The 125,133-nt window shown below is 53.0% G+C and overlaps 4 protein-coding genes and 1 non-coding gene across 5 annotated transcripts; 2 read left to right on the forward strand and 3 right to left on the reverse strand.

Annotated features, from left to right (window-relative positions):
* Positions 1 to 1,296: 1,296 nt before the first annotated feature.
* Positions 1,297 to 59,852, forward strand: UNC13A (unc-13 homolog A). Its single transcript, XM_034996563.1, has 44 exons — positions 1,297 to 1,445; positions 10,972 to 11,001; positions 11,635 to 11,734; positions 13,631 to 13,748; positions 15,048 to 15,171; positions 15,811 to 15,884; positions 16,759 to 16,813; positions 18,723 to 18,758; positions 21,830 to 22,037; positions 25,366 to 25,917; positions 26,179 to 26,287; positions 28,076 to 28,122; positions 30,893 to 30,971; positions 31,135 to 31,140; positions 31,620 to 31,691; positions 31,979 to 32,198; positions 32,745 to 32,972; positions 33,886 to 34,027; positions 34,152 to 34,321; positions 34,886 to 35,001; positions 36,026 to 36,189; positions 36,581 to 36,731; positions 37,042 to 37,110; positions 37,434 to 37,523; positions 37,742 to 37,876; positions 39,440 to 39,573; positions 40,827 to 40,912; positions 41,092 to 41,218; positions 41,979 to 42,075; positions 42,456 to 42,599; positions 43,380 to 43,463; positions 44,005 to 44,082; positions 44,305 to 44,393; positions 44,858 to 45,010; positions 46,173 to 46,296; positions 47,207 to 47,212; positions 48,789 to 48,827; positions 49,970 to 49,999; positions 51,398 to 51,454; positions 51,829 to 51,909; positions 53,053 to 53,200; positions 57,078 to 57,170; positions 57,891 to 58,050; positions 59,552 to 59,852. Exons 1-44 carry the CDS (start codon positions 1,424 to 1,426, stop codon positions 59,850 to 59,852), a joined length of 5,148 nt encoding a protein of 1,715 aa, XP_034852454.1. The 5' UTR covers positions 1,297 to 1,423.
* Positions 59,853 to 69,849: 9,997 nt separating this feature from the next.
* On the forward strand, positions 69,850 to 69,958 carry LOC118006118. Its single transcript, XR_004677953.1, has one exon. It is a non-coding gene; the product is annotated as a U6 spliceosomal RNA (small nuclear RNA).
* A 2,441-nt stretch (positions 69,959 to 72,399) lies between these two features.
* COLGALT1 (collagen beta(1-O)galactosyltransferase 1) lies at positions 72,400 to 92,965 on the reverse strand. Its single transcript, XM_034996386.1, has 12 exons — positions 92,576 to 92,965; positions 90,945 to 91,055; positions 90,326 to 90,443; positions 85,666 to 85,800; positions 84,402 to 84,606; positions 82,300 to 82,419; positions 77,385 to 77,461; positions 77,198 to 77,304; positions 76,949 to 77,081; positions 75,668 to 75,795; positions 74,329 to 74,535; positions 72,400 to 74,094 (listed from the first exon to the last, which is right to left on the reverse strand). Exons 1-12 carry the CDS (start codon positions 92,839 to 92,841, stop codon positions 73,827 to 73,829), a joined length of 1,875 nt encoding a protein of 624 aa, XP_034852277.1. The 5' UTR covers positions 92,842 to 92,965; the 3' UTR covers positions 72,400 to 73,826.
* Positions 92,966 to 94,741: 1,776 nt separating this feature from the next.
* Positions 94,742 to 110,381, reverse strand: NIBAN3 (niban apoptosis regulator 3). Its single transcript, XM_034996701.1, has 15 exons — positions 110,312 to 110,381; positions 108,563 to 108,693; positions 105,438 to 105,563; positions 104,755 to 104,869; positions 103,560 to 103,727; positions 102,820 to 102,935; positions 102,643 to 102,747; positions 102,274 to 102,436; positions 101,459 to 101,649; positions 100,384 to 100,542; positions 99,237 to 99,353; positions 99,049 to 99,156; positions 98,119 to 98,230; positions 96,869 to 96,952; positions 94,742 to 95,288 (listed from the first exon to the last, which is right to left on the reverse strand). Exons 1-15 carry the CDS (start codon positions 110,364 to 110,366, stop codon positions 95,182 to 95,184), a joined length of 1,857 nt encoding a protein of 618 aa, XP_034852592.1. The 5' UTR covers positions 110,367 to 110,381; the 3' UTR covers positions 94,742 to 95,181.
* Positions 110,382 to 113,734: 3,353 nt separating this feature from the next.
* PGLS (6-phosphogluconolactonase) lies at positions 113,735 to 121,151 on the reverse strand. Its single transcript, XM_034996700.1, has 5 exons — positions 120,628 to 121,151; positions 117,215 to 117,322; positions 116,672 to 116,773; positions 116,244 to 116,384; positions 113,735 to 114,097 (listed from the first exon to the last, which is right to left on the reverse strand). Exons 1-5 carry the CDS (start codon positions 120,913 to 120,915, stop codon positions 113,960 to 113,962), a joined length of 777 nt encoding a protein of 258 aa, XP_034852591.1. The 5' UTR covers positions 120,916 to 121,151; the 3' UTR covers positions 113,735 to 113,959.
* Between the last annotated feature and the right edge of the window lie 3,982 nt (positions 121,152 to 125,133).

The following is a 125,133-nucleotide window of genomic DNA, read 5'->3' on the forward strand; positions in this document are numbered from 1 at the left end:
ATAAATTTGTGGTAAAACTGTAAAAAAAGTAGGAGAATGAAGAAGAAAATTTGGGGTAGTTCTTTCTGAAGGGAGGGACGAAATAGGGGAGAGGCCCATGGGGTCTTGGACTGTAGTGGTAATGTTCTTTATTCAAGCCTGTCATTGCTGCCCCTTATTCCTTACCTAGGCCTAATCAATACGTAATAAAAATTAGAAAAGCAGTGAGAGTTACAACAATGGGTAACAATATACATTACTATTCCAAGTTCTTTAAGGTGTTAGCTTACATAACATCTGCAATTCTGTGAGGCAAGTCCTGTTATTGTCCCCATTCTACAGATTGGGAAAATGAGGCATAGAGTGGTCACATGACTTGCCCAAGGTCATGCTAGAGATTAGAGGCAGAGTTGGCTTTTAAGCACGGGCCTCACTTGCAACTAACTCCATGTACATTCTGTTTGTGAAGCTCCTTCATGTGTGCTGGGGGCAGGGGATTCTGTGGGGCTCAGCTTCTAGTGCTGTTCTAGGCACTGGAGATACACGGTGAACAGGTTTACAGGAACATGACCCACATGGAACTGCCCAGCTAGGTAAGTGGGGAGGCCTGGAGAGCAGAGATGTGTTGGGATGAGGGCTGAGTCAGGGGAAGAGTTAGGGGCTGGGGGAGTTCAGAAGGTAGGATCAGTGTGGGGGAGTCAGGGAAAGCTTCCTGGAAGAGGAGATGTTCAAACCGGATATTGATGGATGAATAGGAGTTTGCCAGTTACACAAGGGCGTGAAGGATGGGATCCAGTCTGAATATGTGCAAAGATCCACAGGCTGAGGGGCTTAAAGAGTGAAACAGATACTCAGAAGGTGACCTAGACAGGGAGTGGCAGAGACACAGAGAGACTGGACTGAAAGAGGCTCAGAGGGACACACATGAACAAAAGAGACGGAGAGACAAAAAGAGGAAGACATAGACACAGGGAGAGAAAGAGATAGAGAAACAGGCAATGAGAGACACAGACGTAGAGACAGAGGAATAGAGGGAAAGCAGAGAGACAGCAAAGGACTCAAGAGAGAGCCAGAGAACCCACAGAGCGACTCCAGGAGAGATGAAAGCACACAGAACCAGTAGGGAACCAGAGTGGGACCGCTCTCTGTCCCTCTGGTCGGGGAGCCCTGGGGGCGGGGAACCCCCCACCCGGCTCCGGCCCTTTAAAGCTCCCCCAAGCTTGCAGCGCCCCCGCCCCATCAGGCGTCCCTGGGCTCCGCCCGCCAGCCCGACATCAGCACCACGTCAGGAGCTGTCCGCACCCCCGGTGCTGAACCAAGATGGCCGGCGGCGGAGGCCGGGCCCCGGCGTGAGCTGAGCGCGGGCTGCAGTCCCGGCCATGCCCTAGCCCAGTGGCCGCTAAACTCTACCTGACAGAGCCGGCCCGCCGGCGACCCCGGAGACATGTCTCTACTTTGCGTTGGAGGTAGGAGGCGAGGCTGCGGGGCTGGGGACCGGCGTGGACCCGGACCGAGCTCGGGGTCCGTGTGGATGCGGCTGGGCTCCTGAGGGGGTGACCCGAGTACACGCGGCTGGACTTTTGAGAGGGGAGCTAGCCCTTGTAGACGCGTCAGGGCGCCTGAGGGGGTGATCCATGCAGATGTAACTGTGTTCTCAGGGGGTCCTGGTGGCCGCTGCTGGGGGTCGTACGGACGTGGCTGAACGCGGAGGCCCTTGTGGACGCCAGCAGGGATCTGAGGCTCTATCTGGCTTCCTAATCTAGACTGGGGAGTCTGTGTAGACCAGGTTATTAGGTGTGGAAGGGGCTGGGCTGGGTAGTTCGAATGAATCGTGTAGGGTACTTGGAAGGAGTCCTGTGCGGTAGGTTGGGCTATGGGTTCTCAGGGACGTGGACTAGGCTCGGAATTCAAAAAGGGGTGCAGAGGGAGGGGTCTCCAAGCCCTGAGCATGTAAGATTTAGGTAAGGGGGTTTGACCATCGGGACAACGGCGAGCTCTAGGAATCTCCCAGCCTTGGGTGTGAAGAGTCCTGGGAAGGGGCTGGAGAAGACCCTTCCCTACGTCCTGAGAGGGTTGTGACTGGGGCCTGGGGGCGTTTTTCCCGTTAACTCTTTGGACTCCCGAATGGGGGTAGGGGGAATCGCCTGAGGGCCTCCCACTCCCCGCCCCCTCCCGCACTCCGGAACGCGTAACCGGCCTTCCCCGTAGGGAGCCGACCCCTCGGGGTGCAGTGCCGGTCTGCACCCGTCCCGGCATCCTCACCTCACCCACTTTGCGCCGAAGCGAGGGAGGGAGAGGTGGGGTGGAGCTATTTTGGGGCCCGAATGCCATCTGCACCGAGGCCCACGCCCAGGCCCACGCTCTGCGTTGGGGTGGGGGGGGGAGGAGAGAAACACAGGAGGGGCACGATCGCTGCCCCCCACTTCTGAGGCTGAGGTGGGGGCGAAGCCAGCCCGTCAGGACTCAGGCGTCCTGGGCATTCCAGTTAAGAACTCAGGCTCTGGGAGACGTTGGGCGGAGGTGGTGGTGGCGAACAGGGGTTCGAGGCTTATAGAGGTCTCAACCTGGGGTTTCAAGGACTGGGGTCCACCCCCCTCACTCACACCTACTCCCTTCAAGAAGGCTGAGGTCGGGGAAGAAGTGTGTTGGTCAGGCCTGAGATGTCAGGCTTCAAGAGACTTTAGGCAGCGGGGACTGTGGTGTGTGTGTGAGAGAGAGAGACAAACAGAGAGAGCTGAACCCCGCTTCCGCCTGGACCCCAATGAACAGGCCCAGATCTGGGAACCGCCCCCGCCGCCCTTCCCCCTTCCTCCCCTCCCCCTCTGTCGCTCCATTCACAAACCCTGCCCCGCCCGCCCGCTCCCTGCCGCGGCGACTTCCAGAGTGCTATCGCGCGGGGCTGGGCAGGCGTGGACGCGGGTGTTCTTAAAGGGACAGGGACTTGCTTTATCAGAGCTCAGTCCCGACCGTGCCTGATGGTGACAGAAGGGCCCATAGATCAAAAGCCAACTACCCCCTGACCTATAGAGTTAAGGGAGTGGGGAGGTGAAAAGGACCCCCTGGAACCTCCCTGGGCTAGGCCTAAGGGAAGGCGGAGGTGAACGTCCAAACCCCCTATTGGCTTCTTCCCCTCCTCTAAGTTGCCTAGCTGTGGGGGCCGGGGCGGGGGTGGGGGGCGCGGCTGGCACTGGAGGAGGCGGTCAATGTGAGGCTGATTCTCTCCTCTGCTCCTCCCACCCCCACCCTACCCTGCCACACATCCTCTAAGTTGGGTTCCTCTGGAAGGTTTGCCTAGTGGGGGGTGGGGGGGGGGGGGGGGGGAGGAATTTCACCATTAACTCTGACGCAAACCGGAGGCTGGACTGCGGAGGTGGTGTGAAGGAGGGGGGGGCAGTAAGAAGGGTGAGGCTTCCAGAAACGGAGGCCTGTGGGAAGAATTGTGTTGGATGATTCTGTGGAAGTTACAGGAAGGGAATCACCAGCAGAGTGGAGGGGTGTTGCTGGGAGGGGCAAGTCTATGGGTGGGGTGGGAAATAAAGCCGTGAGACGTATGGGGGGTGGAATAACGCTGGGAGAGGCAGAGGGGAGACCAGGAGAAATAGAGGGTGAAATACTGGGAGGGGCAGGGGTGATGTCCAGAGTGGGAAGGTCAGGGGGCAAGGGGGTGAATGGGAGAGGATGGGGGCAGGGGAGCAGTGGAGCGGGGCTGGGAGGGCTTTCCATGGGTCTGAGCTCATCCCTGGAGATGAGGAGATACCTATGCCTCCAACCAGAGGCCAATTCATATTTGCCCATATCTGTACATACATGCACTGAAACGTCCATACACAGACTCACCCTGTGTGGACAGAAATGCCCAGGATCCACCAAGGCTCCATGAAGACCACATGCCCATGACACTTATGGACACATGTGCACATTCATATGTGTGTGTGAACATGTATGTAGGACATATATATAGCCCCACATGTATATAGGACACAGCCACTCTGCCACATAGACATGGCCCCCGAAATATAGGCGTGTGTGTCCACATGCATGTACACAGACATGGGTGTATCCAGGCATGTTTGATGCATGTTCACAATATCCAAGTCACATAAAGATCCACTCATGCCCTGACATACAAGCATGTACCTACATATACCTGTTAGGGCCCCAATCCCAAGAAATACGTATGTGTACACCTGAGCACATGCTAAGGCCACATGTGTATGTGCATGATGACACTTGCCCGGACATTCAAAGCAGCCCCTTTGAACAGGTGAATGATGATATGTACACACAAGTAAACAAATACACATTCCATACAACTGTATAACACACATATCCATACACATACCACAACATATGTTTCTAATTAACATATCACCTGCAAGTCCTCGTATACCTAAACGCACACATACTAGCATGTCCCACATACAGTCACACTGTACTCCCTGACACATATGTACAGATCATCACCTGCATTCAGATGGTACACATAAGCACATGTCCCTCCATGAAAACATACACACACACCCATGTACACACACCTGCCTGCCCTGGTAACACTAGCAAATACACATGCAAACACACACACATGCAAACTCTTGCATACATACCCGACACCAACACATAGGAGACCACCTTATACAGGTCTTGCCTCTACCCCCTGTCATTTCTTTATGTGGAGTCCCATTGCTCCCCCCTCCCGCCATCCACTTGCTAGGGCTTGGCAGAATCCTGAGGCTGCAAATGCCAAGTGCTACCTGGTTCCTTCATGAATTCATTCATATATTTACTCAGCAAGCATTAGTTGAGCACCTACTCTATGCCACCCACTGTTCCTGGAGACCCAGCGCTATTCCTGGCTTCATGCTGGTGGGGTCAGAGTGGGAGGGACAGGGAAGGGCTGAGGGAGCCACGGAAGGTGATATCCAGGGCTCTCTTCTTTTGGAGCTAAGCAGGAGGGACATAGTGCTCTAAAAAAGTGGAGGGAATAGCACGTGCAAAATCATGGTGGTGGGAATTCAGGTCTAGACCTTTCTTTTTTTTAAAAAAAAAAGATTTTATTTATTTATTTATTTCAAAGATTTTATTTATTTATTTGACAGAGAGAGAGACAGCAAGAGAGGGAACACAAGCAAGGGGAGTGGGAGAGGGAGAAGCAGGCTTCCTGCTGAGCAGGGAGTCCGATGCAGGGCTCGATCCCAGGACCCTGGGATCATGACCTGAGCTGAAGGCAGACGCTTAAAGACTGAACCACCCAGGCGCCCCAAGATTTTATTTATTTGACAGAGACACAGAGAGAGAGGAACACAAGCAGGGGGAGTGGGAGAGGAAGAAGCAGGGCTTCCCGCAGAGCAGGAAGCCCAATGCGGGCCTCGATCCCAGGACTCTGAGATCATGACCTGAGCCAAAGGCAGATGCTTAACAACTTAGCCACCCAGGTGCCCCAGGTCTAGACCTTTCTATGTGCCTTACAGCATTTTGCCAGGCCACTCAATGTTTTTAAAGGCTCCATAAATATTTCATGAATGACTATTGCATACAATTAGCAAATGCATGTGAGGGTGAGTTTGCCTCAAAACTAATAATATCAAGAACAAGCCCATTTATCTGGCATTCTACAAGTATGGTGTTGAGGACTTTTATGCCCATTGCCTTCTTTAATCCTCACAGAAACCCATTTTACAGATGAGGAAAACCAAGGCTTAGGGAGGTTCAACAACTTGCTTAGTGCTCCAGAGCCAGAGGTGTAGCTGTCTGACTCCACAGCCTACTGGGAGTTAGGGGTGAAGTTGAGCCCCTTCTTGGAAGAAGGGAAACCAAGCCCCTTTCATGGGATGAGAATCTGTCCTGGGAGCACCTTCTTCCTTCAACCACTCAGTAAAGAGACGTGTCATTTCTCCTCGATTCATTGCGGCTTTTCTGCTGCTCCCTTCCCAGGAAGCCTTCACAAATCCCTCTGCCCCTGGCTGCCCTCTTTCTGATACCATGTAGCCAGGGGAGTTTGTATCTGGGTCTTTGCTCTCACTATACTCATAGGATGCCTCTCCAGGGTTGGCTCTGACTCATCTTCAGGGCTGCAGTCTTAGCCCCTTCCCTAAGCTGTACCTCACTTGCCTCCCACATACAATGGGCTTACTCTGTGAGGTGCCAACCAGGACATCCCCAGTCCACCATCCTAAAACCACCACTTCCTGGCAAAGTCCTGTATCCTCTTCACTCCTCAGTGTGCCCATCTGTAGAATGGACACACTAATAGTACCCACTGCCTAGATTTGCTAGAACTCTCCAGTGAGGTGAGGCACGAAGAGCCCTTGGCATGATGCCTGGCCTGTGGAAAGGTTCCGTAAGTGTGAGCCAATGACAGGAAGAATCAATGATGATGTTTTTATTAATGGGGACTAAAAGCTTTCCGTGGGTGTAGGACATTTCCTGAAAACTCACTGCGTTCTCAGGCCTGAGGAGGGCTCAGTAGTACACAGGAGGTAAAAACGTGTGCCAAGTTCATTGGAGGTAAACGTGCAGGGACAGGGGTTCAGCACCATGGACAGAGCAGGGACAGCGCCCGCCCGTGCAGAGGGGGCCGATCCTAGGACAGGGCTGCTGGAGGAGGAAATTCTGTCATTATTTCATTGAACACTATTTAATGAGCACCTACTATATGTCAGGCTTAGTTCTAAGTGGCGGCACCCAGTAAATAACACAGACAGAAATCTCTGTCAAAGTTCTCGGCGTGTTTATGTTTTACACTGTGGTCTTCTGTCCGGCTCTGGCTTATTTCTGTCAATGGAGGGTAAGAGCCCTCTCTCCCAGATGAAAGCCAGTGGGACCAGTGTCCTTACCACAAGGCTCATGTAGGCCATCGACATCACATGTAAAACCACCAAACATCTTAAAATCGATTTCTGAATTCTTTGTTTCCCTCCCCTCCTCCCCTGTCTTGTAGTGTCTTCTGACACCCAGTAAGCATGTCCCGAAGAGGGGCTTTCAGGTGCTTCCCTTGATGGTTGGAATCTACTCTTCATCCGCCCCCACCCCAGGCCTGGGAGGTCATGGAGGAGGTGCCCAAAGACTGGAATTCGCCTCAATTAGAATCCAGGGTCATCCAGACCAGGGGCACACTTAGAACCCAACCAAATAATACAAATAGTAATGATACTGGTAATGGTAATTATAAAAATATTGGTCACAACAGCGTAATAATGCCGATTCTAATAATGACGAAAAGGAAAAGGGAGCAGGAAGAGGAGGGAATAAGAGAGGAGGAGGAAGGGGAGAAAGCCCTACTTCACTCCATTTCCCAGATGCAGAAACGGAAGTCCAGAGCCTGGCTGAGCCTATGGGAGTCCCCAGCCTGAGCCCCTCCTCCCACCGTCACTGATTCTGCCCTGGCCAGCATGTGCCGTGTAACCACATTAATCAGTCAGCGCTGATGGGGCCCCCAAGGGCCACGCTGGCTGCTGACAGTCGTGAGGGGGCATCTCCTGCTGGCCTGTCAGAGGGGCTGGCAGTGGGCTCCTCCCCCACCCGCCACTCCCAGCTGTCGCGTTGCCCACGTCCTCTGTGCCCACTTTATAAATAGCCTTGTGCGTGTGACCAGGAGCCCGCGGGGGAGGGGTGGTGCTTCCGCCCCGGTGACCCCAATACTGCAGCTCCACTCGAGCTTGAGTGGCGCCAGAGAGCAGGGGGAAAGTGGCAGGGCAGAGATGGGATGACTATGGTGGTGAAGGCGACAATGACTCGGACGGTTTACTGATGGGGAAGACAGAAGGAGATAGACTTGGCTCCTTCTTGGAGCCCTACCAGCCCCTTCTTGAGCCCCCTCCTCCTCTGAGCCCCACCCCTGATGACACGGGCTCCTCGGCCTTCCTGACCCCCTCCCCCACCAAGACCTTCCTCCAGTTCCGGAGCTTCCTTCTCTAGTCTTCTCTCCTCTACCCTTTGCCCCATATCCAATATCCCCTCTGAGTTCTCCTCCCCACCCAGAGCCCCTTCCTTGATTCCTCATTTTCTCTCTGAGCCCCCTATCTCACTCGGAGTCTCCCCCTCCTCCCTCTGAGTTCCCACTGATGAACATACATTGATGTCCTCATCCTGGACTCACTGACGGGGTCTGGGAGCCTGAGACTGGCCTCAGCTGTCAGAGCTAGAGTGTCCCCACCCCCATCACTCCACCGCTGGTGGAGCTCACTACCCTCCGGCCCACTGAGGCTTAAGGAGGAGGAAAGCGGGCAATCTGAGGGAGTGGGGATGAGAGAGATGGAGACAGATGGGGAAGGGGGGGAGAGAAAGAGAACCAGGAGGAGGGAAACAGAGAGACACTCCATCCCCCACCAGGAGGAGAGGATGGAGGAGACAGTGGATGAATGGCCTCCCCTCTGAGCTCTCTCCCTGGTCTGTAAAAAGGGTTACAGAGCAGGAGCTGTGGGCCGGGGCCCAGGCCAGGCCTGGCTAGACACCAATCAGCCCCTCATCTCTCCCTCCAGCCCTTCTCTCCCCACTCTGCCTCTCCTTTTTGCTGGTCTTCCCTAGAGGACACCTGTGTGTCTCTCTCTTTCTGTGTCTCTGTCTCTGACTCTTATGACTTGTTGTCTATCCCCTCCTCTTCCTCCCTGCCTCTCTTTCCCCATGTTGATCCCTCCATGTGTGTGTGACTTTCTCAGCCTGTGTCTCTTTCACCGTTCCTCCTCCCTGCCCTACCCCTGCCTCTGCTTCATCCCTACTCCCAGCTTCACAGTCACCAGGTGTGCAAGCAGGAGCTCCCCCATGGCCTACTTGAGGGAGGTCTGTAGCTCCTACCGGGTACAGTCCGAAGTGTCCCTGGGCTTCACTCAGCCCCAGGGTTGAGGGGCTGGGCAGTTGAGCTCCCTGTGGGCTGAGTGGGGCTGAGGGTATGAGAGGGAGCCAGTGCGACAGGAGCGGAGCATGCCTTCAAGAGAGGGGGGCCTTTGCACATGCAGTTACGTGCCTTGAACAGGAAGGTAAGGAAGATAGCACATGGTGACTGATTTGGGGGTGTGGGAGGAAGGGAGACAGAGACACAAAGATAAAAGACAGAGAGAAAGCCAGATCTAGAAAAACAGAAAGAGAGAGATGGAGTGAGAGAGAGATGGAGGCCCAGAGATGGGGATTCAGTTGCCCAGTTTCACACAGCACTGTAAGCTGAACCTGGCTCGTCTGACTCCATGCTGAAATGGTGCTCATCACTCCTAATATACCTCTGCACTCTAACCTCTCAAACCCAAACCCAGATGTGATGAGTACGATGCACAACCTACTTGCATTTAAAGTTTGGGTCTTCTTGGGGGCGTTGGCATTGGCATAGGAAGGTGATCATTCTCTCTCCTGCTCTGCAACTCAGTGCTTCTGAGCTTTGATCCCCCGCCCCCTCACCCCACTACCACCAGACAAGCACACAGTCTGTCTGCAACAGGAACAAACAGTATTTACTGATGAGTGTTTAGAACTACTCCATGTTCCCCACCCTTGATGGGAATTCTCTCTTCACTGGTTTCATTCCGGTTCTTTTGCAAGACAGAAACTCAAGTGATGAGGACAGAGACATGAACCCAAGATGGGAGGCCACGGCATTTGCCTGAAAAAGGGCTGAACTTGACTCTCAAAAGAAAAGAGAGAATAGAAACACAATTTTGTTTCTAGGAATTTACCCTTCAACTTACCTGCACATACTCTTTAAAACAGAAAGTTTCTACAGAGGGTGTAGAATGCTGCCATTTGTGTAGGAAATAAAATAATGCACAAAATGCACACGATCGCCGAATCAGAAACCGTCTATCTCTATCCACTACAAGGAACTGGTAATGTTGATTGCACCAGGTGGGATTGTGAGGGCTGGGGTAGAAAAGAGCCTTATTCTCATTGTATGCCAATTTCTGGGTTGCTTTGGATTTTGTAAAATGTGCCTGTATTGCCTACACAAAGAGAAACATTCATTGAAAAGGAGAAAGGGAGAATTGTGGAAAGCAGGAGAAAGGGCTCAGTTTGGGAGCCAGTTTTGGGTGGAGACAGAGTGAATGGTGGAAAAAGATGTTGGGGGCAGCTGCAGGATGCGAGAGATGTTGAAAGTAAGTTTAATATCCTGTGAGAAAAGCCAGTAAAGAGTGGAATTGCTTCAAGTCACTTGGGACTGTGGGGTGATGTGAAACATAAAGAGACTGGACCACGTGGGACCCTGACGTATATTTGGGATTCATCTTTCATAAGCAAGTTGGGCTGGACAAGCTCTAACAACATCCCAGCCAAGGCTGGGATGTCTCTGTGGGCACTACAGAGCCAGCTCTCTGGGCTGTTCCATTCCACCTCGCCCAGTCCCCTTTGAATATTAGACCTCAAACCCCTGGAACATTTGGTAGGACAGAATGAGCTGGATAATTGGGGGAGAAGTCTCACTGGTCTGACAGGTGGAGGGGGTCATCAGAGATTGCCTTTCTCCTCTCTCTCTCCCTCCCTAACTGTTCTCTCTTGGCTGCAATCTTGGAGGGCTTCCTGTGGGAGGCTTCTCCTGTCCCCTGCCCAGCTCCTTCTTTTGAATCCTGTTTGATTGTGGGTAAGGGCACAGCTGGAGGTGGGGGAGCTTTGGGGGAATTTGATGGGGAGGGAAGAGGGGCAGAAATTATGCCCAGTGTCCAGATTTCCTTCAACCCCTAGGTCTGCCTGTGCTCATCTGTCTGATGGCTTCTTTCTCTCCCTCTCATCCCTGCCTCCCTCCACTCCTTCCTGTTTCTCTTCCTTTCCTTGTCTCTTTGTCTCTGTCTCTGATCTCATCTCTTTATCTTGCTTTTGTTTTTGTTTTCTGTTTGGTCTCTTGATCTCTTTTGCTCTCTATCTTTGCCTTTCCTCTTTGTCTCTTTCTTTCTGTGTCTCTCCCCCTTCTGTCTCTCTTGTTATATTTCTATTTTGGTGTGTCTCTCTGTGTCTCTGTCTCTGTCTTCTCCCTACTCTCTCCCCATCTCCCTTCCCTATCTCTGTCTCTCTCCACAGTCAAAAAAGCCAAGTTTGATGGTGCCCAAGGTAAGTGGCCTCTATTCCTACCCTGTTCCTGTGTTGTCTGTCCATCTATGTCTTGGAGAGATAGGGGAGGGGGTCTGAGCCAGTGATAGGGGACTTGGGCTGCATGTCTGCTGAGCATCACAGAGTGTCAGACTTGTCCTGGATCCCAAAGTCTCCTCAGCCATCTCCTGGAGAATCTAATGGAGGTGGTGCTCACCCTAAACCAGGGGCCCTTCCCAGGATCCTGAGAGACAGGGTGGGGATGCTTAGATCAGGCTACAGGTGGGAAAAGTGATGCTCAGAGAGTGAAGGGAGTTTCTTACTGTCAATTTTGTTCCACTATCTGGGGCCTCAGTCTTCCCAGCTAAAAACCAAGGCTATTGTACACAGTAATTTCTAAGCAGCAAGATTAGACATCCCTGATGCCTAACATCTCCCTGAACCAAGGCCCTTCCCTTGCACTCTGAGAGACTGGCAGGGAGGGACTCTGGGGTATAGGCAAAAAAACAGCTCAGTATATTGGACATCATTATTGGACTGTGGCCCCAAGTACACGGAGACCCTGGGGCATCACAGCAGGGTCATCTAGAGCTTGGGAAGGGGGATGGGGGGGTCCCTGAGTTCCTGTGCTGACCCCTGCTCTCACCACTACAGAGAAATTCAACACGTACGTGACCCTGAAGGTTCAAAATGTCAAGAGCACGACCATCGCTGTGCGGGGCAGCCAGCCCAGCTGGGAGCAGGATTTCATGTTGTGAGTCTGCAGTGACTGGGCTAGCATGGCCTGGCACCTTGCTGGTCCCACAGAGCAGAGCTGGACACCTGCGTGTCGTCTGGGACTCCACTCCCTCCTCCCTCAGCCCCATGTCCAGCCACCAGCTTTGCCTCCAAAGCACTTCCTAAATCCAGTTGCTTCTCTTTATCTCCATGGCCACCAGCCAAGTCCCCGCTGCCCCACCAGCCTCCGCCCCTGGCCTCCTGCTGCTGCCCGCCTCCTGCCTCCCAGCAATCTGTTCTCCTCCAGGCAGCCAAGGGGATATTTTTAAAACTGCAAATCACATCCTGTCACTCTCTAAACTTGCCCGTGGCTCATGGCTTGTGAACCTCAGAACAAAACCCACACTCCTCTCCACAACACCCTCTTTCCAGGCCTGGCCCCTGTGAGCTGCCAGTATCTCCCTCCATCTCTCCTGGCTCACCTGCCCCAGCCACCTCCACCACTGGACCATTCCTCCAACATGTCCAGCTTGTTCCTGTCCTAGGGCCTTTGCACTTGCTCTTCTCTCCTCCCCGCTCCCCCCAGCAAGGTCCTTCTCGTACTTCGAATCTCCACTGAGTCACCTCCTCAGGGAAGCCCTCCCTGACCACCATCCCCAAGCTGTGATTGGAGAGTAATTTCAGGCCTAGCCACCAATTATCACTTTAGTCATTTGTGTGATTTCTCGACACATTTCTGGCCCCTGACCCCGGACTGTGAGCTCTAGGAGGCTAGGGCCCAGTTGGTCTCTGTCTCCACTGTTAGTCTCACCCCCCATGCCAAGCACAAGGCCTGGCACACAGTAGGTGGCTCAATAAATATTTGCCTAATAACTGAATGAATTCATGATCTGGATCCTCCCCTCAACCTGGAGCCACTCAGGGCCTCATATTACATCCCATCTTCTCTGATGATGACCAACAACTAGTTCTATGCCCTTTTCTAAGGCTTTGATTAAATCAGTTTTCCCCACAGCCCTGGGAGGGAGGGTGCTCTTCTAATCCTCATTTTACAGAAGAGGAAACAGAGGACCAGAGAGGCAAAACCACTTGCTCAGTGTCACACAGCCTATACTTGGCAGAGCTGAGATTTGGACCCAAGCAGCCCTCAAATCCTTGAGCAGAGCTTGGCTGAGGACTAGCAGTGGTGGAGGCTATGAGAGAACTCAGAGTTGGGATCTTGGAACAGAGGAATTTGGGGAAAGAGGGGAGCAGCAGGCCCTACAATTCTAGAGAAGATATGAAGGGGGAGAGACAGTGTGGTCCTCAACTTCCTGAAAGCCAGTTACTGAATGACTAGGTCATAGCTATATGTAAAGAGAATCCTTAAGATAAATCTTTGGTAAATTGGTAAATTCAGTGAACTGGACATTCACCAAGGATTTCCCCCAAATCTGCATATTTCCAGGGTGGGTCCTGCAAGGAAAGTGCTTAGAGGTGGTATCATTCATGTTCTCAGGGGTGTCCCCATATCATTGGATAGAGGTGACTCTGGGAAGGATGGAGGCATCCGGAATGTCCTTATCCTGGGGTAATAGGGAGCCACAGTGGGTGTTTGAGCCTCTTCCTCCCTTAGCCAGTACTCTCAGGGTCTAAGGGCTCAAGGATGAGCCAAGGGAGTTGGGGATGTAGGAGATGTGTGTTATCTTTCCCCACTCCCTCCTTCCTGCTTGTAATCCTGGTTCTGCTGTGATACCCTGAGCATGTAACTTAACCCTTTGGCCTCAGTTTCCCCTCTGTAAAACAAGAACCACTGTGTTATCTTCTTGGTAAGACTCACCCAGGCCTGGGTTTGAATTCCAGTTGGTTGCATGTCCTAAGGCAGGTGAACTGACTTTTCTGAGACTTCACGCCCTCACTCCTACCCCTTCATGTCCCTCCCCTCTCTCCACAGCGAGATTAACCGCCTGGATTTGGGGCTGACAGTGGAGGTGTGGAACAAGGGTCTCATCTGGGACACAATGGTGGGCACCGTGTGGATTCCCCTGCGGACCATCCGCCAGTCCAATGAAGTGAGTGGTGGGCTGAGGGTTGGGGAGGAGTGCCTTGGAGGGACCCAGAGGCCAGTGGCCTACACAAGATGGACATGTATCTCTGTCCCCCAGCAATGTTTGTGATGGTGGCTCCAAAGTCACCAGGGTCTGAACTCCTTCCATCTTGTTGCTCTGCCTTTCTCCCTGTGCAGCCCAAGAGGGCTGCTGGAGGATTGCCATTACATCTGCATTGCCGTCAAGGGAAGAAAAGGTGGCAAGGGAGGGGGCTCACCCTCTTGGTTAAGGGTCTAACCTGAAAGCTGCTTACAGTACTTCACTCACATCCTATTGGCTGGAACTTAATCACGTGGACACTTAGCTGCAAGGGAGTCTGGGAAAAGTAGTCTTAAGCTGCACAGCCCTGGGCCCAGCTGTAAATGTATTTCTATGGAAAAGAGGAGGAGGGTTATTGTGGGTAATTAGCACTTTGTGCAGGGAGAAGGCTACACCAGCCCTGAAGGTACTAGACAATAACCTTGGCCTCCTCCCTGGCCTCCAGGCCTTATATCTCACCCCTTCCACTCAGACACTTCTTGCTGAGCCCAGCGGATTCTAACCACCCTAGGACCTTTCCTTGCCATCCCTGCTCATCTCCTTTGGAAGGCCTTCTTGATGGCACTTGCCTACATTGCCAGTCTCATCTCCCCTACCCCGCCCCCCAACCTCCACCCTTTATACGCCCCAAGGATGGCTTCTGAACCTTCGAATGTGCTGTTCCCTGGGTTCCAAGTATCCCTTCCATCACTCTCTAAGCTCAGCTCCCGTGCCCTCTCCTCAGGAAACCTTCCCTTACTTCCCTTTGAATACCCCAGCCCCCCACTCTCCTTCTGGCTCTGCCCTGACCTCTCCAGGCTGGAGGTGAGTGTGTCATGCTCTGTCTCCTGTGACTGCAGGACTAGTTTGGTCACTTGGGGTGGAGAATTCTCCCATGGATGGGCATCAGGATTTTTATTTGAAGCTAGGGCCACATACACCCATGAGAGATGAGACATGGCTGCGCAAGCTTGGGACCACCCCTGCCTGGCCCCACAGGGCCTTCTCTCCGGGTCCCTGCCTCTGGGTTCCTTGGACCCACCATGTTGCTCTGGACCAGAACCTTCTCTCTGAGTCTCAGTTTCTTTGTCTGTAAAGTGTGGGCATGACCCTTGCTCTTAGGGTAAGGGTGAGATGGGGGGAAGTGCATCTTCTGTGAAAGTAGGGGACCTGCTGGTCAATGTGCAGTAGATCCCTGCTCCATCCTGCATCACTTTGGACCCTGTCACTCACCCCAATCCCCAGGAGGGCCCTGGAGAGTGGCTGACACTGGATTCTCAGGTCATCATGGCAGACAGTGAGATCTGCGGCACCAAGGACCCCACCTTCCACCGCATCCTCCTTGACACCCGCTTCGAGCTGCCTTTAGGTGAGTGTGGGGGGCAAAGGACCCTCACCAGACCCAGGAGAATGGCCAGGCCTGGGTGGGTTCAGACTGCCCTTCATTCTGAGGATGAAGTTTCCTATCTCCAGAGGAGAGAGTTTCCCAGTTGCAGTGAGTCAGCAGGACATGCACCTGCCATGTGCAGAGCACACCCCAGCCCCCCTAGGTCACCAACGGGCAGCAAATTCTTCTTGACCCATGGAGCTTGGGTCTGAACTGCCCTGAGCCGGTCCTTGGTGAGGTCCTAGGATGCAGGGTGAGCTGGAGATAGGAGGAGAGACAAACAGAGACAAAGAGACATGTAGAGAAAAACAGAGGCAGAGACACAAAGAGGCCTCTCTTTCTCTCTTGGAAGCAGCTCAGTTCTCTCCACAGCATCTTTCCAGAAACCTATGGTTTCCCCCACCCTTGGAATGCTAGGAGGCATCTCCTCTCTCATCCTCCATTCATTCCCAAGGCAGCTCTGGGTGGTGGGGGGGGTGGGGGGTGGATGGGACACCACCCTGTCCTCCTTTCCTCTTCCTACACCCCCTTGAGACCAGCCCATAGGCCTGCAGGATGCACTGGATGGAGGCTGAGGGGCAGGGAGGGGTTCCGGACTCACAACCAGGGCTCCGCTTCCAGACATTCCCGAGGAGGAGGCGCGCTACTGGGCCAAGAAGCTGGAGCAGCTGAATGCCATGCGGGACCAGGATGAGGTGAGCGTTGGAGGGGAGACTCTTCTTTCTGTGCCTGTCCCTCCCTCTGTCTCCCCATGTCCTCTGCTTTCTGTCTCTGTTTCGCTCTCCACTTGTCTCCCTCTGTCTGTGTCTCTACCTGGGGACAAAATCAGAGCCTCATTTGGTCCTGTCTCAAAGCGATGAGGACATCAAAGAACATACAGTCCACCAATGATGGAACGATTTCAATCGGCTCGATTGAATCAATCTGCCCTTGCCAGATACCCTCAAGGAGACACAGGCCCCCCACAGCAGCCTTTACATCCGCTCTCCGCCCCACACCCCTCAACTCCTCAGGTCATGCTTTTGGACTTTTCAAAGTTCTCCCCCACCAGCCCTGGCCTCTTCACCCCTGTTCTTCCATGACATCCCCCTTCTTCTTGGCTCTGTATTATCACAATGCAAAGACCCAATGGGGCCCAAAAGGCAGCCTTCGGAAGGCGAAGGCCGGGAAGAGATAGCAGGCAAGACCAGAGCTCTCTTCAGTGGGAGGTGGAGTACAAAAAGGCAACACTCATATGATAATAGTTTTTGTCCAAACCTCATCACTGATCTTTCTTCTGCTCCCTGCCTCAGTTTCCCCCACAGCTCTCTCTTTCACCCACTTCTATTTGTTTCTTTCCCTCATCTGTGTTTCTTTCTTTTTCTGTCTCTGTTTCTCACTGTTTCTCTCTCTCTGTGTGTGTGTGTGTGTGTGTGTATCTTTTTCTGTGGACATCTGCATCCTTCTCCTGCAGACAGAGTGGATTTGGGAGGCAGGGGTAGTCAGGATGGAACAGAGCAGAGGACCATCTTGGTCCTCTGGCTTCTGGCCCCTCCTGAGAGGAACACTCTCTCCTTCCCTCCCTCTCAGTATTCATTCCAAGATGAACAAGACAAGCCTCTCCCTGTCCCCAGCAACCAGTGTTGTAAGTACCTCTCGATTCCTCCCTGAGCATCAACTGAAACCTCATCCCTCCCCTACCCATGACTGTCCTGAGTAACAGGCCACTCCCCTCCAGAGGAACAGGTCCTAAGAGCACACAGTATCTGCTCACGGTGCAGTGAAAAGAAAAGATCCAGGACTTGGATGTGAGTCCTGTCTTGCTCTGTGGTCACAGGCATGCCAGAATCCCTCTCTGATCCATAGAGTCCCTCTCTTTGAAATAGGGCATCTGACAGTGCCCTCACTCTGAGGGCTGTTGGAAGGACACGGGAGAGTCCTTCTAGAGATTTGAAAAACACTTTGCAGACTCTCTAATTCCATTCATCAGATCCTGGATGAGGACCTATAACTCATTCGACAAGCTTCCATGGGGCCCACACAGACCCCACCCCCCAAGCAGCCCACAGTTGTGCAGACAATCCTGCTAACACAGGTACAACAGGCACATACAATGCATGAAGGCTGTTTCATCTGCCCATTGTCTTAGATAGAGAAACTGAGGCCCAAGAGGAGAAGTGACTTGCTCAAGGTCACACACTCAGCAGGAGGCAGAGCTAGGATTTGAACTCAGGGTCTGAGGGATTCCAACTTCGCTTCTCTTTCCACTGCTCTGCATCTATGGATAATGATGATCATGTTCCTCTGGCTACCCCCGCCTCCATCAAGGCTGAAGTTTTCAGGAGTGTTTATCCTCCTTGGCCTTGTGGATACTCAGATGCACCCAGACCAGTTCTCCATGGGCCAAGGAGGTGTCTGTCCCCTCAAAGTGCCCTCTGAGTCCCCCGGAGTGGGGAGGAAGTGACAAATCGTATAGTCTCAGGGCAGAGCCCCACCCAACATTTTGACCCCACCCCACCTTTCTACCTCTTTCTCCTTTTCCATCTGCTTCCCCATCCCCCTCTCATGCCCTTTCACAGTCTCCCCTGTATCCATTGTCGACCCCCCATATGCCCAGGATGGTAATGATGGAGCCCGGGGGTGGAGGGGCTGGGGGACTGCAGTTGGGGAACCCCATTTCCACGCTAATTTGGGGGTGCTATTGAGAAAGTCCTCTGACTTCCCTACCTGGGGAGGGGTCATCACTGCCCTAAGAAATTACTAACCCCCTTCCTGGTGAATGGGGTCACTGAAGGATTAAGGTGGGGACAGTGTCAGGCAAGTGGAGACAGGAGCAGATGATGAAGAACAAACACATGGACAGGTAGCCTGACGGGAGGGGTGGGTTCGATTTGGGAATGGAGACCTACCCTCGGCATTTACCTCCGAGTTCTTTTGAGAATGTTTCATCACGACCATGTTTTGGAGGAGGCAGCCAAGTGTCAGAGGAGATAGGATTCTGGTCCACGGCATTTTTCCACCACGCCAGGTGCTGAGGATGAGGGGATGAGGGAAGATGTGGTTCTCTCCCTGGTCCTCAGAGGCTGTGTGACTTTAGGCTGCTCACTCTACCTCTCTGAGCCTTGTTTCTTCACCCATAAAATGAGCAGAATGATTAAGACCCACCCATCAGGAGTGTTTCAAAGTTTAGATTTCCAATTCGGTGTTTCTTTCCTTGTATTCCAGAAGGGGGAGGGAAAGAGTGGGGAGTGCTGACTCCAGAGTTCAGAGTTGGAAAACCCTGGGCCTAAATGCCTCCTTTGTTACTTCCTGGCTGAACTTGTGGCCTCTGCGAAAAATTGGGATATACCCCCAGCCTCTCAAGGTGATGATTGAAGGTGTCACAAATGTCACGGGTTAAAGTGATATTCTGAGAAGATACTCAGGGCAGGAGGGGATCGGGGTCCTGGGGTGGGAGGAGGAGATGGGGAAAATGAGGAGGATGGGGGAGTCCCCCTCCCCATGCCCCCCCTCTGCCTGCTCCCTTTTATTATCTCTGCCCCTTCTCTTTGTAGGCAACTGGAATTATTTTGGCTGGGGTGAGCAGCAGAGTAAGTACTCAGCTTGATGTTCTGGGAGGCCATGGGGAGGGGGGTGCCTTGGCAGCCCTGAGGCCCCCGCTCCACCGCCAGGGAAGCAGGGAGCCTATGATGGGCACACTGGGGACTGAGGACTGGCAGGGCCCCTCATGTGCCCTCCTGTCCCCTGACCGTTAATGTCTGTCTTGAAGGTCCTGCTCTGTTTGGTGGGGACTGGGCACCATTATTGGGGTGGAGGGATTCAGCTGGGAGGAGTGGGCATTTAGACCAGAGACCTGCCTGTCTCCAGCTGGGCACTGTGACCCCTTCCCTCCCCACCCCGTTCCCCATGTATAATGTCATCTCCTCTCCTGTGACTCCTTCCTCTTTTTGTCTCCCCATCTTCCTCCTCCACCTGGAAATGGGCCCCAATGTCACTTGGTAGTGGTAGATATAGGGTGAGAGGGTTTCAGAAGGGGCAGCTGGGCAGGGACCCCCAGGCACATATCACTCCAGAGACCTCAGCTTCCAAAGTTCCCCGCAGTCTTCCTCCAATTTAACCCTAGGGGAAGGAAACAAGTCACCTCTCCCCCCCACACACACAACTGGATGCTTATTTACCTCCCTGAGGAATAGCTCCCTTTTCTCCATGTCCTACTCCTTCCAGAGAAATCCAGTCTTCTAGCCTGAGCATGAATCTACCTCCTTCCCTTTATCCCACCCACTGGGAGGGACAACCTCCACTATGCCCTCCCTCTAGGACCAGGGAAACTGTTTACAAATACTTTGATCCAAAACAATTTGTCAAAAACCAATGTAGCCAAAATAGGCATTTGGCAAACAAGAAGGCTTGGCAACAAACAGTTTGCCACGAACAAACAATACAATCAAAAACAAAGACGTTTTCGGCCAAAACCAATTTGGCAAAAGCTGATAATTGGGTCAAGAAGAACAAAGACAATTAGGTCATTTCATCAGAACCAGAGTGGCTAAAATGTCTATCGGGAAGCAGGCAATTTGTTAAGAACTATTGGGTAAAAAGCAGAGTCTGGGTGAAAGCATCCAAGAAAAGAATCCAATAGGAATTCAATAGAAAGCAATTTGCCCCTAAAACAAAACAGTTTGTCAGAAAAAAATTAATGATCTGGAGAACACGCCCACAGCCTCATGCGATTTGGTTGGAAACATCTTGGCCTAGTCAAGGACAGTTTGGTAGAAAGAATGCCCATTTGGCTAAAGACTATACATACCCAGGTAACTGGGTAGAAAACAAGTTGGTCAAAGGAGCAATTTGATGACACTGATGAATTGTCCAGAGTTCCCATGGGGGACTGTCTGGGGTTTCGGACCCCCCACTTCAGGCTTTTATGGCCTCAGTTACACCCTGATGCCTGCAGATATGGGAATTCACATCTACTTCTGCCTAAAAGGCCAGCACTCAATTGGATGGCAGCCACGTATGACAGGGACAAGATAAAAAGCTTGTAGGTCACAGTGGCTCAAGTCACTTGAGAAACCAGGAAGCCAGAATTACCTTGGTAAGGCCAGCTTTGCTAGCTGAAAATGAAGTTAAGGTTTCTCAAAAGGCAAAATAGGCTTGGGAATGAATCCAACTAGCTCTCTACGTGAAGTGTGAAATCAATTTTTTAAACAGTTTACCACATTTTAAGAAATGGACCTATTTGTCAAATATATAGAAACAGAAACGATGGGCGCCTGGGTGGCTCAGTTGGTTAAGCGACTGCCTTCAGCTCGGGTCATGATCCTGGAGTCCTGGGATCGAGTCCCACATCGGGCTCCCTGCTCAGCAGGGAGTCTGCTTCTCCCTCTGACCCTCCCCCCTCTCATGCTCTCTCTATCTCATTCTCTCTCTTAAATAAATAAATAAAATCTTTAAAAAAAAAAAGAAAGAAACAGAAACGATTAGCTGGGGAAAAGATAGAAGGTTAAAATAATAAGGCAAGAAAAACACACAAACATATGGGAAATGAGCAAAAAAACTTACAGGCATAAAAAGGGGCAAGCCGCCTCCTTTGCATTTAATGTCACCAGTAAATTGATGCCATGGTCAAGAGTATCATAGGCCACCCAGTCAGGGTTTTGATTTAATTTTTTTTTTTTGCAACCCATTTGTTTTCAAGTGTTGTTTTCTATTTTATTTTATTTTTTTTAGAGAGAGAGGGAGAGAGAGCACGCGCAAGTGTGCCTGAGTTCAGGGGGGCGGGGAGGGGCAGAGGGAAAGAATCTTAAGCAGACTCACCACTGAGCGCAGAGCCAGACTGGGCTCGATCTCACAACCCCAAGATCATGACCTGATCGGAAATCAGGAGTGGGCCACTTAACTGGCCGAGCCACCCAGTGTTGCTTTCTAAGTGAATTGAGTCTCTCCCATCCCACCACAATCTAACATCCTTCCACACTGTTCTCTTTTTATCAAGGAAAACAAACCAAACTAAAACGTCCCTTAATTCTTATAAAACACTTGAAGTTCAGCAGTTTCACCCTGTTGCATTTTAGCGATAGATTCTGAGTGTGTGGTGATCTTGCCAACCGAAGAATCTAATCCTTTTTGAGGGCTGTAGTATCTGTCAGAGCCTCTTCTTTGTTCCTACACATGTGAGTTCAGATCTAGGATCCGCATCCTCGGACATCATGAAATCTCTGAGGGTTAAAGGAAATAAATACTCCACCTTGTCCTCTAAACGTCCCCCTGAGTGTTTGTGTGACTCACCGCGTGATGGAAAAACTCATCTTGTTTTCAGAAAACCTGGACTTTAGCAAAGTCCATTCTCACATTTGAGCTGAAGGACACTCTCTAATTTGTCCTTGTCCTCCTCACACTGTAGGACCTACCTTGGACCCCAGACTATGAGTTCAGTCTGATCGGCAAAGCAGGGTTTTCACCTCCCTTATCCTAAAGCCCCTACTTCTATCAACATGACCCAAGATCCTTCATTCATTCTGGCAAAGATTCCTCTTCTCGGGTTAGCAGCCAGTGAAGATTCCCTAGTCTGAGAAGTCTGAGAGACTGCATTGGCCTCCACGGTGTGCTCTCCCTCTCCCTTCCCTCCTCACTCTCTTCCGTCCCCTCCTCTCTCTTCTAGATGATGACCCTGACAGTGCAGTGGATGATCGTGACAGTGACTATCGCAGCGAGACAAGCAACAGCATCCCACCACCTTATTACACTACATCCCAACCCAATGCCTCAGTCCACCAGTATTCTGTCCGTCCACCACCCCTGGGTTCCCGGGAATCCTACAGTGACTCCGTGCACAGTTATGAGGAGTTCTCTGAGCCACGGGCCCTCAGGTGTGTGATCTGTGGAAAAAGGGATCCGCGTGTGTGCATGTGTGTGTATGTGGCTGTGTGTCCCAGAGTGGAGAGAGGAGTAGGGAACTTGGGCAAGATGGAGGGGGAGGTAAGTGGGTCTAGGAAAGCACCATCCATACTCTCTTATAGGTAATAGAGCCCTTTTTCTACCCTTGATCTCGTAAGAAAATCTCCCAAGCTTGGTAAAAGGGCATCTGCTTTGGCTGGAGAAAGAGGGATAAGTCAGGAGGCCCCTGAGAGGTGCCCCTGAAATACGGGGGTGCCTTGCCACTGGGGCACTGGTTTCTGTGTTCTCTCTCACTGGGCAGGGGAGGGGTAGGTGGAGGAAGAGACTAGCATTCATGGAGGGTGGTGAGGCATAGTGATATTGGAAGGACTCCCAGCAAGCAGCCAGCTGGTGGTCCTGGCATGGTGTTGCCCAGCCCTCCCTAATGGCCTGACTCTGTGTTTCTGGCTGGCAGCCATGGGCACGGTGACTTGGGAGCTGTCCCTTGAAAGTAGGCTGTCCCTAGATCTGTCCCATAGGTGGGTACCCTGGCCCTCATGGGCCATGCCACTGCCCTGTGCAGGGTGCTGGTCCTCAAACCTAAGAGGCTGACACTCGTGCCTGCCATCCTTCCTCGCTGACCTGATCACCCCAGCCCCGGTTTCCAAACAGAATGATGAGAAACATGATATTAAGCAGATTGAATGTTGGTAAAGCGCTTAGAGGGGTGTTTGAAAGTGCTACACAGGGACTGTTAGGTACACAGCACAAATAATCGCATTTGGAGGTAACCATGCACCCAGCGCTGGGCCGGCACCTTCCCTTCATCATTGCATTTTATTCTCTGGGTGGGAATACTATTGGTCTCATTTGGCAGGCAGGGAATCAAGGCACAGAGAGGTTAAGTCACTTGTTTGAGGTCACACATCTGGTAAGTCATAAGGACTAGTGTTTATGGTGAACCTATTGGGTGCCAAGTTTTGGCCAGGTATGATCTTTGGTTGTGGGTCTTTTTCCTAAATATTTGTTCCTGGAAGAATACATTTCCTTCATGAAAGCATCACTCGCATTCATTTGCATACTCAAGGTAAGCAATTATGGGAATAAAGTTTCAATGTATTGGAAAGAGTTGAGAGTAAGATATGAAATATTAATAAACTATTAACTCTTTTAGAAGAAGGAAAAGTCTTCTCTTGGAGAAAAAGAGCTGGAGAGTGACCATAGCATCAGACCCAGAGAAAGTGCCAGGAAGTGTTTGGTTGGGGGAGTCTGTCTACTGTGAGCATTCCTGGGACAGAATGGGGTGGGGGAGGTTGGAGAAAGAGGAGTCTTCTCCCCTCCTGCTGTGGTCAGGCCACGCAGGGGTGAGGGAGAGGATGCAGAGGCAGAAATGGCCTGTGTTCCCCTGAGAGTGACTCAAGCCACACTCCCCAGCTATCCTATGGCTATGCTGCTTAGTGCTCGGTGATCCGAGAGGCTAGGGACACAGAGCCAGACACAGACATTCCATCCCACAGGTCAGGGCTTGATTGGAAGGAGCGACCAGACTCTAGCAGTGGGGAAGTGTAGGGAGGGCTTCCTGGAGGAAGGCGCCTGGGAGATGGCCCTTGAAGGATAAATGAGAAGTCCGAGGAAGGGAATTTCAGGCAGAGGAAACAGCTCAGCCACAGACTGGAGAGGTGCAAGGTGCCAGATCATGCAGGAAGGCCCTTGCGTGGCTAATTCAGGGCCATGGGAGCCAGGGGAAGCGTCTGATTGGGGTAAGAGCTGTGTTGGGACTCAGTATGTCAGAGCCAGGATGGGAAGATGGCCCCAAAGCCAAGCCTGGGACAATGTATGTGGTGCCTGAGGTTGGAGGTGGAAACTTCCAGGCCCCTGTTGGGATCCCAGTCCTAGGCTGCCCCCCCCCCCCCTTACCAGGGACTCCAGAATGTGCTGGGCTGGACTTCAGGGGTATTCATCAGCAGAGGGAGCTTGGAGTCTTTTCCAGCCAAGTAATACCTGCTGATCCCCCACCTGTTTCCTGCCATCTACAGGGATGGACACTAAAAAGCAATCAATGAAACTCATAAACTAGCAAACAATGGCTAGAGGGAGAAACCCCCATTTTGATTGCTACAGCATCCCCGGAGCTGGCTGGAGAAAGGGGTCACTGTCACTGAGAGTGGAGGAAGTATTTAAGGCAAGGAATGATGTTTGTTGAGTGACTGAATGAATGATTAGAAGGGGGATTAGGGGTGGCCCATGTGTCATGCTGCCTGCCCTCAGGCAGAGATAGAGATTTCTTCCTAGTCATGTCCAGCACGATCCAGGGTGCATATTAGGAACATATAAAGACCTGGCTTGGCCAGAGTGTGGGGGAAACCCACTCACTCAAAGAAGTGACATTTCAATGGGCACCAAGATTTTGCCAAATAAAGCACGTGAGGAAGGGTGTTCCTGGCAGAGGGCACAGCAAGGGCAAAGGCCCAGAGGTGGGCACAAGTGTAGGGTTTTGGAGGAACAGTGAGAAAGCCGATGTGGCTGGAGCAGGGGGAGAGAACGGAGCTCGGAGGGAGATGAGGTGGGGAGGCTGGGGGGTTGGGGCCACCCTGGGTGTAGGGCATGGCACAGATTCTATTCCAAGGTCTCTAAGGAGCCACGGTACGGCTTAAACAGGGAGGTATGCGATTGTCTTTATGATTTAAAGAAGTCCCTCTGTGGCTTCCGTGGGAAGCAAGGACTGTTGGGGATAGGAATGGACGTTGGGGCTGCATCTGGTGGAGTTGGCAGAGCCTGGACTAGGGTGGGGCCCAGGGTGCAAGGAAGTGGATGCATTTTGCATATGTTTTCGAGGTAGAGCTGAGGAGACCCACTGCAGGGTCGGCTGTGAATAGAGGTTGAGGCAAGGAGTGGAGGCAGGGAGACATGGGACCCTGGTGAATGAGGAGGCTTGGTGGTAGGAGGATGAGGTTGTTTCAGGAGCACTAAGTCTCCAAAGGCTGGAGGTGAGGGCACTAACTGGGGTCCCCAGCACGTAAGAAGAGCATTTGCAGTCTCCACAGTACATGGATGGGAGTGATGCACAGTAGGTCATTAATGATCACTAATGTCATCGATCGAGTTTACTGCCTCTACCACCAGCGGAAACATCAGGATAGCCGAGATTTTTGTTTCTTTTGTTCATGGCTGCGTTTCCCAGGTCCCTAGGGCAGAGCCTGGTGCACAGCAGGTGCTTAACCAATGCTGAATGAATGACTGGGTGATGGAACCTGTGTGACTGGGGCTGGGTCAGGCAGCGGCTCTGTGCCTCCGCTGCTGAGCCCTGGCTGGTCCCCACAGCCCCACCGGCAGTAGCCGCTATGCCTCCTCGGGGGAACTGAGCCAGGGCAGCTCGCAGCTGAGTGAGGACTTCGACCCAGACGAGCAGAGTCTGCAGGGCTCCGAGATGGAAGACGAGCGGGACAGGGACTCCTACCACTCCTGCCACAGCTCAGTCAGCTACCACAAGGACTCGCCGCGCTGGGACCAGGATGAGGAGGAGCTGGATGAAGAACTGGACGAGGAGCTGGAGGAGGACCTGGAGGACTTCCTGGAGGAGGAGGAGGAGGAGGAGGAGCTGCCTGAGGAGGAGGAGGAGGAGCTGGAGGAGGAGGAGGAGGTGCCTGATGACATCGGTAGCTACACCCAGCGTGAAGAGGTGGCCGTGGCTGAGCCCAAAGACTTTAAGCGTGTCAGCCTCCCACCGGCCGCATCTGAGAAGGAGGAAAAGGCTCCGGCTGTACCTGCTGAGGCCCACGACGTGGCCAAGGCAGCCCTTGAGCCGGCTGCGCCGGAGGAGGTGCCCACAGCTGAGCGGGCACCTGAGCCAGAACCCCCCAAGTCTGAGGAGAGGTAATGGGAGAGGATCAAGGGGCTGTCACGGGGTCAGTGGTGCTGTGATGGGGTCAGCATGGACCTGGGGAATGGAGGGGAGTTTGTCACAGGGTCATGGGTGGGGAAGCGGAAGGGAGCCTGAGAGGCCCGTCAGAGGGGGTACCGATGGGTCATCGTGTCTCTGAAGGGCCAGAGAGGCCACGGAGGACCTGACGTCGCTCCAAGGGCGGAGGGTCAAGGGAGGGCCGGCCCTGAGCCTCATGACGCCCCTTGCCTCAGTTTCAGGCGACGAGAGGATGAGGAAGGCCAGGAGGGTCAGGACTCCATGTCCCGGGCCAAGGCCAACTGGCTTCGAGCCTTCAACAAAGTGCGGCTGCAGCTGCAGGAGGTGAGTGAAAGCAGAGCCGCCGGCCGGTCAGGCCCATGCCCCGCCCGCCCGGGTCCCGCAACCCGTCAGCCCACCTCCCCGCGTTTCCCGTACCCCACCCACCCTGGCCATTTTCCAGGCTCTGCCCACACGCATCACGACACGCCTACGGAGAGCTTGGCCACGCCCCACTTCCGCACACCATCCACCTCGCCTACGCTTTCATACATCCTGGTCTTTCCATGGCTCCGCCCACACCAACCTGGCCCCACCCACACCTGTCATTGTCCTGGCCCCATCATTCCTGGCCCAGCTGCTGTCCAATCCGACCCCTCTCTGACCCTAGCTACACCTTGGCTTCATCTGTCTCCAGAAGGGCCCTTCCCTGTTCTCACCCATGCCTGCCTGTCCTCTTCCCCAACCAGCTGGCCCCACCAAGGCCCAGCCCAGTCTCCCCCATGCCAGCCTGGAATTTTGAGTGGGGAAGAAGGAGAGATGAGCTGGAACCTGGAGTTAGGTCATGGTTACAGCCGCGTCAGAGGTCAAGTTCATGGACAGGGGTAGAGGTTAGGGATAGGGGTAGAGATCAGAGTTAGGGCAGCAGTCAGAGATCAGAGGTCAGGGTTAAAATTGGTGTTAGGGGGAGGAATCAGTGCCTGGGATCACATTGGGTACCCGTGTCAGGGCTGGGGAAAGGTTTGAGGGCTGGTCAGAGAAGAAATTAAGTGGAAGATAGATTAGCATTAGGGTCAAGGTGACTGTTCAGATGGGCAGCAGGGTTGAAGCCATTCATTTACCTCTTCAGTTGCTCAAGCTGCCCTAGGCTGGGGACAGGGCAGTGCCCTTATGAAAGGGGCCCTTCCAAACTGGGGTGAGGTTGGCAATAGGAGATCCTAAAGAAAGTCCCAAAGTCCTAGACCATCAAACATCAGAGCCACAGAAATTTCAAATCAAATTTCCTATGTTTTAAAACAGAATTTTATTTTTTTTAACTAAGTAATCCATTCACATGGTTCTGAATGCAAAGAGTAGAAAAGAATATGCAGCGTAAAGTCTATTGAAGAACTTCCACGAAGTCAGCAAATTAAATGGAAAAACAGCAGCTACTCTTGTAATGGAACCAATCATATGACAAAAAATAAATAAATAAACATGGGCAGGCTCTCTGGGTTTCACAGAAGGGGCACAAAACTAATCCAAGACAATCAGGAAAACTCCCTGGAGGATGTGACACTTAAGGAAAAGTGATATCCAAAATACTTCAATAAGACTTCAGAAGAGAGGGCTGGACCCTCCCCACTCTTCGCCCACCATGTCACCCTCTAGTTGCATAGGTGGGGGTGTTAACCCTGGTTCTGCCCTGAGATCCGAATGACAAATGGAGGCCGGTCGGAGGCAGTAGGTGGGAGGGCATTCAAAGAGCTAGCACAGCTCAGGCAAAGGCCCTGGGGTACAAGATCAGATGAGCAGGTGAGGCTGGGAGAATGACAGAATCTTATGAGTGTTTGAACCTGTCCCTGAGAATCCCAGGACTGTAGAGCATGAGCTCTTGTTGGAGGTGATACTAACACATCCCCAGTTTGACAGATCAGGAGACCAAGTTCTATTGAGATTGGTGGTAGAGAGGAGCTCTTTTCTCCCCATTTTACAGATGGAAAACTGAGGCCCAGAGTAAGCTTAAGGACACACAGTGAGGACTAGGCCCCAGGCCTCCTGACTCCTAGCCCAAAGGGGAGACAAAAGTGGGTGGGGAGCCTACCCTGCCCTGGGGAGAGACTGCCCCACTGACCATACCTGTTTGTCCTACAGGCCCGAGGAGAAGGAGAGATGTCTAAATCCCTGTGGTTCAAGGGCGGGTGAGTAACGGAGTTGTGGGGGTAGGAGGAAGTTTTGACCCCAGAGCTTGAGGCTGCTTTACACCATAGCCTCAGCCCAGTGAGGGCAGCAAGGGGTTCCATTTAGACAGGGGACAGACCGAGTGACAGATCGGGGGAAATAATGTAGTCACTATCCTAAGAGATTCACCACAGACAGAAGCCAAAGATAGAACACACTGAATCTTCACAACAAACCCACGGGAGGCCTGCTACCCCTATTTTACAGGTGGGGAAACTGAGTCCAAAGAGGTCCATGCTTTGCCCCAACCGCTTACATTATTCAAGACCACTTCCCCCTAAAATAAATGTAAGATAAAGGAGAAGCCTATTTCCTGCAGCATATCTCTGTAATCGTGGAGTGAATTTTTTTTTGCTTTGATTCTCTTTTCATTTTATTTTTATTTATTTATTTTTGAAGATTTTATTTATTTGAGAGATAGCAAGAGGGAGCACAAGCAGGGGGGAGAAGGAGAGCTGAGCAGGGAGCCCAATGTGGGGCTCGATCCCAGGACCCTGGGATCATGACCTGAGCCGAAGGCAGACGCTTAACAGACTGAGCCACCCAGGTGCCGCTTGATTCTGCTTTTAAATATCTCAGATTATTGCTGTGGCTGCTGGCTCTTTAATGATAATCACTTGGTCTTATGTGGAGCAATTCGTCGTATCTAATTTCTTAAATTTCTAATTTTGGGGGCTTTCTTTTTTTTTTAAGATTTTATTTATTTATTCATGAGAGACAGTGAAAGAGAGAGGCAGAGGGAGAAGCAGGCTCCCAAGGAGCAGGGAGCCCGATGCAGGACTCAATCCCAGGACTCTGGGATCATGACCTGAGCCGAAGGCAGACGCCTAACCGACTGAGCCACCCAGGTGCCCTCGGGGCTTTCTTTTCCTTCGGCATCTGAGTGGTGAGGTTAGAAGATGTAAAAGATATTTTTAAGTTCCACTAATGTTTTAAAATAGCAGCAGGTGGGTGACTGCCTCTCTTTGTACATCCTTTGCACACAGAGGCATAGAGACAGAAGCTGTGACTCCCAGATGAGTAGGTGTCCTGGGTTGGGGAGCTCAGGACGCAGGGACTGACATGAGGATGTACATGTGATTTATGGAGGAAGTGCCCTCAAGAAAAATCTGTGAGGCAGGCAGGATCAGGCAGGGGATGCAGCCAAGCATAGATGTAGTTCAGGGGTCGCCACACCTCTGCCTGATGGAGCAGGGAGCACTGGTACCTGAGTAGCCCCCCCAGGGCTTGTCCGGAGTCATTGGCTGCCAGACATCTCTCTCAGTGGCCAATGGGAAGCTTCTGGAGAGGAGACACACCTGAATCCTCTTTGGGATGAGAGCAGCTCTCAGTAAAGTGAATTTGTACAGGCCACAGAGCTCGCTCAGATCCACCAGCTACACCAAAGCTGCCAAGAAGCAGTAGCCTAGATTTCCATTTCCCTTCTTCCCATCAGCTTTGACATCATTCCTTCCAGAACAGATTTTAAGATTTTATTTTTTTATCTGCGAGAGAGAGAGAGAGAGCATGAGCAGGGGGAGAGGGACAACAGACTCCCCGCCAAGCAGGGAGCCCGATGTAGGGCTTGATCCTGGGACTCTGGGATCATGACCTGAGTGGAAGGCAGACGCTTAACTGACTGAGCCACCCTGGTGACCCATTCCAGAATAGATTTTATTTTCATTATTTATTTATTTATTTGACAGAGAGAGAGAGACAGTGAGAGAGGGAACACAAGCAAGGGGAGTGGGAGAGGGAGAAGCAGGCCTCCCACGGAGCAGGGAGCCCGATGCGGGGCTCTATCCCAGGACCCCAGGATCATGACCTGAGCCGAAGGCAGACACCTAACGACTGAGCCACCCAGGCGCCCCTAGATTTTATTTTTTTAAAGATTTTATTTATTTGAGAGAGAGAGCACTAGTGGAGGGGAGAGGCAGAGGGAGAGGGAGAAACAGAGAGAGAGGGAGAAGCAAGTTCCCTGCTGAGCAGGCTCGATCCCAGGGTCCGGGGATCATGACCTGAGCCGAAGCCAGACATTTAACCGACTGAGCCACCCAGGGGCCCCAGAATAGATTTTAAATATACATATCCATTTTCCAATTTTGAGCATAAGGAAAGGTTTCATGAATATCTTAGTATATTATTTAGATTTGCCTTAATTCAAATTTTCATTAAACGTGGGCAACTGCATCATCTCCCCATTCCCCAGATGAGGAAGCTGACGTCCAGTGTCTTCATTTCCGAGGGCCGCTATGACAAATTACCACAAATGTGTAGCCTAAAACAACAGAAATAGATTCTTCTACAGTTCTGGAGGCCAGAAGCCCAAAATCAAGTTGTTGGCTGGCCCACACTCCCTCCGATACCTCTAGGGGAGAACCTGTCCTTGCTTTGCTAGCTGCTGGTAGTTGCTGGCAATCCTCAGGATTCCTTGGTTTGTAGATGTGTCACTCTAAATTCTGTCTCTTGTCACATTGCTGTCTCTCTTTTTATAAAGACCCAGTTATACTGGATTAGGGGCCCACCTACTCTAGTGTGACCTCATCTTAACTAATTATATCTGTGATGACCCTATTTCTAAATAAGGCCACATTCTGAGGTTCGAGGGGCTAGGACTTAAATGTATCTTTTTGGGAGACATAATTCAGCCTTTAATATCCATGGAGATCAAGTGATGTCCGGGCCTCAAGTTATGTCTATTGGAGGAAGGGGGAAGCCTGGGCCCTTGACATCCCTGTGTGTGTCTTGCAGCCCTGGAGGTGGCCTCATCATCATTGACAGCATGCCAGACATCCGCAAGAGGAAGCCCATTCCACTCGTGAGCGACCTGGTGAGCGCCTGTGCCCTCTTCTCCCCCAGCAGAGCAGGCCTGCCATAAGCAGTGCTCAACTTATACAACTGCCCATGGCAGACCTGGGACTGGGAGCTGGCAAGGTGTTCTCTGGAACTAACGTAATCTGATTTCTACCCTGCCTGCTGCATGGACACTTCAGGCCATGGTGAGTGATGGTGACCTGGGCCTTCGGTCTCTCTCTCTTCCCAGGAACCGCCCCCCCAACTAGGATCTTTCAACTGGCCCCAACCCATGGGTTCTGGGTGGGGGGGAACCCTGCCGTGTCCTACAGTTTATGGGTGGAGGAGAGAGCAGGTGACTCACGACCTTGGTTCATGGAGTGGCTGGTAGTTTTGTCCTGTGGCTGGTGATCATGCCAAGTGCAGCTCCTGAGTCTGGTGGGGGATGGGTGAGTCAGGGGTGTGAGACTGCACACCTTCCAGGGTCCCTTCTAACCCGGAGCCTCTGTCACTTTCCAATTCTTTGCTGGCTCTGCTCCTGCTGCTGTGACCTGTTTCATATTCGTGGCTGTGGCTTCAATCCGTGGCTGGTGGCCCCAAACCATGGCTGTGGATTCTGCTTGTGGTGACAACCCCATGGGTGTGAATCGACCCCTGTACTCCCTGGGTGATTTCCCTGCCCCAGTCCCTGGTCCAGTCCAGAAAAGCAGGCATCACCTCGGCCTTGGCCTCCAGCACTTTGAACAACGAGGAGTTGGTGCGTGGGGCGCCTCCCCTTCCACTGGGTTGAGGGGTGGGCTGGGCTGGGGCTTCCTGCAGGAGGAGGAGGAGAGTGTGGCCGAGACAGGCATTCCTCGCTCTCTGCTCTCCGCAATCTAGTTTCCAGAATTGGGTTGTGCAACACCCTGTCAACAGGATCCGTGCACAGGAAACGTGCTCCCACAGTGTGGGGGCCGGGAGAGGGGCTGGGACTTTACTATACTCAGCAAGGGGGTGAGGGCGGGGCAGGACAGCGCCCCATGCCGGCGCCCTCCCTCCCCTCAGAAAAACCACGTTTACAAGAAGACCCTGCAAGCCTTAATCTATCCCATCTCCTGCACGACGCCACACAACTTCGAGGTGTGGACGGCCACCACGCCCACCTACTGCTACGAGTGCGAGGGGCTGCTGTGGGGCATCGCGCGGCAAGGCATGCGCTGCACCGAGTGCGGCGTCAAGTGCCACGAGAAGTGCCAGGACCTGCTCAACGCCGATTGCCTGCAGCGTGAGCGCGGGGCCGGAGGGGCGGGGCTCCGCGGAGGGGGGGCGGGGCGGGGCGGGGCAAGAACCGGGGCGGACTCCTCTGCCGGAGGATTGGGGCGAGAGGAGGGAAAAGGAGATGTGAGAGGGTCAGAGGTCGGAGAGGGGTGGGGCAGGACTCAGGGACTAGCTAAACGGTGCAACGAATGGGGTTCCTGAGAGTCAGCGGTTCCGCCGGAGAAAAATGGGTTAGGGTTAGTGTTAGTTCGGGATGGAGGGGGCTCAGAGTGGGGGGAGGAGTCAGAGAAGGGGCGGGGTCTTGGCAGGGGGCGGGGATTCAGAGGGGGGGGGACTCGCGTAGACAGGTGGGGACTGACGGGTCCAAGGGGTAGGAGGATTCAGAGAGCAGGTAGAAAGCTCTAGCAGTTCTAGCTTTGGGGTGCGAGTCACCTGAGCCGCCATGGCTTAAAGTACCCTTGGCCACAGCCGAGGAAGCTCTGGAATGGGAGTTGGGGTTCTCGCTCCAGTGAGGGAGCGCGCTCTGGACAGTGACTGCTGTCTGCGTCCGCAGGGGCTGCAGAGAAAAGCTCCAAGCACGGGGCGGAGGACCGGACGCAGAACATCATCATGGTGCTCAAGGACCGCATGAAGATCCGGGAGCGCAACAAACCTGAGATCTTCGAGCTCATCCAGGAGATCTTCGCCGTAACCAAGACCGCACATACACAGCAGATGAAGGCGGTCAAGCAGAGCGTGCTGGACGGCACATCCAAGTGGTCGGCCAAGATCAGCATCACTGGTGAGGCCGCGGGGGTTGGGGGGGTGCACAGGGTCCCTTCTTAGCCCCCTGTGCTTCCTCCTATGGCTCTTCCTTTTGCGGCGTGTGCTTGAGTGTGTCCATGTCTTTCCCATGTCCATATGTGTGAGTGTTTGTGCTCACAGGGTGGGCATGTATGCCTCCAAATGTGAGCGCATGACACTCTATCTGGATGAGTCTTGATTGGTGCCTCCCCCAGAATCAGACCCCAAGAAGAGGAGTTGAGGGCACATTGTTTCTTTGGGAGGTGATGCCATGGGAGTTGAGAAGTGAGCCTGGGAGAGAAGGAGCCCTACACAGGGTGCCAATGATCAAGCAATGCTGCGGACAACTGGGGCTCATTCCCCTCGGGGACCACTGGGGGACAGTGTTGAGCTCACACAGCAGAGTGGTCCTACCCAGGGATGGGAGCCTTAGGGTGTTTATCCATGCCCAACCTCATTCAAATTTCCCGGAAAGACCCCAAGATGAGGATTTCAGGGCAATGTGTATCCAGGAAGTGGCCCCAGGAAGCCCCAGTGCGGCTGGAGATATGAGTCTGGGAGCAGGTAGGGAAGGCACATAAACAGGTGGCTTCCAATAAACAGGTGACTCCATGAGCAACTGTAAGCTCAGTCCTGCTGGAGATTTCAGGACAATGTATAGAATGTCCTACCCAGGGGTGGCCCTGGGGCACCTTCCCATTCGGCATCAGCTGAGGGCTCCCTGGGTGTTAACTCTCTAGCAAGTCCTTTATGTCTTGTGGGTGTCCCCATGGGCTCCTGTGGTCAGAACAAAGCCCTCAGGCCATGTCACAGGTGTCTCCAACAAGCAACCTGCAGCCCGTGACAGGGACTGTTTTCAGCATACCTCACTCCTTGAGCCTGTACTTGTATTTGTCCTGTGTGTCTTACAGTGGTCTGTGCCCAGGGCTTGCAGGCAAAGGACAAGACAGGATCCAGTGACCCCTATGTCACTGTCCAGGTTGGGAAGACCAAGAAACGGACAAAAACCATCTATGGGAACCTGAACCCTGTGTGGGAGGAGAACTTCCACTTGTAAGTGACTGGCTGAACCCCTGAGCCCCGAGGGGGAGCTCTCTGCTGGGGCAACTGAAGGGGACTCCAAGACCAGCCTGTGCCAGCCACCTGACCCCAGCCTCTGGCTCTCCCTGCCCTGCAGTGAATGTCACAACTCCTCAGACCGAATCAAGGTGCGTGTCTGGGATGAGGATGATGACATCAAGTCCCGTGTGAAGCAGCGGTTTAAGAGGGAATCTGATGACTTCCTGGGACAGACGATCATCGAGGTGCGGACACTCAGCGGCGAGATGGACGTGTGGTACAACCTGGGTGAGCATGGGTGGTGTTCTGCAAGGGACAGGGAGGGCGCCCCAGGGAGCCAAATTGGGGAACGAGTGTCAGGAGGAGTTAGTCTAGGAGCCCAATCTGATGGGGGGGTGGGCAGGGTCTGTGAGCCCAATCTGATGGAGCAGGAAGCAAGACCTGGGGATCCTAGTCTGAGATGAGTAGATGTCTAAGATGAGTAGATTCTGGAGATCTTGATTTGATGGGGGAAGCAGGGCCTGGGAGCCTAGTCTGGGGGAGAAGCAGGGATAGTCCATGCTAGGGCTAGCCCAGCCTAGCCCAGCCTAGGGCTGCTGGTTAAAGAGGAAGATGCAGACTCAGGAATTTAACCTGAGCAAGGAAGTAAGGTCTGGAGTCCTAGTTGAAGGAAGAGACAGGGCCTAGTGAATTCTAGGCTAATGGGAGTGGCACAAGTTTAGAGAGCCAATCCGAGAAGATACCCAGGTCTTAATCTCAGGGAGTCCAGGAGGGCTACAGTCATGCATACATTAAAATATCCCGGGCCTATATTGGAAAGTTCTGATGCAGCCATCCATTTCTGTTTTTCAGACAAGCGGACTGACAAATCTGCTGTATCAGGTGCCATCCGGCTACACATCAGTGTGGAGATCAAAGGCGAGGAAAAGGTGGCCCCCTACCATGTCCAGTACACTTGTCTGCATGAGGTGAGGCCCACTGCTCTTCCCTGCCTTCAGGGATCACTATGATCTCCCACATTGCCTCCACTTGGAATTCCTGCCTGCCCCAGCCCCACCTTCCTCTTTCCGGCCACACCATCCACAATCCTCAGGCCTCTAAGACTATCCCCCATGCCATTCCTTCTGCCTGGAAAACTCTTTATTCATCCAGCTTCAGGGCCCCCTCCTTTGGGAAGCCCTCCCTGACCTCCAGGCAGACTCTCACTACCCAGCTCCAGGTCTTCCATTTGTTCCAGACCTGAACAGGGGGGGTTCCTGGAGAGAACTCAGTTTGTTGAATGAATAAATGATTGAATGGACAAATAGACGATGAGTGGATAAAAGGATGGGTCGACGGACAGATGTGGTTAAACTATTGGAAGTATGGATAAGTGGATGAGTAAATTTGGGGGCAGTTGGATAGGTGGATGGGTGGAAAGATGGATGATGGATGAATGGATGGATAAATTGATGGGTAGATAAATAGGTGATGGATGGTTGGATGGGTGGATGGATGAATTGCTGGATGGAGAGATTAAGTTGTGGGTAGGTATAGGGGATGGATGTGTGGTTGGATTATTAAAAGAGAGGATTAGTGCATGGATGAGACTTTGGGTAGATGAATGGGTGGGTGGGTGGATGAGTGAATGAATGGGCAGGCAGACCGATGGAAGTTTAGATAGATGAGTGGATAGATGGATAAATGGATGAATGTATGAAAGGATAGAGGAGTGGATAGGTGGATTTTGGGGTAGCTGGATCGATGGGTGAATGAGTAGATGGATAGATAATTAAAGGGGTGGGTAGGTGGGTGAAGTGTTACAAGGATGGATGAGTCAATGGGTAAAATTTTTGGTAGTTGAATGAATTGGTGGGTGGTGGATAGATGAAAGAGTAGATGAATAAATTAATGAATAAACAGATGGATGATGTAAGCTGCCCCAGACCTGGGATCTCTGACCCCTTGTGCCTCAATGCACTCTTCATGATGCCTTCTCCCTCTTGGTGGCAGAACCTGTTCCACTTCGTGACAGATGTGCAGAACAATGGGGTTGTGAAGATCCCAGATGCCAAGGGTGATGACGCCTGGAAGGTTTACTATGATGAGACAGCCCAGGAAATTGTGGATGAATTTGCCATGCGATATGGCGTAGAGTCCATCTACCAAGCCATGACGTGAGGCTGCAGGCTGGGGTGGACATGAGGGCAAGGTGCAGGAAACTGGGGTGAGGGGGACACCAAGTGGACCCTGGCAGATCTAGTGGTGGAAGGATTCTTGGGAGAAGGAACCAAAGAGGATGTGGGTGTGGTGGGCATTCTGTAGTCCCTTGGAGGTTAGGAAAGTGCCATTTCTGGGAGCTGAAGCGTGGTGAGAGTCAGAGTTAGAGGCAGAGATGGGCAACCCAGAGAGGAGACAGAGAGAAACTTGGAAGACACAATCAGCCAGAGGGAATGGTTTGAAGATTAGAGGGAGCCACTTACAGATGCTGTCTTGGAGGCCTTCTGGTGGGACACTGCCTGTCCTGGCTGGATGCCAGGCCCAATTTCTCCCACTCCCTCCCACCAGCCACTTTGCCTGCCTCTCCTCCAAGTACATGTGTCCTGGGGTGCCCGCCGTCATGAGCACCCTGCTCGCCAACATCAATGCCTACTATGCGCACACCACCGCCTCCACCAACGTGTCCGCATCTGACCGCTTTGCTGCCTCCAACTTTGGGGTCAGTCCCAGGGACTGGGGCTGGGGGAGGAGGGAGAGCCCAACCCTGTGCTGGTCAGACCCTGTGTGACTCCCTGGTCTCCAATCTGGAACTGACTTAGTGTGTGATTTTGCACCAGTCACTTGCCCTCTCTAAGCCTCAGTTTACCCCTCTGTAGAATGGAAACAGATATCACGATGGTTCAGTTCAATAGTGGATGGGGTACACTTAGTGTATAGTAAGCACTTACCCAATATGGTAGCCGCCTTTAGCTGCTACACTTGACCCCCATGTCCCTGCTTCCATCCATCCTCCTCCTCTCCCTCCTCAGAAAGAGCGCTTTGTCAAGCTCCTGGACCAGCTGCACAACTCCCTGCGGATCGACCTCTCCATGTATCGGGTGAGAAGTACATGCATGATGACTTGGTTGCTCCTACACATGTTTGTGCCTGTAGGGGAGAGCTCCCAGCCAGTGTGCACATGAGAGGACCCATCTTAACATGTGGAATGTGTTCCTTTGACATGTGTACACATATGTGGGCAGTACCTATCCAATTTGCTTGGTGCATTCAACCAGACACCCCCCCCCCCAGTTGCTTCAAGGTGTTCTCATGGACACTCACATACTTCCTAGAACTTGGGGGGCTCTTGTATTTCCCCTAAAACAGTCTCCCTCTACCCAGCCCTCTTCCATAATCCCACCTCTCTTCTCCCTTTCAACAGAATAACTTCCCAGCCAGCAGCCCAGAGAGACTCCAGGACCTCAAATCCACTGTGGACCTTCTCACCAGCATCACCTTCTTTCGGATGAAGGTAAGAAGGAGACCCAGTCCCATTAGCTTTCCATCGGGCATTTTCTAGCACTCTTAGCTCCTAACCAAATAACATTTCTCCTGGAGAGTAGTGCCCTTTCTCAATGACCCTCTGCTTTCATACTGCTACATTTCCTTAAACTCATAACCACTTGTAGGCACTTCCTGGGTACCACCTGTTCCAGCTATGCTGACTTGTGCCTGTCTCCCTCCCTCTAGGTGCAAGAACTCCAGAGCCCACCCCGAGCCAGCCAGGTGGTGAAAGACTGTGTGAAAGCCTGCCTCAACTCTACTTATGAGTACATTTTCAACAACTGTCATGAACTCTATAGTCGGGAGTACCAGACAGACCCGGTGAGGACCCCAGATAAAGCAGAATGGAATAGGGGATACCAACCAGACCCTGGCCCAAGTCCTAGGTCTGCCCCTTCTCGAGTGACTTAACTGAGCCTCAGTATCTCCCTCTGTAAAATGGGGTCATAAACCCATATCTCAGAATTGAGGAGAAAATTTAATGAGATGCTATCTTTAGATAAAATGTAAATAAATGCTTAGCACCTGATATACAATAGATGCTCAATAAATTCAGTTTTAGTTAAACTTAGTTGAGTTTGGCATGCAGTTTGCCTAGGATAGAATCACTGTTCAATAAATGTTGAGTTGAATTTAATTTCTTCAGTAGAGTTGAGTTTTGGTCATTTCAACTCAATTTATTTGAGATCTTTCAACATGTGTTTTTTTTATCTACACATATAATGCCAGGATTGTCAGTAAGGTTTCAAGGAGTTCATACCATTTTAGAAGGGAGAGATATATACATTGAAATTCACAACCTAGGGTGATTAGCCCTGGGATGGAGGAATTGCAGGAGACTGTAGGGGCTAAGGGGGCCCTACCTCACCTTGGGCTTCAGATAGGAGATAACACATAAGCTCAATTTAGTGATATTTTATTTCATTCTCTTCATTGAAATCAAATCACTTTTAATTGAATTGTGTTGAGGTACAGTGGATTAAATTGGGTTGGGTTTAGTTCAACTATAAACAGTTTAGTTCCATTTATTTCTATTCAGGTGACTTAAAATTACTCTTGGCTAATTAGTGAGCAGAACTGAGTTGGATTAAGCTGGGTTTAATTTAATAAAAATCCATTTATTTATATTCAGTTGACTTGAAGTTATTCTTGACTGGGTTGAGTTGGCTTGAGTGAGGATGAGCTGGGTTGTTGGATTAGGTATAGTTGGGTTCAAATGAATTGGGTTGAGTTGGGCTCATTTCAGTTGAATTTAGCTACATTCATTTTCATTGATTGACTAAAGTTGGATTGAACTGACCTGAGTATGTTAGGTTCAGTTGAGTAGGTAGAGTTGGATTGGATTGACTCAGTTGAGTTGAATTAGATTAAGTTAGGTTGGGTTGAGTTCAAGTCAATTTATTTCCATTATTTTGACTTAGGATGATGTTGATTTTGGATGAGTTGATTAGGTTCAATCCAATTGAATTCATTTGAGTTTAATTCAATCCAGTTAGGTTTAATTCCACTACATTCAGTATAATTGGCCCAGGTTCAGTTTCATTGAATTAATTCTGAGAATCTCCATCTGTTAATCTAAATGGGCCTGATTGACATTCATTTCAGTTCCATTTGGTTTAGTGGGCTTCAGTTTTTTTCAACTAAATTCAGTTCTATTCACTTTTATGAGTTGAGTCTAATTAAGCTTTGTTGAGCTGCATGGACATGAGTCCTGTTTGGGCCAGTTTACATGAATTCAGTTCCTTTTCATACAGCTCTCCTACCTGAACCACCCATGTGTTAATGGGACCCCTTCCTTACTAACCTCCTGCCCCTCAATAATGAACTAACTGAGGCACCCACCTATGGACCCATTTGGCTAATGTCTCCATTTCCCCACTCCAGGCCAAGAAGGGAGAAGTTCCCCCAGAAGAACAGGGACCCAGCATCAAGAACCTTGACTTCTGGTCCAAGCTGATTACTCTCATAGTGTCCATCATTGAGGAAGACAAAAATTCCTACACTCCCTGCCTCAACCAGTGAGTTGTGTATCTATGCAGTTAATTATCTGGAGGTCATCATGTGTGTGTGTATGTGTGCACAATTTTGTGTCTTATGTGTAAAGGTGATCATGTCTAATTACACATAAACTGATGTGTATGTGGAGGCAACTGTAGGTGTGGTTGTGCCTGAATGAAATACGGCATAATTTATAAACATAAACATAAAATTGTGTGTATGTATAAAATCACTGGTGTAATCAGACATGTATTTTGTATGTGTTGATTTGTGTGAATAACAACGTGTACATATGTATATAATTTTGTATATGTGTGTAGGTTCATAAATAACAATTGACAGTGTTGCTCAAGTATTTACTATGTGCTAGATACTCTACTAAATGTTTTACATTTAAATTGCATTGTATCTTGTGTGTGGGTGTAATTCTGTTTATAGTTGTGGCCTATGGGTTTAATTGTATATTGTATATGTGCATACAATTGTGGAATGCACTTCAATATGAAATATTGTATATTGTGTAATTGTGTGTGAGTATGGACAGTTTTGGTTTGTAGATTTATATGTCTGTAGAGTTTTCATCTGTGTTAGCTGAATGAACTGTTGTGTCTTATTTTTCCCTGAGTGCTAGAGGGGCTCCTAACTCTGGCATGCCAGTATCTCTTGGTTAGTTAGATATTCAGTTAAGATCAGGGATTTGGGATGGATGGACTGAAGGGTGGATGGATGGATGGGCAGCTGGATGGAGATATGATTGAATGGGGAGATGAACAGATGGATGGGTAGATGGTTGGATGAATAGGTGGATAGATGGATAGATTGGTGGGAGGATGAATGAGTAGTAAAGGAATGGATGGATAGCTGACTGGATGGATGGATGGATGGATGGATAGATGAGTAGGTGGGTGAATGGATAGATTGGTGGAAGGATGAATGGCTAGATAAAGGAATGGATGGATAGCTGGTTGGATGGAGAAATGGATGGGTGGATGGATGGATGGATAGATAGACAGATGGGTGAGTGAATGGATGGATAGAAAGGTGGATGACTGGGTGAATGAATGGTTGAAGGGATGGAGAGATAGATGGGTGGAGGCTCAGGGAGAAGAAGGGCTTCAGTTCAAAGTCACTCAGCAGGTCAGTGGCTTTGAGGGAGCTTGAATCCAGAACGCTCTGTCTGTCCCACACTACCCTCCGGGCTGGGAAGGCCAAAGCAGCCTGTGCCACCCTGCTTCCATCTGCCAAGGTTTCATACTTCCATGACTTTGACTAGGTTTCCCCAGGAGCTGAATGTGGGCAAAATCAGTGCCGAAGTGATGTGGAACCTGTTTGCCCAGGACATGAAGTATGCCATGGAGGGTGAGTGTGCCCATCCCCATACCTTCTAGCCTGGTTATAGCAGGTAGCTGTGCCTCAGTAGTATCCCCTCCAAGGCTGTGAGCATCCTGGACCCTCAAGCTTGAGGTTGGACACCTGTGATGGCCAGAGCTGGTGCTGCCAAGACAGGGGGTAGAGACCTTCCATTCTTCCCCTACCAGAGCATGACAAGCATCGCCTGTGCAAGAGCGCTGACTACATGAACCTACACTTCAAGGTCAAGTGGCTGTACAATGAATATGTGACAGAGCTTCCTGCCTTCAAGGACCGTGTGCCTGAATACCCTGCGTAAGTCCCTTTCCCCAAGCCAGAACTGTAGCACTGACAGCTAGACTGAGGCCCAGAGATGAGGGCTGACCTACTCAGGGTTCCCTGGGTATCAAGGGCACAGTGGTATACAAATCTGGTATTCTCTATTTTCAGCCATTGGACTATGGACTCTTATAGCCCAATTAATATGCCTAAGTATCAGGAACTGCACTGAGCAGTGCCTTTTGCCTTTTCTCATTTAATCCTTTTGACAATTCTATAAGATGGGAGCATTATAATTCCCATTTTGTGGATGAGAAAATGGAGAGTTTAATGCTGAAGGACTTGGCCAGGATGACATCCAATAAGTGACGGAGCCAGGATTTGAACTCTGGATGTCTGACTCACGGGCTGTGTTGGAGAGCAGGATGGTGGTCACCATTTACCGAGGACCTACTATGTGTTGTGTCAATCACTGCTCACAGCAGCACTGTGGGATAGATACTCCTCTGCTGTACAGGTAATGGGATCCCAGAGAGGAAATCCACTTGTCCATGGGTAGTTTATCTGAACCATGAACCCTGCAAGTATGAGCCTTGCCCTAACAGTGTCATGAGGTCCATTTCGTGACTGAAGTAACTGAGGCCTGGTGGGGTAGGGAAGCGGGGGATACCTACCCAAAGGCCACAGGGTGAGTTCAAGGGAGAGAAGGACCTGCCCAAGCACCATTCAGAACTAGGCAAAGGAGAGGGTCAGGAGACAAGAGGTGGCAAGACCCCACCCTTGCTCTCCATTCCAGGTGGTTTGAGCCCTTTGTCATCCAATGGTTGGACGAGAATGAGGAAGTATCCCGGGATTTCCTGCACGGGGCCCTGGAACGAGACAAGAAGGATGGGGTGAGGAGACTGGCCCATGATCAAGCCCCTAGTCTGCCCTCAGTGGTCTCACTCCCTCTGGGGTCCATTGGGATCCAATATGGGGTCAAAAATTGCCCTTGAGATGAAACCAGTCTCTGAAAGGTGGCCACCATCTTCGTCTTGTTCATAGTGTTGAAAGTATTTTGTTCATTCAGCAAATGAATGAGAGTCCATCATTGAGCTGGAAGCCCTACCTTCCCCATAGCCTCTGTGTCCACCTCTAGTCACCCTTGCACATTATTCGCCTCACCCCAGGCCAGTTGGTCTCTGGTTCTCCCCATGGAGAGCAGGAGGGCTGGATGCTGGGGGCTGTCTAGCTCTGACCCCTCTCTTCCTTCCTGGCCTCCTTCCCACTGTAGTTCCAGCAGACCTCAGAGCATGCCCTATTCTCCTGCTCCGTGGTGGATGTCTTCTCCCAGCTCAACCAGAGCTTTGAAATCATCAAGAAACTCGAGTGCCCTGACCCCCAGATCGTGGGGCACTATATGAGGCGCTTTGCCAAGGTGCGGGAGTGGAGGTGGGGTTAGGGATGGAGTCCAGGTGAGGGATTGGGATAGGGTCAAGGTTGGGGTTGCAGTTGAAATTGGGATTGGGTCAAGGTCAGGATTGGGGTTAAGTTTGGGATTGAGGTCAAAGTTGGGGTTGGTGATATCAGTAGGATTGGGGTTGGGGTTGAGATCAGTGTTGGAGTTGTGGTTGGGGACAACATTTGGGTTGAGGTTGGAGTTGAGGTCAGGGCTGTGGTTTAAGTTGGAGATGAATTTGGAGCTGGAATCAAGGTTGAGGGTGGGATTGAAGTTGGGGTTGTGTTTAGGGTTACTATTAGTATTGAGATTCAATTTGGCATTGAGGTTGGAGTGAGTGTTGGGATTTATGTAGAATTTGGGTGGGCATTGGGGTGAGTTTGGAGGTCGGGACCATCCTACTGGGGTTGAAGGTTCCAGCTAATTGGCTTTAGGCTGGGTTGAAGTTGAGGACTGCAAGTAAGAATTGGGATTCCATCTGGGATCCAGTCATGCTTATGCTTGGAGCTGGGTTAATATGATGGAGATTTATCTGGGTTAATATGATGGAGATTTAGCTGGGTCTACATAAAATAATCATCTTTACTTGGTGGTATCTCCTCTTGGTTGTGAGGGTCATCCTGGGTGAATTCACCCATTCAAGTGGTCCATCTTGAGTGCTCATAGGGATTCAGGTTCATCCCTGATCTCACTAGTGGCTCTTGATGGACCTGCCCAGCCCCAGCCCCTGTTCTTACCCCCTGTCTGTGTCCTCCCCAGACCATCAGTAATGTGCTCCTCCAGTATGCGGACATCATCTCCAAGGACTTCGCCTCCTACTGCTCCAAGGAGAAGGAGAAAGTGGTGACCTGTGGGGGACCCTGTCCTGTCCCCTCCCAGCCCCACTCTGCACCCCCAAGGCTCCATCCTTCCCCTGGGCTCTGATACTTGTGTCTCTGTGTGTCCAACTGTGTGTGTCCATGTACCTGGCTACGTGTGTCTGGGGGGATCTGGAGGTGAGGGCACATGCCTTCAATGTGTCATTGTCTGATTGTTGTGAATGAAGCCTTCAGGGTGTATGGATGTAAGTGTGTAAAGCTTTGAGCCCATGTAGGAGAATATGGGTGTGTGACAGGAATTCCCCCCTTCCTGTTACTTCCAGAAGCCCAGCCCACCCTGGAGAAGTTACTTGAGCCCTGTTGCCCTCTGCTAATCTCCAGAAACCACCCCCCACCAACATTCCCAGGAATCTGGTCCCAAATGCTGTCTTCCATTCTCAAATGACCCTACGGGACCTTCCTCTGGACCCAGACCCCAAAACCATCTTGGGGTCCCTAGCAGTGGATGGGGGAGGCTCTGGGGAGGGGTCTTGAGCCCTGACTCCCTGCTCTGTTTGCATCCCCAGCCCTGCATCCTCATGAACAACACTCAGCAGCTCCGAGTGCAGCTAGAGAAGATGTTCGAAGCCATGGGAGGGAAGGAGGTGAGGCAAGCCCCAGGCAGAGTCACCACTTTCCCTGCATCCCTGCCGGCCCTTGATTAATTCCAGCTCAGCCACTCCCTCTAACCCAAGCAAGCAGCTCCACCATCTTTGCCTGTTTCCTCCCCAGTCCCTTGGGATCTCTTTCCCTGTGTTGGATGGGAAAATGCCCCATTTGTGTGGATGCTCTGTAAACCTAACCTGATGTCCCTTTTCCCTCCTCAGCTGGATGCTGAGGCCAGTGACATCTTGAAGGAGCTCCAGGTGAAACTCAACAATGTCTTGGACGAGCTCAGCCGGGTGTTTGCTACCAGGTGGGGACACCTCCAGGGCTGGGAGCAGACAGGAGGGGGCAGTCCCCAGACCTTTGAGCCTGGGGCATCCAGGGACTCAGCAGATGTAGTGGTGAAGACTTCAGGCTCAGAGTTAGACAGAGCTGAGTTCAATCCTGGCTTCACCACTTACTAGCTATGTAGCCTTGGGTGAGTTGTTTAACTTCTCTGAACCTTAGTTTATTCACCTGTAAAGTGGGGATGATGATAATAATAGTACCTGGGTAGGACTGTGCAGTGAAATAAACAGCACAGGTGAATGTCTCAGCCCAGTGCCCAATTCTGCTATTATACACAACCCCCTTCCCTGCTCAGTTATATGCCATGGCTCCTTGATGCTCAGGATAAAACATCAAGGTCCATGGTCAGCTTTTGAGGCCTCATCTGGCCCTTTCTCTGGGAGGCCTGGAGAGTCTGGTCTGAGCTCCTCCCCTCTGTGCCCCCAGCTTCCAGCCACACATCGAGGAGTGTGTCAAGCAGATGGGCGACATCCTCAGCCAGGTGAAGGGAACGGGCAATGTGCCAGCCAGTGCCTGCAGCAGCGTGGCCCAGGATGCTGACAATGTGCTGCAACCCATCATGGACCTGCTGGACAGCAAGTAAGCCAGGCTGGGTGGACTAGGATGGCCAGGAAGAGGTTAGGGATGGGGCTTTAGAGACTCAGGGCTGGCCTGGAGAGAACACTCAGGACATGTTTGCTGGGTGGTGGTTGGATGGTTTGGATGGGTAGGTGGGTGGAGGTATGAAGGGATGGAAAGATGGGTGGGTAAATGATTGGAAGGACTGGTGAGTCCTTTTTATGTGTTAATTGACGGTGGTTGGATGGATAGATGACATGAGAATGGGTGGGCGGATTGATGGGTAGATTAAAAGATAAATGCTTAGAAGTTTAGATGGAGGATATATTGATAAAAGGAGGGATGGATGGACAGATGGATGGGTAGATGAAGTTAGGTAAGTATTTGCATGGATGAATAACTGGATGGATGGATGGATGGATGGATGGATCAATCGATTGAAATAAGGATAAATGAATGGAAGTGTAGATGAAAGGATGGATGCATGGGTGTAAGGAAAGAAGGGAGGGAGGGAGGATGGAGGATGGATGGATGGGTAGAAGGATGGATGGGAGGGAAGAAGCAGGGAGGAGGGGGGAAGGAAAAAGATGGAGGGGTCATTAAAGAAAGTTAGGGGGAGGGATAATTTGGTGGATGGGAGGGTCAGTTGCTGGATGGATCATGGTGGATTATTCTGTCTCCTTCCACCCCCCATGCCATGAATTCTTTGTTGTTTACCCTCTCAAGTTTGCCCTCCTCCCACCATTCCCTTCCTCTCTGACTGAGCATGGCCCCAGTCCTCTCACAGTCCCTAGTCTCCAGCCTTCCTATTCCAGTTTACCGCCCACTCTGTTCTTTCGAACAGGGAAGCCTGGCTGTGTCTCTCTTGAGCACTCCATGGATCCCCACTGCCCTCATGCTAAGGCCCAGGTCTTCCTCCCAGGTGTTGAGTCCCTTTCTAGCCTGGTCCCTGCTGACCAGTCCAGCCATCATTTACTCTTCATGTGTGTCACACATCATAACCCCATCAGACCATTCTGATCAATGGGGTCTCATCAGACCCCATTTAGTGGTCCCTGTACAGGCTCTGTGTCCTCTTGTGTATCCATGGAGCATTTTCCCGCCTTGCCCATTTGTTGAGGGAAAGGGGCTCTTCGGGTTAGGGCCAGCTGGGCCATCTCTCAGACTTGCCCCTCGCCTCCAGCCTGACTCTCTTTGCCAAAATCTGTGAGAAGACGGTGCTGAAGAGGGTGCTAAAGGAGTTATGGAAGCTGGTCATGAACACCATGGAGAAGACCATCGTCCTGCCACCCCTCACTGACCAGACGGTGAGGCCCATAGGGGGCCAGAGGGGATTCCTGGGCCACCTCCCCTGTGGGAGCCCAGAGAACTTGATGCCAAAGGCATTGGGGCTCAGAGGTCAGTGGGGCCATTCAAAGATCAGAGAGATCACATATGGGTCAAAAGTCATCAAAGAATCAAAGAGGTCATTCATGGGTCAGATAGATAAATGTCAAAGAAGTCAAGTAGTGTTAAGAGATGTCTAAGGGACATAGAGGTCACATGTGGGTCAAGAGGGCATATGAAGGTCAGAGATCACCCAGAAAATAAAGAGGTCAGCTTGGGGATCACAGAGGTCATAGGGGTCAATGGGTTCATCAGAGGGCTCTTAGGGTCAATCAAGAGACAAGGAGGGGAGATACCATGGACTTTGAAGATCAGAGACCAATAGAACAGACAGCTCCCAGAGGTCAGCCAGAGGTCACAGAGAGCATCTAAGGTCAGAGAGGTCAAGCAGAGGTCAGCATTCATCCAGAGACCAGGATCATGCCTCTGGAAACCTTCTGGGAAAAGCCCAGAGATCCTGATCTCCAGGGATCAGGCTTCCAGGTGGGATTGGGTGGACCGCAACTTCTGCGGAGGGGTGTGGCTGGGCTTGGGTTCCTCCAGGGAGGTGTGGGGGCCTGAGGACAGCAATGGCACACGGGTTGCTGGCACAGCACAGAGCGAGAAGACGTTCCTGGGGACGGGGTGGGGGAGGCTTGGGGAGGGTGGGCAGGGCCGCCAAGAGGCAACGATGGTGCGGGAGGCTTTGGACCTGTCTGTCTCCTCTGGGCTGGGCAGGGGCACGGGGTCCGCCCCTCGGTGCCGTCTCCGTCCCCTCCCTGGCCTTCCTGGGAGACTCATGGTGACTTATTCCCCCCCTCCCCACCACCCCGCCCCCGTCGCGGCTGACAGATGATCGTAAGTAGAGGCCCTTCTGTCCGTCTGTCTGTCCGTCCGCTCTGTGTCTGGACTCGGCCCACCGCGTGGCTGCATCCACCCCACCCAGCGCCCCCTCCTCACCCACCGGCCCCCCACCCACTGTCCCACTTCCCGCCTAGATGTGCCTGTGTTTGTCTGGGGCGGGGCATGGGGAGGGGGCGGGGCCTGGCGGGAGGGAGGCCACGCCCACCCACCCCCGCCCCGTTTTAAGTACAGAGGAGGTGCCTGCCGGCTCCCAAACCCCAAACCCTGAGCCCAGCACCTTCACATCTGACCTCATCCTTTAGTTGGAATTCACCCTTACTCCCACGCTCAGACTCCACCAGGATATTTGTCTCTCCCCGAAGCTAGAAGGAGGTTAAAAGTCAACGGAGTTCCTCTAACCTCCCCTCTGGGCTCTGAGCTGTTAGCAGCCACCCAAAATACAGGCCCTTACCACCCGGGTCCCCCTACTCAGCTGTTCAGCGCCGACCCCCCACCACCCCTGCCTTCCCACTCCCACCACAGGACCACGTGAATCCCAGACACACACCCAGGCACCCAGGTGGGAGACAGCATTTGTGACTTTGGTGTCAGGCAGACTTGGCGTCAAATCCCAGCCCAGCCACACTCTCTGTGACCTTGGGAATTCACTTCACCTCCCAATCTCCATTTCCTTGTCTGGAAAAAGGAGTTAACTGCAGTAACCCTCAGAGAGTTGTGCGAACCAAATGGGATGATGCAATAAAGTGCTCATCTTTATGACTACCTGAGGCAGTGCTCACTAAATTAGAGCTGATATTGTTGCTGGTGGTGGTAATAGGTAAACACATAGTAGGATAGAGATCAATAAAACCACTTCAGAGTCGCCCTTTGTGGACAAGACAGGTTATTATAAGATTTCACCTGTCAAAAGTTCACAAGTGCTCATCTAATTTCTTGATGGCTGCAGTCTGGGTCTTTGGCTGTAAGCACTTGGTGGCAGCATACCCAACAGCAGACAATGCATTTGTGGGCAAGGAGCTAAAGGGATTCACATTTATTGATGATGCGTTTGTATGCTAGACTTCATAGCTGCTCTTACAGCCCACCTTCATGACAACCCTTTGAGTGAGGTAGATATTATTATTCCCGTTTTGCAGATGAGGAAAGCTGATGCTCAGAGAAGAGGAGTCACTTGCTCAAGGCCACATAGTAAACATATGCCAGAGTCAGGTTTCAAATTCAGGTCTGTCTGAATTTGGAGCCCGTTTGATTTCCTGTTGACCCAAGAAACAAGATCCTCATATATACAGTAAACATAAATGAATTATATTTTGGCAGTGACTTCTCTTCTTTCTCTCTGGCTCTGTATTTCTATTTCTCCTCTCTCTCTTTGCTGTCTCTCTGACTCTCATAGCTTTTAAGAATTGGTCATTAAGGTACGCACACTTTCCCCCCTGCAACCCAGCCATCAGCCCCCTGTGCAGTATAGATGTCCTTTACCTCCTGTCCCCATGAGTACATGTGTGATCACCCTGGGTTCCCACCTCACATGGCTTGCCAGGTTGATCACCCTGTGACATTGTCTCTGCAGGGCAACCTCTTGAGAAAACATGGCAAGGGATTAGAAAAGGTAATGAGGGCCTCATCTGTGCTGAGGTCCTGAGCTCTGGTGTCTGGGTGTGTGTGTGCATGTGTGTGTTCATGTGCATGGGTAGGAAGGTCAAATGGGGATCACAGGTAAAGGCAGGTGTCCTAACCAAGTCCCACAAAACCAGAAATCAGAGATGAGTTGATTCTCCAGGGACATGGCTTGGAGTGTGTGTGCCCATGTGAGCAAACGTGTGTACAAACAGCTCCCACCCTCTCATAACAAAACCCATAGTGCTTATCTCAGCCCTGGGCTCAGCTGAATTCTGTGGCTTTGAGAAGGGCCCAGACACTGACTGGACCACTGCCCTGGACTGAGATGTGTGTTGTTTTTCATGTAGATTTTGTTGTTGTTGTTCTAAGGGGTGTTTGTTGTAAGGAGATGGGAGCTGTGGCAACATATGAACAGTTGCCTTTGCTGTGCATTCATGCAGGAACTAGCATACCTGTGAGCACACAACTGGGGTCTCCGCTTCATGAACATGGGTTGTAGGGCTTCCCTACTCGCTCATCCAGCCCTTTGGGGGGGCACATTCAATTTTCCAATCACCATGTACATGTAAGTGCATCCATGTGGGGGTGAGTGTGTGAGTTTATGTGTGTGATTGTGCACACATGTGCAAGTGTTTAGGAGTGCATGTGTATATTTTAGTGTGTGAGTTCTGTGTGTATGTGTGCTGATCCAGGTGGGTGTGCGTGTAAACTTTCTGCACTTGCGTGGATGTACTCGGGTGTGTGTCTCTACATTGAGGGAACTTGTGATACCTATAAGTACACTTCTTTTAGAGTCAGGCCTGCTGGGAAAAGTCTTGGAGGTTGGGGGAGGAGAGAAACCCAAGCCCTTTCTCTTCTCTCCCCCTCCGCAAGGTACCCCATCCCTAGGCAGGCTGTCCCCAGGTGATGGGCTGGTTGTAGCCTCCTGGCAGTCCGGAGTCTGGCCGGAGTCCCCAGTGGGAGACAAGGGAAGGCGCCTAGCTGGGGAGGGGGCTCAGTGTTAGACTCAGGACCTGGGGGGCAGCTTGTGGGTTGGGGAGCGGGACTGTGCTTTGAGGGGGCAGGGAAGCCCCAGTGAACATCCTCCCAATAGCCACCCAAACTCTGACCTCCGCCTGATTCTCTCCACAGGGCAGGGTGAAATTGCCAAGCCACTCAGATGTAAGACCAGCCTCTCACTGTCTGTCTGGCTCCCACCCCCCACCCCCTCCCCACCCTGTGCCTCCTTCCATCTCTGTGGTCCGTGCCGTCTGGGGGCGCACTGTGAACCCATCTGTGGTCTCTTCTTCCTTTGTTTGTCTGGTTTGCTTGTGAGGGGTGGTGGGTGGGAGGGAGGCAGGAGGGGAGGAGGGTGTGGCAGGGGAAACCAAGGACCAGACAGCTGGGCTCTTAAGTAGCTGTGCCTCAGGACAGCCTCAGGGAATCACAGACAAGGAATCAAAAGAGTAGCAACAGCCAGGATGATAGTAACAATATTAGTAGCTGCAGGATAACCAGTTCCCACTGACCAGCTGGTAGACCATCAATGTGATTCCAAGCATCCCAGCTGTAAATGGCCCTCCTTCCCGCCTAGCCCTGCTCAGGACCCCAGACCACCCCAGGGCCCAGTAAATGCAGGACCTCATTGATACTTAGGCCTACCGCATCCCCTAAGCTAGTGTAGGTGCCCCTGTTAACCAGGGAAGGAAACTGAGCCCCAGAAAAGTCCAAGGACATGCCTTAGGTCACCCAGCACAGTGATTGGAGGAGGCAGGACTCGTGGCTTCCAGGCCGACCATTGCCCCCAGCACTGCTCATGATCTTGAGACCAGATGATAAGATAATAAGAGTGTACATTGAACAAAGACATATTTAGCCTCAGCTAAACCATGAAGTGGATATTATTTTCCCCAACTGGATGGGAAAGCTGAGGTTCAGAGAGGTTAAGTGACTTGCCCAGGGCCACACAGCAGAGCTGGGATTTGAACCCAGGCCCACCCGGCTCATTGGAGCCATAACCAGGATGCCATCTTGCTGGTGTCTGTTTTGGGTGGGGTGGGGGATGGGTGCTGAGGTGTGTGTTGGTGGGGAGGATTCTTCCTTTTACAAGGTCAGACTAACAGCCACCCAGATGACTGGGGAAATTCTCCCACAGAGGCATTGGGCCCCGGGAGTGGTGGGGTCACCAGAGCCCATCCCATAGTTTTCTTAAAACCCCCTGACTTTGGGTTGTTAAGCCTGCCCCATACCGATAAACACCATCTGGGGCTTCCTACACCCATGGCTCCTCACTGCCCACTCTCTTTCTTCTCTGTCCCAAAAACCTGGGGTCCTGGTGGAGGTGAGAGGGTGGGTAGTGTGCCCACACTGGGATTTGCAGGGACAAAGTCACCACCTCCTCCTCAGCTCTTCCTGAGGGGGAGCTCCAGACCTCTGCCCCAGGGACACAACCCTTGCCCTGCCCAGAGCCTCTGGACAAGAACCAAGATGGTGTCCAGGGCTAGGGTGTCAGTAGGGCTGTGGGGATTAGACTGGAGGACCCCCCACCCTCACCTTGGCTGTGACTGTTGTTACCTGCAGGGAACCCAGATGATCTTCAATGCAGCCAAAGAGCTGGGTCAGCTGTCTAAACTCAAGGTGAGGCCAAGAGCAGAGGGCAGGAGATTGGGGTGGAGAAGCTTCCTAGGGGGAAGGTCCCAGAATGGTGATGTGTCAAGAGACAGAAACCCTACTCAGACTGATTTAAGCACAATTTATTTGCTCCAGTGTGTTGGAAAGATCTGCAAAATTCAGCTTCAGATACAGCTTGATCAAGGATACAAATCATTTATTCAACAAATATTGAGCACGTGCTGTGTGCCGGTCACATGCTAGGTACCAGGGACACAATGATGAAAAGACAGACCCACTACCCAACTCATCAGAGTTTTACAGGGATGAGGCCCATAGACAGGCAGATCCCTAAGGTGGGGCCTGCTCTGCCCATCTGAGCCCTCTCTCCATCCATCCAGGACCACATGGTACGGGAAGAAGCCAAGAGCTTGACCCCAAAGCAGTGTGCAGTAGTCGAACTGGCCCTGGACACCATCAAGGTGAGAGGTCCCACCCCTGTCCCATCCCAGGCAAAGGGTGTGACTGGTGTAGACATGGACCTAGGCTCGAACCCACCTTACTTCATTCAATTTATAAACACTCCCTGATGACTCTTCTGTCAGTTCCAGGCTGGCTGGTGGCAGGGCCCTGAGGAGCCCTAGATTCAGGGGGCCAGCCAGATACAGACAGCCCCAGCTCTGTGGGGTCAGGGCAGGGTAGAAGGAAGGCTGGGAGCTGGGGGAGCCCAGGGAAGGAGAAGCGAGGGCTTTTGGAAAGAAGGCATGTGGGAGGTGGGTCTTGAGGAATGCATAGGAGTTTGCAAGGCAAAGCAAACAAAGCATTCTAGGCAGAGGACCAGCCCATGCAAGAACTCGATGAAAGGGACCATGGTCTCCATGAAATGAAAACTACTTTTTTTTTTTTTAAAGATTTTATTTATTTATTCATGAGAGACAGAGAGAGAGAGACAGAGGCAGAGGGAGAAGCAGGCTCCCCGCGGAGCAGGGAGCCCGATGCGGGACTCGATCCCAGGACCCCGGGATCATGACCTGAGCCGAAGGCAGACGCTTAACCGACTGAGCCACCCAGGCATCCCGAAATGAAAACTACTTTGAAGGAAATTTTTGCCAAAATAATTATAGTGGAATAGGGTTGGCAACATATTAAGGAGAGTGGTCAAGGAAAGCTCTTTGAGATCTTAACCAAAGGAGGACAAGGAGCTAGTCATGGCAAAATAAGGTGTTTGAAGTTGCGGGGCGGGGCGGGGGGGGGTTGGGGGGGGGCGTCCCACCAGCGAGCACAGTAAGTGCAAAGACCCTGAGGCACGTACGTTCTAGGGAAGACGTTTTGAGAGAAGGCTGGGAGGTTGCAGGGTTGGGGCCACAAAGGGCTTGAGGAGAGGCGAGAAGCATGGGTATTATTTTGAGGGTGCCAGAAGCCCACCGGCGGGTTTGGGGCAGGGGTGGAGGTGGGGGCGTGGCAGAGCCCGACTTGGGTGTTTTGAAGCACATCACCCCCACCCCCACCCCCACCCCGCCCCGCCCCCGTCACCCAACACAGAACCACTGGAGGGCGGCGGGGTTGGGGAGGGGGTATTGGGGCTGCCTAACTAATTTCGCCTCTCCGCACCTCGTCCTGCACAGCAATACTTCCACGCAGGTGGCGTGGGCCTCAAGAAGACCTTCCTGGAGAAGAGCCCAGACCTGCAGTCCCTGCGCTATGCCCTGTCCCTCTACACGCAGGCCACGGACCTGCTCATCAAGACCTTCGTGCAGACGCAAGCGGCCCAGGGTAAGCGGCGTGGCAACCCAGCCCCTAGCCTGTGAGGCTGCCACTGACTCACCTCCTCTGTGACGTCATGGGCCGGGGCAATTGGCGGCTCCCGGGAGCTCCTGAGCTCCGTGATGGCGCGCGGCCAATGAGTGAACGACTACTGGGGGGCGGGACCTCTAACGTCATTGGGCCAGGAGGTGATTGGCATCTCCTGGGAGAATCTGTGACAACACGGGGCCAGTAGGTGATTGAAAGCTGGGGGGCGGGACCTCTTTGAAGGCAAGACTAGGGAGTGATTGAAAGCTCCTAGGGACGGGACTTGGAAGTTCTGGATCCAGGGAGTGGTTGACAGCTCTGGGCGGGGCGGGGCCTATGACGTCATGCGGCAAAGGAATGATTGACAGCCCCAGGGATGGGAGGGACCCCGACCTGGAGGAGTGGACGGAGAGGGAGTTTCCGTTTCTCAAATTCTGTCTTTCTCTGTCTCGTCTCTTGCCTCTGTCTCCTGTCCCTCTCTGAGTTCACACACAGCAGCTGGGGCTGGGGAGAGCAGGACTCCCCCCTGGGGACCCCCCTCCAATTCAAAACTGGCCCTAAGAAAAGGGAGAGAAGTTTGGCGGCTGACCCAGCCTTAGTTCTGGCAATGCGGTGGGAGGGAGAGCGGCCATCAAGCCAGAAGCTGGGGGGAGGGGAGCGGCCCCCTTCCCCCCTCGCCCTCCCCCCCCCCGTCAGCCCAGGGCCTAGGGCCCTCCCTGGGCGTCGGGCCTCCGTGCTCAGCCTCGTGCCCAGTCCAAGCTGCTGCTTTTGGTGTCCCTGGTGTCCCCCCGGAGCGGGAGGCTGTCTGTCCGTCCGTCTGCAGCTGACGTTTCTCTCTCTCTTGTTTCTCCTCCCTCTCACTCGCTGCCCCCTCTCCGCGCCTCCCCTGCTCCCCGCCACACACACTCGCCCTCCATCCTCGCCTCTCACTCGCTCGTCTCTCCCCCCACCCCTCCCTTCCCTCCTTTCTCCACCTTCCCCCGTGATTAGTCCATGGTGGAAAAGGGACTAGGTTTACCCTTAGTGAAGACATTTATCCTGAGAAGGGTACGTGCCTCCGCCGCCCGCCCGCCCGCCCGCGCCCGGTGCCCGGTGCCTGCGCCCCTCCCGGCCCCGGCTAGTAAAAGGCCCGTCCTTCCGCCTCCCCTGCCTGCCGGGCCCCGCCCAGGCCGGCCCAGCTGTGGGGGCCTAGGTGGACGAGGGGGAAGGACGGCTTGCTGGTTCCACGCAGGGACGGAGAAGCGATTCGAGTCGGAATCCGCTTCTTCCTAGGTGCATCTCTTAAGCCAGATCCCGGGTACCCCGGACAGCGCCTGCACGGTTAATAGTGGGCTCAGATCCCAGTGGGCTCCGATCCCAGCTCCGCCACTCTGGCGGCTGGGCACCTGCGGGAGCATCTCGCCTCCCTGAGTCTCAGCTTTCCCATCTGTAAAATGGGAACAGTCAAGGGCCCTAATTCATAAGATTATTTTTAGGATTAGATGAATTAAATTTAGAGCAGTTCCCGACCTGTAATACATGTAGTAGATCCCAGGAAATGTTTGTTGTTGTTGTTATTGTTATTATTATTATTATTATTATTATTATTACTGGTGTCACTCTTCCAAGCATAGAAAACTAAGTTTTCAGGCTCTAACTCTGAGCCAGCGCTTGTGCCAAGAAGCATTTCTCAGGGATTCTTGAAAAGATTTCTCCCACTTGCCCCACAGGGCGGTCCATCATTCCATAGATGAGGAAGCTGAGTCTCAAAGGAGATTAAGCCACTTGCCCAAGGAACCTTCCCCTACAGGGGGCCAGGGACTTGGGGAGGGGTGGGATTGGGGTAAGCACAGAGAGGCCGGGAAAGACCCTTCCCCTTGGAGCCAGCAAACCACGGGATGGGGGCGCCCAGCATTGCCCTCCTCCCCCTTCTTACTAGCTTTGGCCATGGTCTGACCCCTCACCCCACCCACCACTGTCCAACTCCCCCCCTGGCACCCTCAGTCTGGCCCGGATTGAGCTTGCTGTGAAGCATCAGCCTTGGGGTGGGGGGAGGTGAGGCTGAGCATGTGACTGGTTGGGGGGAGGGGGGAGCCGGAGCCTGAGATGACAAGGAAGGTGGCCTGGGGTGGGCAGCAAGGATGGGGGGGTGCACGCCCCAGTAGTGGGGTGATGGGGGGTCTCCAGGCCTCTCTGTCCCCTGAGCCTCAGTCACTTCCCACCCAGTGCCAGGTAACCCGGATTAACCTTGGACACCCACCCCTGACTCTCCCCCTTCCTCCCCCCGTGCATGGGGTGCTCAAGGTGTGGGGAGCTTCCTGAGGGGCAGGGGAGGAACCTGGTGGGGGTGCTGGCGGTCACAGGTCCCCAGGCCCCACAGGATGCCCTTTTCAGAACCAGAGAGAGAGGGACAAGGACAAAGCTTTTAAGCTGCCCCTTCAGTGACCCCACCAGAACCAATCAATCAGGGCATTGTGGTGGCCACAAACAGAGGCACACCTTAGCCAGACTCAAGCAGACTAGGGAATTTATGGGCCTGGAACTGAAAGATTAAGGGCTGTGTTGACATCAGTAATAGCTGGATCCAGAGTCTCCGACAATGTTATTGGTCATTGGTCTCTGTTGAGACATCTGTGATGTAGGCTTTCCCCTCATTGGGTAGCCAGCCTTGCCAGCTTAGTCCCAGACTCTTTCCTCAGGGTTACAGCCAAAGTCCCAGGGCTAACTCTGATTGGCCCAGCACGGGTCACATGACCATTCCTGAGCCAATCACTGCAATTATGGGCAGGGAATGCTCTGATTGGGCAGCCTTGGTTCGTTTCGCGATACCTGAAGTGCAAGATGGAGCCACGAGGTCTGAGGTGGGCTTGGGGGCCATTTCTCAATCTCAAGAAACTTGAGATCCTCTATTGAAAGAGGAATAGCAGTGGGGCAGGGAAAATAAAGATATCCCTACAAGCTGTCCCTTCAGAAGAAGTGAGGACTCTGGGTCAGGTTATCACTGTTTTGGAGAAACAGTGAGGAAGCCCGTGTGGCCAGAGCAGAGTGAGTGAGGGTGAGCGTGGACAGAGGTGAGGCAGGAGAGGTAATAGCGAGGACACATTGGTAGGACATTGCAGGTCACAAAAAGGACTTTGATTATTTCAGAGGGAGATGGAAGCCATGGAAGTGTTTTAAGCAGAGGAGGGAAGTGTGCTAACCTAATAGGATTTCTCTGGCTGGTGTATGGAGAGAGGCTGAGAGGATTCCAGAGACAGGGTGGGGACGACTGCAATAGTCCAGGCATGTGATGATGGAGGACAGAACAGGATGGAGCCAAGGAGGTGGGTCAGATTCTGGATGTATTTTGAAGGTACAGTCAGTAGGATTTTCTAGTGTGTGAGTACTTCGAGAGGGAGTGGAGACAAAGAAGGGAGTCCCAACAGTTTGACAATTGAAAGAGAAGGAGGAAGTGACAAAAGAGGGTGAGAAGGAGCGGCTGGCATGTAGGATGATAACCTGAAGGGTGTGGCATTGGGGCAACCAAGAGGAGAAAATGAGACCCAAGGAAGCCAGGGTGAGTACGATGGTGTGTAAGATGAAGACTGAGTTTTGACAGCATGGCAATCAGTGGAATGAGAAAAATGGGGGGGCAGATGCTTTAAGCTCAGAGAAGTTAAGAGATCTGCCTGAGATCACACAGCAAGGTAGTGAAAGGCCTGAACCCAGCATTCTTGGCTTCCTAATGTGGCTTGCCATCACATCCCCACCCTCACTGCCACCCTGTCAGGGCTGATGACCTGGTGCCGCCAGCACATCGTGGGTGGGAAGCAGTCCAGGTCTCTTAGAGTGGGTGGGAAGAATGGAGCTCATGCCAAGCATCCTCCCCTACCCCGCCCAGGCTCGGGTGTGGAAGACCCTGTGGGTGAAGTTTCAGTCCACGTTGAGCTCTTCACTCATCCGGGAACTGGGGAACACAAGGTCACTGTGAAAGGTGAGTAGTCTGAGTTGGGAGGGGGAGTGCCTTCGCCAGGATTCACTAGGTCCTATGACAGAAACCAAACTCAAATTAGCTTAAGCAAGAAAAGCATTTTTCATTAAAAAAAAAAAGTTTTCATAAAACTGAAAATTGTAGAAATAAATCATCTTCAAGCATGGCTGGATCCAGGGGCCCAGTGTTATGGGACTTAATTCCACCTTCTCCATCTCTCAGCTCTGCCTTGCTTTTGTTGGCTTTTTTTTTTTTTTTTTTTTTTTAATCAGAACACAGATTGAGCTGTTTTAACCAAGGCCTAAAATAACAGTGGCTTAAACAAGATAGAATGAAATTTTCTCTGAGGTAACCAAGGACAAACAGCCCAGAGCTGACATTGGAGGCTTCACAGATTTGGGGACCCCTGCCATCTTTTGTTGCACTTTCATCCCTAATATATTTTCCTCCTCTATATGGTACCAAAAAACTCAGTACCCACCAGCATCCCAGCCTGCAGCTAGAAGGAGAAAGTTTAGGGCATTCTCCCTGCCTTTTAAGCCACAACCTGAAAGTTGTACACATCCCTTTCTTTCACTGAAATTTCATTGACTGGAACTTAGTCATATAGCCACACTTAGCTATAGGAACATTCTGGGAAATGTACTCTTTCAGACAGGCTTTGAAACCACAGCTGCGTATTTAGGGGACCCTGACAGTCTTACCCTCTACTTCCCCTAACAGTCGTGGCTGCCAATGACCTCAAGTGGCAGACTTCTGGCATTTTCCGGCCATTCATCGAGGTCAACATCATTGGGCCCCAGCTCAGTGACAAGAAACGAAAATTTGCAACCAAATCCAAGAACAACAGCTGGGCCCCCAAGTACAACGAGAGCTTCCAGTTGTGAGTCTAAGGATGGTTTGGGGAGCATGGGGAGGGGACATCTGCTGGGTGAGCCTCAGGGTCCACTAGAAGAGGGATGACTGGTAGGCCAGTGATTCCTGGGCACAGGAATGAGAAGGGGCACATCCTAGGTGAGGGCACTGGGAAGGAAGGCACCTTAGTGCAGGAATGACATTTGAGGGGTTGGGGGGTAACCACTTTGGGAGACAGGCAGTTCCCAGCGGAGGGAGTGAATGTAATATAACATGTTGAGGAAGGCTTGTGAAGAGGAGGGGAAGTCTGGGCAGAGGGCGCATGTTGGGCACAGCCATTTCTGGGGCTGGAGACTCAGGTCTGGTTAAGGGCCAAGAGAGGTCATGATGGGGCAAGGGTGAGGGTCTCAAGGGCATGGGGGGCAGGTCTCCTGGAGTCAGCAGTGAGCCTTGTCAGGGCTGTCGGGGCAGCTTTGGAGGAGTCACCGGTAGAGGACAGGAGTGGAGTGTGATCCAGGGCATTGGGATGCCTGTCAAGTGGGTGACGGTGTGGTCACATCCAGATGGGGCCTCCTGGTGAGCATAATCAGAAGCATCAGGGGTCCAGAGGGGCAGATGACTTAGGGAACACAAATAAATCTGATCAGGGTATTACTTGGGGTGGGCAGATATTTGGCTCAGGTGCAAACCTCACTTGAGCAGGATCATGTTGGGGGTGTTCTTGGGGGACAGAAGTGCAGAGGGGTAAGGGGGCATCAGAGCTAGGGAGAGGACAAGAGGGCTCTTGATCAGAGGATCTGGGAGTGGTAGGACACCTGATGCAATGCTTGGGAGCAGGGGCTTGGTCTCGTTGCGGGGCAGATGTCTCCTGGAATGGGCGGTAGTACTTGAGGGCTAAGAGTACAGTCAAGGAGGGTGTTTCTGGGGAGCGGTGTGGGCGTGGCCCATCAGGGCAGGTCCCCTGGGGGCAGAGGCCCAGCGTTGGGGACCTAGCTTGGGGGTAGGGGGAGGCATGCTGGAATGTGTTGGGGGTCACTCATGGTGAAGGCACGAGGGCAGGTCGTGTGGAGAGAGCACCTTAGGAGTAAGAGGGGTGGGCTAGGGAGTATGGGAGAGGGGCCACGTCAAGGAGAAAACTTGGGTTCAGGTGGGAGCCCGGTAAAGGGGCTTCTGGGTGCGATATCTGGGACAGGGTGGTGGGAGCCGCAGCTCAGCGGGCCAAAGGTGTGGGCGCAGATACCGCGGGGTGGAAGCATGGTCTAGCCAGGGGGTCATGGGGGAGTGTCACCTGGGTGGGGACGTGGTTTGGCCCGGGGCTTGGGAGTAGGATGGTGGGGGTGTTGTCGGTTAGAGGTGGGGTGGGGAAAGAAGGGAGGAAGGAGAGACAGGACAGAGATATTACTGGGGAACAGGGGTGGGTGTGTGTCCGGAAATGTGGGCGTGGCCCGGCGCGGAGGCGGGGTCAGCGGTAGGGGCGTGGGCGCCCGGCAGGCGGGGCTCTCCTCACGCCCCGCCCCCCGCCCCCGCAGCACGCTGAGCGCCGACGCGGGCCCGGAGTGCTACGAGCTGCAGGTGTGCGTCAAGGACTACTGCTTCGCGCGCGAAGACCGCACGGTGGGGCTGGCCGTACTGCAGCTGCGGGAGCTGGCCCAGCGCGGGAGCGCCGCCTGCTGGCTGCCACTGGGCCGCCGCATCCATATGGACGACACGGGCCTCACGGTGCTGCGCATCCTGTCACAGCGCAGCAATGACGAGGTGGCTAAGGAGTTCGTCAAGCTCAAGTCCGACACGCGCTCCGCCGAGGAAGGCGGTGCCGCGCCTGCGCCCTAGCGCGGGGCACGCGGGCGTGCAGCACTGCGCCTGCGCACGGGGCGGGGCGGCGTCTGCGCGCTGGGACCTCCCAGAGGGCGAGTCTCCGGGCTCTGTGCAGAGGGCTGGCTGCGCCTGCGCCCTTGACTTAGCTCACCCCTCTAGGGAATTGTGAAAGGACGACGCCCCGCCCCCTCAAGAGGCCACGCCCTAGGGCGCGATGAAGGAAGAAGCCACATCCCCTACTAGAAGCCAAGTCCCCAGCGCCTAGGAGACATTTCGAGCTGGGATGGGAGGGAGTCCCGCCCCTTATGGAGGAGGCCAGATCCTGGGGCTCTGGTACGGGGAGGCCCTGCCTCCTGTCCCCTGGAAAAGCCATAAGATGGGTCCCCAAGCCCTGGGACCCAAGACCAATTGCCAAGTATGGAACTCTCAGCTTCCTCGAGGGGCGGGCTTCCTGGAGGGCCCCCTGGGGTGGCCTAGGGGTTGGAGGCACTAGGATGCTTGTTGGAGGGCCCAGGTTGGACCAGAGTGTCTTTTCGTGTTTGTGCAAAAAATAAACAGGGAGGGAGGGGGAGGATGGGATTTCAAAAGCACATGCGCTCTCGGGCGCCCAAACCCTGGGGGCCAAGTGGACGGCTCTGAAGCACCCGCGCTGCCCCCACTTCCCTATGGGGGTTTGCCTCTCCTTTCCCCCAGCATACTCCATCCTCATATAGAGTTCAACCCACCCATTTAACAGATGGCAAAACTGAGAGCCAGAGAGCTGCTTGAGACTTTGCTGAAGGTCCCAGTGCCACACCCTCTCCCCGCTCCCTTTGGCCTGTGTGCCCCATCTAAGGGTGGGCTGTGATCGGATGACCCGACACAGCTCCCCATTGCTGCTAACCCCCTCCGGGGAACTCCCCCAATCCTTACAAGGGATGGGGGTTCTGGGCCAAGGCCCCCACTGCCCCCCTCCCATGTCTGGCTGCCAAGCAAAACCCCTGTCCTCTGCCCTTTCCACTGGGAACCTATGGGGAGATTCCCTGAGAACTCTAGATCTCCCACCAAAAAAAGAGTGAGGATTTGCGATTCCCTGGACCCAGGCACACCTTGAACCCCTTCTTCCTCTTCCAGAATTCTCCAGGTAGGCAAGAAAGAGACCAGAAACTCTAGGTGTGTGTATATGTGTGTGTGTAAATATACAAACATGCTTGGAGCTTAGTCTCCAAAATCTCATTCATTCATTCATTCAAACACCAGAGGTGGGGCCTCTACCTGCCTGAAGCTCTTCCTCCAGGAGGTAATAGTGGGGCAATCTGGTCAGAGTCAAGTTTCCCCATTGTAGTTCATGCAGGCAGAACCTTTTGGGAAAGTTTGTCCTGGCTTGTCTTTGCCCTGAATCTGCTTTTCCACGTTGGATGGGTGCTTTTGTGCCATTTTATCCCCCCTGCGGGACTGACAAGTACAGGATTCTCTTGTTACTAGAAAGAAATTAAAACAGGGGCCGGGTGAGGAGTAGCTGGGCTCCTGGAGTGGTGGGGGCTGTGTCAGACAGCACATGAGGGAGGGCTTGCTGAGGAGGTGAAAAAGGAGAAGGAACCACCGATTAGAGAGAAAAAGCTCCAGGCGGAGGGAACAGTAGGTGCAAAGGCTGAGGTGGGCAGGCTTGAAGCACAAGCGAGGTCAAAGTGGCTGACGAGGGGGACAGCAGGGAGGAGGTGTTGATGTCAGGGAGCCCTGCAGAGATGTCAGACCAGGCAGAGCTGAGGAGAGTCTGAAGGTCAGATTTCAAAATCTCCCTCTGGCCACCTCATGGAGAAAGGACCAGTGCAGTTTGGGGGAGAGACAAAGTGCTTTTGGGACACTGAAATTAATTCCTGGAAAGATTTTGGAGGGTACATTAAAAAGAAAAAACAAACCTACCCCTTAGATGAGCCTTGGGCCACACTGGGTAGAGTTGTCCCCATTGTGCACTGCCCAAGGGTTTGGCATGTCTAAGGAGGCCATGTGCAAATCCTAGGCATTGAGAGTTGTATGTTTATATTGATGGTTTCCTGGCAGGTGAACAAGTCTGGAAGAAATGGCACTGTTTTCTGAGTTACCTGGAGGTACTCTATGTCCCTTGAATTTAGGCAGGTTCGGGTGCCTGAAGGTTCTGAACCAGAGACTAGGATGCAAGTTCTGCTACAGGATGGTGGGGGAGGGGGCAGGGGCCAGGGGCAGGCTGGGAGGTGGCAAAGAGGGAGCCTAGAATCTCTATCACATGGACCGAGAGGGAGATTTTAAATTCAGACCATCCAAGGGGTAGGTGGGAGTGAGGTGGATAGATGATTCGGGTTGAGAACACCAGCAACACCCAAAGGGGAGGTAATATGACCGGGGGTGAGCCCTGAAAGATTTATGGATGACCAGCAGGGAAAGGGGAGCTGAGCTTCTGCCTGAGAGAGCCAACTTATTTCCCAAAAGAGTCCTTGGGAGTCTCTGGTCAAGGCCTGCCAGTGTGTGTGAGTGAGTGTGTGTGTGTGTGTGTGTGTGTGTAAAGTTCCCTAGCGCCAGTCCAGGCACATGGAGGGAGCTTCAGGGAGTATTTGTTGAATGACTTTTTCTGACTCCCAGGCTAGAACTGTTTTGGAAATTTACTCCGTCTTCTTTCCCCAGAGAACTCCTATTTATCCCTCAAAACCCATCACAAATATCCTCACCTGTAGAAAACCCTCACTGCTCCTCCTCAGGACTTCCCCAGCCTCTGTCCCTCCCTTCTGTCCCTGATGCCGGGGGCTGGGGGGGTGTCTGTGACAGGCTCTGTTTCCCCCAGACTGGGGTTTGAGGCCTCTTGATAGCCCCAAGTTCACTGAGCACAGACTGGGCACAGGGGGATGACAGGGAGGGTATGCCTAGTAGAATTATGTCTTGGGGTGGGGGGTCCACATGCATGTCTATCCATGTCTGTCCATACCAACCTTCCCCTCCCACATAGACCTGGGCACACAGAAGGTGCTCCAGCCAGACTGTGGCTGAGTCACAGGACACAGAGTGGAGAGAGGACAAGAGCAGACAAGGAGGAGACAGGAAAGGAGTCTCAGGGCCTGGAAGCCTTTGGAACTAGGAAGTTCCTGTATTGGAACAAGGCTCAGAGAGGAGCAGGGTTTTCCCCAAACCCACTCACCACCTCACCTGGGGTGCCTGAAGTTCTGAGCCCTGGTGGGGTCTCGGGGTTGTATTTGGACCTCATTTCATGCCAGGAACTGGCCCTAGATTTCCATGGTTCAGGGAAAGGATAAAAGTAGGGTTGGCCCGTGGGAGGGGGAGTGTGACATTGAGGGGCATCTTGGACAGAGCCGATCCCTTCTCCCTGTACCCCACCCATCAAGAGGGACAGTGTCCCAGAGTAAGGACACAAAGAGAGAAGAAGAGGGAAGGATGGAAAGAGAGAGAAAGGGAGAAACTGGGAGGGTGAGATCATGCCCAGAGAGACCTTGAGGGTCTCTTGGGGGGACATAGAGCGATCTTGAGATGAAGAGGTGGGGAGAAAAGTTGGGGATCTAGAAGGAAGAGGAACCCACTGTTCTCTCTGGCTCTCACCAGTCCATCCTGGAAGGATTTATGTAAAACGAGCAGGTGCCTGGCCTCGACCTGCAATCCCTCTCGGGCTCCAGAGCCTGAAACCTCACCGTGCCCCCATCAGAGATGCAAAAAACTTAACACCCAACTAGAAATCTTTGGGACCTCAGAGACCTTTCTGTCCCCCACACCCTGCACTGTTCATTTTGCAGATGGGGACACCGAGGGGCAGGACAGAGCAGGGACAGCCCAGAGTCGCCCCTAAACTCTGCTGCCCCAGTGGAGCGGGAGGGGAGCTCGCTGGGGGTTTGGTTCGGGTCATGACACCGTCTGCCCCCTGAACATCCTTTCCTAAGAATTGTCAAGGACCAAAGTCGTCTTCGCTGACACGTATTGCTTTTCTATTTGCCTTTTTTTTTTTTTTTAAAGAGAGAAATCAAGTTGACGGTGTCCCCCATTCCCCGAGCCCTGCCTAACCACAGTGGCTCACTTGAGGCACAGGTCACAGGCAGAGGGTCCCCCCTGCCAATCCCCTGTGCATCCCAGGCCAAACAGCCAGGGGGACTCACATTTCACCCCTGGCCCCGCCCCCCTGAGACCCCCAAACCCGGACGCGCAGTTCAGGGAGGTTCTTCCTCCACACACCTTCTCTTAGCATGTGATTGCAAATGTGAAATCAAAATGCTCTTCGTTTGTTTGTTTTAATTCCATCCCGTTGGTCTGGCATCTGCACAGATGCCCCCATTTCTCTGTAAATATGTGACTTGGAACAAATGTTTAAAACCAACGAGAAGTCGTCATGAATGCATGGTGTTGAGATGTTTTGCACTATTCCGACTTTTTGGTCTCTGTAAAAATATTTTATTAACAGCAGACATTAAAAAAAGAAAAAGCACACAGCCTCAGACACATGGTGGCTTTCTTGCGTTCCCAAATCGGCGAAAAACTCACATAGCCCTTAATACTCGCAGACACTGTTGAACACACTTCCCACCCATGAACGCAACTCATGCACGACTAGCTTTGTAGAAGGAGAAGTGAGGCCCAGGGAGGGGAGATGCTGCAGGGCGGGGAGAGCCGGGATCTGAACCTAGGACATGGACCGCTGTTGCTCTTAGCTCAAGCAAGTTGGGACACACACTCAACCTCCAGCCCCACGGTTGTCTGTTGTGTTTGGTTTTCCCCAGCTTAAGTAATAAAAATGTATTGAGAATTCCTGGAATGGTGGTTATTGCCTCCCAACCTGGAGGGAGGTTGCGAAATCACTGAGGGAAAGCACTCAGAAATCACGCTGTCCTGGGGCGCTTGGGTGGCTCCATCGGTTTGCCTTTGGCTCAAGTCATGATCCTGGAATCCTGGGATCGAGCCCCCCATTGGGCTCCCCACTCAATAGGGAGTCTGCTTCTCCCTCTGCCCTTTACCTGGCTCATGCACGTGCTTGCTCGCTGACTCTCTCTCAAAATCTTTTTTAAAAGGTTTTATTATCTATTTGTCAGAGAGAGAGAGAGCAAGCAGGGGGAGGGGCAGAGGGAGAAGCAGGCCCCCCGCTGAGCAAGGAGCCCAACATGGGACTCGATCCCAAGACCCTGGGATCATGACCTGAGCCGAAGGCAGACGCTTAACCGACTGAGCCACTCAGGTGTCCCTCTCTCAAATAAAATCTTAGGGCGCCTGGGTGGCTCAGTTGGTTAAGCGACTGCCTTCGGCTCAGGTCATGATCCTGGAGTCCCAGGATCGAGTCCCACATCAGGCTCCCTGCTTGGCAGGGAGTCTGCTTCTCCCTCTGACCCTCCTCCCTCTCATGCTCTCTGTCTCTCATTCTCTCTCTCGCAAATAAATAAATAAAATCTTTAAAATAAATAAATAAATTAATTAAATTAAATTAAATCTTACAGAAGAAAGAAAGAAGAAAAGAAAAAAGAAAGAAGAAAGAAAAAGAAGAAAGAAAGAAAGAAAAAGAAAGAAAGAAAGAAAAGAAAGAAAGAAAGAAAAAGGAAGGAAGGAAGGGAAGGAAAGGAAGGAAGGGAGAAAGGAAGGAAGGAAGGAAGAAAGAAAAAGAAAGAAATCACACTGTCCCCCAACACCTCTGGCCAACACAGGAAGGCGCAAAACCCTTCCCCCCAAAAATTGGTCAGGCTTTGTTCATCCAAGAAGTGTTGGGAGGACAGATGCATAAGGGACCATCACATGATACTGGGGGTGGGATGGGGGTGTGCTGGACCCCAAGCTGGCTCCTCAAAAACCAGGGGAGAAACAAAACTGCTTCTTCTCTGGGGGTGGAGTTCCTGGTCACCAGGCTCATTTCTTACCCTTGACAAGGCTGTCACTGTCCCAGGTAACACTTTCATCCTGTAGGTTCAGGACAACGTTGTCAGCAAGGCTGTCGGCATTGAGACAGATATGGTTCTGTCCTGTGAATACCATCTGGGAGATGTTCTGGGCTGCGGGATCGTGTGCAGTTTGATATAGCCAGGGTTCCTGCTCAGGGCTCCTCCAAGGTGAGCAGGCCGGGGCTAAGGGTCTCACCCCCTGGCTCCATTCTTACCTCCAGCCCTTCTCTGGGTCGTCAGTCCAAGGTTGTGCTCAGATAGTTCCTGTCCAGTCCCACTTTGGTCCCTACCTGTTTTGTTTTTTTTTTAAATATAGCAGGTGAGAATCTCATTTCATAAACATGCAAAGAACAAAACCTCATTTTTCTACAGCTGAAGTTAATTTCTTTTTTTAAGATTTATTTATTTATTTGAGAGAAAGAGAGAGCACGAGCAAGAGGGGCAGAGGGAGAAGAAGAGAGAGTCTCAAGCAGACTCTGCACAGAGCCGGACATGGGGCTCAATCCCATGACCCTGAAATCACAACCAGAGTCAAAACCAAGAGTCAGATGCTTAACTGACTTAGCCACTCAGGTGCCCCTACCGCTGAATTTAATTTCTGTTTTGAGCCTTCATCCCACCAGGGAGCAGAAATGGAATCTCACTCAGCTCAGGGTTTCCTCAGGGGAATTCAAGGACCACCCCCACACACACATACACACACCCCAAGATCTGGGGTGGTTTCTACATTTGAGTGTCTAGGGCAAGGGCCACGAGATCCACCCCTGGGAGCCACTTCGCTGAGTGCTCTTAGCTACAAAAAACAGCCAAAAGAATTAAAAGCAGGACCCAAAGTGGTTAAACCACGGGAGTTACCTATACCTAGAAATTCTCCTACGAATGCATCTTGCACGTGGGTAAGAAGGCTGGAGGCAGCCTCATGTCATGGGATTTGCACACAGGGGAATATTCTACGGCTGGGGAGAGGGACAAACCAGGGCTGTGGGCAAGGTGTCAGAAGACGCAGCCTGCCACGGGCCTTGCACGCCCTTGCTGACCGTGCCAGGCTGCACAGCTGTTCTCTCCCAGAGACCGAGAAGTTTCCGGAGCTAGACGCGTGGGCTACACAGCGTGACTTTTGCATGACTGCTCGCTCCCTGACCCAGGGGACGGGCTTATGTGCTGCTTGCTACCAGAGGGGCTCAGCCCTTGGCCCCATGTCCCTCAGCCTGTGGGCTCCGTCGTGTCACCCGCAAAGCTTGGGAACGGAGGCTCACTCCGGCTGCTTGCTGTGCTTCGAGAACCAAATGGCCTGGCTCTGGATCCACCGAATCTCGTAGTCAACTCCACACCCGTGGGCAAGGGGCAGGTTGACGTCTGCCCTTCTCTCTGGAGCGAGGGAGGCTTTTCTCTGACAAAGTATGTGAATGAATGTTAGACGTGTGATGTTGACTGGGAAAAAGTAAATCTTACACGTCTGCACAGGGCATGACCCATGTTGAGCAAGCCCAACAACCAGCTGCATATATTTATACACAAAGAAATCTAGTTTCAGGATACATGTGTGATTAATTAAAAAAAAAATAAGCATAGGGGCGCCTGGGTGGTTCAGTTGGTTAAGCGTCTGCCTTCAGCTCAGGTCATGATCCCAGGGTCCTAAGATCGGGCCCCGCACCGGACTCCCTGCTTGACGGGAAGCCTGCTTCTCCCTCTCCCACTCCCCCTGCTTGTGTTCCTGCTCTCGCTGTCTCTCTCTCTCTCTGTCAAATAAATAAATAAAATCTTAAAAAAAAAAATAAGCACAACATTTAGGATTAAAAAATGGAGGATTCTACCTCATACCATCAAGATGGCTACTACCGAAAAACCCAGAAGGCAGCAAGCGCTGGGGATGTGGGGAAACTGGAACGCTCGCGTCCTATTGGTGAGCGTGTAAAATGGTGCAGCCTTTGTGGAAAACGGGAGAGAGAGTCCTAAAGAGATTAAAGACAGAATTACCCTGTGACCCAGCAATTCCACTTCTGGGAATATCCTCCAAAGAATGGAAAGCAGGGTCTGGAAGAGATATTTGGACACCCATGTTCAGAGCAGCATGGTTTACAGTAGCCGAAACATGGAAGCAAGCCAGCGTCCATCAACAGATGAATGGGCCAGTGCAAGGCGGTTTATCCACACACCGGAAGATACTTCAGCCTTAAACAGGAAGGAGATTCTGACCCAGGCCACAACATGGGCGAATCTTGAGGACACTCTGCTGAGTGAAAGAAGCCGGTCACCAAAGGACAAAGACTGTATGATCCCACTTGAGTAGCCAAATCCGTAGAGGCAGAAAGTAGGACCGTGGGTGGCGGGGGCTGGGGGAGGGGGAGCGGGAGTTTGTGTCTGATGGGGACAGAGTTCCAGTTTGGGAGGATGGAAATTTCTGGAGGTGGATGGTGGTGATGGCTACACAACACTGTGGATGTGCTAAGTGCCACAGGATTGTCCACTTGCATATGGCTAAGTTTATGTTATCCGAATTTCATCTCAATTTTAAAGATTAAACAGAAAAACAGGTGGCTGGACAGTCTCGGGCCAGAGTTTGCCAACCTCTAACCTAGTCCATTATTCCAACTCCCCCTCCTGCTTCTTTCTCCTCACCTCCCCTAACCTGCAGCTAAACTCCAGCACCATCCTCATGCTCACGACCCATCCTCCACTGTCCCTGAACCCCCAGCCTCAACCTCACCCTGTCGTCCTGCTCTCGCCCCCGCCCCTTAATCTACCCTAACCTCACTCCCCTTTCCCCACCCCTCTTCATCATGCTACCTGCCAACATGGCACGATCACCCAGGGAACGTAAACAAGATAAACAGTTTCCTGGAGGGTGTAACACAATTCTGTGATTCATGATCTGTGTGCGATTACATTTCATTACATAATTCATTATATTGCATGATAATTACTGTGTTCCTAATGCTACAATTACATATAATAGGTTCCACAATTATGCATCCTACAATTACACAACCATTCTTCCCATCACCATAAAGTACAGGAATAAACGAGGAGGAAGTGGTGGGTTGACATCAGAACCCACCTCAATCCAACCTCTTTCTAGGCAGAGGCTGCAAAGCTGCAGCCAGGCTCACAGAGTTTCCCCGCAGCTGGCACCCACGGAGGTCCTGGGGGCATCTGGAAGGCAGAAGAGACCGGAGCTGTCTTGGTTTTTGCTTCCCCTGTTCACAGCCAGGCATAGAAACACCTGTTGTTCTGGAATCTGCATTCCCTTGTCCAGTGACAAGCTTGGTGGGTGTTGAAAAGCAGTTGTGGTGGACACAAAGGGGGCATTCCATTTCTGGATCGCAGATACAGGGTATGTGCCCCAAGTCAGAGGTGTCAAGGACCTCCCGCCTCCCTACCTTGATTTCAGGGAGCCTCAGATCCCCTGGTGAGCAGGTTCTGCAGAGTCATTCCTGTAGGACCAGTCCTGGTCCTGCTCTCCTGCGCCAGGAGTGGAAAACTCTGCCCCCTGGACCTCACCCAGCCCACTGCCTGTTTTTGTAAATAAAGTGTTATTGGCATAAGGCCATGCTCCTTCATTCATTCATTCATTCAGCTCAATCCGAGGCTGCTTTCATGCTACAACCGCAGAGTTCAGTCTTGTGAATTTCCTGTATTAAACCCTTTGTGTTAAAAGACCTCAAGTGGTTTTTCAGGGTGCCTGGCTGGCTCAGGCAGTAGAGCATGGGACTCTTGATCTCTGGGTCATGAGTGTGAGCCCTGCATTGGACACACAGTTCACTCAAAAAAAAAAAGAAGACCTCAAGTGGTTTCTATTTCCCACCCTTAATCCTGACTGCTATGCTACACCAGGATACATAAGAAATTATGATACATCACATCCACAGACCCAGCCACGATTACAGTCTGCTAAAACGATGCATATGGTAGACTGAATAACCCCTCCATCAAAGATACCCACATCCCATTGCCCAGAATCTGTGAAAGTTTCTTTCTTTCTTTTTTTTTTTTTTAAGTAGGCTCCATACCCAGCATGGAGCCCAACATGGGGCTTGAATTCACAACCCTGAGATCAAGACCTGAGCTGAGATCAAGAATCTGATGCTTAACTGACTGAGCCACCCAGATGCCCCTGTGAATATTACTTTAAATGGCAAAAGGAGCTCTGGCTTTGGCAGCACATATACCTAAATTGGAACGATACAGAGAAGCTTAGCATGGCCCCTGCGCAAGGATGCACGGAAATGGCAAAAGAAACATTGTAGATGTAATTAAGGATCTTAAGATGATGGGAAGCTTGTCCTGGATTATCCAAGTGGGTCCTAAGTGTAATCACAAGGGTCCTTGTAGGTGGGATGGAAGAAGTAGGAGACGTGATGAAGAAGTAGGAGACGGGATGACAGAAGCAAGGGATTGGGGAGATACAGGAAGTGGCTGTGAGTCAAGGCATGCCAGCAATCTCCAGAAGCTGGAAAAAACAAGGACATGGAGGGGCGCCTGGGTGGCTCAGTTGGTTAAGCGACTGCCTTCGGCTCAGGTCATGATCCTGGAGTCCCGGGATCGAGTCCCGCATCGGTCTCCCTGCTCAGCGGGGAGTCTGCTTCTCCCTCTGACCTTCCTCCTTCTCATGCTCTCTGTCTCTCATTCTCTCTCTCTCAAATAAATAAAAAAAAAAAATAAAGATTTAAAAAAAAAAAACAAGGACATGGAATCTCCCCTAGATCCTCCAGAAGGAATCCAACCCTGCTGACATCTTGACTATACCCAAGTGAAACTGATTTCAGACTTTTGAATATAACTTGTGATATATATATCAGCAGGAACATGGAAATATGACTCTTCTGGAGATTTTATCAGAATAAAATTGGGATTCCCAGTCACCACTTTTAAGCTTCTAACCTCTTCAGTCTGGAGGCAGAACCTGTTTTAACCAGAGAGATTTCATAGCGAAGGATGCTTCACTTCATGCCACAAAGAAGACCCTTCTAGAGACTCATGTCCCCAAGAGGCTGAATGGGATTGGTGCAGGATTCTCAACCAGAGCCCTGTGGACTTCTGGGGCCAAATCAGTCTTTGTCACGGGGCTGCCCTGTACACTAGAGGATGTGCAGTGGCATCCCTGCCCCCCTCCCAGATGCCAATAGCACCACCCTGAGTCACCACAACCAGAAATGTCTCCAGACATCATCCAATGTCCCCAAGGAACAAAAACACCCCAGCTGAGATCCACTGGGTTGATAAGATTTAGAAACATCCCACATAACTGGAACACATGAGAAATGACTCTGATGTTCTATGAGAGATTAATAAACTTGCATCATCCACCTCCGTAAACACACGATGAATAGTCAGGATTAAGCAAGAAGGGTAAATACAGTAGCCGCATGAAATGAGCCGTGCACACACGTGAATCCAGCATTTTCACCTGCATTGACTCACCCAATTGCAGGAAGGATGTGTCGTGTAACACGGCTCGCAGTCGGGCGGTGACAGTCCGGGGTCAGAACGGCCGCGTGAATGGTGGTCCATCACCATCGCTGAACATTGTATGTGACAACCCAAAAAGAACTCATAGACGTCTGCCCTGATTAGAACGCCCACAATATGTTGTTAAATTTAAAAAAGAGGGCGCCTGGGTGGCTCAGTCGTTAAGCGTCTGCCTTCGGCTCAGGTCATGATCCCAGGGTCCTGGGATCGAGTCCCGCATCAGGCTCCCTGCTCGGTGGGGAGTCTGCTTCTCCCTCTCTCTCTGCCTCTGCTTGTGTGCTCTCTCTCTCCTTCTCTTTCAAATAAATAAATAAAATCTTAAAAAAAAAATTTAAAAAAGAAAATTGCTGAAAAACCAGGTGTAATTTGATCCCATGTTTATGGAATAAAAATTTGAGTCGGGTGGAGGATGTGGGGGGAAGGTCGAATCCATTTATGGAACATGATCCTCTCTTTGAAAACGTGTGTGTATATTTGCACCATGCGCATGGGTGAGACTGGAAGGTTTTTCACCAAAATGTTAATTATTGTCGTCTCTGAGGATATAGGATTTAATTGGGCTTTTTCAATTTGCTTAGCTGTATGTTCTAATTCTTCCACAAGGATACACACCGTCTGTGTTATTTTATAGAAGCCTTGGGTGCGTACCTACGCAGTCCAAGGGCTTAGGAATCTTGAGAACCTTTCAGTATTTGACGAAGAGCTGGGTGTGGCTAAATGCCCCGCCCCCATCACCTGGGGTGGGACCACTCTGAGGCACACGCTCTGTGCTGTCTCCTGAGGTCCCCAGAGGCCCAGACTCAGTTGCACATTGACGCCTCCTGCAGGGTTCCTCCCCTCCTCGTCTCACGTGCCCACCCCTCATCGGGGCTTCCTGGGGTCACTTCTGGGACAACTCAAATCCTCATCTTGGAGTCTGTTTTCTGGAGACCCCAAAACATGACAGCGTCTCTCCTCATTCTGTCATCGGAGATGATCCTGCAGTTGACCCCACAGGATACACTGCGGTAGGCCCCAGCTGTCCCTGAGCTATTTCAGGGAAGTTTTATGGGGTTAGGCCAGGAGAAGGGGCTCTCACTACACCCTCCCCCCTCATCCCTCCACCATTGGGCTTCCCTCCAGCGCCTGGTCTCCTCCCACATCTTGGCCAGCAGTGGGGGGCGGGGGGGGTACTGTGTGTGTTGGTGGTGAGTAGAGCAGTGGACCAAGAAAAGAACACAGACTGATGTGAAAACGAACCAGGAACGTTTAATAAAAAAATAAGCAAGTTATCCAGGACCTGACCCAGTGAGCAGGTATCCCTAAGAGAGCAAAGCACCGCTGGCTGGCTCTGACATTCATTCTAGGCTGAAGGCACAGCGAGTCCTCCAGCCCATGCCGGGGAGCACCTGCCCGGGCCACGGGCAGTACCCTGGTGCAGCCGAGCCCACGCAGGGCCTCAAACACACAGTCCCACCAAAGCCTTGAATGTAGGAACCCCATGGAGCGGGCAGAGCCCACGCCTGAGATGCAGGCCAGGGAGGTCAAGCAAACGGGGTGACAGGTCAACACGGGAGCACAGGTGAGCACAGGAGACCCAGCCCCTGTCTTTATTCCTTGCCCCCGCCAGGGGGGCCGGGTCCAGGGGAGCCTGCATGTGGCCATGTGGTCGCTGGGACCTGCAGCTGCCCCTGCTGAGGGGAGAGCCACCCTCCCTCCTGGGTGGTGGGGGGACTTTGTCTGCGCACAACTTGGGTGACTGAGGGACAGGTGGGGATCAAACTCTCAGCCAACCATTCTCCAGTCCCACTGGGAGTCCATGAGGTCTGGTACGCAGTAGGTGCTCGATAAACGCCTGCTGCATGAAGAAAGAAGACTCATCTTGTTCATCTCGGTGGCCCAGCCCTTGGCATGTGGGCCCGCACACACGTGGGTGATCCGATGCTGACCCAGCAACTGCCACACCGTTTGGTATCACTAATGCCTGGCCCACAGTAGGTGCTCTCTAGATGAGTCGGGAAGAAGCCAATCCAAGAGTGAAAAGCACCTGGTTCATCTTCACCCCCAGCACCAAGCTCAGTTCCCAGCACACAGCAGGCACTCAATAAATGCTGAGTTAATAAGGACTTGTCTTTGGGTCACAAGTACCAGGCACATAGTGGGTGCTTGACAGGTGTTCAGAGAAATGAATGAAAAGTGTCTCGTTTACCCCAATATTCTCAGAGCCCAGAATGGCTGGTGCCCAACATACAGTAGGCATTCAATAAATACTTCAATGAATTAAAACAATGACTGGGTATCACTAGTGCTGATTCTTGGGGGGGGGGGCGGGGGGGGGAATCAAAACAAGCTTGACGGCTTAATCAGTCACCGGCTGAGGGGATAATTATGCCTCACCCGCCGCCGAACACGGGAGCCCGGTACCCGGTGAGGACTTCAAGTGTTCGGCACCCGAAGACACGAACGAGGTCTGGTTCCCCTGGTCCCCCGGCGCCAAGGCCCGCTCCCGGCATACAGTAGGCCCTGCATTAAAGCTGCCTGCGTGCACGTGCTTGCCGAGCCGGCTGCACGCCCCTCGCGGGGAGAGAGGCCTCCGCCGCCTGCCGGGGTCCGCGGGGGGCTAGGGGGTGCCGGGCCCGCGAGGCCGGCTTCGGCGTTTGGCCGTCGGCGCTCAGAGCTCGTCGCGCGCCGCGCTGTCCAGTGGCGACTGCAGGACGTCCGAGTTCTCGGCCTCGCGGCTCAGGGCCTGCTGCTCCCGCATCTTCTGGGACTTGGCGCGGTCCCAGTCGGTCTTCACGTGCTCGTTGTTCCACACGACTGAGGTCTCCGTGTCGCTCACGTACCCGTCGTCCCCCGTGTAGTGCGTGGGGTAGACGAGCAGGGGCTCCACCGAGAAGGCGCGCAGGTTGCGGGGCGAGAAGTGGGCCTTGTACTCAGACCTGGGGGGCGGGTGGGGAGAGGGGGGACCGGCGTGGATTGGGAGTCGGGGAAAGATGGAGGGGGAGGTGGGAGGGGACAGACTGAGACAGAAGTGGGCGGGGGGGGGGCAGGCATGGAGGTAGGAGTAGGCAGAGGAAAAGAGGCGACCCGGGGGTCCGCCAGCCCCACGCCCACCGAGCCAGGACAGACGCACGGCAAGACCCCGGCCCGTGTGCCCGCAGCGAGCGTCTCACACTGGGTGCTTGTCAAACATGACGGGCAGGAACTCGTCGACGGGCAGCATCTTGGAGAGCGGCTGGGCGGCCAGCAGCTTGCGGGCGCCCTGCAGGGAGATCACGTAGGCCAGCGTCCAGTAGGAGTAATCGGCCTCCACCAGGTTCCTCACGCGCGGCACGGCCTTCTCCGGGTGCTCCACCTGCATCCGCTTCCGGCCCACGTAGCTGCGGGGGCAGAGTCAGGGTCCTGTCACCCTCTTCCGCCCGCAGGAGAATGCTAACTGTGCAAGTCTGAGATCCAGTGAGCCTCCGTCAGGCCCTGGGGTGGGAGCGGGCTGGGTGTGTTCCCGGGAGCAACCAGGAGGCTGGTGTAGCTGCAGGACCAGGGAGGACCACAGGCGTCTGGGACTGCAGGGAGGAGATGAGTTTTTTCCAAGGGTACTAGGGAGCCATGGGAGGATTTGGAACTGGAAAGGGGAAGACGTCCTGGACACTCTCTGAGGCTGAACCACAGGAAGGAGTGGGGCTAGAAGGGAAGCTGCTCTAAGTTCAGAAGGCTGTGGGGCAGCTGGGCAAGGTGCAGGGATGTGGTGAGTAGCTGGGGATGAAGGGATATGGCTTCTACACCTATTACTAGCATGGCCCAGAGTCTGGGGCCTAGAACCTGCATCAGGGCCCTGTGCGCAGGAGAGAGAAGGGGCGGGGGGAGGGCAAACCAACTCACTTAGAGGAGATTCCAAAGGACTGTTCCAGAAATATGCTGGCCACATCCTACCTAGTGCTGGTCTAAGACCCAGGCTCCCTGGGTATGCCCCCACATTCAGCCACGCCCCCAGCTCCTGGGCACACCCCCAAGCCCTGGCCACACCTACCCCAGCCCACACCCCAAGATCTTCAGCCATGCACACAGGCTTCCAAGTCAAATCTTAGGCATACCCCATCTCCTACAGGACTCACCAAGTCTCCAAGCCCTGACAGAGCCCCCTCCCCACAGGCCAGGTCCCTAGATTTCCAGGTCATCCTCACAGGCCTTTGGCCCTACCCCACAGGCCCTACCTCCCAGGCCTTAGGCCCATAGGCCCTACCCTACAGGCTTTAGGCCAAACCCTGACTGCTCTCGGATCCAGGGACCATGGGGCCCCTCACACAGGCTACACCTGAGTCCTCTTCTGCCACACCCCCAAGAGTTGGCCCAGCCTATTAACCTGCAAAGACCCTCAGACCTCCAGGCTCTGCGTCACACTTCTGAGCCCCAGACTGCAGCTCCACCCCACTCCAAACTGAGCCCCCGAGCCCCGGCCCCACCCCAGTGCCACCCAGGGCCCAGACCCCATGGCCAGCCCTGCCCCACACCCACATGAGGTCCCAGTCCAGACTCTCCCGCTCCACGTCCCGCATGAGGTTCAGCAGGCGTCTCTTAAAGAAGATCTCAAAGCGCAGGTCGTCCTCGAAGACAAGCGACTTCCGCAGCCCACGGTCCACAACCTGAGGGAGGATGCCCTGCCCACATCAGACAGAGACCAAGGGCAGAGCTGACCCTGAGGTCAGCTCTGCTTCAAGGCCCTGGGGCAGCAGGAGAGAAGCAAACACAAGCCTTCCTCACCATCGTCTGGATGGACCTCTTGGCCATCAGCTCCTCACACACTTGGTGACATGTGCCCTGACCTTGGCCTTGGCCTGGCTTCTACTTCCTACCCCAAGGTCTGTGCCTGTGCCGATGCAGAGCACCCCCCAGTGCAGCGGCAGGCAGGCCCCCAGCCTTCAGGCCTCAGGTCAAATGTCACCTACTAGGCCCTCCCCAACCACTGGCCAAAGCTGTCAGCTGAGGACAATTCATGGCCCTCCTGTGGGTGCGCTGCACTTAGTTTATTGTGGTTTGCCATCAGTCACCCCACATCCCTGGGCTGTGAGCCCCCTGCAGGGGCCCACATCTGTCTTGCTGGCTGTCACATTCCCAACACCAGGCCAGATGCACAGCAGGTGCATGGGTGCTCGCCGAATGCACTTGAGAATCCTCAAGACTGAGGAGGGTGACTGTCATCTGCAAGAACAGAGCACCCTCCTTGCTCACAGAGCTCATCCCTCTAAGAGGCAGGGCTGGGCTTGAACCGGGGTCGGGCCACCCAGATACCACAGCCTCTGCCCCACGCCGTCCATGACGAGTCTCACTCAGGGAAAGAGCACCGTCACCTCAAACGCCCCATCTGGCCCCATGCCCGGTGGCTCCAGGTTTGACTCTCGGCCTCTGAGCTTGGCTGACGAGCCGCTGGCGCGGGGTTAGCGTTGCTTACTGTCCCTGCGGCCATCACTTCTCCTTGTCAATGCTGAGCACAGAGTCCAGGCTCCAAAGACAGTGGGGTGGGAAGAGGCCTCCCTTGGGGGTCCTGGGCCTGAGACCCCACCTTCTGTGGGAGCCGGGCTCATCCCTCCCTCCCTAGTCTGCTTCCCCATCTGCACAATGGAAGGACAGCAGCTGCCCCAGCCAGGCTGCAGGTGACATGCAGGTGAAGTCATCTCGAAACAGAGGCCCTGTGTCCTGCCCAAGTTTCAGAAGCCTGCAGGGGGCGCCAGCGAGTCCCTCCCTGAGCTGCCAGAAGCTTGAGGACGGCCCTGCCCTCCCCTCCCCTGCCAGACCTACCTCCTTCCAGATGTTATAGTGGCTGAGGAAGCAGCCCAGCTCACCCTTGGTGAGGGGCCGCCCGTGGTAGGGGTCCCGGTAGCCAGGCAGCATCTGGATGCCCAGTGCCTCCACCTGGCTGGTGTTCATGGCTCTGGGGGCGGGGAGAGGGGGGGTCAGAGGAAGACCCACTGGGCTGGGCCTGCCAGGGAGTGGTCTACAGCCCGGTGCCCACTGGCTCCTCCCCCCGCGGCGGGACTCCGGACGCACTTGCCGTCCACGGCCTCCACCAGCCGGCTCTCAATCTCCTGAGCCTGCAGGGCCCGCAGCATGCGCTCCCGCCGGTCCTGCCGCCGCTTCAGGTTGATCATGAAGACCTGCGGCCCAGAGCTCTGGTCGCACCCTCCGGGCCAGCCCCCGCCCCCCACCCCAGCCCGCCAGGGGAGGCCTGGCTCACCTCGTCGAAGCCCATCTTGTCTGGCGTCTTGGGGGGCACTGAGATGAACCTGGAGGGCTCTGCTGGCGGGTGCTTCACTGTGAGGCAGACAGAAGGGGGGGGTTGTCAGCGGGGTCACTGAGGGAGGGGCTCTAGCCTCTTAACAATGTCCCTTCCTTCCCCCAGCCCCTCTGGGACCCCCGACACCCTGAGCTCCTTAGCCTGGCACCATTCACAATGTTGGTGCTAGTCTCTTTCCCCCAGCACCCCCTCACTCTGGCTGTTGGCACTGCCTCAAATGCACCCCTTCCTACCTCAGGACCTTTGCACGTGCTGGGCCTCTGCCTGAAACACCTTTCCCTCCTCCCCTCCTTCCCCTGAGTTCTCAACTAAGATGCCCTCTTGAGCTGGAGCAGGGGACCTCCTCCTGGCTCCCACAGCATCTGGCTTTCCATCATCAAACCCCAATCCTGTGGGCCCACCTCCCCGGCTTTCTGTCTGTAGGCCACAAGTCCCGCAGGACAGACACCAGGTCTGCCCACTGAGTCCCCAATGCCCAACGCTTGGTACACAGCAGGCACTCAATAATTACTCATAGAATGAACAAAGAAATGATGGCAAGCTGTATGACCTTGACCTATCGGGGCCTTGGCTTTCCTCATCTATAAAATGGGGCTCCAATTTTATTTTTTATTTTTTAAAGATTTATTTACTTGTTTGAGAGAGAGAAAGTGTGCATGAGTTGGGGAGGGGAGGGACAGAGGGAGAGAGAATCTCAAGCAGACTCCCTGCTGAGCGTGGATCCCGACACGGGGCTCAATCTCAGGACCCTGAGATCGTGACCTGAACTGAAACCAAGAGTCAGATACTCAACCGACTGAGCCACCCAGGTGCCCCGGGACTCCAATTTTAAAAACCTCCTCCACCCAGAGGTTTCAGGAGAAGGTGCCATGAAATGACACACATTATGGGTTGAATCATGTCCTCCCCAATATGTTGGCATCTTAACCTCCAGTACTGCAGAATGTGACCTTATTTGGAAATAAGGTCTTTACAAAGACAATCAAGTTAAAATAGTGACTGGGGTCCTTATCAAAATGGGCAATTTGGACCCAGCCACGCACACAGAGGGGAGACCACAGAGACACACCAGGGGGGAAGGGGACTGTGTGACTGGAGTGGCGTGTCTACAAGCCAAGGTATGGCAAGAATTTCAGAGTGGCCATGATCACTGCCCTTCTCGCTGCTATGAACAGTGCTCAGACCATGTCCCCGGGGGCCTGGCTTGGCACACCCTGGTGGCTTCCTTCAGAAGGATCAGATCCACGGGCGGATAGGAGGCTGGGGAGGCTGGCCCAGAGGAGCCCAGCCTGATAGTGATTGCGGCATCTGCCCCATCAAGAATACAGGCCCTGTGTGAGTCTGACAGACAGACACGGGCTCCTCTGTTTGGGACAGGCCAGGGCACAGCCCAAAGCCAACCTGGTCCCCCAGGGACACTGCATCCCTGGGGTTTCCTCCCATACAGGGCTCTTCACGGCTCTGGCTAGCCCCTCCCCCCTGCCCTCTTTGGGGAGCTGGAGACCAAGGGCAAGATGTTGGGATCTGAGCACCCAGGTTCAAACTCCAGATGCCTTTTCCCCTCTCCTGAGCTTTTGCCCCTCCACTTGCAGCTACGGAGGGCAACAAGGCCTGCCTGTGGGGAGGGAGGATCTCCTCACTCTTTGTCGTCAGTTCTGGGAAAATGGAGCACATCAGGCATCCAGGAGCAAAGCAGTGAAGCCTTTCCAGAAAGTTACATCACAGTGATTATAAAAACCTAACACCTCCAGACCCGTCATGGGGGTGAATAATCAAATTTCGCCAAAGAGAGGCCTGGCCTTTGTGCCCAGCTCCTGAGAGGTGGAAGCCCTCTGAATATTCTGCCTGACAAGACTATCTTTGTTTGCCTGGGATCTTGGGCCACGCTGGGTGGTCTATGCCAAGGGTGTGATTTAGGGTAGGGGTCTTAGGCCACGTGGAATCAGCTCGCCCCCTGCAGGGGCTAGAGACGGAGATCACCCGTGTGGCAGTCAGCCGGGTCCGTGTGAGTGAGCCCCAGTAAAAACCCTGGACGCCGAGGCTCAGGGAGCATCCCTGGACGGTAGTACACCATGCATGTTGTCACACGCTGGTGCCAGGAAAAGGGAAAGCTGTCCACAAGACTCCACAGACAGGGGACACCCAGAAGTTCCATGCACGGAACACCCTGGGTGTCTCCACCCCAGACACCCCTTCCCTTTGCTGACTGTAACCTGTGTCCTTTCGCTTGTCATAAACCCTAACTGTGAGCGTAACAGCTTCCAGTGAGTCCTGTGTCCTGCTAGTGAATTATCAAACCTGAGCGTGGTCTTGGGGACCCGCAGACCTTGCAGCTGGTTTAAGAAGTAGAGCAATCTTGTGGGTATTTCCTAACTTCACGCCCACTGAGCATGTCTGGATCTCCCTCACACGCGTGCATGGGAAATCCACAGCAACCCTGGGGAAGATGGGAAACACCCTCCGTGTCCCTCATGAGAAGGCTGGTAAAGTAACATGTGACGCAGCCAAGACTGGATAAATCTATGGTTAACATGACACAACAAGACAGGGAACGAGCTGCAGCTGCACACGGCGGTCACTCCAGTACCGTGAGACGCTGGGCAGAAGACATGGCGCTTGAGAGAGGCACGCTGGGTGATTCCACTTACAGAAGCACGGGACCGCCACAACCCATCAGCCGATGAAATTGGGGTGGCAGGAGGGCCAGGGGAAGGCCAGGGCCTGGCCTGTGGCCGGTGACAGGATATAAAAGCAATCATCACACCACACGCACACCACCCATTACCACAGTGTGCGTTAACACTCAACAAACAGGATTTATACTAAGCAAGGGTTACGGGGCCGATGGGGAAACATGCTCCATTGTCCACGAGCAGGGGGCGGGGAAGGAAGCAGGTTACAGGATTCCCCACCCACAGGGATCTCACTGAGCCTTTCTGCAAGTCTGAAATTTCATCGTCAGACTTTCGAACGCATGAAAAATCATATGCACAGCCCGAGTCCAGGTACCCACATATGGTTGGAGAGAAAATGCAGTCTCCGCCCGGACCAGAAGGAAGGATTTACACAAATATTTGAAACCTCCAGACCCTCCTTCTGTTTGTTCTGTATGCTTTGCTCTGGTCCTCGAGACACAGGAATATATTCACCCCTCTGGTGACTTCAGTTTCTAATAGTTTCTAACTGAGCCTGGGTGGCTCAGTCGGTTGAGTGTCTGACTCTTCGGCTCAGGTCATGTTCTCACATCGCATCGGGCTCTGCTGGGCGTGGAGTCTGCTTAAGTCTCTCTCCCTCCCTCTCCCTCTGCACCGCCCCTGCTCTTGTACGTGCTTTCTCTCGCTCTCTCAAAAAATAAAAAATAATAAAAATAAAACTTATTAATAAAAATAAAATTTAAAAAAATAATAAAATCAAGTAGGAAAACTATGGCGGCCTGGGAGACATTTCTCAGGGGCCAATCACCAGTTGGAGCTGGTGATGAGCAGAGACCCACCTCTGTGATTGTGGCCTGGTGGGGCTACTGGACCAGGCCTGGGGAACTGTGTGTGACACTCAGGTACTGCAGGGGTCTTCACCCTGGTGACCTTGCAGCCTCCAGGTGTCACCTCAAAATAACCCAAATCCCCCAAAACAAAGAGGGCAGGATGTGGTTCCATCTTCAGCCACCAGGGGGAGCCATAGACAGAACTTCCTGGAGAGAGGCTTAAGAGTGGGAAAGGAGCCCCTGAGCAGGGCTCCTCCCTGTCTGTGCAGTGGGGGGCTCAGCCATGCTGCCCCAGGGGCCTTCTGGGGGATGTGTGTGGCCAGCACACGGCCAGGCCCTCACAGAAGTAGACATGTATCACTGTGTGGTGGCCCTGGAGCTCCCCAGCTGGGGCAGGAGCCAGCTCAGCCCCATGTGCTTGTCCCATGTCAGGGGCCCACTAGAAGGATGGCTAGTTTACTAGTTTATGGATTTATCTGTATATATATTAGAAAGACATGAACTTGCAACTATGGTAAAAATACCTAGTTTCCTATTTTAAATAAATGTATTCAAGATTGGGCGCCTGGGTGGCTCAGTTGGTTAAGCGACTGCCTTTGGCTCAGGTCGTGATCCTGGAGTCCCTGGATCGAGTCCCGCATCGGGCTCCCTGCTCGGCAGGAAGTCTGCTTCTCCCTCTGACCCTCCCCCCTCTCATGTGCTCTCTCTGTCTCATTCTCTCTCTCTCAAATAAATAAAATCTAAAAAAAAAAAAAAATGTATTCAAGTGAAAAAAAAAAATGTCTGCTTAAGATAAATATTAAATAATGGTGGGTCTGGGGTTTGGCAGGGGCATGGATGAGGACACAGCCCGAAATGGTGGTGTCCCAGGCACTGCCGTGCACATAAAGGTCCCTCAGCGAAAACCTGCTGCCCCTCTGCTCCCATACCCTCTATGGCTCCCAACTGCCCTTGGGGAAAAGGCCCATTCCTCGGCTTGGTGTCCAAGGCCCCTGCCCCAGTCCCGCCTGCCAGCTCTGCCCAGCTCGCCACCTTTATTTCTGCCGCGTCAACCTTGGCTGTTCTCTGAGCTCACGTTCCCTCCAGCCTCCTGGCCTTTGCCCGTGTTGCTCCCTCCAGCTGTAATCCTCTTCCTGGTTAACTCCTACCCACCCTGCATCTTCATGCCCCCTCTTCCCAGAAGCCCATCCTGACTGCTCTCAGGATGCCGTGCTTGCAAGAGTGGGGACAACCATCCACCTTGTTCATGCTGGGTCTCCCGCTCCCAGCAAAGCGACAGACACACGCTCCATCAGTGTTCAGGCGCCCGACTTGAGGTGGCAGGGAAAGGGAGGTGACTCGGCCCTCCCCGTTTGGCGCGGGCGGACTCACCCATGACCTCCAGCTGCACGTGCATGAAGCTCTCGGCCTCATCCTGCAGGGAGCTATGCGCTCGCAGTGGCACAGGCAGGAAGCCGTACGCCTCCTTGTTGCAGACATACATCTGGACCTCTGCGGCCGAGGGAACAACAACCCAACGTGAATACGGTAGAGGCAGCAGCGCCCCTCCCCCCCCAGCCCAGCCGCACCGCCCAAGGCGGGCTTGGAACCTCAACAGGTCCCCCTGCTCCCGGCACCCGGCAGCGACTCCTCAGCTCTCCAGCTGGGACCGGGAGCCAGAACAGGGGTTCGTGCTGGCAGGGAGGCCCGGAAAAACTCCAGAGCTGTTAACAAGAGCGCCTCCATGGCCACTGCCTCGATCCCCCCAGGGGTTCCGCGGTTCCGCCACAGGGCCACCCCCACAACCGTACAAGAAGCCACCCTGAGGCAGGAACAGGAGATGCGGCTGAACCGGAGGGCAGGAACGGCACCCCCATCTGCATTTGCCCTTTTCGGGGTGGTTTAAGCTTTTGGGCGTATCTTTTTTTTTTTTTTTTTTTAAGTAAAAAAACCCAGGGAAAAATGATTTTCACCTGAACTGGTTAACTTTTCTGTAAAGGGCCAGATGGTCAATATTTACGCTTGTGGGCCAGACAGTTCTGTCTCAATGACTCAGTTGCAGCTAGAAGGCAGAAGCAGCCAGAAATGAAACTTAAATGAATAGGCGTGGCTGCGAGCCGATGAAACTTTATTTATAGGCACTGAGATTCAAATTGTATACAATCTTCAGATGTCACAAAATGTTATTCTTCATTTTTTTTTTTTTCCATTCAGATGACCAAATATAGACTTCTCATATATATTTGGTCTTCGTCCACAGTTCCAGGCTCAGTTCCCAAAACCCTTGGAATTTCCTAGATGTTGGGAGCTTAAAGGTGTCTCTTACGTTAATAAGTGACTTTTGGAAAGCATTTAAAGAGGAACCTCCCTCCCCCAACACACACACTGGTTGCCAGCGGAATCAATCATGAATAGAGGGTTAGAACTTTCAGTCCTACCCCTCTGATCTCTGCGGGTTGCCAAGCGCCAATGATTCAATCAATCGTGTCTATGTAATGAAGCCTCCATAAAAACCCAAAAGGATGGAGTTCAGGACGCTTCTGGGTTGGTGAACATGTGGAGTGTGGGGAGAGTAACATACCTGGAGCCTGGCGGGGGCAAGGAAGCTCTGCACCCCTTCCCACATACCTCACCCTAGGCATCTCTTCAACAGGCTGCTCCTGAGTTATAGCCTTTTATACTACACCGAGTCATCTAGTGAGTAGATGGGTTTCCTGAATTCCGTGCACTGCTCGAGGAAATTAATGGAACCCAGGGAGAGCATCTTGGGAGCCTCGGATTTATAGCCAGTTGGTCAGAAGCACAAGGAGAACATGGGTTTGTGGCCAGCATCTGAAGTTGCGGTGGGCGGCAGTCTTGTCAGACTGAGCCCTCCTCAACCTGTGGGATTTGATACGACTATCTCTGGAAAGATAGTGTCAGAATTGAGTGAAATTGGAGGACACCCTGCTTGTCCTACAGAGACAATGGCTTGTTGGTGTGGGGAAGTTTCCCCCCTCCCCCGACACACACTCATGATAGAATTAGGTCCAGGAACCCAAAAGACATACTTGGCTTGTGGCTATAGAAAAACAGACGGTGGGCCAGATTTGGCCCATGGGCCATTGTTTGCCGAACCATGGTTTAAAAAAAAATGAGAGGTCAACTGTGGCTGGCTGTGTTCTCTTTCTCTTTAAAATGTTTCTTCCCTAACTGTACAAATAGAGAGTAATTATGCTCAGCTACAGAAAACTGGGAGAACACAGGAGAATAACAAGATGAAAATAACCTTCAATAAAGAGGTCTTAAAGATATGGGGAGTGAAGTGACCCGGCAAAGCCAAGGCTGGGGAGAAAGGGAGTCCTGGGGACATCATCTGAACACCTGGATACAGCCACACCTGTAGCCGTCCCTGTACCCTGCAGTTCTGGTTCTGCGAACCTTCTGTGGGCTCGACGCTGGTCCCAGAGAGCCAGACAGATGCCCCCATGCTGGCAAACTCCCTGTGGGCTCACCTGCTTGCTTGCAGGAGAAGGCAAAAACGATGATGTCGTCAAAGGACCACGTGTAGTCAGGGTGAGGAGGGTAGAACGCCAAGTTCCTGGATGCCGCCTTCCGCAGGTCGATCAGGAAGGTTGAGTGCACCATGGGAACGGCAAAGCAGCCCCGGCGGTCCCGCTTGCGAATGGGGATGTAGGCAGGCGTGCGCTTGTAGTAGCCCTGCAGGGAGGAGGGCGCAGCTCTATATGGGGGACCCTAGAGGTAAGGCTGGAGGCCTGGGACAAGGGGAGGCACAGAACAGTTGGAGAGCGGGACCCAGATGCCAGCCTCTGGCTGTGGTGGGCTCCCCCCGAATGCAGAGCTCTGGGCGTGGTCAGGCCTCATGTCCACCCCCGAAGCCTCAGGCGGTGGGGCAGGGGCAGATGGGGGAAGGTAAGCAGCTGTGCGCCCGCAGACCTAGCTCAACACTTCAAATCAGAAAGGAAGCACTTGAAGGAGGAAATGGGAAAGCTGAGAAAGGGACTGGATATTTGTGATTCCCTGACTTACACAGGATTGAACATCAGAAGTAGGACCTCAGGGAACTTGGGCTACGACATATTTTTTTAAATAGAAACCACTTAACTGTTCACTTTAAGATGGTGAGTTTTATGTTATGTGAATTGCACGTCAATTAAAAAGATAGGAGGAGACAGGAGGGGGGTCCTGGCTCTGGCTTGGCCCCCACTCCAGCACCTACTCTTTCACTCCTCCTGGTGTTGCCCACAATCCCAGCCTCAACCCTAGGGTGGGACTTATGGCCCAGGCTTTGGCCAATCAGAACCTGGCATTTTCCTGGCTTCAGGAATTGGCTCAGGTGTAGGAGGAGACTAGACAAGGCCCAAAGTGGACTTTGGCTGGATGGTGATGGGATTGTGCCCCAGGAGTCTGAAAATGAAGCCCCACCCAAAGGATGGAGGAAGACAGGAATGTTGTTTGAACACCTGGATCAAGCTGTGCCTAAAGTCCTACCTGGCACCACAGCTTCCTAGCTGTGTGAGCTTAGGCAAGTCAAGTCCTCTCTCCCTGTATTTCTGTTTCTGCCTCAGTAACTGGGAAGGGGGTGGGGAGGAGAGGGCACAATCACAGACCCTCCGTCAAGGAGCTATTTAAGGATTATCACCATGGTGTTGTAAAGTGCTCACCATGAAGTGGTGTGATAAGTTAGACTCCAGCCACGTCCCCACTCGCTCGCCCCCACCATCCCCCGCCCCCACCCTACCCCAGCAGCACCCTGACCTGGGAAGTCATCCCGCACCAGAAGTTGGAGTACGCGGCCCGCGAATCCAGCATGGGAGCCACCACTGTTTTATTCTCAGCGATGAGGAGACTTAGCATGTTCGGGTTGAGGATCAGGTTGTCTGCATCCACAAACTGCAAAATACCCAACAGAGCATCAGCAGGGGCTACGGGACTGACCTGGGCTGGCCATAGCTCTGAACAGCTGGGGCGGCGGCCAGAGTCCTGGAGGGGAGGAGGGGGGCAGTCTGGGGATCCTGGAGTAGCAGATGTGGCCCTGGAAGCCAGCCGGTTCCAGTTCCTCCACGGCCAGCCCTCCCCCTAGTGACAAGCCAAGTAATGCTCACACAATGAAATGCACTCCGTAGCAAGAGAAGGGACAGACCACACAGCACAAAGCAACACAAATGGGGCCCAGACGTGCCTCTGGGGGGGCACATGGAACATGACAGTGAGTGTACCATACAGCGCCATTTCTGGGAACTTTTCAAACAGGCAGCGCCTGTCCATGAGTAGGACGGTGGAAGCAGAGGCCAATTCCTCGGGGAGTGGCTGGGAGGAAGGCACTTTGTCTAACGTGAATTACGTGCTGATAAAGAGTGTACGAATCAGATCTTTACGTAAGCCTTTTGTTTTCCTTTAGCGCCTTACATGTTGGGATAAAAAGATGGTAACTTGCTTGGTGCAGCGTGGAATGAAATCCACCAACCCAGGAACAGGGTCACCATTGGGGGCTGGGGGGGGTCCTGCTGGTCCCCCCCAAAACCACGTGTCACCAAGGAGGCTCACTGCAGTGCTGTTGGTCACACAAACTGGGGAACAACCCAGGAGTCTAGCAGTGGCGAATCAGCTAGAGAAGTTCCGGCCCCATCCCACTGCAGAGCGAGTCGAGGCAGCTGGGAATCGCGCCACGGAAAAGGATCAGGCGAGGGTGTCCCTGTGCACTGGGATGTGAAGACACGCAGGCCACGATGCATTACAGAACTCTTAGGAGGAACTCTTAGGATTGATTGATTTTTAAATGCATCTGATCCACAGATACGCTTTCTGCCTCCCACGCAGGATTTTTAAAACCTTTAAATCACTTGCCACACACAACAGCGAGAACTAGAATTCCAGCCTTCTCTGGCAACTCCAGAATGGCATTCCCACAGGGCAACCCCCAGCTGGAGACGGAAGGTGGCTGTCCCTTGGGACAAGCCGCGGGGCTGTTCCCTTCCTGGCCCCTGCGAACATTTATATGTGTGACCTTCGAATATACACACAATAAAAACACCCAGAACGGTCTGGCAGTTCCTCGAAGAGTTACACGCAGAGCTACGTATGACTCAGCGATTCCACTCCTAGGTACGCACCGAGACAACCAGAAACAGACATCTGCACACCCATGTTCACAGTGGCGGTGGCCACGAGAGCCAAACGGTGGAAATGACCCACGTGTCCATCAGTGGAAGAATGGCTAAACAAAACGTGGTCCATCCACACAATGGAACATCACTCAGCCTTAAAAAGGAACAGAGCTCGGACACACAGCTACAACGTGGATGAACCTTGAGAACATCGTGCTGAGTGAGAGAAGCCAGACAAGACATGGCACATAGCGTATGATTCACTTATGTGACTAGAAGAGGCGCATCTATGACAGAGAAAGCAGACTAGTGGCTGCCAGGGCCTGGGGGGTGGGGAGGGCGGGGAGTGACTATTCATGGGGACGGGGCATCCTTTTGGGGCGATGGAAATGTTCTGGAACTAGAGTGAGGCTGTGGTTGTACAACATAATGAATGTACAAAATGCCACTGAGTTGTTCCCTTTGAAACAGTTAATTTTACATTATGTGAACTGCACCTCAATTAGAAAACACGGAAACCAGCCAGAAAGTGAGTCTCTCTGGGAGGTAAGATTACAGGGTTTGCTTGTTTTTTCTTCCCTAAGTTTCTTATTTTTTCTTGTATATTTTCTTACAAGTAACACCTATAGTGTTTGCAAAAAGAGAAAAAAAGAGGTGCTTTTTTTCTTGTAAAAAGAGGTCTTTTTTTTTTTTTTTTAAGAATTCCTTTTAATAACAATTTTAAAACACTGGACAAATGATTTCACATCCCAATATGGATTTCCAAAGTCCCCAGTTACAAAAAGATACTGGTATGTCAAAAGCTGTTTTGAGTTTTGAACCAACATGTAGAGTTCCACCCAAGTTTACTGAGGGAAAAAAGTGAAAACCAGGGCGCCTGGGTGGCTCAATTGGTTAAGCGACTGCCTTCGGCTCAGGTCATGATCCTGGAGTCCCAGGATCGAGTCCCGCATCGGGCTCTCTGCTCGGCAGGGAGTCTGCTTCTCCCTCTGACCCTCCTCCCTCTCATGCTCTGTGTCTCTCATTCTCTCTGTCTCAAATAAATAAAATAAATAAAAATTAAAAAAAAAAAAGTGAAAACCAGCCAGCCTCAAACCATGAAAGCAAAACCCAGGGAAGCAGACAAGGTGGTCCTGTGCTAGATGGTTCCAGGAGGTTCCAGTCCCACCTCTGCGCCTCACTGGTTCCGAGACTCCAAAAAGCACATTGTCACCTCCCTCTCTCTCTTTTTTTTTAAAGATTTTATTTATTTATCTGAGACAGAGAGAATGAGAGAGACAGAGAGCACATGAGAGAGGGGAGGGTCAGAGGGAGAGCAGGCTCCCTGCCGAGCAGGGAGCCCGACGCGGGACTCGATCCAGGGACTCCAGGATCATGACCTGAGCCGAAGGCAGTCGCTTAACCAACTGAGCCACCCAGGCGCCCGTCACCTCCCTCTCTAAGCCTCTACTTTCCCATCTGTAAAATGGTCTGATTAAGGCATCAACCTACAGGGCCCCCAGGAAGAGCTTGTTCCATTCTTTCTCCTCTCTGCAGTGAGAGGCCAGGGATATGGGGTCCTCCTGTCACCCCCACGTCCAGGGACCTGTCCCTCGGCCCAAGAAGGCATCCTCAATTTACTTGCCTTTCTCTACAGTCCTGCTCCAGGCCTCCTGCTGTCCCCGCTCCTGCCCCAACAGGCCCTGCTCCCCATGACAGCCATAGGGCTTCTGAAAATCATAAATCAGAACACAGCTCTTCCCTGCTTATATACCCTCTGTGGTTCCCCATTACCCTCAAAGTAAAAGCCAAATCTCTGCCTTGGTCTGACCCACCCACCACTTCAGGACCACCTCCATCACACCCACAGTGGCCTCCTCGCCAGTCCCTGACAGCCCCAAGCTTGCACCCTACTCCGTTCCCTCTGCCTCAGACACTGTCCCCCAGCTTCCCCCGAGGCTGGCTTCTTTGTTCCTTCAGGTCACGGCTAGGGTCCCCTCCTAAGAGAGACCCCCAACCCTGCTCACTCGTCACTACACCCTGACTATGCCATCTGTTGTGACTTGAATGGTGGCCCCCAAAAGATAGGTTGAAGTCCTGACCGCTGGTACCCTGTGACTGTGATCTTAGTTGGAAATAGGGTCTTTGCCAATGTAACTAGGATGTAGGTTTAGATGGGGTCAGACTGGAGTAGGGCAGGCCCTAAAGTCAATGACTGATGACCTAATAAGAGGAGAAGAGACAGAGAGACAAGCCCACGGGACCACAGAGGCAGACAATGGAGGGACACAGCCATAGGCCACAGGCCACAAGCCAAGGAGCACGTGGAGCCCCCGGAGCTGGAAGAAGTGAGGAAGGATCCTCCCCTAGAGCCTGCGGAGGGGGCAGGGCCCTGCTGACACCTTGACTTCAGACTTCTGGCCTCCAGAACTGGGAGACAATACACTTCCGCTGTTTGCAGCACCCCCCCCCCCGCCACGGTGTGTGGTTCTTTGTCACAGCAACCCCAGGACACTGATCCATCACCAGCTGCCTTTCTACGAGCACAGCACTTGCTGCCTCTAGATACTTCCTCACTCAGTTTTGGTTTCTGGTCACGGCCCCCCTTCCTGGGACACTAGGAAGGCAGGGCTCAGCCTGTGCTGATCCTCACTGCGTCCTAAGGCTCTGGCAGGTGGCGGGCAAGGGAGGGGCTGACTGAATAAAGAAGGTACAGACCACAGCTCGGGGCCTGGCGCCTAGATGGAAACCAACCACAGGCTCTGTCAGGCTGGCATCATCGCATTCAGCCTCCACGGGGAGGCAGGCCCAGCGGCCAGCGCCATCCAGCCCCACCCACACCAGGGGAGGGGGCCAGGTCCAAATCAAGGGGTTGGGCTGAAGGAGCTCTTACAGGCCTGCGCGCAGGTACCTTCACACGAATGCATTCCAGCCTGAACCGTCCCTTCCTCCAGAGGCAATGGCCGGCCCAGGAGAAGGAAGTGAAAGTCACGCCTCAGCAGCCCAGCGTCTCCAGCGCCCCCCCAGATCTCCACCCCATCTTCCAGCTTCTCGGCAGTCACCCAGAGGAATTGTGGGGTGCACAGAGGTGGCAATAAAGAGGAGACAATCCAAGGGTCCAACCACAGGGGATGGTTGGGGACACCAGCTGATGATTAAGAACCCCAGAGGCCCTGGATTGAACCCCAGCTCCGCCGCTAACCAGCTGTGTCACCTCTGACAACTCACTCCTCCTCTCAGAGCCTGTTTCCCTCTGTAAACGGGCTTAAGGATGGTCTCCACAACCCACTGATCTCCCCCACGATCTCAGAGTAGCTGGCTGAGAGACTCACCAGGATGTAATCGGCCCACATGTCCCGGGCAGATTTCAAGGCTGCCTGGCGCAACTTCATGACGTGCTCATAGCGCGAGTCAGACCAGTGTTTGGGGCCCTCCTCATCCGGGTAGGACCTGCGGAGAGACAGCTGTGATGTGCTAAGGATGGGGCCCTATGGCAACCCAGAGGGCAGTGGTCAGAGAGGGCTTCCTGGAGGAGGGGATGTAGGCAGAGAGGTAAAGAAATCAACCCTGAAAAGCTGAAAGGAACCAGGGGCCTGCACTGCCCAGGGGTGCATGGGAAGCTAAGCAGCAGGGCTGGCCCTGGGGCACAGAGTGAGACTGGGAAGAAAGCAATAGGCGTCCACCAGGAGGACAAGGGAGTGAGGGAACTCTAGGTGCAGGGAACTGTGGGGGCAAAGGTCCAGCTGGAGGACTGCGGCCCACTGAAGCTAAGAGCGGGTCAGAGTAGCCACGGGCAGCCCTTAAGGCTGCAGAGTTGGGCTGGAGAGTCAGGGCCAGAGGGGCTGGGGTTGTCACAGGACAACAGGGAGTCGTGGAAGGTGTGTGACTAGGGATACAGCCCAGTTGCGGGGGGGGGGGGGGGGCGGTGTCAGGGCAGAACCTGAAGCTCACCTGGGCTCTTCTGCCGGCCGCCACTCCACGGAGTGGTACAAACTCTTTACAGCCACCAGCCATTCCCGCAGCACAGCCGATGTGTTGTCTGAGTTGTGGTCTGTGGCTACCCTGCAAAGCAGAGCAAGGCAGTCAGTGCGAGACGGGAGACTGAGGCAGCACCGGGCAGCCTGAAGCAACAGGGGCTCCACACCCCCAAGCTGGCCTTCCAGCAGCTTATAGCCCTGGGCAAGATGCTTCCCCCCACCCCCGCCCCCGCCGCCACGCCTGTTTCCTCATCTGAAACAGAGATGAGGATGGGACCTGCTTCACTGGGCTGCAGAGGGGATTAAACAAGCTAATTTTGGGAAAAACACATTAGACACTGTTAGTACTACTGAGCACCTAGGATCTTATAACCACATTAAGTACTAAATATTGTGATTTAATTTAAAAATGTATATATCATCTACCCCCATCCCACCTTCCTCGATTCTCTCTTATGAACAACACCATCTCATAGTGGCCTGTGCTTCCTCATTAATTCAACAAACATTTCCTTTTTCTTTTTTCTAAAGATTTTATTTATTTGACAGAGACACAGAGAGAGAGGGAACACAAGCAGGGGGAGTGGGAGAGGGAGAAGCAGGCTTCCCGCCGAGCAGGGAGCCCGATGCAGGGCTCGATCCCAGGACCCAGGGATCATGATCTGAGCCGAAGGCAAAGGATTAATGACTGAGCCACCCAGGCGCCCCTCAACAAACATTTCTTAAGCACCAACTGTGTGCTTGCATTATCCAGGCTAGGGAATCTGGGATGGAGGGGTGAGGGCCATTTAGGAGTCCACATGAAGAGGAGAGCTGCTATCCCCTCAAATAAGTTGTTATTAAGTTGCCAACAACAGCAGCGGTGACTAGTAAGGACAATATAATAATAGCCACATTTCTGGTCACTGAGCACCAAGCCAGAGATGCCAGGCACAGGGCCTCACGTGCATTAACTGGTTAACCTTCGGAGATGAAGGCAACCAGAGTTATATTAATGCCCCCATTTTCCAGATTAGGAAACCGAGGCAGGAGGCGGGAAGTCACCTGCCAGCCGACATGGCTCTGCCCCATTCCCCTTGCGGGAAGGATCCACTCCCCGACCCTTGGCCACCTGGTCCCGTTACCCACGCACCCACCCACCCACGCTCGTTAGAGGGCAGGGGAATCTGACTCAGGCTGGGTTCAGGATCCAATGCAGCAGAAGCTGAAAAGACTTCCTGTTAGTGGAAGTGCAGTGTGGAGCGTGGGGGCTCCGGGCTCCCCTTCTTTGGAGCTGTGAGTGCTCCGAAGGCGGTTTGAGGGTTAGTCCCAGGCAGAGCGGCCCAGTCCTGGGCTGGGCACCAGTGGTCCCGGATCTGCCCTACCCGCGGGGCCAGAAAGCAGAGTGCGGTCGCTCAGTCCCACAGCGGCGGGACAGAGACGGGGAGGGAGGGAGGGACAGCAAGCAGAGGGCCCGCGCGTCTGGCCCGCTCCGAAGAGGGAAGCAAGCAGGGCACACGCGTGGGTCCGGCCAGCCCGGGGCCAGGGCAGCAGGCAGCGCGCGGGGTGGAGCCGCCGGGCAGGGGGCGGCAGGCCGGGCGCGGGGAAGGCGGGCGCCGCGCTCACCACAGCGCCGTGCGCTCCCGCGGGTGCCGCAGCCGCTCGAGCGCGCCCAGCGTGGCGGGCAGCGCGTGGGCCGCGTTGCGCGCCACCAGCGCGATGAGGACCCGGGGCGCCTGCAGCGGCGACTCGGGGCTCCAGCGCTCCTCCGGGAAGTAGGCGGCGGCGCCCGGCGGGCCCCCCGGGGGCGGCAGCGCCAGCAGCAGCAGCAGCAGCAGCAGCACCGGGCGCGGCCGCCAGCGCCGCCTGCACGCGCGTGGGGCCGCCGCCATCGCGCCACGCGTCGCCTTTAAGCCGCTTTTCTGACGGCGGACGCGAACCGCGCCTTGAGCTCGCCACCGGACCCCGCCCTGCCGCGCGCCTTAAAGGGGAGGAGAGTGCCTGGCGTGAATCAGCCGTCTGGGCCCCCTTCCCGGACCCCTCCTCCCGAGGGCCTTAAAGGCACGAAGGGCTGCTGACGCGACTCCCGCCCGGAGCACGTCAGTCGGCGGGCCCGCCCCGACGCCCGGCCCCCAGCTCCCGCCTTAAAGGCACAGAGCGCTCCTAGCTTTCCCAGTGCACGTGACTCAGTGCCGTAGAGGTGTCAGAGCTCAGAACACCCCGTGCCTCCTGACGCCTGCCCCAGCCTGGACCTTCGCCTGATACGCCATACCACTTCCATTTGTATAGGACCCAGTCTGTGCCACCAGGCGGACCTGGCTAGTTAGGACCTGGTTTCACAGGGATGTACTCAAGGGCTGGTGGGTATTAAGCGCGGGGACCCTGGCGTCCCCAGACCTGGCTTCAAATTCAGCCCCCACCGTGGGCTCCCAGTGTGAGCCTCAGTTTGTCCATCTGTAAAATAGGGTCTTACCGACCCCGCAGGGTTGGCGTCAGATGGAGCCACGTGATACTTGCAAGTGCTGAGCACGCCCTCCGGAGGCAGGGTGGGAGTTTCCATAGAAATGCTACCAGGGGATTGTTTCCCCATACTCTAATGTACTTTCTATTGATTGTTTTTGTGTCATTCTTAAAAATTAAGTTTTAAGAAGGATGCTCAGGTATACATTTGTTCATATGGTGGTCGGGAGGAAAAGATTCAGTATTGTTAAGTAAAATGCAGGGCCCAGGTCATGTGGCCTTGTGCTCAAGGGACAGTAGGGCCTGAACTTAAGGAAGTAGGACAGGGCGGTGGGCTTGATCCAAAAGCCCCAAATCTCCCAGCTTGGCTAGCAGAGTCACCTGATACTTGCCCTTCCTCCTCCGCATGTCCTTCTACTTCTCCATCCCCTTCTTCCAATTTCATTTCTCTCCTTTGCTTCTGTTCTCCACATTTTTTCCACAACAATCCTTTGCTCAAGTTCAGTTTTTAGCTGAATATTTTGGAAACACAGCCTAAAATGTACTGGTTATACAATTGACTAAGGGGGTGAGGGATGGGAGTGGAGGAAAGGGATCTGGCCACACTTGGTCACTGCTGAATCCGAGAGGGGGCACACAGGGGTGTACTTTTGGGGTATGTTTTGAAACTTTCTGTAACAAAATGGCAAAAACCATTTTACACTCTATGGACCTGACAAGGAAAGATCATTCATATTAAGTTAGAAAAACAGTGACAAGACACATCTCATACCCTGATAAACTGAGAAAAGACTGGAAGATTTTAGAACCATAAGCAAATAGTGATTTCCTCAGAGGGCAGGATGACAAGTTTTTGTTGCTCTAATTTTACAGAGCTAACATCACGTTCTGGGTTAAAAATTAAAAAAAACAAACAAACAAAAACAGCTGTACAAGGGCTGTAAAAGCACAAATGTATGTCAGAAGTTTGAATTGGAGGGTAAAATCAGGAAAAGTGAAGAAAATCTTCCTTTTTGGGGAGGCTGAAAACTCCAGGGCGGAATGGGAGGAAACTATCTCCATGGAGCTGAACCCCTCTGAAAGCTGAACCAAGAAGGACCCTGGGGAAATCCCTCAGAATCTGCTCCGGAAGCAGCTGGAAGGCTTGTGATAGGGAGAAGCTGCCAACCCCCAGTAAACAGATGACTCTTCTGGCAAGCAGAGGGAAGTCAGCAAATGCTTCACTCTCAGCTGGGAAACTTGATACCAAGTTAAGATTTGGAGCAAATAAACAAACCCAAAAGGTCCACAGCAGGCTGAGAATAAAAGTACCTGTAACCTGTATAACAAAGCATTAATATCTTTAATATACAAAGAATTATTAGAGATCAATAAGAAAAAGATAAACTCTCCTGAAAAGTAGGCAAAAGCCATGAACATGCAATTGACTTAAAAAACAACAACAACAAAAAGCACGAACATAAAAATGGCCAATAAACATATTTTTAGGTTCAGTGTAATCATTAATGAAATTCAAACTAAACAATGAAATGTGTGTGTGTCTCAAATTGACATTTTTTCTTTTGTGAAAATTTCTAGTGTTTGGAAAGGATATGGAGAATATGCACAAATGCTGCTAATGGGAGTGTAAAAAAAAAGCCCAGCTTTTCTGGAGAGGAATGAGGTGGAGGTATGAGGGTTATAAAAGCCTTGAAATGGTGCATATGCTTGACTCCGAAATTCCACTAGTAGACATTTATCCAATGGGAACGAGGACTGAGGTGTCCAAAGACTCAGCTGCAGAATGTTCTAGGAGGAGGCAGCGGGCAGAGTGACTGGACCTCGGTACCAGAGCCTGGCTGCTCAGGGCAAGTTCCTCTCTGAGCCTCAGCTTCCTCATCTGTAAAATAGAAAGTATCATCAGGATGCCAAAACACATCAAATGCCTGGCACAGAGTAAATGCTCAGTAAATGGAAGCCTAACAAAAGAAACTGAGCAGAAAATGACAAGCGCCCAGAAGATACGTGGGCCAAGGAGAGGAACAAAGTTTCACAGAAAAGAAGCTAAAAACAGTTCTTAAACACACAAAAAGATGCTTAATCTCATCTCCAACAAGACATGCTCATAAAAATGATGCCAAGATGCCATTATTCACTCAGAAGATCTGAGAAATCCTGAGTCAGCTGGTAGCCTGTGCAGTCTGTGGGGAAATGGGCCACCTGCACACAGGTAAGGGTCACCAGGTGGGACCAGACTGCTGGTCACCAGGGCCACCTGCACACAGGTAAGGGTCACCAGGTGGGACCAGACTCCCACCAGGTGGGAGAGTGCTCTGGAGACTGCTGTTGAAACACCAAACACAAATGCTCAAAACCCTGAGATTTCATACTGGGGGATTTACCCACAGAGACCTGCACTTGCCTGGAAAGTATGTACAAGGTCATTCCCTGTAACATTAACAGTTAGTTGGAAGACTAGAAGCAAAATGGCCATCATCGGTTAGATTCTGGTCAAATAGATTAAGGGGCCCATTTGCAATCCCTCATCCTCACTTGCGAATCCCCAAATATTCTGACACCTAGAAGTCTTTCTAAGACAGTTTAATCTCCATTTATCCCAGCACTTATGTATATTCATCAGTTTATCTACAGTGATCAACTACGGGATGCTACCCCAGATCAGCAATGTATTAGTGTATTAGTTAGCTATTGCTGTGTAACAAATGATCCCAAAAGTTAGCAGCTAAAAACAACACATATTATCTCAGAGTTTCTGTGGCTGAAAAGTGTGGGAGCTGCTTAGTTGGCTCTCACAATAGCAATACACAAGGGGATTGAGCTGTGAGCTGTTCCAGAATCCCTGCACCTGCCCTGGATTCTGAACATCCAGGTTATAGCCGTCCTGCCCACCGGTCTGCTTCTAGTTGGACCAGTTGTTTTCTGCCCCATTTCAGGGAAGTCCCCATGACACATTTCCATCTCACGGCTGGAGTTGAGGATCCCTGCCCCACCAGCAGTGTCAGCCTCAGCCCTAAATGCATTTACTGCTCCAACAAAGAGCTCGCTGTAGGATCCTGCAGTAGGCCAGGCTGCCCTGGCCCTGAGCCTGGCTCCCTATACCCATCTCCCAGAGCAGCCCTTGTTGTGGTGGACCCAAGGCTCCCATCACCACAATCTCCCCTCGCAGTGTTGGGAACTGGTAGCTGCTGGGAGAGACTCCATGGAGTCCTAGTCCCGGCAAGACGAAATGGGACACAAATTCCTATGCATGCCAGAGAGTACCTCTGTGGCTCAGACAAACATTGGCTCCCCATTGCCCTTTTACCATGAGCTTGGCCAACCTGGCTGGGTCAGGGGATAAGATATATATGCTGTTCCATCCAGGAATCCACACTTACAACCATCCCTTACACCCCATGCCAGGCCCCACTACCCCCCAACAATTCACTGGCATGGCCCAAGGGCTTTTGAGGTCCTCACCTACTCCTGTCTGGTCCCATGGGGCCTCCGAGCAGCCATCCAGAGTGCAAGACACGTCACTGGCACCAAGGGCCTTTTTCAATTCTAAAGCGAGAGATAAAACCTTGGACCCACCTGGGGATTCCATGCATTCTCTCTGAGAGGCCACAAGAGGGCAAAGGATGGGAGGAAATGTCTCAACCAGGAACCCATATTCAAATAAGCCTCTCTCCATACCTGTGCCCATGGTAGACATTGCTAGCTGATCCCCACACTTTCATTGAGCCCCCTACCAGCCCCACCTGCCAACATAGCACTCCAAGCAGACATTACAAGTCAATTAAGGACATGTAAAACCTCCAGGAACAGAAACTCTCTGAAGTTAGCTGTTTCTGGATTTTTTTTTTTTTCCAATTAGAGAATAGCTTTTTCTCCATTAAAATATCCTTTTTCTAAAGGAATTTAGTTCTTTTTGTCTGGATGCCCAAAGACCAAGGACATCCTCACCCTCATTTCCTGGCTCCCAGAACCCTACTGTCTTTGGATTCTCCCAAGAAAGAGGAGAGCTGCCTGAGTCCATCCTTCACCTCCAGGACTGTGCCCTCAGCCTCCTCCCTGGCTTCCAGGATGGTCACTGTTGCCCTCTGCTCACACACTCTCCATGGCTCCCCCTTGCCTGCTCAATAAAGCCTAACCTCCTCTGCCTGTTATTTCAGGCCCTGCACACCTGCCCCAGCAGCCCCCAGCCTCCTCTCCTTCCATTCTCCTTCATGTCCTCTGCATCAGCCACGTGACTGCCATGACATGCCCTTAGTCTCACATCGCTCATCCCAGCACACATCTCTGCAGTCTCAGGCATTAGGTCATGAACAAACTGATGAAGAAAGAAGGAGAAGAGATGGTTCTGGAGCTGCTCCCCAGCCCAGAAGATCCAAGAACTCTGGGGGTTTCAATGTCAGCCCAGAAAGAACAGGGAGTGGTTACTGAATGAATAAATATAAATGTCTACCCCCAGTTTCTGAATTTTGCCTCCTTCCCTTCATCCTGAGAACTCCTACACACCCCTCACAGCCTTGCTCCAATGCCTCCTCCTTTAGGGAACTTCCATCACTGCCCCTCGAAGACTCACTCACCCTAGTCCCCATCTGTCCCAGTCCTACCCTGGGGCTAGTGTTAACAGAAAGTAAGAGGTGATGGGGAACGTGGTAGAGCATGGTACACACAGCCAGGGGTCACCAGGCTTCCTTGAGCCATAGAGGAATGGGGCTCACCTCTGTCAATCCTTTGCAGCAGGACCCCCTGGACAATGTCTTTAGAGATGCCCTCGATGGTCAGAGCCGGGCTACCCACAGCAAGGACGTCTCCTTCGAACTCAAGCAGCTCCTGGAACAGAGGCGGCTGAGGGGCTGGGCTGGAGGGGAGGGTTGTAACTTTGACCCTGATTAGCGGTGGGGGGACCTTGGGACTAAATTTCCTCATCTCTACAATGGGCTCCTTGATCCATATTCCCTCAGGTTGTTGTGGGGATCAGTGAAACACAGCACATCACATCTCAATGGGAATAGTGCGGCTATCTCTGCTAGCCCTCCCACCCAACTGCCTCGGCGAGAGGATCTTGTCAGCAACTGAGGCAGACCCCTGCCTGGCACCCCTGTGTGACCAGGCCCTTGTGACCTTCTCTCTTGCTCCCTTCCTACACCCTCACTCACCGAGCTCCAGCCATGCGCGCCTCCTCACTATTCCTCCCACACACCAGGCACCGTCCGACCTCAGGGTCTTTGCACGTGCTGTGGCCTTCTGCCCAGACCACGCTTCCCCAGGACACGGCTCATGCCCTCAGTTCACTGCTTCTCAGGTGTCATTCTCACCGAGAGCCTCCCTGACCACCTGGCAAACCCCCCAACACACACACATTCCCTCTTTGCCTCCTCCCTTCCCTGAAGCCCATGTCACCCACTGATATACGATGCCTGGGCCCCCACCGCAGCTCTCAAATGACAGATGCTGAGCACTCTCATGGGAGAAGCAGAGGGCATCGTGGGAGCCCAGAAGAGCCATCCACCCCAACCACAAGTCTTAGGGAACAAGAGTCTCTTATGGTCACAGTGACTCCGAGGGAGAGAGCACGCTGCCCACTTTATAGAAAGAGACAGACACTTGGTTGTCCTCTAGGATGTGCACGCACATGCCCTCTTACTCACCACTTTGCAGCTCCCCTCCAGCTGGTGCAACACAAAGGGCAAGAAGATGCAGAGTAGCCACCCGCGGATGAACTTGCTCTGCGCCGAGCTGCTGTCCGACTGGAACTTCTGCCGGACACACACAGCGGCCGGTCCAGTGGCCATCGGAGCAGGCAGGCCCACTCCCATGCCCTCCCAGCGGACCTCACCTTCAGCACACGTCCCCGGACTTTCTCCAGCTGCTGGGCAGCCTGGGTGCAGTCCAGGGCTGTGGTCAGACCCTGGTCCGCCAGCTGTAGGAAGGTGGTCACGGCGTCGGCCATAAGCTGCAGGAAGAGCATCTGATAAGCCCCCTGGGAATCCATGCTGCGGCCTTCTGGGCCCTGCGACTACCTGGCTGACCCTTCTCAGCATCCAGACTGACCCGACCAGCCACTTTTCCCCAACCTCCTTTTTGTCTCAAGAAACAGCATCTCCCTCCACTCAGGACTTGGGAGTCAGGCAATCAGTGGGAACCTATGTGTAATCTAGCAGAAAGTGCCCTCCCCTCTGGAAGATGGTGCCAGGGTGCTCAATCTGGGGAGCAGAGAGCTGGTCGGAGTTCAGCCTCCTTGTCTGAGTGCTCTTGTGCAGTGTACAAATTGAACAACTGTACTAGGCAGCACTTGGTCTTCTCAATCCCTGTCTCCTTCACTCACCATGTCAATTAGCAGGTCCCATTCCCTTGGCCTTCAAACACACCCCACTTCTCTCCATCAACAGCACCCATTCTGGTTCAGGCCTCCTTCTTGCCTCTTCTACTCCTGCCCCCAACAGTCCCCCTTCCGCAGGTAGGGCTTCCTAAATCTTGAATCTGATCACACCCCTCACCTGCTCACACACCTGCTGGCGCTCCCCATTGCCCTCAGGACAGAGCCTGGCCCCTTAGCCCCATATTCAAGTCCCTGACCTATCTGCCCATCCACCTTGCTGGCACATCTCCCACCTTTCTGCCCTCGATTGAAACCTACAACCCAATATCTCTAAATGGCTTCATTTCCTCCACATGCAGGCAAACTCCCTCACCTCCGGGTGCTGATCCACAATTTTCCCTCTACCCAGGACATACCCCACCCCCATTCTTCCCCTTGCTGTCTCAGTTCAGAAGTCCTCTCCTCCTGGAGGTCCTCCTAACTGGACATGAATCGAGCACCTCCTCAGGGCTCCCATAGCACCTCGTGTGTCTGCACCACAGCCCTGTCCACCACATGTGAGCCCAGTGAGGGAGGCTAGTTCTGTTGGTCATCACGGTCTCCCTAGCACCTGTTCAGTGGACTCTGCTGCCCCTGCCTCCTTCAGCCTCCTTTTCCCCCTCACCTGCTGTGCGAGATCCTGGGCCCCAAACACCAGGCTCTGTGTTCCGAAGAAGCCAAATGGCACCACCAGCTGCCCTAGGTGCCCCTGGCTTCGCTCAGCCTCATGGTAGCAGGTCTGCATCAGCTCTGGGTCCCATGGCATCTCCCCAAATGAGTAAACCTGGGCTCCAGTGGCAGGCAGGTGAGAAAAGCACCATCAGTTGATGGAAAAGCAGGGCCAAGGACCTCACAGCCAATTCATAGTAGGAGAAATGCAAATGGAAATACATCCCACCTCAGTCATTACCCCAAAAATGCATAATAAAAGTAACAGGTATGGTGTGATAGACATAAAATGGTAAAACCTGAAAAAAATGGATAACATGCAGTGCTGGCATGACTGAGAGGAAATAGGCACACTCAGCCCTTGTCACATCTACACCCACCACCTGATGCCCTCTCTGTGCTGGGGGGCTCTGCAGCTGCAGAAATGAAGTAATCCAATATGGTCTTTGGCCTCAAGGAGCTCACAGAAAAGTTGGGGGAGATAAACTATAGACAAACAACTACAGGGGCATGTAAACCCATCTGTGAGGAAGGAAACACAAGTAGCTGTGGATACAGAGAGGGAGCAGGGAAAGTTCCTGGAGGAGATGATTATGAAACAGAAGCTTAATAAGTTGAAGTTTTCCTGGCTCTTAGTAGGTCTTCATTTAATATCAGAAGAACTGAGGTGACCTGTGTGGAGCAGAATTCGCTGGCTTAGGGGATGGGGTGGGCTCCAACAACAAGGGAATGGGAAGAGGAGGAATTTGAGGGTAGGTGACTCCAGACTCATGTTGCTAAAATGCTATTCTTGTCATTTTACTCCTCCCCCCAACCATGTTTTAAACTGTGCCCCCAGTGACCATAGCGTGGTGATCTACAATAAGTAAAAAGCAGCCTAGAACAAAGTTCAAGAAAGGTTTTCAAAAGAGGGTTTCAAACAGAAAGATGAAACAGTTCATGCAACTCTTCTGTAAATTTAACACACTGCCGGTCCATCGGATGAACACCCCCCCCCCCACACACACACACACGCACACACTGGAGCTCACCTCCTTGCGCAGCTGCGTGCCAGAGGAGTTCCCACGCAGATGGCGAGACAGGCGGTCCATGCCCTGAGCTAGGAGGGTCTGCACTGCCGAGAGCACGGCTTCCATGGTGCTCAGCAGCTTTTGCGTGACCAGGGACAGCTGTGTGTCCACCTTCCCGCGCAGGCACGACTCCAGGGGGCGCTGGACCTCGACTGCGAGTGGAAGACACTAGCCTGGGTCTCCTCCACAGGGGCTCCGCAAAGGGGGTGGAGGCGGCTCTGGGCTCAGCACGAGGAGGACAGGAGCTCAGACTCTGAGCACCCTCTTCTATCATTTCACACCAGAGAAAACTGAGGCTTTGAGAACGGCAGCAATCAGCTCCAAGTCCCACGCCCCAGAGGGAGAGTCCGGATTCCAACCCGGTTCTCTTGGTTACAGAGCGGAGTGGGAGCCTCCGCCATCTGACCGGGATATCCCGGGTCAGGTCTGTCACTGCCTGTGCCTCCACCAGTCTCCCGACTGGGTGTCCCTCTCTCCATTCCTAACCCAACGCCCTTCCACGCCCGGACCTCCCTCTTGACCCCGCCCTTGTCTCGCATCCTGGAGCCTCGGCCACGACCAGACTCTCACTGAGACCCAGTCCCTTGTGCCCGCCCGCCCTTTCTTCCCCTTCCTTCCCCCCCCACAACCCCGCCCCGGCCCCTGCCCCTGCTCTGCCCAGCTGGGTCTCGGGTCGGGATTCTCGGCCCCACCCCTTACACCCACCCGGTTCGCCGGCCACCTCTCAGGCTCTCGTCCCCGCCCCCGCCCGCCCAGGCCACGCCCCCTGGGCTCACCCCGCAGCCTCCCCGCCAAGCGCTCCTGCTGCCGCAGTATCTGGTCCACGTCGGGCCGGAGGGTTTTCTCCAGGACCGCGAGCAGCTCGTCCTTTTCCGGCTGGAAGGCGCGGAGCCCGGCGGAGGCCCGGGCCAGGACGGCGGCGTGCACTGCGTCTAGGAGCTGCCCGGCCCGGCCGAGGGGACCCCACACGGGCCAGAGGCGCGGGAGGGAGCCGAGATGGGGCGGGGGTGCGAGAACAGAGAGACGGAGACGCAGAGAGACGCAGAGAGAGTTTAGGGGACAGTGGCGAGGAGGGGGGAGATGGGCCCCCGGGTCCGGTCCCCCCCCCCCGTGTCCCGGCCCCACCCCCGCGACCCCGCGCCTACCTCGGTCCAGGCCCAGGCACGGTTGCGCCCGGGCCCCCGCAGGCCGGGCAGGGTCTGGGCTCGCAGCGCGGGCAGCAGCTCCCGCATCAGCACCCCGGTCAGCACCTGCGGGAGAGGGGACCGTGAGCGCTGCGGCGGGCCTAGAGGGTCCCGGGGACGGCCTTGCTTGGCACTGACCTCGGCGTCCGAGCCCAGGGTCACATCGTCGTCGCCAAAGTGGCCTTGGTGCCGCCGATAGAGTCTTACGGCGTCCAGGAAGGCACGGGCAGCGGGGGCCTGACTTCGCTGCAGGACTGAGGGGGCAGCTCCTCAGTGCCAGCCCACTCCTCCCCTGCTCTCACCTCCGCCTGGCTCCCTATCGCCCCGGGAAGGAAGCCCTCGACCTCCTCACCAGGTCCCAGAACGCCCAAGGCTCCCCCATCTCCTGACCCTTGCACAAGCAGTGCCCTCTGCAGGGAACACGGTGCCCCAGGACCATCACCCGCCCATAAGGCACCTTTATAATACGATTTAGGAAAAAGCATCCGCTGTGGACAGTCACAGCCCGGGCTGCCCCTCCACATAGGTACATCTGTGCACTCAACAACCTGCTCAACATATGTGTTGGTCCCGTTCCCCTTCTTCACCTAGCTGGCCCCTTATCCTTGTCAGACATCAGGCTTGACTTCCCTTCCTCCCCTCCTCCGAGTAGCCCTCCCTGATCTCCCAGGCTAAGCTGCCACAAGGCTGTGTCCCCAGCGCAGCCCTGCAGCCCAGGTCACTTGTAACTGCCAGTTGTTGCTTCTGTCTCCCCCCACAATCCATTTCGTGAAGAAACTAGACACTTGGAGACAATGACCCCATGGCCAGCAGGGGCAGCTAGCTACCTTACCTCAGACTCCAAGACCCACAGCTGCCTGGCCTTTCCCAGGACCCACCTGTGCCACGAAGCCGGATGCCACCCTGTAGGGCTAGCCTCCAGGCTCGCTGCGCTTCTCCCGTGGCTGCAGAGAAACAGAGGTGCCGGCGGAAGGGGTGCTGCAGGAATAGGGGGAAGTTCACCGGCATTTCCAGGAGGGGGTCAGACTCTTCCTGCGTATGCTCTCCTGCAAGCGGGCAGAGGAGATTGTGTCTTCATTCACGCACTCACTCTACAATCATTCGTTCACTTAGAAGAAAACACCCATGACACGCTTAGAGGAGCCCCCAGCGTGGGCAGTTGCTCAGTAAGGATGAACCACGCTTTCATAATTGCACTCTCCTGATTCTAGCTCAGTCCCCGAGGGAGGTGGGCCCATGGCAGACAGACATCAGCAATCCATCCCAGCATTGTTTCCCAGCCTCAGGATCCTCCTTAACCCAGAGGCCTGGGCAGCCACCACCAATCCAGCTGAGTGGGCACGTGATCTGAGCCCTGCTTGCCCTGGGGGCTCAGCAAGGTCCAGATTCAAACCCCGCCAAATCATTTGCTAGCTCTATGCGTAGGGCGCAGTTTTTCTATCTGAACCTCGGGTTTCCTGCCTATAAAATGGGCTTAAAAGTGATACCAATGAGATATTATTGGGAGGACTGTTGGGGGGATTGTTGGGGGGGACATAATGAGTGAATTTCTTTTTGGTTAATTAATTTGGGGTGTCCTAAATCCTCAGTGTTTGGTTCTGATTTCCAGAGTGATAGATGGGACCACAGGAAGATGCAGGAATCCGGAAGGCAGAAATCGCTGGTCACCCCAGCCCTTCAACCGCAGCCCACCCACCAGTGCCCATCTCCCCATGTGCTCACCGAACCCAGGTTTTATTGTTTTACCCTTGCTACTTCGATTCTGGTCCAATGTTCTAAGTCTCCTTCTGTCTCTGATGAGAGTGGATATTTCTCTTGCTAGAGCTGGGGTGCTCACCCAAAGGCAATACTGCCCCCAGCGGATACCTGATGATGTCTGGAGATATTTTTGATTGTCACACCTCTCATGGGGGGGAGCGGGGTGCTACTGCCATCAAGTGGGTGGAGGCCAGGGATGTTGTTCAACATCCTGCAATGCACAGGGTGTCCCCCTCCCTGCAAAGAATGATTTGGCCCCAACTGTCAACAATTCTAAACTAAAGAAACCTGCTCTTGAGGTCCCAGGAAACTTACCTGAGGAGACTGGGCAGAGAGTATCCAATAGGCGGAGATATTCACGCTGGGAAGTCAGGACAGTATACCCTGTCAAGGCCATGGAACCCAAGGGATGGCCCCCATTTTCATATTCCTATGAAAGGCATCCAGAGAACCAGCTTGGGACAGGTCTAAACGGTGCCTTCCATGTCCCAACTGTGGGATCAGGGGAAGGCTTAGGGCTAGCTAGGGAAGTCCTCCACCCACTCTCCTTCACTCCCTGTAGTCAAGCACCCAGCACCCACTGTGTGCTAGGCTAGTCCCAAATATTGTCTGAGGATTATTTCACTAAATCCTCACAGCCCCGTGTGGCCTGGACCACCATCATCCCATTTCACAGAGGTGGAAACTGAGTCCCAGGGGCACAAATGACCTGCCCAAATTCCCAGCCAGATGTGATACGCAGAGGCCTCTCACAGTTTCAACCTCAGCTCTGCTGATGACCATGTGTAAATCCCTACTCCTGGCCTGGACCTCAGTTTACCTACCCAGCCCAGCAAGAGATGGTCACCCATCCCAGGCCAATCTCATAGGGACCCTCAATTCATACCAGGTAACTGAAGAAAGGAAAGAGGACCACGTTGGGAGCTGGACCCCAAACCCATGCTGAGGAAAATGGGATGGTGAGGCCAGAATGGAAGAGACAAGAGACACTTGCTTACCTCCCTGTGGCTGAACCACTCCAGGCGGCCATCCCCACGCAGGACACAGAAGATTGGCTGCCACCGAGGTGGGTGGCCCCCAAACTGGGTCAGAGGCCCTCGGTGCTCACGGACTCGGGGAAGCTTCTGCAGGAGGAGGGGCCGGTGGATGTCAGGGGCACAAACCAGTGTCCCCATGTCCAGACCACCTTTAGAAAGCACCCTCCATCCATCCCAGCCTCCACCAAGTACAGGGAGGTCAGGTGCTGTTGCTATGTCACCTCTGTTCTTTCTCACATGCTGAGAGCATGCACTTGTTTGTGACACTTCCACATACAAACTGATTTAATCCCCCCACAGCCCCCACTTGGAAGCGGACTGTTCCCCACTTGAGCCTCAGAGGAGACCCCAGCCCTGACCAACATCTTTTTTTTTTTTTTAAAGATTTTATTTATTTATTTGAGAGAGAGAGAATGAGAGACAGAGAGCACGAGAGGGAAGAGGGCAGAGGGAGAAGCAGACCCCCCGCTGAGCAGGGAGCCTGATGTGGGACTCGATCCCGGGACTCCAGGATCATGACCTGAGCCGAAGGCAGTCGCTTAACCAACTGAGCCACCCAGGCGCCCCCTGACCAACATCTTGATTGCAGCCTGTGAGAGACCCCAAAAGAAAGAACTCGGGAGGCTGTGTCTACATTCCTGACCCACAGCAACTGTAAGGTAATACACGTGGGTTGTCTCCAGCCACAGACGGTGTGATGTGTTGTTACGCGGTGTTAGCTAACTGATACAAGAGGGATTTGTGGGTCATGGAGCAGGTGTAGTTCGCCTTCATTCGAAACAGCCAGTCCTCTGTCCACAGACCCCTCCCTTGGGCAGGGTGGGACATCACTTTATTATCTTTGTTACTCTTCCCACTACCTGGCCACCTGAATTGTGTGCATTTTGTTTCATCACTGGGTCCCAGAGCAAGGCCCAGTGCACAGATGGTGCTCGATAAATATTCGATGAAAAAATTAACTGTATTTGTGATGTTTTCATTCTTCGATGGGGCAGTAGAAACTCCGGTGTTTGTTGAATGATTCTCCAAACTTTCTCTGAGGCCTGAGATTTTTCATAATAATATTGTTAGAACATTGTTATAGAGGGGCGCCTGGGTGGCTCAGTCGGTTAAGCGTCTGTCTTCGGCTCAGGTCATGATCCCAGGGTCCTGGGATTGAGCCCGTGTCTGGCTCCCTGCTCAGTTCTCTTGCTCTCTCTCTCTTCCCACCTCTCTCGCTATCTCTGTCTCTGTCTCTCTCTCAAATAAACAGATAAAAAATTTTAAAAACTTAAAAAATAAAATAAAATCCTTAAAAAAACCATTGTTATAGGGGCGCCTGGGTGGCTCAGTCATTAAGCGTCTGCCTTCAGCTCAGGTCATGGTCCCAAGGGTCCTGGGATCGAGCCCCACATTGGGCTCCCTGCTCCGCGGGAAGCCTGCTTCTCCCTCTCCCACTCCCCCTGCTTGTGTTCCCTCTCTTGCTGTGTCTCTCTCTGTCAAATAAATAAATAAAATCTTGAAAAATTTAAAAAAACATTGTTATAGAAATGATATATAAAATAAGTATATGATAAAATGTTCAAACTGAAGCAAGGGGAAATCCCCCACCCTGCTTGAACCCCGATGTCAACTGTGCCCGGGGCCCAGGTGGCCAGAACCTACAGGTGGCAAAAGGTGCAGGTGGGACGACACCTGGGGTCCTGTGATGCCCCAAGCATGACAGGGAGAGCCCCAGGTGAAAGAAGGCTCTGTGGGGGCGCCTGGGTGGCTCAGTTGGTTAAGCGACTGCCTTCGGCTCGGGTCATGATCCCGGAGTCCTGGGATCGAGTCCCGCATCGGGCTCCCGGCTCAGCAGGGAGCCTGCTTCTCCCTCTGACCCTATCCCCTCTCATGCTGTTTCTCTCTCTCTCTCTCAAATAAATAAATAAAATCTTTAAAAAAAAAAAAAAAGAAGAAGAAGGCTCTGTGTCCACAGGGTGGGGGAAGCCTCCAGCCCAGGTCAGGCATAACTGGGAAAAGAAGCATCTGAGAAAGATGGGAAGACTGAGAGCCCTTGACTGGGGCAGGGACCCAGGGTCCAGTAACCAGCGTGGACTCCAGGTTCAAATCATGCCTTGCCTCTTCCTGGCAGGGTGACCTCAGGCAGGTCACCTTACCTCTCTGTGCCTCAGTTTCCTCACTGGTCGAAGACTCATTTCGCAGGCTGGTGAGGACTGGGGGAGTCGTACGGGGCACGTGGAGCCATTTGTTGGCTCAGGAGACATCTGGAGCTGAGCCAGGCAGCTCCACACTCTTAAGTTCCATCGATAAACTCTTCTTGAGCACCTACTCTGTGCAGGCACCAGGTGAGCACAAGGGATATGGGGGAGGGGGAGGGGGACAGACCTGGCCCCTGCCCTCACAGGGCAGACAAGTGAGGGAGGCAGATGTGTGACCCAAGGCTTCCCGGAAAAGCAGTGGGATGGGGATCCCAGAGGGAGCACCCAAACCAGGAAGGGGCTGTGGTGATCAAGGAAGGCTTCTTGGAAGAAGCGTGGCTGGAGCATGAGGAAGAACAGGAAGAGAGCACCAGGCAGAGGGCCCCACATGTGCAAAGGTTTGAGGGTCCAATGGGCATGCTTTTGCATGGGCTGTCCCCTCTGCCTAGAATTCCCTTCCCACTCTGGCTTCCAGATCTGGTTCCTTCTCATTCGTTACATCTCAGCTCAGAGGGGCCCTCCCTGAACCCCAACCCCCTGCCCCTCAACACTGCCTTTCATCTTGTCTTCATAGCATCTATCAGAAGTCATCCTGCATCATGACCTGTTAACTTGCTTGCTCATTTCTCCCCCCAACAGACTGTGAGCCTGGAGGGGGGTGCAGAGCAGGATCTTCGACCACCACTGCTGTGCCCCCCCCCCCCCCCCCCCCCCCGCCGCCGGTGTCTAGCCTAGGGCATGGTCTGCAGTAGGTGCCCAGGGAATGTTTGTTCAAAGAATGAATTTTTAAACAGTCTCCTCAGGTCTTGGCGCCCCCTAGGGTCAAGGTGGAAGGAGGCCCCCAACTGAACCAAAGTCGCCCCCCCAGCTTCCCTCACTCAGCCCCCCTCCCTTTGCGGCACCCACTTTACTGCGCATCAGCTGGCATCCGGCTGGCTCCCGGGACTCCAGCTCGCGGGAGATCTGTCGCAGGACAGAGGCTCCCAGCTGCCCGCGGTAGCAGGGCAGGAAGTTCCTCAGCAGGGTGTCCACCTGGCCTGCAGGGGCAAGGGGACAGTAAGGTGGTGGAATCAGGCCCCGGAGACCTGCCTGGGGAGGGCAGAACAGGCAGAGAGACCCCCATGTGAGCTCCCGCCATCGCCCCAAAGGTGCCCAACAAGACGTGCTCTAAATTCCACTCACCGTCCAGACTGTTTCTATCCACGTGGGGGCAGGGGGCGGGGGAATTAAGTGACTCAGGCTTAATTTGTAACTGATGCACAATAAACTTTAATTGCATAAAGCATACAATCTGATGAAATCTGACACCTTTACACACCCAAGAAACTATCACCATGATCAAGATAATGAACTAATCCATCCCACCCAAGTTTCCTCTGGCCCCTTCCCTGGGGAGAGTTTCAAAATCTTTTAAAAGCCTCACCCTAGCACCAGAGAACTTTCTGCATCCTGATAGGAAGTGATCACACAAGTGTTAAAGTCCTTCAAGCTGTTCCCCTAAGATGTGTGCACTTGGCTGTATTTAAGACATAAATCCATCCTGCTGCCTGGAATGTGGACCCAATGGCTGGAGCTTCAGCAGTCATTATGCGCCACGAGGTGGCCTTAGGCACAGAAGCCACACATGGTAGAACCATGATGTGGAAGGAGTTCAGGTGTCTAACTTTTACCAGGTTTCCTGCCACTGTACCTCTCTATAGGCAAGAGAAATAAATATCTTGTTTAAGCACCTATAGGGAAAAAAAAACAACAACATGGCATAGAGTAATTTACTGAATCTTCACAATGGTTCCATGAGGTAGGCATTGTTGCTATTCCTGTTTTACAGATAAGAGAATGAGACCTAGAGAGACGAAGTCATTCACCCAAGGTCACACAGAGATTGAAGGCAGGGCTATGGTGCGAACTTGGATGGTCTGGGTGTGAGTGTTTGCAAGACACGCCACATGCCTGTGGACATGCTGTTCCCCCTATCTAGGATGCTTTTCCCACATCTCCCACCTACCAACTCCATCACAACCCTCCAGCCCTGGCTTGACCATTATCTCCTCAGTGGGCAATTACCCACCCCTTCTTCTTCCCCCGACTTGAGGAACCTACGAGTTTTCCCCCGTGCTTAGTCAACTGCCATTCTTGTAATGATAACTTGATCTTCTTTCCTGCTCTAGATCATGAACCCAGGAAGGGTGGAACCATTCTCAACCCCATTGTGTCCCCAGTAACCAGCACATAGTAGGTGCTCAACCATGTAAAGCCACCAGCCCCCTCTTAGTCTCGAATCAGAAACTGAGCCTGTTTCCCCCTGCTGGTCCCTTCCCACCTAGGAAAATCACCCCAGGAGATCTGGCTGAGCCACCTCTCACCTGGTCCCTCGCCCTCATCCTGAACCCATACCCTGAATAGGGTTACCAGATTTACCAATTAAAAATACAGGACACCAATTAACTGTGAATTCCAGATAAATTAGGTGTCATTTTTTAACATAAGTATGCTCCCATGCAAAATTTGGGACATACTTATACAAAACAAGAATATTCATCACTTATCTGGAATTCACATTAGTAGGGCATCCTATTACTGTCAGACACAGTGTCTGACAACCTTAGCCCTGAACCCCCCCCTGCCCCCCTCCCACCCCCCCCCATGCCAGCTCACCCCTCAGGTGCTGCTGCTGCCGCTTGTCCAGGGGGCTCGAGGGCCGCCCACCCATCCTGCTGCCGTCTCTAGGGGCTCCCTCGAGAGCAAAGCAGACACTCCCTCCCCTCCCACAGCCCCCACGTTTCTGGGTTCAGGGGCACCCTGGAAGCCAGGCAACTGGTGAGGAGCTTGGATGCCGCTGAGACCAGCTGCCTGGGAAGCCAGAGCATGGCCCCTGTGTGAATGTGTGTGTCGGGGGTGGGAGGGAATGCCCGCCCCACTCCTACCCTGCCCTGCCCCACCCTGCACCTGCGTCCTCCTGGTTCCCCTGGGGCCAAGGCCTTCAGAACTGCTGGTTTCTGCAGGGGCTGCCCGGGCAGACCCAGGGGTGGGTTAGGGGTATGGAAGACTAGAATCCTAGCTTTGGAGGAGGGATATGCAGGGCCAACACCAGGCAGGACTGGCAGCAGTTGGTATGTGGGGCAGAGAAGGGGGATGGTCAGGAATGGGGCGTCTAAATCCTGGTTCCCACTTCCACTGTGCCTACCCCCTGATGGGTGATGCTGGGTTCTGAGAGGATCCAGCACTGACCCAGCAGCCTCCAGCAACCTCAGACTGGGGAGGCAGAGCTGGACAGACACCCCCAGTTCCTGGGGTCAGTGCTGGGGCAGGGGGAGAAGGTGGGGGGCTGTTGGTGTGCCATGGACTGGTGCGATGCATCCCTTGTGTTCCTGTTTTGTCAGCCTGTTCTCAATCAATGCATATAGCTCCGGACTGGATCAGGCTAGTTGGATCTCCCTACCCCTTCACCTGTTTTTCCAGTGGCTGGGAGAGAGCAGCCCTCAGTTGGGTGAAGGAAGGAAGGGAGGGAAGGAGCAGAATCTGTGTTCCAGGCTGAAAATATGATCAAATGGGAGTCTCACAGGCTTTCAGATGAGGGGAGTGTTGTGTTCCAGTGGCCGGAATGTGGATGTGATGGCTGGAGCATGTGCAGTCCACCTTGGACCATGAGGTAAAACCACAAAGTGACAATGGCAAAACTATGATGTAGGAACTGGGGGTCCGTCATCCCCAGAACTCTTGGAAATCTGAAACTCTACACCCATTAAACAGCTCCCCATTCTCATGACATTGCTCCACCAACCCTGGGTGTCCTCCCTCCAGAAAAAGAGCTAACCCTCCATTTTGTTTAAGCCACCAGGAACATCTGACTGTAATCCTCACCCATGCCCCAGGATTCATTTCTCCTCTCAACAAACATCACTCCTTGCCAGCCTGAGTGTCATCCTTGAACTATGTGCCAGGGATGCAGAAGTAAGCAAAACTGACCATGGTCCAGCTCCCATGGACCATCAGTTGGCACACCAACAAAACTGTCAGATAATGATAGAGTTAAGAATGAAAAATAGAACAGGAAGAGGTAGAAAGTACCAGGGGTGGAGTGGGATTGGGGAGGTGATGTTGCACCGCGACCCAAAGCAAGTGAGGGCGACGCTGTGCAAAAAGCTGGAGAAAAAAAGAATACTGGGTCGTGGGCACAGCACATACAAAGGCCCTGAGGTGGGAATGTGTTTGACAGGTTCCAGTACAGCACAAGGTAGGGAGGTTAGTGAGGGGCAGACACAAGCAGGTCTGGAGCAGGGAGATCTGCGGCTACAGGGAGAGGGTTGGAGAGGTAACACGTCCCAGAGGCCCCCCACATGGGGTCCCCATGTCTGTCTCATCACTTCCCTCTGCTTCTTGGCACCCCCCTCCTGAAACACTGGGTCATGGCCACCTGCTGTTGCCTAAGCCTGTGGCTGGGGTGCTTTCTCTGCTTTTCTTCATGTTTCCACCCTGGCCCTGTCCCACTTCCTCACTCTCACATCTGAGCGACAGACCCAGACAAGATGTTGAAGGAAACTTCACTTTCTGTGGTTTTGGCTTCGGGGTTTCAACCCCCACAGCCTGATCAGGTGCCTCTGCAGGATGCCCCCAGCCTCCAAACTTGGCAAAGCTCAAGCGTGGCTGAGGGACCCCATGCACCCACCAGCCTCCCCCACGAGGCTGACGGGTGGGCCATGCACAGTCACACCCCAGGAAAATGCTACAGCACCGGCACATCACTGACTGGGGCTTCTCGGCACATTCAAGGCTCTGAGAAGGCCTGCAGCAGAGCGGGACACAGAGGCTGCCACTGGCCCTGTGTGTGCAGGGAGAGCTCAGTTACGTGTGTAGTGGGCTGAATGGTGTTCCCCAAAAGGATATGTCCACGGGCTACTATCAAGAGAACCAAAACACGTGTTGGTGAGGATGGGAAGAAACTGGAACCCTTGTGCCCTGCTGCGATGGTGCAGCCGCTGTGGAAAACAGTATGGGGGTTCCTCAAAACATAAACGTAGAATCACCATATGCATCAGCCATTCCACTTCTAGGAATATCCCCGAAAGAACCGAAAGCAGGGTCTCGAGATATCTGCCCGTCTGTTCCCAGCAGCTCTATCACAATAAGCGAAGTGTGGGAGGCACCCAAGTGTCTGCTGACGGATGGAGGGAAAAACAGGGGCATGTGCATACACTGGAATATTCTTCAGCCCTCAAGAGGAAGGAGATTCTGACCCAGGTTCCAACACGGATGAACCTGGAGGACGTTACGCTGAGTGAAAGACGCCGGCCACGGACGGACAGACATTGTATGATGCCACGTATAGGAGGTGCCACGTATAGGAGTAGTCAGATGCAGAGAGACAGTGGAATTGTGGGTGCCGGGGGCTGGGGAAAGGGAGAATGGGGAGCTGTTTAATGGGTGTAGAGTTTCAGGTTTCCAAGAGTTCTGGGGATGGACGGCAGTGACGGCTGCACAACAGGGAGAACGTACTTAATACTGCTAAACTGGACACTTAGAAGTGGTTCAGACGGTAAATTCTGTTACTTTTTTTCACGAACACACACACACGGAGGATATGTCCCCTGGAACCTCCGATTGTGACCTTACTTGCAGCTGTAATTCTTAAGGATCTTGAGAAGAGTTCATCCCGGATTTAGGGCTGTCCGATGTCCACTGGTAGGTGTCCTTACTAGAACGGGAGAGGACACACACACAGAGACACAGGGGAGAGGGACACGTGACAAGAGCGGCAGCGACTGGAGCGACGTGTCTACAAGCCAAGGACAGCCGAGGGGAGCTGGCAGCCACCAAACACCCGAAGAGAGGCACGGGACGGATTCTCCCTCAGAGCCTCCAGGAGGACCCAACCCTGTGGACACCTTGATTTCAGACTTCTGACCTCCCGAACTGGGCGACCATAAATTTTGTGGCCCTTTGCTCCGGCAGCCCCGGGAAACTCATCCAGGGCGCCGCATCCCTGCCCTCCCCCTCGCTGGGCCAAGGGCTTCTGGTCACACGCTCAGCCTGGGCATCCCTGCTTCCGCCGCCCACCAAGGACCACGAGACAGTGGAGACTTCAAGCAAATGTTCCCTTTAATATCTGGTCACGCAGAGCCATGGCCGGTGGGCTGAGCACCCCGGGGGCACGGGGCTGGCGGCCGGACCCTGCAGCCTTCCCGTGGCACCACACAGCTTTTTGAAAATGAAGCCTGGAGCGGTGGTGGCAGCGGGCCCCAGCCCAGGAAGGTCCCGGCCCACGAGGGTCATTTGCGGTCCCCGCCGCGGTGTCCCTAGGGCCAGCTACAACGTGGAATGCTTCTCAAAGGGCACAGTCAGGAGTCCGGCCGCTGCCTCGTCCAGGAACCAGCAAAGTTTCCCGGTGTGGGGCTGGACCAGGGCGGCGGGGAGCGGGTTCTCCTCCTTGTCCTCTAAAATGCGCTGCGTAGAAGAAAGGGCAGGAGCGTGAGGCCCCACCAGCAGCCCCAGCACCCCTCAGAGCTCCCGGGTCCCCCCACGGACAAGACTGTCCTCCTCTCAAGACGTGATGTTGCCCTTCCAGCTGTCTTAGCTTCAAACAATCAGCAGGTCCCTTCCTTCTCTATCGTCCGTGACCGCCGCCGAACAGGGGCGTCAGCACCCGCCCTGCACGGACCGGAGTCACTCCTGTGCTCTGCAGATCACACCTTGTCTCTGTCACAACCGCTCAGCCCTGCTGTTAACACAGCAAAAGCAGCAGCGAATGCCACATCGACAAATGGGCACAGCCTGTTCCTGTGAAGCTGTATTTACGGACACTGCAATCCGAATTTTCGTAGAATTTTCACAGGTCAGAGAATATTCTGCTTTTGCTTTTTTTTTTTTTTTTTTTTTTTTCCCCATCCGCTTTCCCTTCTTAGCTGGTAGGATTTGGTCCCGCGGGCTGCGGCGTGCTGATCCTTTGATGTGACCTCACGATCGGCGGGAATCATAAATACCGCTATCTGATAGCTGGGCCTGCCCCATGCACTCTGTCATTTACAGCCCTGTGAGGTCACCTCTATTCCCACCCCCATTTTACAGTTGGAGAAGCTGAGGCTTGGGTGGCCTCACATGAGTGTACTCTGAGCTAAAACTGCCTGGACTGACCCTCAGGAGGTCCACAGGGAGGAGCCCTCCCAATCCACCTTGCAGATGGGAAAGTTGAGGCTTGCGGGGGGACTGAAGTGGCTGCCCAAGGCCATGCTGGGCATCACCGGCAGGCACGCTGGTCTGCTGGATTCTTTACAGTCTGTACCCTTAACCCCAACACCAAGCCACCCCGTGAGGACATCTGGACTCAACAGTTTGGGAGGACGAATTATTATTTGTTAATTTTCTAAAAATATTGCCAGTTTCTTCCATAGTTGGTCTTTTTCAACGATGGCAATTAAAATACCTTTTTTATTATTTAGTTTACTTTTATTTTTTTTATTTATTTTTATTTTTTTAAAGATTTTATTTATTTATTTGACAGAGAGAGACACAGCAAGAGAGGGAACACAAGTAGGGGGAGTGGGAGAGGGGGAAGCAGGCTTCCGCGGAGGAGGGAGCCCGATGCGGGGCTCGATCCCAGGACCCTGGGATCATGACCTGAGCCGAAGGCAGACGCTTAACGACTGAGCCACCCAGGCGCCCCGATTTAGTTTACTTTTAATATCTTATTTATTCTATAGTTTCCTAAAATACTATGTCTAACTGTCTCTTTTTTTTCTTATTCCTCCTTTTTTACTTATTCCTACTATATAATTTTCCTCCCTGATTAATTTTGCCAGGGGTCTATCTTTGGGATCTATTACCATTAAGCTTTTAAGAATATTAACCAATTCAATTAATTTTTTTTTTAAGATTGTATTTTTTTTTTTATTTTAGAGAGAGAGAGAGCACGGGGGGGGGGGGGGGGGGGGGGGGAGAAGCAGAGGGAGAGGGAAAGAGAATCCAAAGCAGACTCTGCACTGAGCGCACAGACAGACATGGGGCTCAATCTCACAACCACGAGATCACCACCCCAGCCAAAACCAAGAGTCAGACACGTAACCCTGAGTCACCCAAGTGCCCCTTAACCAACTCATTAATTTCTGATTTTAATGTCATGTATTCCTTCCACTGACTTTTTCTAGATTTATGGTATTGTTCTTTTTCTTAAGTCTAAGGTGCTCAATTTATTTATTTTAACTATTTTTTTATTTAATAATTTTTTTAAAAGAATTTATTTTTAAGTAACCTCTACATCCAATGTGGGGCTTTGAACTTACACCTCTGAGATCAAGAGTCACATGCTCTACCGACTGAGCCAGCCAGGCGCCCCTATTTAATACTTTTTAAAACTGCCTTTTCAAAGCTATAAATTTACCCCTGAGTGCAGCTTTGGCCTCATCTCATCAATTTGATTTTGTAATTGTTTATTCCTAACTAGCCTGTAGTTATAGTTTCCATCTCCCCTTCAGCCCAAGAATTACTCAAGTACCTTGGGACCTGGTGCTTCCAGCACAGTAATATCTGGGGTCATATTCCATCCCTGGGCCCACATGCCTTTGATCTTCTTGGGAATAGGGCCCTCGGCCCTTACCTTCAGGACAGCTGCCTTGCCTTCTCCAGTTGCCACGAAGATGACGGTTCGGGCCGCATTCAGCACAGGAAGTGTGAGGGTCACGCGCTGTGGTGGTGGCTTTGGGGAGTCACTGATGGGGGCTACGATCTTCTCCCGCTCCTGGGGGAGGGAAGCCCAGGATGGAGACAGAAGGACAAGGTCCCTTCAGCTTCTCGAGCATTCACACACACCTGGCATGGTCCATCCATCATTCCATGCCCTCCTACCGGTCCTGTGGTACTTGATTTAAACCCTCATTTTAAGATAGGTGAACTAAGGCTCCAAAGGGTTAAGCCCAGCCAACTGGCAGAGGCTGACTCAAACCCCGCTGTGGGTACTCCTGGCCCCCCAAAAGTGGCCCTCACTCTGGAAGCCCCAGTCAGCAGAGGCCCGTGTGGTGCACTCACCTGCAGGAGGGGGTGGTCTGGGAAGAGCGAGCAGGTGTGGCCATCAGGACCCACCCCGAGAATTAGCAGGTCAAAAACTGGAATGGAGTCCCCTTGGAAGGCCTGGGTGGGGGAAAAGACAGTCCTGCAACGTTGTGGGGGGTACTCGAAAGGCACAAAGAGACAGTGGTCAGAGAAAGAATCCCAAGTGGTTGTAACACAGGGAGCAACGCTCAGCCTCACCTGCATGAAAGGGATTCTATGAGGTTCCACGTTTCACCCGTCTGACTGGCCAAGAGTCTGGGGACACAACGTCCCCAAGATGTGAGAACCAAGACCCACTCCCAGAGGGTCAGAAGCTGGGCCACCCTAAGGGACCCAAAGGCGGGGCTGTGGCCTCTCAGAAGGGGGATCCTCAATGGCATCTGTCCAGGGTGGGGCGGGATTTGCCAACCACCCGTGGGGGGAGTTTTTGCTGGTGACAATCATGCAGCGCCACCCGCAGGGCTGCTCCCTCACCGCCGTGTGGATGAGGCCTCCCTGGGGCCACCCTGGGGGACTTACCTGTCTCAGCTTCTTGGCATAGTCCTCGGCCGCCTCCTCCACAGGCAGCTGGGGGTTAATGGTGATCACCTGGCTGTCAGGAATGGGCAGCCTGGAGAGCAAGTGGGTCTGCAGCAGACGGAGGGACAAAGTCATGCGACAGCAATACACGGCTCCCAGAGGCACGAGGTTTGCATGGGTGACCGCCTGGATTCTCCAGGTGAGGACGCCTCCAGGACAGGACCGTCCTTACACCCACCTCCTCTGTGAGTCGGGATCCCAGTGGCATTCCACCGGGAGTCTTTCAAGTCCAGCCTGATTGGGGGCCTCCTGGCCCTAGCCGGCACCTGTGTGGCTATAACCATAGCCCTGTTTCAAAGCCCCCAGGGTCCCCTGCACCTCAGGATAAAACCCAGCCCCTCTCTGCCCTCCACGAGGCTCTGCTGACCTTGCCACCCCAACCCACACATAAGCCACTGCCCTTGCCTGGAAAACTCCTATGCATCCTTCAGAGCACCTCCTCTGAGCATCCACACCCGAGCCTGCGCCTCCCCCATACGGCTGCATGGAGGCACCACATGTGAAGGTGGTAAGCACTGACTTCTCTTCCGGCTGCCGCTACGGGGTATCCCTGCCCAGCATATAGCACACACCCTGGCCTCGGAAAGGTGGATTTAATTTCTGTGGAAGCACCTGGAGTCAGGCCTCCTGCAAGGTGGAGGGCTCTAGCCCTTTCCCTCATCGCCCCAGATGAGCCTTTGATCTGCTCCAGGAGGGACACCGGTGACCCCGACCTTGGTGCCTCCCTTCACACAGGATCTTGGAATCCCGTGCCATGGAGGCAATGCCAAGCTGAGCCATGGAGGAAAAGGAGGAAGCCGCAAAAAATACTGTATTAGAAGGGGCATGGGACAGGGACATGGAGTAAACACACCAGACCACATAGGGCTGCCTGCCCTGAACACTGGCCCGAGGAGTAAGAGCTCTGTATGGAGGGTAATGGGGAGTCAAGGAGGGTGTGTGAGCAAAGGAGGGACAGGGTCAGATCTGTTGTTGGAAAGACCTCCTGCTTTGTCCAAGGTCCCCATCGATACACACCCTCAGGGATTACATTGAGCAAAGCCAGTGGGGAATCTCAGTGCCCAGTTCTGTCACATGATCCTCTCCTTAGCTGCCCTTCCCCTAAAGGCTCAGAGCCATGACCTCCTCCTCCACCTGGCCTCCTGCCAGAGAGCCAGGGGCTGGAGTGTCAATCAGGCAGTTTCCTAGAAATGGAACTGCTGGTTGATTCTCTCTTAACATCCCTCGGGCATTGAGGAACCATTGCCAGGAAGGAGGTAGCCCCAGTTAATCCTCCCAGCCCAGACAAAGCCCTGGCCTGTGCAGCAGAAGATGCATAGAGCACACAGGGTGAGCAGGAGAACACTCCCGCTGAGAACCCCAAGATCCGGTGCACCGGATCCATCTTGAGGACAGAAGCAACCCTGTGTTCCTATACTGGGTTGACTTGTGGCCCCCCAAATTCATGTCCACCAAGAACCTCAGAATGAGACCTTATCTGGAAGGGTGTATTTGCAGATATCATTAGTTGACTTCATAGTAGAGTAGTGTGGGCCCTGAATCCAATGACTGGTACCCTTATGAGGAGAGGACACAGAGAGAATCAGAGAAGGCCATGAAGAGGCAGATACAGAGATTGGAGGCCAAGGACCACCAGGAGCCCCCAGAGGCTGGAAGAGTCCAAGGATCCCCTCCTTGAGCCTACAGAGGGAGTGTGGCCTTGCCAACACCTGGATTTCAGGCTCTGGCCTCCAGAACTAAGAAAATAAGTTCTTGTTGTTTCAAGCCACCCAATTTGTGGTCCTTTGTTAGGGCAGCAGCAGGGGAGTCACTTGACTCCCCTCACAGGGGAACTGGCAGAAGCAGCAAATCTTTGCCCCACATCTATTCCCACGGCATCGAGTTTGCCTTTGCCATACCCGCTGCCCCGGCTCTGCCCCTGGCCAGGTCCTCACACTTGCAGGCCTCAGCTCAAACATCATCTCTCAAAGCACCCCTGCCCCTCACCATCCTGAAGGATCTTCCCAGGGCACTTTCTCTATCACACTATTATCTTTTGTCCATACTGCATTATGTGAATGCTCTGAGTGGATTTCCCTGATTTATTTCCCTGTGTGTTGGTGCCCGATGCCCCTATGAGCCCCATGAGGGAACTGCCCAGCACCCCCATGTCCCCAGCGCTGGATACAGGGACACACAACGAACATCCCCGCAACATTTTTTTTAACTTTTTTTTTTTTTTTACTGTTTTGTTAGAATTTTGTTACTTGAGTAAGTACAGTTTGCCTAAGTAAAAAAAGAGTTCTTAAAAAAAAAAAAAAATTCTTCCAATTCATGCGAGGTAAAAAGAAAGAAATGCAAGCCCAGTTTTTAATGAAGCTATTGAGGAAGACACAAAGGGAGGCCCCTGCCCCTGAGATGTGCCCCAGGTGCTGTCTGGGGGGTCCGGTTCAAACCCTGGCTCCCCTGCTGGTCATCAGGAGACCTGGCACACAAGCTCTCCTCTTCTGGCCCCAGTTTCTCCATCTATGAAATGGAGGAAATAACGGCTCCGACCTCATAGGTTATTGTGAAATTACATGAGATGATGTGGATAAAATGCTTGGTAATCAGTAGACCTTCCTTCTTATGACAAAACAAACAACAACAAACCAGGAAATCTTCAGCTCAAGCTTCTATGCAAAGAGAAGGCAACACACCCAGAACCTGAGCAACCTGAAGCTTCTGGCTAAGCCCGCCCCTTCCACACCTCGCTGGGCGTGTCTTCCCCGTCCAGGGCAGGAGTTGGCTCAGATGCAGCCGGAGGACCCCAGGGCAGACCACGCCTCCTCCAAGCCTCAGTTTCCCTGATTCTATAGGACCTGAGGCCACAAGCCAAAGATAACCAGCCTGGGAGGTGATCAGAGCCCAAAGCTGCGTGTAGATCATCACGAAGGCGTCCAGGTTGGAGACGAGAAAACAGACCCAGGCTCCACGCCAGATACCCCCTGCCTGGCCCTTCCCTAACTCTGCCTTGCAAGCCACCAGGCTGGGGCGCCTGAACTTCCCTAGGTCCCTGGAACGGGCCACTCTGTTTCACCTCCACGCCCTCGCCCAGGCTGTTCCCTCTACCTGGCCACCGGATAAAGCATAAAGAGACTTCAAGGCCCCTACCGGCCCACTCGGGTGGCAGTGGAGGTGGGAGTTCAGCGCACCCAGCAGACCGTTCCCAGGCAGTGGCAGAGGGCAGAGTGTGACCCTATGCGACCCCCGTGGCGGGGTTCAGGAGGTGGGCGCGGCCTTCTTGAAATGACCCCCGGCGGCCCCCGTAGTCGGGCGCAGGCGGTGGGCGCGGCCCTCTCGGCGTGACCCCCGGCGGCCCCCGTAGCTCTCACCCGGTAGAGACCGTACGTGCTCTCGGCGTGCTCGAAGGGCACGAGGCGCTCGTCGCAGAAGCCCACGGTCCAGCGCGCGAGGCTGGCGGGGCCGGCGGGGGCGGCGGCGGCGGGCAGCTCACGGGCCAGCATCGAGACGAGGCTGCCGCCCGACAGGCCGAGCGCGAAGCGGGCGCGAGCCCCCGCCAGGCAGCACGCCGCCCGCTGCGCCACCAGTTGCGCTAGCGACGCGCCCAGCTCCTGCGGGCTCGAGAAGACCGAGATGAGGCCCGGGGCCGGCGCGGCCATGGCGACGGCGGCGGCGGGGAGGCGGAAGCGCTCCGGGCAGCCACCAGTGCGCCTGCGCGAAGGCCGGCCCTGCCACACGGCTGTCAGTAGCTTCGGGCGGCCGCCTCTGGCACATGCGCAGTCCCACGAGTGAAGTCGCGGCAGGGCCGGGCCTTCGGGCCGAAGGGGCTCATTGATTCTTTGCACGCTGTCCTGGGCTTGAGCGGGCGGAACCCGTGCGATTGCTCTCAGCCTAGTGGTGTCAGGGCGGGGCCGAAGAGAGGACCCTAGAGCTGGGGTCCCCAAGAGGGGATTGCGGGGTGGGATGGAGGGAGGAGATGGGAGATTTCCTGGAGGAAGGCACCTCTTGGTGGACTTTGAAGTTCCCGAACCTTATAACATTTATCTTGTTGCTCTTTGTTGTTTCCCTCTTTAATTAAAATATAAGCCACATGAGGACAGGGTTTGTTTTGTTCACTGATGCCTGGAAAGCCCCCTGAATCAAGCCTGGGGCAGAGTTGGGCCTGAAAACATACTTGTTGAATTGCTTCTGCAAATGCTCTCTGGGGATCTCTTGTGTCTCTCTGCGGTTCCAGAGAGGCCTCCACATTTGCTGTTGCCTGGAGAAGCTCCTAGAATGGGGCAAATGGGTCTTGGCTGATGAGAAAGGGTGTTCCAGGGAATAGCATGGGCAGAGAAGCTGGAAAGGAGAGAAGGCCTGCTGGGCCTGGGGAGCTGGGCCACTTATGGGGCTGGGGGGTATAATTCAGTAGCCTATAGTAAATGCAAGGAGACATGCATAGGTAGTACATCTTTAAAATCAGTAACAAATTAAGGAAACAGTCCATTTACAATAGCATCAAGAATAAGGTACTTAGTAATGAATTTAATAAAAGAATTGCAAACCTTGTGCACTGAAAACTACAAAACTTTGCTGAGAAAAAAAAAGAGATGATCCAAATAAATGGGAAGACATCTTACGTTTTTGGATTGGAAGATTTAATATTGTTAAGATGGAAGTACTCCCCAAATGAGTCTACAGATTCAATGCAATTGCTATCAAAATTCAGATTTCCTTTTTTGTAGAAATTGACAAGCTGATCCTAAAATTCAATATGGAATTAGAGGAGGCCCCAAGTAGCCAAAACAATTTTGAAAAAGAACAAAGTTGGAATACTCACACTTCCTGATTTCAAACTTACTACAAAGCTGCAGTAATCCAGACAGTGTGGTATTGGCATAAGGAGAGACATATCAATGGATTAGAACAGAGAATGCCTTGATTTTAGTCAAGTGAGATCCATTTCTGACTTCTGACCTTCAGACTGTAGGATAATAAATTGGTGTTATTTTAAGCCAATAAGTCTGTGGTAATTTGTTACATCAGCACTGGAAAACTAATACAGATCCCCACCTCACACCATATACAAAAAATGGATTGGAGTGCCTGGCTGACTCATGGCATGTGACTCTTGATCTCGGGGTTGTGAGTTCGAACCCCATGTTGGATGTGGAGATTACTTAAAATCTTAAAACAAAAATTAAAATGGATCAAAGACTTAAATGTAAGAGTTGAAACTAAAAACTCTTAGAAGAAGAAAACAAAGGCGTAAATCTTCCTAACCTTGGGTTAGACAAGGACACCAAAGCACAAACAGTAAAAACCAAGTAGATGAACTGGACCTCATCAAAATGAAAAACTTGTGTTTCAAATGACACCAGCAAGAAAGTGAAAAGACAACCCACAGAATGGGAGAAATTTGCAAATCATATATCTGATGAGGGTCTAGTGTACTGAATATACTAAGAACTCTTAAAACTCAACTTTTTAAAAACCCAGTTTAAAAACGGACAAGGGTTCCGAATAGACATTTCTCCAAAGAAGATACAGAAATGGCCAATGACCACATGCAAAGATGTCCTGTCCATTAGCCGCCAGGGAAATGCAAATCAAACTATGAGATACCACTTCACAGACCCACTAAGATGACTATGACACAAAAGGACAGATAGGGGCACCTGGGTGGCTCAGTTGGTTAAGCATTCCACTCTTGGTTTTGGCTCAGGTCATGACTTCATAGGTCATGAGATCGAGCCCCAAAAGGGCTCTGTGCACAACAGGGAGTCGGCTTGAGATTCTCTCCCCCTGACCCTCCCCCGATTCGTCCTCTCTCTCTAAAATAAATAAATAAATAAATCTTTTTTAAAAAGTTGTAAATACACGCGCACACACACACACCCTCTCATATTTCAAAGTTATCTAATTGCTTCTGTAATATGGCCCCACCCCTTTAATCCTGAAAAATTACGAAAGAAGCTCAGGTTCAAGACAAACTTGGAGGAAAGAACTGCTTTTATATGCTAGACACCTAAGTAATATAGAGCATAGGCCAAATCTCAACACTACTCATTAGATTGGCTGCTCTAACTCCATTTGCTGGAAATAATCTTGACTGCCTGCAAGCAGTAGCTGGAGAGTAAAAAGGAAGGGCTGAATCCAGCCTGGGGTAAGGGAGAGATAACTGCATTCACTCATTTCCAAGATGCTGAACACATTTTATCTTTCAGTCTTCTAGGCGATTTTGGTCCTCTGTGGTTAAAGGGTAGTCTTGGAGCAGAGAGCAGAAAGTTGGGATATCAGATTGGAAAAGGAAGGCAAGAAAGAAAAGCATAAATGTCACCATCACAAGCAGGCATACTTACTCTAGAAGGTATGATCATGTGGACGCTGTGCTGGTAAGAACCTGGTGGGGAGCATGGGGCCCCTTAAGCACCACAGTTGGGGGAAGTGAATGAAGGTGCTGTAGACAAAGGTGTGGTCAGGTTGAAGGATGGTGAACAGCCTAGAGTGAGAGCATCAACTAGAGGATGTTTCCATCATTCAGTAAATGGGACAGGAAGAGGGAGAAGTTATGGGGACCTAGAGAAGGGTGGTTGCTGGAGGAGAGGGTGGCAGACAAGAGCCATGGCCTTCAGTAGAAGAACATAACCACGATCAGACCAAGGTCTCCTGGAGAATAAATACTGTGACCGCTTTCCTCCTGTGATCTGTTGGTGTCACCCAAGGGTTGAATCCATTGTACCAGAAGGGCAAGGGAGCCAACTGAGGCAGCCCATTGTGACAGCTTCCAAGGAAGCAGAGCTGGGTGCGAAGGGTGGAGGGTAGCTCTGGAGGGACAAATGCAGAGGATACAGCACAGACATGGAGGGGGGGAAAGCATTATTATGCAGGCTGATCCACAAAGTGTTGTTCAGGCGAGCTTTATTATTTAGCACACTTTGCTTCAGCCGAAGTCGGGACCAGAGGCTTTTGCTCTGATGTCCTGGTTCTCACGATGCTGATGCTTTGCACCTATAAGAAGCTGTCCTGCTCACCAGGGCTCCACACGTCCTCACTCACCATCACAATACACCTGAGCCTTCGCTCAGATGCTCCCATTTCACACCTGGAGAAACCAAGGCTTGGGGAGCATAATGGTTTCTTCATTCATTCATTCAGAAAACCATTTACCAAGCTCCTCCTGTCCTTCAGGGCTGTCCTCCATCTGTCCTTCAATGCTTTCCTTCATCTGAATGAGCCTGCCCTCTCCTAGCTCACACCCCCCTGGAGAAGTCAGACAACTAACAGGTAAGCCACATAAACACAAGGAAAAAAAAAAAACAGCACAATAATGGAGCTACTATGGGAGAGAAGGTGACTGGGGGCTGTAGAGATTGGGAAGTGAACGAGAAGACATTTACATGGAAGCCTGAATGGCAGAAAGGACTTGGTTGTGTATCTGAAGGAAGAGCATCTCCAGCAGAGGCACGATGAGGCTAAAGCCCCAAGGTGGGAACTAGCAGAAGGCAGGCATGTGTGACTGGAGACTGACCACCCAGGCCAGATGGGAAAGATGAGACTGGAAAGACTGATCTTAGGGGAACCTCTGGAGGGCTTTGAGTAGGGGAGAGACCTGGGGTCTGTTTTTTAAAAAAAGTCACTTTGGCTACTAGGTGAAGGGATTGTGAGGGATGGGATGGAAGCAGGGAGGCCCCTAGGAGCCATGTTTAGTGGCACTAACTAGAGAAATCTAGTGCTGGCTGGGTTCAGTGGGTTCAGGGTCTGTCTTGGAGGCAGGGCTCCTGGTCCTTTCTAAGGGATGGGCCATGGAGCATGAGAAAAAGAGGAACCAGGACTAAGTCCCAAGTTTCTAGCTTACTTAATTGGATGCACATGGAGCTTAAACTAACAGACAGAGA

This window comes from Mirounga leonina, unplaced genomic scaffold, assembly GCF_011800145.1.
Source record: "Mirounga leonina isolate KUSES-001 unplaced genomic scaffold, KU_Mleo_1.0 Mir_94, whole genome shotgun sequence".
NCBI lineage: Eukaryota > Metazoa > Chordata > Mammalia > Carnivora > Phocidae > Mirounga > Mirounga leonina.

Bases quoted from the DNA above. Each gene is read 5' to 3' on its own strand.
- COLGALT1 (XM_034996386.1), bottom strand. From the start codon at position 92,841: ATGGCGGCGGCCCCACGCGCGTGCAGGCGGCGCTGGCGGCCGCGCCCG. The intron at 82,420-84,401 runs GTGAGCCCACAG...CCTCGGCCGCAG, and splicing joins CTTCTCCTGCAAGCAAGCAG to AGGTCCAGATGTATGTCTGC. The intron at 74,536-75,667 runs GTGGGTGTGGGG...CTGCCCCCGCAG, and splicing joins AGTCTGGACTGGGACCTCAT to CTACGTGGGCCGGAAGCGGA.
- PGLS (XM_034996700.1), bottom strand. From the start codon at position 120,915: ATGGCCGCGCCGGCCCCGGGCCTCATCTCGGTCTTCTCGAGCCCGCAG. The intron at 117,323-120,627 runs GTGAGAGCTACG...CGTCTGCTGCAG, and splicing joins GCACGTACGGTCTCTACCGG to ACCCACTTGCTCTCCAGGCT. The intron at 114,098-116,243 runs GTAAGGGCCGAG...TCTTCTACGCAG, and splicing joins GCAAGGCAGCTGTCCTGAAG to CGCATTTTAGAGGACAAGGA.
- UNC13A (XM_034996563.1), top strand. From the start codon at position 1,424: ATGTCTCTACTTTGCGTTGGAG. The intron at 36,732-37,041 runs GTCAGTCCCAGG...CTCCCTCCTCAG, and splicing joins TTGCTGCCTCCAACTTTGGG to AAAGAGCGCTTTGTCAAGCT. The intron at 45,011-46,172 runs GTAAGCCAGGCT...CCTCGCCTCCAG, and splicing joins ATGGACCTGCTGGACAGCAA to CCTGACTCTCTTTGCCAAAA.
- NIBAN3 (XM_034996701.1), bottom strand. From the start codon at position 110,366: ATGGGTGGGCGGCCCTCGAGCCCCCTGGACAAGCGGCAGCAGCAGCAC. The intron at 104,870-105,437 runs GTAAGCAAGTGT...TGCCTTTCATAG, and splicing joins AGTGGTTCAGCCACAGGGAG to GAATATGAAAATGGGGGCCA. The intron at 99,157-99,236 runs GTGAGGTCCGCT...TGTGTCCGGCAG, and splicing joins TCCGGGGACGTGTGCTGAAG to AAGTTCCAGTCGGACAGCAG.